The sequence below is a fragment of the Notamacropus eugenii genome, chromosome 5 (assembly GCF_028372415.1).
Source record: "Notamacropus eugenii isolate mMacEug1 chromosome 5, mMacEug1.pri_v2, whole genome shotgun sequence".
Classification (NCBI taxonomy): Eukaryota; Metazoa; Chordata; class Mammalia; order Diprotodontia; family Macropodidae; genus Notamacropus; species Notamacropus eugenii.
Genome location: NC_092876.1, coordinates 83,806,938 through 83,930,664, shown reverse-complemented (window position 1 = coordinate 83,930,664; position 123,727 = coordinate 83,806,938). Strand labels below are relative to the sequence as shown.

General features: G+C 38.7%; 1 protein-coding gene and 1 pseudogene across 4 annotated transcripts; one reads left to right on the top strand and one right to left on the bottom strand.

Moving 5' to 3' along the window:
* Positions 1 to 25,236: 25,236 nt before the first annotated feature.
* On the bottom strand, positions 25,237 to 25,649 carry LOC140508624 (small ribosomal subunit protein eS26 pseudogene; annotated as a pseudogene).
* A 38,470-nt stretch (positions 25,650 to 64,119) lies between these two features.
* LOC140504744 (protein argonaute-4) lies at positions 64,120 to 108,880 on the top strand. Of its 4 annotated transcripts, none has more exons than XM_072610063.1 (18): positions 64,120 to 64,428; positions 69,716 to 69,881; positions 76,645 to 76,765; positions 78,303 to 78,484; positions 78,670 to 78,806; positions 78,888 to 79,022; positions 79,330 to 79,417; positions 81,806 to 81,953; positions 82,191 to 82,310; positions 82,750 to 82,878; positions 84,933 to 85,066; positions 86,150 to 86,334; positions 87,645 to 87,804; positions 98,476 to 98,791; positions 98,998 to 99,132; positions 101,174 to 101,275; positions 106,457 to 106,656; positions 107,465 to 108,880. In XM_072610063.1, exons 1-18 carry the CDS (start codon positions 64,410 to 64,412, stop codon positions 107,571 to 107,573), a joined length of 2,586 nt encoding a protein of 861 aa, XP_072466164.1. In that variant the 5' UTR covers positions 64,120 to 64,409; the 3' UTR covers positions 107,574 to 108,880. The 4 variants fall into 4 exon arrangements, with proteins under 4 accessions (XP_072466164.1, XP_072466167.1, XP_072466168.1 ...); XM_072610066.1 differs by having other exon boundaries at positions 64,126 to 64,330; XM_072610067.1 differs by lacking the exon at positions 64,120 to 64,428 and adding an exon at positions 64,600 to 64,708.
* The last annotated feature ends 14,847 nt before the right edge of the window (positions 108,881 to 123,727 follow it).

The following is a 123,727-nucleotide window of genomic DNA, read 5'->3' as shown; positions in this document are numbered from 1 at the left end:
GTGGGGCTCCCTGGCTTAGGGCCCACCTCGTGGGGTGCCCCGGAGGTAGGGTCCACCTCGTGGGGCTCCCTGGGGGTAGGACCCACCTCATGGGACATCCTGGCTTAGGGCCCACCTCATGGGGTGCCCCAGGGATAGGGCCCATTTTGTGGGGCACGCAGGGACAAGGGCCTCTCTCTAGGAGGGGCTTTCTTAGCCTAGCGCCCAAATCCTGGGGATCACCAGTTTTAAGACCCACATTATGGGTTTTCCCAGCTCTGTCTGAGGCCTACTTTGTGGAGTCTTCTCTGTGGGAAGCCTTCCAAGGTGAAAGGCCCTCCCTTTGGGGACTGAATCAGTTTTCCGGGGCATAAGGCTCTCCTTATGACCTCCAGCCCTCTCTTGGGAAGCTTTCTGAGTCTGATTTGTGAAGACTTCCATCTACAAGCTAGTTCTTGTGGATCTCCCTAGATCTAGGACCCCTAAATAACCTAGACCTGTTCCTCTTTTAACTTTTTAGTCTTCAGAGGACAGAAATTGTCCATATTCAGTCACACCTGACTCTTTGTGACCCCATTTGGCATTTTCTTGGCAGAGATACTGGAGTGGTTTGCCATTTCCTTCTCCAGCTCATTTTACAGATGAGGAAGCTAGTGACTTGCCCACGGTCACACAGTAAGTGTCTTAGGCCAGATTTGAACTGGGAAAGATGAGTCTTCCTGACTCTGAGTCCCACACTAGCTGCCACAAAGGATAGAAAGAACATAGTCAAGTCATCCCTTTTTACCTCGAGTCCACATTGCTATTACCCAAAGCTGTGCCTTTTATGTGGTGTGTGGAGTGGCCCACCTCACAAATCACATGGGAAAAGTGTGAGAGCCTCTTTCTTTTTAGATTTAGAATCAGGGTTTAGATCCCAGCTCTGCTACTGTGTACCTGTCTGACTTTAGGAAAGACTGTTCTCCTCTCTAGGTCTTCGTTTCTTCCTTAGCATTATTGAGGAAGGGAAAGAGAGAGGAAATCTATGAGGACATAGTATTATCATTCTTATAAAATGCAATCATTATTTTGGATATTTTTTAATTGTTAATTTTTGGCATAAGAGAGAGTTTGATCTGGAGCAGGGGAGGGTTTTGTGGTTGTTTTTTTTCTTTTTCCAGAGATGACCATAAAGACAAAATCCACTAATGAAACATTTTTTAAAAACATTAATTAAAAGGTGAGGATTGAACTAGATGACCTTACAGTTCTAAATCCTTTGATTTTGTTCAGGGTTAATAAGAAACATGGAAGCTGCCTCTACTCCTCTAGGACTCCCTGAATTTGAAGTGTGGAAGCTGCCAACAACCTCAGTGATTCAGGAAGAGGAGCTACTTTTATGAGAATGGTAAACTATGAATCTCTGCTCAGAAACCTGGCAAAGCTAAGTAGTGAAGGGTTTGTTTTTTCTTTCATCCCTAGAGAAGCACTGCCACCCTGTGGTGTACTGATCCTCCTAAAATACACTGTAGGATTTTTAGCAGTTATGTCAGTCAGTGACTCTGTAAATGCATTTTCTATTCATAATTTCAGCGGACATAAGTCAGTAAGCACAATAAGCACCTATTATGTTCCAGTGCTAAGCACTGAGATTATAAAGGCAAAAACAAGCCAGCATTGAGATGCGTTGTTTAGACTTCCTTTTCTGAAAGAACTCATTATCCATCTCCTGCCTTTCTTCACTGACACAAGCCATTCCCCCGACCTGAAATGAACTCCTTCATTTCCATATCTTAGAATCTTTATCTTCGTTCAGGGTAAGCTCAAATTCTGCCTTATTCCTTCCCTTACATATTTTTATTATATACGGGGTAGCATCAGACTAGGAATTAGGAGACCTGGATTCTGGTCCTAGTACTTCCAAGAGATGTGATGAGAAATAAATGGACACACTTATTTAGCAGCTTATTGTATCAGAAGCAGAACTAGATTTGGGGTTAGAGGATTTGGGTTTGAAATCTGACACTACAGTTTGCTAAATATGTGACAAGGGGGTCTTAGTTTATTCATCTACAAAATGAAGAGGTTGGAATAGATGGTTTCCATAAGTCCCTTCCAGCTTTAATTCTTTTTTTTTTTAGTTTTTATTAACGTTTTCTATTTCTGTATCACCACAATTTCCCATGTATCTTTCCCCTGCCTCCTCCTGCTCCCAGAGAGCCATCGCATATGATAAGTATTTTTTTAGATAGAAGAAAAGGCAGTATAACTGATAAACACATTAGAAAGGTCTGAAAATATGTGTAACACCTGTCCACTTCCCACCTCCATGAAAGGATAGGTGTGGAGTGTCATCTCTTCTTTTGAGTCCTTCTTAATCTTTATAATTTTGTTGCATTTACTTTTTTAGTCATTGTTCTTTCCATTTGCATTGTTGTAGTCACTGTGTATGTTGATTTCTTGCCTCTGCTTAATTCACTCTATATCAGTTCATATATATCTTTCCATACTTCTCTTTTTTGTCACATGCATCATTTCTTATAGCATGGTGATATTCCATTACATTCGTGCACTACAATTTGGTTAATTGTTTACCAGTTAATGGGCATCTACTTTGTTTCCAATTTTTAGCTATCACAAAAAGTGCTGCTATAAATATTTTGAAGTATGTGGGGACTTTTTTCCTATCAGTGGCTTCCTTGAGGTATAAATTCAGTTATGGAGTCTCTAGTTCAAAGGATATTTTGGTCACTTTATTTGCATAATTCTGAAATGGTTGTACTATTTCACAGTTCCACCAACAATGTATTAATATGCCAATCATCCAACAACCCCTCAAACTTTGATGATTGCCATTTTTTATCATTTTTGCCGGTTTATAAAGTGTGATGTGAAACTTCAGTTTTGTTTGGGTTTGCATTTTTTTTTTTATTACTAGTGATTTGGAGCATTCTTTCATGGAGTTGTGAATACTTTGCAGTTCTTCTTTTGGAAACTGTTCATATCCTCTGACCATTTATCTATTGGGAAATGGCTATTTTATATATATATGTATTTATTGATTATCTATCTATAGGATACCAAACTCTTATCAGAGAAATTTAATACAAAGATTTTTTTTTCTCATTTGACCACTTCCGAGTATTAGCTTTTCCATTTCATGTTCTCTCTTTTGCTATAAACACAGTATTATGTTCCTTCAATTACTTTAATCTTTTTTTGAGGTGGCCCTGTTCCCACTGGCTCTCTTCCCTACACCTCTGATCCCCTCTTTTCATTTGATACCCCTTTCCCTTTAGGATTTTGTTTATTAGTTCCTTTTTCTCTCTTGCTATTATGTGGTTATATATTTCTTTTCCCTTTTTTTCCTCTCAGTCAAATAGATTCTTCTTCCTCTCCTGCAAATCAGTTAATTCTGTTCCTTAGATTTCTAATTTCATTTTTTATACCGTTTTCCAAAAAGGGTTTCTCTTACTCTCTTCATTATCCCTCTTTCTGTTTATTCTAGACCCTCATTCTCTGATTCATGACCCCTATAATTATTTTTTTTCTTTTTACTCTGTATTCTTCATGCAGTCAAAGCTTCTAAAGTATCCATTCCAGGATCTCCCTTGTAGGTGCTTTCTGCTACTGCCTCATAGGAATTGCCCCAAGGATTTACCTTTTCCATTGTACCATACTCTCAGAACATTGCTATTTATTTCAGTTGTCAGAGAGGACATTGCCCCATGATAGGACCCCTCACCCACCCTGTCCCTAATTGGATGGGTCACCATTGATCTATACCCTCTCTTGTTGATATTTTTTCTACATTTGCCTGGAAATCTCCTTGTGTCCCCATGTTCTCCCACTCCTCCAAATGCTACTTTTCCCTAGGCATTCCAACTTCCTCCCTCCTAGGACAAGTAGACTTTTAAGCACCAAATCCCCCAAGTATCATCCAGTCATCTGCCTTCCCCAGCCTTCTCTCTTAACCCATAGGAGCGTTCATCAGCAAAACCCCTTCTCATTTCCAAAGTAAGGCCTCCTTCCTTTTGCCCCTCTTCCTTCAGTGTTTCCCCACTCCTCACTCACTCTTCTGTAGGTTCTTCTCTTTCTAAGACCACACAAGCATGTTCCCCTCTTTGGTAGGCCTTGATTTGACCCTACTGCATCACTTATTTCTCTATCTCCCTGCTCCTCTCCCACCTTTTTATGTACCTTCCTGTGTTGTAATATAGTTCCACAAAAGAAGAACTCACCTGTACACAGAGTGTTGCTGAATTCTATCCTTAATACCCCCAGTCTGCCTCTTCGCTGTTATCTCTACCAAATTTCTGCCTTCACTCCTGTCTCTACATTTAATAGAACATTCATTCGCTCCTGCATTTATGTTTTTTGGGGTGTTTGAGAGGCAAATCTCTTCAGTTATGATTTTCTTTCTAAAAATATTTCTAACTCTTCTTTATTATTGAATGTCCAGGTCTTTTGTCCTCTCTGGTTAAGTTCAGATTTGCAGGATAGGTGACTCTGAACACATCCCTCCTCCTTTCTCTGGTAGGTATAGAACAGTCTTCCATTATTCGAATGTCCTTTCCTTTGTATTTGAAGGACCTTTTCTTGATGATTTGAAGATTCTGTTGTTTCTGAGTTGAATTGTTAAGTTTTGTTTGTTTGTTTTTCTGAAAGCAATTTGTGAATTTTTTCAACTGGAATTTCATTTTATGTGTTTAGAAGTTCTAAGTTATTCTCTTCTATTATTTCTGTTATGTTCTTATAGAAGACCTATAATCCTTAGCTTGTGTCTGTGTGGCCTGTCTTTAAGTTCATTATGTTTTGCTTGCATAGTGAGCATGTTTTCTTTTAACTGCTATTGTTTTTTGTTTCTTTTCTTCTAAGTTGCCCTTCACTCTTAAGTTTTGCAGTCGCAGTCTATCATTCTCTTCTTTGTTTCTTTGATGAGTCTTGTCACTGCAGATTCAAATTTTTCTATTCTGTTCATTATTTTTGCTGTGCAGGACATGAATTCTCTCATAATTCTTATTTTTCTTTTAGACCACTTAGGAATAGACAGGGTCCTCCGTTTTATCAAGTGTTGGATCATTTTCCTTTAATTTGCAATATTTATTTATAGATGCCTAAACTCATTTACCAGATCTGGAGGCCATATTTCCTTCTGCTGTCACCATTTTTCCTGTTGATTTATCTGTTTATGTTCAAAGTCTATGAGTTTTCTTCTTCCTGAAATCTTGGGTGCTTTCAGTCTCCCCCCACTGCCATCCCCTATATAATCATACTATATATAATAATAATAATACTATAAATAATACTGTATAAATAGTGTTTTCATAGATTTAGAATGATAAAGTAAGATCCACTAATCTCACCTTCCTTAGTAGCAGGCATCAGAGGCATATACTACCACACGCACTATAGCATGGTTTCTTAAATACAGGCTAAAAGGATGCAAAAGGAATAGGCTTTTATAGAAGACTGATTTACCAAATAAAAAATAAGTAGCAATTCATAAGATATATATTGAGAACATTTTCCACTAGAAGTAGATGCAGACAGTTGTCCTTTTGCAGAGAAGTTAATTAAATCTTAAAGTAATATGATAATATGTATAATGCAGTTTTTTTTATATTAACAGTGTTCCCCATTTTCTAGCTGTGAAAAAAATCTTCCTAGACTTTTAATATCTTTCATAATGTCCACTATCATTACATCCACGTTCATAACTTCACTGTCATTGATGGTGAATTTGTTTTGAACTTATTTACTCATCTTGTCTGTTCTCTGTCCAGTTTTATCCATAAATGTTCAAAGATTGACTTTGCTCAGTTGGCTTTCTCATTGAGATTTCTTCAAACTTTTCTGCTTTTCTTTCTGAGTTGTTGAATGCTACTAGAGGAAGTCAGGCAACTGTACCTGCCAGGTCCACTGCAAATACATATTAACTAATCTCCACTTGATTTTTGATGCTAATTGCCTCTCCCACACTCCCTACAATGACTGCCCTAACCCTTCTCCTCTGACCTTAAACCCTGAATTTCCTAAATTCATAATTCACTGAAAAGATTGAGATCATTAATTATGAGCTCCCTTGTCTTTTCTACACATCTTTTTGTGTCATCGGTGGTCTTCTCAGTTTCAGGGAATGTTCATTTTGTTCAACTTGTTCATTTTGATAAGACTAACATCTCATTATGTAGCCTTGATTCATTCCTCTCCCATTTCCTCTAGGAATTTGATCCATGACTGCATCTCTGTATCACTGGCACCCATCACAGTATCTTATATACAGTAGGTAATTAATAAATATTTGAGAATTAAATAGAATTGAAGAAAAAATTTAGTAGAGAGAAATTTAGGCTTATATTTAATCAAAAAAAAAAACAAATTTAGAAATAAAGGATAGAGGAGTTGTGACTAGATATCAACTTCCCTGAAAATGTTCTGGGGGTTTTAGTGGACAGTAAACTCAGATTTGAGTTAACAAGGCAAAATGGCAACATAAGAAAACAACCATGATCTTCAGATTTATTAAGGAGTGGTTTAGTATCCAGAATTAAGGAGTTGATCATCCTGCTGTATGCTACCCTGGTGAGGCCACACCTCACACATATATTCAACTTTAGATATTTTAGGAAAGACATTGATCAATGAGAGAATCCAAAGGAGAGCAACCACTGTGTCCTAGAGTTTATGATAGAGGAGAAGAAAACTCAGAATGGTCTGATATGCTCCCTAAATTTGGGGAAAGCAGATTTCAATGGTTCAGGAGGAAAAAGGATCCCCCCCCCTACAAAGAGTGATCTGTATAGACTCCCTCCCCTTTACTATGCATCACCTTCTCAGATCCTGTTAGTTTGGCCTCTAATTCCACCACGCTAATGAAACTGTTCTCTGAAAGGTTATCAATGATCTCCTAATTTCTAAATTTGATGACCTTTTCTGATTCTCATCCTACTTGACTGCTCTATAGTTTCTGACTCTACTGACCACCCTCACCTCCTTAATGCTCTCTCTTCCTTTACTTTCCATGACACTCTTCACTCCTCCTGCGTCTGTCCACTCTCAGTCCTCTCTGCTAGATCATAAACCATTGACCGCCCCTCAGAGTGAGTGTCCAACAAATTTTGTCCTGGGCTACCTTTTCTGTGCTATGTTTATACTCTTCCTTGATGAACTCATCTGCTTCTTTGACCTCAGTTATTATTTCTACATAGGTGACTTCCTTTTTTTTTTTTTGTAGGTCTAGCCCCAATTTTTTTCCTACATCTCCAACTGCTTGTTAGAGTCTTTACCTGTATATTCCATAGGCATCACATATTCAGCTTGTCTGAAGTGGAGTTCATGATCTTTCCCCTCCTCCAAGCTTCCCTATCTCTTAGAGGAACCATAATTCTCCAGGTCAAATTGGTTTGTAACTTAAGGCTTATATTTGACTCTTTCCCCTTCTTTCATCCCCCATATACAGTCATTTGCCAAGTCTTGTCACTTCTACGACATCTTTTGCATCTGTCATCTACTCTCTATTCACATAACTACTATCCTAGTTAGGTCCTTTATTATATCTTGCCTGGATTATTGTACTAACCCCCTAATTAGGCTTCCTGCCATCTGTTCCTTTCTAATCTATCTTTCACATTGCTACCAAAATAATTTCCTTAAGGTATTGATCCAACTGTGTAACTCTCCTGCCAAAAAAATGTAATTCCTTATTGCATTTAGGACTCCTTAGTCTGGGATTTTTGGCCCTCCACAATCTGGCTCTAGCCTATCTTTCTAACTTTACTTCACATATTGCCTTTCAATATTTCTCTTCTAGCCAAACTAGGCTACTGCTTTTCTTTGAACACAAGATATCCATCTCCTGCCATTGTGTTTGTAATACTCACCTCCTGTGTTAGGAATGAGTTTCTTCCTCATCTTTGTTTTTCAGAAGCCTTCTTTTCCTTTGAGACTCAACTTGTGTGTCATCTCCTCTGTAAAGCCTTCTCTGAATTTCATAATTGTTATTGCTCTCTCCCTTGCCTGATATTCCTGGAGCCCTTTGACTAATCTCTCCCTTACCCTCTTCACTCACTGTCCTATATTAAAGGACTCTATGGTGACTCAGTTTAATGGACCTGGAGTCAGGAGCACCTGACCTCCAACACTTCCTAGCTGTAGGATCCTGGGCAAGTTATTTAACTTGTGTTTGCCTCAGTTTCTTCATTTGAAAATGGGAGTAATAATAGCACTTACCTCCCATGGTTGTTGAGAAGATGAAATGAGGCAATTGTAAAGTTCTTAGCGCAGTGCATGGCACACAGTAAGTGCCATATGAATGTTAGTTGTTGTTTTTCATTGTTACTGTTGTACAGTAAATCCAAACAGAATGTGAGCACCTTGAGGTTAGAAGGACTGTTGTGTTGTTTTTCTTTGTATCCCTAATGCTTAGCACGGGGCCTTGTTATACAGCAGTGCTGAAGAAACGATGTCATCAATATTTGTTGAACTGAATAATCCTTACTCTAGCTTATAAATTACTCTCAACCCACCTATATTTTGAAGAAGACAGTCTTGATATAAGAGGATATAAGAGCTCTCACACAGTCTCCCTCCATTTTGTCCAACCCATGCTTAGACAGGTAGGGGTCTACCCTATTTTAATGCACCCCTAAGAAAGAGCTGAGTCTTACTTAACTTGTTCTTTCTAGAATCTTGCTTGTTCCAAGATGGAGCCCCCCCTTTGGCTGACTGAAGATATTTCTGTGTCTATTGAAATAGAACGAGATTTTGAGGAATTCTTAAAACAAAAGTATGAATGAACTGCTGAGGACAAAGCACAACTGAAAATTTGCTAGCACAAAACCTCAACCAGCTGTCAAGTGAATGATGATGCCCCACCTCAGGAACCTTTGTCATGTCCTTTCAGCTGCTTTAAGAGCAAATTTTTATGTAGGATGGTTCTACTGAGTTCCCTGCATCACTTCCATATAATAATAATAGCTCACATCACGGAATGCTTTTATCTCAGAAGAATCAAAATTGTAGGCGATTCCAAGAGCTATGTAAAGATCTATGTTGTGTGTGTAGGCTGTAGTATATGACTAAAAATGACTTATGCCTCATAAGAAGTGCCATTAAAGGCATCATTGAGGACACAGGAGTGGAAAAGGAGGTGGGTGAGAGTAAGAATGACAGACAGCTCCAGGGCTGCACTCATGCCTTACCAAATATTAAAAGAGTCAGAGAAAGACTTTTAGCACATTGAATAGATCCTTTATGGAAAATTTTCAGAAAAATGAATAAGAATTACACTGGATGAGAAGGCATACAAGGGTTGTGATCTGCCCTGATGTGAAAAGAATCATTGTAATCACTGATGCATTGAAGTAAACTCATTTATTTATATAGTGGGGGTTTTTTTTTACTTACAAAGCACTTTACATACACTATCATGCCGCCAGGAACCTCATCATCATACACAATCAGACTTAGTACTCATACTTCATCAGTATCCTCTGATTGAAAGGTGAACTGGGAGCATTTCCCAGAACCTCCATTCCTGGAGGGCCCCCAAGTCAGCCATCTCTTCATTTCCCATTGCACTCCTTTGGATTTCTCCATCACATTCCCATACTGGGTACCCTGCCTTCTATCTTCTTAGCTTCCTTTTATGTGTGATCTTCATCTTTTAGTTTATAAACTCTTTGAGAACAGGGACCATCTTTCTTTTTTGTATTTGTATTTTAGTGGTTAGATCAGTGCCTGACATATGTAAGTCTCTTAATAAATGTTTGTCCGCCATTTATTTGAGCAGTGTAATGACCCTCTGATATAAGTAGTCACCAGTATACTCATTTTTTTTTAGCTAAGGAAGCAGATTTAGAGAGGAATAGAGATGTATAATCTATATCAAATTGCTTGCTTTCTCAAGGAGGGAATTTGTAAGTAAAAAAATTTTTTAATGTTAAAAAAAATTTTGTTTATATGTAATTGAGAAAAAAAATAAACAGGAATAGTGACTTATCCAAGGTCACAGTGTAGGTAGCAACATCAGAACTGAAACCCAGGTCCTCTGACTCCAAATCCACACTTGCTACAATATCCTAATTCAACCGGCCTTTGTTGCATTAGGAAGAAAAAATGATTGTTTCTAATTTTCGTTTGTTTCTTTAAAGAACCTCCAGCTGAGAAAGGCTAACTTGCAACAAGAAACTCCACGGAAGTTGCTGTTTGCAAGAGCCTTTTGATGTGCTTCAGCAATTCAACAAGTATTAAATGTCTGTTGTGACCATAACATTATGCTGGGAGCACAAAAATGAAAAAATGGCCCATTCCTGTTCTCAAAGAACTTATATTCTGCTGAGTATGTTTGTTTGGAAGGAGGCAGAGTGGGTAGTTTTTATCACATTGTAAATTCTTCTCAGATAATTATCTCAAGGGCATAGATAAAAAAATAAGAAGGATTAACCACCACCACAACAAAACTATCCACGATTAATCCATGGATTATATTCAAGCTGGGTGCTGACATTCATAGGATCATAAATTTAGATCTGGAAGAGACTTTAGAGGTCATCTAATCCACCTTCCTCATTTTATTTCCCAGTGAGCCCACAACGAGGATCCTTTCCCCTCTTCTTTACTCTCTTGGCCTGGCAATTGAATCCAGGCATTCACCCTTTTGACAGACAGTATTTAGGCAGTCGCTCATTACAATGTGACCTCCAAGTTTTTGCCTACACTATGTGGAGACTAATGTATCAGAAGTCATTGCAAACAGTGCCTTCCTGTCACAGTTTTTGTGCTGTGAGATTTGCATATCATGTAGACCTGGGCCTAGAAGGAAACTTAAATGAATTTCAAAAAAAAATTCCTTATCTTCTTAGTTATCAGTGGTATATCTTTTTGGAAAACATTTTTGTTCATCTAAATCAGTGATGTCAAAGAGAAATAGAGTTCCACTAAACCACACATAAGGATCCCCACAGGTACCATATTGATTGGGAAACCATATATTAACGTTATCCATGTTCTGTTTTGTTAATTTTCAATTACATTTTAATGTGGTTCCCCTAACTTAGGAGTATCAAAACCCAGGCTGTTTGAAACTTCTGGTCTAAATTGTACATTAAAAGAAATCAGTCAACAAATATTGATAGATAGTAAGCAAGAGCACAAGATTTGGAGTCATAATATCTGGGTTTGAATATCAGTTTGAACATACTACTTACCGATCTCTGTGACTTCGTTGAGAAAGTCATTTCCCATCCCTGGGCTCATTTTGGCATCTTTAAACTATGGGGCTTTGACTAAATGAAGTCTAAAGGCCCTTCTATCTCTAAATGCTTTGATCCTGTGAACACTTAGTAGATCAGCCACTGGTATGAGCTACAGGGCCTGCCCTTTGGGAGCTTATAAAATAGTCTTAGTGATAAAATATATATAGTAGGGGCAGCTGGATGGTATACTAGTAAGAGCACCCACTCTAGAGTCAAGAGGACCTGAGTTCAAAGGCGGCCTCAGACACTGACTACCTGTGTGACCTTGGGCAAGTCACTTAACCCCAGTTGCCTCCAAAAAAAATATATGCATATGTATGTGTGAGTGTATGTGTATAGTGTAAGCCCAGATAAATTATAGAGAGCTTTATATATCTGCATGTACTCATTTTACATAACTGGTCCCAGGAATTGTGGACATTTAAACCCTACTCTTGGGTGAATCCTATAATAAGGAGTCAGAGAGATGCAAAGTATCAATTTGGTGGCCACAAGGTGTCAACAAAGAGATGAAGATATTCTAGCCCTCTAAGATGAAGTCTAGGACTTAGAAACAGATAATAATATTATAGTTATAGGACTATATGAAAAACAAGAGATTTGGAAATCAAAAGTTTGAGGTTCATAAATTTAGAATTGCAGTAGACCCCAGAGGTCATCTAGTCCAAACCTTTCATTTTATAATGAAGAAGCTGAGTCCCAGTGGGGGGCCTGGGTGTGCCCAAAGTCACACATGTAGCAGGTATGGGGATTTCAGGGAGGATTAGCACTTCTGATGTGAGGGTTTGCCGAGCCCTTTTCAGGGCTCTTTATTCAACTTTGGTATGTACCTGTCATTCATCTCTCACCTTTAGTTCTAAGAAGCTTTAGCATGAACAGTAGCCACACCCCAGTAAAACATCTTGGCAGACCAGGTTAAGGGTAACCAAGAGACCTCAAACCCATCAGTGAATTAGGGAGATGTCTGTTCCAGGCATGTGAAGACTTCCTCTAGCAACATGGGTACATGAGAACAGTTTATTCCAGTGGCCATAAAGGCAGCTGAAGCAGGTGCTGTGAAGCACTTTGAGCCTACTCAGACAGTAAGGATGCCAAAGTCATCCACTGCATGCCAGGCCATCACCAGTTATCTTGATTATTGTCCTACCACTGGACTTCGATGACTCAGAGAGAGTGAGGCTGATGACTTTGTGTAGCACTTCCTCTTTTAAATCCAGTTCATGAACAAGTCAAGACATTGCCCATGATGTCATTGATCCTCTTAGAGACAAAGGAACAACAACAAAACTAGGATTTGAATTCAGTTCCTTTGGATCCAAAGCCTACAGTCTCCATTGTACTAAGCAAGGTGGTGTTGTATGTATATATTTTCTTCTCTGAGTTCTGTGAGGAGCTCCATGAAGGTGGGAACACTGTGTATGTGTGCACAGATACATATATACATGCATATGCACATATATGTACATATATATACACACATACATATGTTTTGTATGCATGTTATTATATTCATACACATAGATATGTCTTTGTATCTCTTCCAGCCTGGCTTAGAGCCCTACAAATAATAGGTGCCAACTATTTTTGGAATTGCTAATAGTAATAACAATAATAATGGATGATACTATATAGTGCTTGATGGCTGTCAAAACCTTTTACATAGATCCTATACCTCTAGTTCTTAGAAGCAGGCTGCCAAGAATTGTGATTGTGCATACCAGAGTATTCATTTGGAAATTGAGTGTGCTGTGGGCTTCTTTGTTCTTTCTGGTTTTGTTTACTGTGCTCTGATACTTTGTATCAAAAATGATTGCAAGGATGGCATGGGTGCCATCTTTTCAATTTATTTTGTACCAAGATTTTTCCAGGACTCTGAATGGTTGGCACTTAAAGAGAGCAAACAGAAAAATTCTCCATCTCTATTCCCATAGGTGAATCATATTTTGTGCTACCAACCCAAGGGTTGCAGAAATTAAGAATACAAGGAAATGTGCAATAAGGGCTAGATGAGCCAAACTGATAGCCCTTCATATACATAAAATAAATGATTAGACTAGATTCTATTCAATTGGACAAACATTTATTAAGCCCTTTATATGTAAGGCCTTGGATTCAGTGCTTGGGAATACAGGGACTAAAGATGACCCAGTTGAAGCCCTCAAGAAACATTACAGTCTAGTAAGGGGAGGAAATATATACAAATATTTTTAATAAAAGTTAGAAAATTATGCAGAGGAGAGGTTAAACTAAGGAGCCTGGGAGAATCAACAGGATGGATAATTTATAGCTGGAGGATTGGAAAGACCTCATGGATCTGGGGCTTTAAAAGAGGAAAAAGAATTCAGTAGGCAAAAATGGGAGAGGGAGAGTTGGGGCTATCTGTTTCATGAATAAAAGCTATAGGTACAAAGGTAAGGATTTAGAATACAACAGAACAAGATCAGGAAACAGTGGATATTCCAGTTTGGCTGAACTCTAATCTATGAGAAGGAGATAAAACTTGAAAGGTAGATTAGATTATCTACATTAAGAACCTGCTATGTGCAGGAATTATGGAGTATGGTAAGATGAAGAAGGCACAATCTCAGCCTTTGGGATTTTATGATATAGTGTAGAAGTTCTTGACCAGGAGTCCATGAATCCGTTAGGGATCCATAGATAGATTTCAAGGGGTCCTTAAACTTGTATAGGGGAAAAAGTAATGTTTTTATGTAGACTAAACTTTGCTTTCCTTTGTTATCCTATATACTTTATGCATTTAAAAACATTCTGATAAGATTGCACTCTGGGGAGGGAGGTGGGAGAGGGGGAGAAAATCTAAGACTTATGGAAGTGAGTGTAGAAAACTGAAAACAAATAAATTAATAATAATTTTTTAAAAAACATTCTGAGTAGGAATTTCTAGGCTTCATCAGACTGCCAAAGGGATATATGACAGAAGAGTAAAGAACTGGTGTACTGTCAAGAAAAAGAGTTGGGAGGTGGAGCCAAGATGGCAGAGTAAAAACAAGGAGTTGCTTGAGTTCTCCCCCAGATACCTGTAAAAAAAATTACTCTAAATTAAAAATTACTGTACAAATTCTGGAGCTGCAGAACACAGAATGACAGAGTGAAGCAAATCTCCAGCCCAGGGTAGTTGGAGAAGATGGATAGATGACACAGGATGAGTTGAACATGAAGGAATAATATTTAAAAAATAAAATTAAAGAGTGAGAGAGGAATATATTGGGAGAAAGAGAAAGGGAGAGATAGAATGGCATAGAAAAGGCAAGAAAAAGGTATCACAATGGAAGGGAAGAGGAGGGAGATGAGAGGGAATCAGTGAACCTTACTCTCATCAGATTTGGCTCAAGGAAAAAATAGCATACACACTCAATTGGGTATCTTATCCTGCAGGAATGTGAGGGGAAGGGGATGATAGACCAGAGGGCAGATTGGTGAAGGGGGTGGTAAGATGCAAACACTTTTGAAAAGGGACAGGGTCAAAAGAGAAAATGAAATAAATGGGAGGCAGGATAGGATAGAGGAAAATATGACAACATGACTTATGGAAGTGTTTTGCTTTACTATAGATGTATAACCTATATTGAATTGTTTGCCTTCTCAATGAGGGTGGGAGGGGAGGGAAGAAGGGCAAGAATTTGGAACTCAAAAGTTTCAAAAACAAATGTTAAAAAATTGTATTTACATGCAACTGGGAAATAAGATATATAGGCAATGGGGTATTGAAATCTGTCTTGTCCTACAAGAAAATAAGGGGGAAGGGGATAAGGGCAGGGGTGATGAAAGGGAGGGCAGACTGGGGAAATGGGTAGCCAACATGCATGCCATCTTGTGGTGGGGGGAGAAAATTTGGAACTCTATCTTGTGGAAATGAATGTGGAAAACTAAAAATTAATTAATAAAAAAGAAAAAGAGAAGGAACCTCAGAGGCCATATAGTTCAGCCTCTACCACAATATCACTATAAATGGTCATCCAGACTTTTCTTGAAGACTTCTAAAAAGAGGGAACCCATTACCCCAGAGGGTACCCATTCCACTATTGGACAGCTCTCATTATTAGGAAGTTTGTACTTACACCAATCCTACTATGCTTCATTTCAGTTTCTACTCATTGTTATTTCTGCCCTTTAGGACCAAATGAAACATATTCCTTTTTCACATGCCAGCCCTTCAATATTTAAAGACATCTATCATGTCTATCCTATGTCTTCTCTAAGCTAAGCAACTGACCCTTGTGTAATGATCTCAAGTTCCTGGTCCCTCTCCAGCATGTCCTTTAAATGTGGCACCCAACGCTGAGCACAATTTAGGTACATTCTGACTAGGGTACAGTACAATGGGAATATAATGTACCTTCATCTGGACAGCTTGATTCTCAGTACATTTGTTTCTTTAATTTCTGGGTGTCACTGTTGAGATCTCACTGACCTTATAGCCCACCAAAACCCTGAGATCTTTTTGACATAAACTTCGCCTAACTTGCCTCTCCCACTTTTTACTTATGGAATTGATTTTTTTAAGCCCAGGGGTGGGGTAGGGAGAGGCTTTACGTTAATTTCTATTAAATTTCATTTTCCTGTATTTAGAAATCAAGGGAATATAAAAACAAAAGGTGTCAATGTGACACCTATGCAGATGTAATGTACTACTGCACACTACCAACAGTTGTGTTGATTTTTTTTTTCTGTTTAGCACCTACTATGTGCCAGACACTGTACTAAGTGCCAGGGATGCAAAAAAAAATTGGCAAAAGACAGCCCCTCTCTTCAAGGAGTCCACAATACAATGGGGGAGACATACAAAAATGTACAAACAAGCTATGTACAAGACAGAAGGGAAATCATTAAAGGAGGGAAGGCACTGGAATGAAGAGGGATTGGAGAAACCTTCCTGTAGAAGATGGGATGTTAGATGGAACTTGAGGGAAGTCAGGGATGTCAGTAAGCATAGCAGAGAAGGGAAAGTGCAGAAGGAATAGGAAAAGCCAGAGAAAATGCCTTGGAGCTGAGAGATGGAGTATCTTATTCATGGAATAGTCAGGAGACCAGTGTCACTGGATTGAAGAGTACATGTTGGGGAGTAAGGTGTAAGAAGATTGGAAAGGTAGGGGGGCCTGGTTTTTTTAAGAGCCTTTAACAAAATGGACAAAAGGAAGAATATTTCAAATGGAAACATTACTAGTTCAAGAAAGAAGAGGCATGTTACATCAGAACAAAAATTTGATGTAATTGAATGTCATGAATGTAATCAAAATTAACTCTAAAATAGAATGAAATGTCAAAATGCCTGAATCTACAGTACAGAACATTATAAACCAGCAAAATAAAAGAAGGTTGCATCAGCTTTTTGTGGTTTGCAAATAACTATGGGGAATAAACATGTTACAGTGATAGAAATGGAGCATCAGTTAGTTGCATGGATTGAAGATCACCTTCAAAAACACATTTCTCTTAGTAGACATTCAGAAAAAAGCTTCCAATTTGTTTAAAGCAGTGAAAGTAAATGGAAAGAATATGCATAGTGAAGAAACTTTTATTGCCAACTTTTGATTAGTTCACTTTAAAAACTGAGTTTAATTGCATAATCTTAAAACTACCAGAGAAATAGCTAGTATAAATGAGGATGCAGCAACTAAATATCCTGAAGATTTGAAAAACTGGAGAAGCTGGGTATATAATAATCTATGGATTTTTAATGTTTTAATTTTTATTTAAAATGTTTAATTTATTGGAAGGTTATACTAAGAGGATTTAAAGTTAAAAACCAATGCTTGTCTAGCATTCTCCAAGTCCTTGCACTCTGTGCAAAAACCTTTCAATTTAATGTAATCAAAATTATCCATTTTGCACTTCATAATGTTCTCTATCTCTTGTTTGGTCAAAAATTTCTCCATTCTCCATAAATCTGACCAATACACTATTCCTTGCTCCCCTAATTTGTTTATAGTATCAATCTTTATACCTAGATCATGTATCCATTTGGACTTTATTCTTGTGTACAGTCTCAGGCATTGCTCTATGCCCAGTTTCCACCACACCGTTAAACCAGTTTTCCCAGCAGTTTTTGTCAAACAGTGAGTTCTTATCCCAGAAGCTGGGGTCTTTGGGTTTATCAAAGAGTAGATTGCTATATTCATTGACTATTGTGTCTTGAGTACCTAACCTATTCCACCTAACCTATACCCCTCTATTTCTTAGCCAGTACCAAGTGGTTTTGATGATTGCTTTATAATATAATTTGAGATCTGGTAGGGCTAGGCCACCTTCCCTAAGCATTTCTTTTTATTAGTTCCTTGATATTCTGGACCTTTTGTTCTTCCAGATGAATTATTCTATAATTATTTTTTGTAGCTCTAGAAAATAATTATCTGGTAGTTTGATTGGTATGGCACTGAATAACTAAATTAATTTAGGTAGAATTATTATTTTTATTATATTAGCTCAGCCTACCCACGAGAAACTGATGTTTTTCCACTTACTTAGCTCTGATTTTACTTGTGAGTCCTTGCACTCTGAAAGCATTTATAGTTCTTTTGACAGTCAAATAAGAAAGCATGGGTGACTAAAACTGTTTTTGAAGACTGATTTTTTCACGTTATTTTAACCTACCTGTTGAAAATATTGCAACAAGGTCACTTTTTGAGTTTCATGATTTTAGATAATGGCCCAGGTCATCTAGTTACATACTTCATTCACTGTGTAAGAATGTAAGCATGCAAATTTGCCAAGATGTGGATAGAGTCCTCTTCACCTACCAGTGTATATATATATATATAAAGATTTAAAGAAAGGACAATTTAGTCTATCCTGCAAAAAAGTATTTCATATGACAAGAAGGATGTTTATGTCACATATCAGTGTAAACTTACCTCTATGTATGATATTCTATCATTTTAAAAAAATTTTTCCTTTTTATAAATACTCTATTACTTTATAATAAATTGGAATCAGAAATAAATTTTTCTTATCCTTTGCTGTTATATTACATTAATAAAGATTTAAAACATTTTTTATTTTGATTGCCAATTTCTATTGGGCTAGAACTAATTACTATGTTTTATACATAATTATAACTTTGAAAGTGCAAATTTGAACAATGTAGTATTCATTCCTTCACAGGATTCATTCTCACTCATCAGAACCTGGCAGTATTCATACCATCTACGAATATTCAGCAACACTGTTGCTTTTTTGTGAGATCTTTGTATTTTATTCTTTTTATTTTTATATACAGTGTCTAGCAGTGGGTAGGGTACATAAGTAAGTGTTTAAGAAGTACTTATTGATTGATTGATTCATCTTTGTCTACCAGCTGATGGATCACTATACTACTAGAGAAAGCAAATCACATCTTAATGATCAGAATGCTTAAAATGAAGTTTAAAAAAGGCATAAAGAAGATAAAGCTAAATAAATGAATTCAGTTGACTAGTTTAAATGGTCCTCTTTGTCAGGTGTTAAGGTGTGAGAGCCCAGGGGGTGTTAATATCTAGAAACATTCAAACTATCATTTTTAAAAAGCATCAGTACAACTTTTAAAAATGAGAACATGAAAGGACATCTCACAGGTTCTTCATAGAGGGTTAGATAAAGAAGTTAGTTTCATTGTGTATCCAAAAGAAGCAAGAAGAAACATGATTTAATGGTAATATTGTTAATCTTGCCTTAAAATTCTCATGGTGATGACTAACTTAAATAAACTGACCACCTCTATTGCAAGGGGTGAAAAAGTAAAGAAATTCTATGAAGAACTTGACAGGATCCACCAAATCAAGGCAAACTAACACTTTGCTACCCATAATTAAGGTAAAAGGTATGCATATGGGAAGACAGTGAAAAAGATGTTGTAAAATATGATTTAGAGCAAATAGAATTTTTTTAGAGCAGAAAACTTTGAAACTTTTTTTTCCTGTCTCTATTCTGAAATGGTAAGGGGGTATAATACATAGTGAAGATTTTTTTTCCTGAGACAACACAGAATCCAGACAGTGGTAGAGTCTAAGGGGCACATATAGATTCATAGGAGAACAACTCCCAAGAAACCACTGGGAATAGAACAGATGAAATAATAATAGTAATTACACATATTTATGTAGCTCTTTGAGAGGTAGCCTCAAAGTACCCAAAACTTAGATGCAAATCCTGCCTCTGACACAAATTAGCCGTGTGACTAGAAACAAATTACTTAGCCTCTTAGAGCCCCAGGCCAATTTCAAAGATTATAAATTATAAAGGAGTCTCTTCAGTGAAGGGTGTTTATATAACAGAAGTTCTCCCTACGAATAAAATCATAGATCAAGCCCCCCAAAAATCATCGTTTTAGTATATTTGCTGATTGGATAGTCACTTATAAATGTGTATTCTGCATATGTTATCAAAGTTTGAAAGTGAACAAGAAGTCAGTAAGCATTTTCAAAGAATAAAGACATCTCTCATTTCAGAGAACTTACATTTTATCAGGAAAAACTCTATGTGTGTTCACACACACTTATGCACATACACACTGAACAAAAATCAGTACAAGATAGGGAGGGAATGCATTAGCAGTTGAATCTTGAAGAGTTTTGTATAGAGCAGGAATTCTTATCCAGGGATCCACAGAACCCTTAGGAGTTTGTGGAGAAATTTGGATGGGGAAAAAAAATTAATATAAACTTTAACAAACATAAGGGTTAATGCAGGCAACAAATGTTCTTCTGAGGAGAGGTTATTGGCTTCATTGGACTGCCAAAAGGGTTCATAATAACAAAAGAAAAATGGTTAAGAACCTCTGGCATAGGAAGTTGTACTTGAGCTTTTACTGTATCTTGAAGGAGAGAGATTCTATGAGGCCTCATGAGGAAGGATGGAGGGAGACGTGTTCATTAAACACCTGCTGTGTGTCAGGTCATATGCAAAGCACTTTAACAACAATATTATCTCTTTTGATCCTCACAACCTTGGGAGGTAAATGCTATTATCCCCATTTTATTTTTGAGGAAATTAAAAGGTTAAGAGATTTGCCCCAGATCATAGTTAATAAATATCTGGATTTGCACTGGAGTTTTCTGACCCCAGGCCCAGTGTTCTGTCCAAAGTGGCCAACTAGGTGCCTCTCGGCAATACATTTCAGGAAACAGTACATTCCAGGTAAAAGGAATGATTTCCTGAGACACTGCTTATTTAGAGGCTTTTCCTGATACCTTAGTTAGCATGCTCACCACCAAAACAAATTATTTTGTGTTTAAAAATATATGATATTTGTCTTTAATTTGCTTTGGTTCGTGCTCTTTCTGATGTATAGAAATACACACACACACACACACACACACATATACACATACATACATACACACAGGGAAATAGCTATCACATAGGAGTTTGGAGTAACTCAGAGGACAATATTTGAGTAAGCCACTAGCTTATCCCTACTTGAATTGTTCTGTCCATGTATTTGCTGAGTGCAACTCTTAACCTTTTACCAATCTGCTAATTGGTCCTCTGGCCACTAGAGGGTACTCAAAACCTGAGCTGTTCCTCTTAATAGCAGCTGACAGCTTTGGTCATTCATGTTTCTGTGAAAGAAGCTTTTCCCCCTTGCACAGATTACTGTTTCTTAAATTTACAGTCTAGGACTGATTAATATTAAGATATAGAATAATTGTTACAGTTATCTTGGCTCTGCCCACATGCTTTGTAATAATCCACTCTGAGTTTCTTTCCTTTTTGTACCCAATAGATTCAGTGTCTGTAAACATCACTTCAGTTTTAATACATATGAAATTAAAGTGAAAGTGAACCATCCATTCTATTTCCTCATCTTTCTTTTCTCCCCATGTTCTCACTTGCTTATTGATGATGAGACATTCCCCACATAGTCTTCTGACTCATAGAGAAGGGGAAAGTGAAGGAGTCTCCCAAAATTTCTAAGGCCAAAGGAAGGCAGGGAAGCAAAGTAGCTAGATAGGTTATGTCGTGGCTTGAGGTCCCTAGCAGATTCAGAAAGAGAGCTGATTATGGCAGTTTCTGTCATAGTAACTAGGCTCATCCCCACATAGAACCATACTTCCTAACATATTGATGTTCTTACAACTTAACCTAGAAGTTCTCAAAGGGCTATAAAATATAACCATCCTTCTCTATTATGTTCTTTGGCACAGAAGAAATTAGTATGATCCTAAACCCTGTCCCTTAATGGTAGAAAGCTCCCCAAATCTGTTCATCTTAGTTCTCCCCTCTGAATCACCTAATAATAGCACTTATGTAGCATTTTAAGATGTAAAACCCAGGTCATGAAGCTAATAAGTGTCTGAAGTAGGATTTTAACTCAAGTTTTCCTGCCCTTTTCTTACTAATATCAAGGATTCCCTTAACATGTGTGTAGATGATTCTCATAAAAATTGTAAATATGTGTATATATGTACCCATATGTATATATGTGTACACACGTGTTCATATATGTATGTGCATGTACGTATAGAGGTTTTGGTTGATAATTATTAATATCCTATTGTTCACCATTTTTTCCAATATTAATGAAATATTTTGTGCATACTTTTAAAATCCTCTCTCCTTCAAATACTCTTTGAATTGATGTTTAAATAATTTCACAATTGTGTCACCTCCAGCAATAGATATCTTTTTTATATACTGCTTTTTTTGTCTTCGTTCTTTTTAGTATAATTTTGGTCATCTTGATAAGCATTTTGTGTGGTGGCTTTATAATCCATATTAATGGTTTAAAAAGTCTATTGTAAACATCTTTGAAGATTTTTTTCCATTTTTTCTCTGTTGTTTAAATTCCGTCAGCATAACTTTACTTAGTTGAGTCTGTCATTAGGCTTTCTTTTAGCTGATTTTACTGCTTCTTTCTGCTTTCTAAAGTGATAATTCTTCAAACACGCTTATATTTTTAAATTGGAGTTGACTTTCCTTCTGCCTGGCAGGTAACTCATGTTTACTGACTAAAGTACTTTTTAGGCACTTTTAAAGTACTTGTTTGTTAAAAGGTATCTTTCTCTTGGGGGATGAGGTGAGTCATTGGGAGGTAAGAGTGATATTTTTTAAAAAGGGATAAAGCAGCAAACTTTTTTTAAAAAAAAGCAAAGTAAAATAAAGGTTATCATTATGGAAGCATGTGAGCAAAAAAGATGATGAAAGTTTATGTGGGGAGTCAAATGGAAAGCCTGAGTGCTCTACTGGTATCTTCAATATGGTAGAAGAAAGTGAATAAGGCTCTCAGGACTTTGGGAGCCCACATTTTGGTGAAATCAGAGGTGGGGCTGTACGGGAGCCATTATGTCTCTTCTTTGCTGTACAGGAAAATTAAAACTTAGAAAAAATGTAACTTAGATTATAAATAATTGGATTATAGAAATAAATATTAATAAGTACATTAATGCTAAGTTGTTTTAAAAGAAGAGGAAAATGTGGTTTGGAAAAAGAAAATGAAAAATGCCATTACTTATACTCAGACACCTTATCTCTATATGTCTTAAATATTTTCTTCAAGGAGATATCAGATTATGGTCACAGTAGTAACCATCTATGGAAGAAACTAGGGGAAAACAGATAGATATGAAATGAAATAGATTTGCCAGCCTTTTATGAGCTACCACATTTGGATTCTAATCCAGCAATACCTGTTGTGAAGTATCCAAGGAAATAGGAGTGGCATTTTAAAAAATGGGTTTGAGAAGAGCAGCTGGAAGGGACCAAATATGTACAGAAGAAGAATGATGAAAGGTCCTGGATGTGGTGATCACCAAATAACATTTTTTTAAAAAAATGAACTTGACTGTATCTTAAGACAGGATGTGACTGGTTAATATCATAGTAATCACTTAATAATCTATGTGCAGCATAGCCACTTCCTCTTTAAAATAAAGGCTCAAAATCAATACCAAATTAGAAGAAAGGATTAAATTGAGATGACATGAATGAATTCAAGTAAAACAGCTCCAACCAAAGTTATCCAGAGTAACAATTAACTTTGAAAACTAGGAACAACTTTAAAATAGCTCCTCAAATCAAATAAAATTCTGAAACAGCAAAGCCAATAAAAGGCCAGTTGAAACAATTTTCCAGCCCAAGACAACAACCTTGGTCACACCAAGGTGATGGTTGGACCCAGAGCACAGTACAAGCTATGCTAGGGCAATGTCAGAAGCAGGCCTTGGAGGCAGCTGCAACAGTGGCAGCAGCTGATAGATGGTAATGGGGGTTGGACAACTGGTCAAAAAGAGAATATAAGGGACCCTATGCTGGCACTAGGTTCAAGACCTTGTTGCATTGCCTATGCATAGTTACAGGCCACAAGTGAAGAGGTGATTGGTCACACTTCCAGGACCAAGAGGAGTATTAGCACTTGCAGCTACAAGGGAACAAAGTTCCTTCCTGGGTAAAGACCAAAGCACAGCCCAGGAAAGCAGTGATCGCACCTCTCCTTAGATCATACCTCCTTGGAAAAACTAAAAACTTACAGACCTCCAGAACTAGCATTGAAAATATCAGCACCCCCAAAAAAATAAACCCAGAAGCTTGGGACAGTGATCCTCCACCTCAGGAGCAGAGCTCACCTGTAACATAAAGTTTAAAGTCAAACAATAGGCTGAGAAAATAAGGAAACAAAAAAAAAAGAACCTAACCATAAAAAATTTACTATAGTGACAGGGAAAAGCAAGAAACAAACTCAGAGACAAAGATGTCAAAACAGAAGGAAAGCCTCAAAGAAAAGTTGTTAATTGGATACAAGCCTTAAAAGGGCTTTGAAAAATCTGATGAGAGGTAGAGGAAAAAGATTGGGGAAAGAAATGAGAGTGATGCAAGAAAATTATGAAAAGAGAGTAGCTTGGTAAAAGAGGGACAAGAAATACTGAAGAAAATAACACCTTTAAAAAATAGAATTGACCAAATTGTAAAAGAAGCACAAAAATCCACTGAAGAGAAAAACTCCTTAAAAAGCAGAATTGGCCAAATGGAAAAGAAGGTTCAATTCTACTTAAAAAGTAGAATTAGCCAAATGGAAAAAGAGGTACAAAAACTCACTGAAGAAAATAATTCCTTAAAAATTAGAATTGGGCAAGTGGAAGCCAATAATTCCATGAGACATCAAGAAATAGCAAAACAAAGTTAAAGGAATGCAAAAAAATAGAAGAAAATATGAATCTCATTAGAAAAACAGCTGACCTGGGATTGGACTACCTGAAAGTCCTGATCAAAAAAAGTCCAGAAATCATATTTCAAGAAATCATCAAGAAAAACTGCCTTGATATCCTAGAACCAGGAGGTAAGATAGAAATGGAAAGAATCCACCAATCACCTCCCAAAAGAGATCCCAAAATGCAAATTCCCAGGACTGTAATAACCAAATTCAAGTTCTCAGGTCAAGAAGAAAATATTGCAAGCATCCAGAAAGAGAAATTAAACTGATAGAAAACAAGTGCCACCAGAAAAAGAGAACAAAAGAGGCATGAAAACACATCAGCCAATAAATATTTAATCTCATTGCCAGTGGTAGCCAAGGGCAACAATGATTTATAGTACAAACTTATTTGTAGAACTTGGAGGAAGATTAGTAGAGGTGACTAGAAAGCAGTATCACCTTATTAAACATCAAAAAAAAAACCAACCAAACAAACAAACCAGTGAACCTGCTAAAATCTTGGCTTGAAAACTAACCCAAATAATTCTGAGAGTATTTATAGAAATAAAAGACAGCAAACAAATATGAAATAGAATAAATTTGCCAGCTTTTTTATCAATAATTTTTTTCAATTTCTTTTTGTTTTTCCCCATATCTCCTTTTCCCTCCCCTTTCCAGTGAGCAAAGCTTTTCTTGTAATAAAGATTTAAAAAGAAAGAAAAGAAGTTCTGCAAAACTGATCAACACATTGACTTTGCAAACCAAGCAACACCATGACCTCAGAAGACTCAAAATTTCATATGACCCAAAATGCCACAAGGTTGTTTTATAGTAGACAAAATACTAATAAAATTAATTTGGAGGAATACTTTTTTTTTTTTGACAGACCAACCATTTTATTTTCCTCTGATTGGTTCAGGAATGTTGATGGGCAGATAGCTCTTTACATGGGCTTTGGAGGAGATCTGGGGGCAGCACCTGCAGGTCTGAATCCGGGTAGGGGTGTCCAGTCCTTTCGTGCCTCCCAGGAGCGATTCCTCATTACTTTGCTGTGGATCGCGCAGCTCACACAGTGATGTAATTTCACATACAGTTTGGGCAGCACATTGGATTCGAAGATGCTGGCATCGGAGGTGTCCCTGACTGCCCTGGCTTCCACGATGTTGCAGATGATGAACTTCTTGATGCCTTGTCCTTGGGTGCTCAGCGGATGTGGTTGGTGCAGGGGCTGGGCTGCATGTGGCCAGGATGGGCTGTACGTGGTCGGGGCCCTTCTTGGCCCCATTGTTCCTTCTCTTCTTGGTCATCTTGGAAGCCAAGAACCAAGAAAAGGGAGGAATAAAATTTCAAGAATTTCAGGTGAAATAATTTTTAAAGTACAAATAAGAGGAGCTAAGCATGACCATATTTCAGATTAAATTATAAAGTATAACCATCAAAACTGTTTGGTACTGGTACTGGTTTAAAAAAATACAACAGTTCATCAGTGGAATAAATTAGACAAGTAAGATTGAGGAGCAAATGAACCAAGTAGCTCAGTGTTCTTAAACACAAGAAAACAGACTGCTGAAGGGAAAATTCCCTATTTGACAGGAAATACAGGAAAGACTAGAAAGTAGTTTGGTGGGAAATAGACTTAGATAATCATACTACACCATGTGAAACAGTATGTGCCAAATAAATAGTAGACATGTTTATATAAACTTAAAAAGTCATATCATAAAAAAACACTTGGAGAAGAGAAGGTAACTTTCATAACTGTGTTTAAGAAGAGAGTTTATAACATAAGGAAGATCAAGGTAATTATCATAAAAGACAAAATAGATTTTGACATGTAGAATTTATTTGTTTAAAATAAAGTTTTCCCTAATTATATGTAAATATAATTTTTAACATTTGTTCTTTTTTAAGTTTTAAGTTCCAAATTCTATCCCTCCCTCCCTGAGATGGTAAACAATATGATACAGATTATGCATGTGTAGTCGTGTAAAACATCTCCATATTAGTCATTTGTGCAAGAAAACTTGAACAAAAAAAGAAAGTGAAAATAATATGCTTTAGTCTCTATTCAAACAAAAGTTTTTTTTCAGGAGGCAGACAGCATTTTTCATCATGAATCCTTTCTGATTGTCTTGGATCATTGTATTGCTGAGCATAGCTAAGTCATTCACAATTCTTCATCATATAATATTGTTGTTAATGTGTATAATGTTCTCGTGGTTCTGCTCACTTCACTTTGTATGAGTTCATGTAAGGCTTTCTGTTTTTTCTGAAAGCATGCTACTCATCATTTCTTGTAACACAGTAATATTCCATTATTATCATATACCACAACTTGTTCAACCATTTCCCAGTTGATGAGGCTTTCCTCAGTTTTCAATTCTTAGCTACCACAAAAAGAACTACTATAAATATTTTTTGTACAAGTAGATTCTTTTCCCTTTTTTAAATAATCATTTTTTGGGATACAGACCTAGCAGTGATATTGCTAGATCAAAGCATATGCATGGTTTTGTAGCCCTATAGGCATAATTCTAAGCTCTCCAGAATAATTGGATCAGTTCACAATTCTACCAACAATGCATTAATATCCCAGTTTTCCTGCATCCTCTCCAGCATTTATCATATTCCTTTTTTGACATATTAACCAATCTGATAGTGTGAGGGATTACCTCAGAGTTGTTTTAATTTGCATTTCTCTAATCAGTAGTGATTTAGAGCATTTTTGCATTACTATAGACTGCTTTGATTTCTTTGTCTGAAAACTGCCTGTTCATGTCCTTTGACCATTTGACCTTTGACCATTTATCAATGACTTACATTCTTTTTTTTTTTTTTTTTTTTTATTTTTTTTTTTTTTATTAAATTTATTTATTTAACTTTTAACATTCATTTTCACAAAATTTTGGGTTACAAATTTTCTCCCCTTTTATCCCCTCCCCCCCCAAACACCAAGCATTCTAATTGCCCCTATGACCAATCTGCTCTCTCTTCTATCATCCCTCTCTGCCCTTGTCTCCATCTTCTCTTTTGTCCTGTAGGGGCAGATAGCTTTCTATACCCCTTTACCTGTTTTTCTTATTTCCTAGTGGCAAGAACATTACTCGACAGTTGATCCTAACACTTTGAGTTCCAACTTCTCTTCCTCCCTCCCTCCCCACCCCTTCCCTTTGGAAGGCAAGCAATTCAATATAGGCCATATCTGTGTAGTTTTGCAAATGACTTCCATAATAGTTGTGTTGTATAGGACTAACTATATTTCCCTCCATCCTATCCTGTCCCCCATTACTTCTATTCTCTTTTGATCCTAACCCTCCCCATGAGTGTCGACCTCAAATTGCACTCTCCTCCTCATGCCCTGCCTTCTATCATCCCCCCCTCCCTGCTTGTCCCCTTATCCCCCACTTTCCTGTATTGTGAGATAGGTTTTCCTACCAAAATGAGTGTGCACTTTATTCTTTTCTTTAGTGGAATGTGATGAGAGTAGACTTCATGTTTTTCTCTCACCTCCCCTCTTTATCCCTCCACTAATGAGTCTTTTGATTGCCTCTTTTATGAGAGATAATTTGCCCCATTCAGTTTCTCCCTTTCTCTTCCCAATATTTTTCTCTCTCACTGCTTGATTTCATTTTGTTTTAAAGATATGATCCCAACCTATTCAATTCACTCTGTGCACTCTGTCTCTATGTATGTGAGCGTGTGTGCATGTGTAATCCCACCCAGTACCCAGATACTGAAATGTTTCAAGAGTTACAAATATTGTCTTTCCATGTAGGAATGTAAACAGTTCAGCTTTAGTAAGTCCCTTATGACTTCACTTTGCTGTTCACCTTTTCATGGTTCTCTTCATTCTTGTGTTTGAAAGTCAAATTTTCTTTTCAGCTCTGGTCTTTTCATCAAGAATACTTGAAAATCCTCTATTTCATTGAAAGACCATTTTTTCCCCTGAAGTATTATAGTCAGTTTTGCTGGGTAGGTGATTCTTGGTTTTAGTCCTAGTTCCTTTGACTTCTGGAATATACTGTTCCATGCCCTTCGATCCCTTAATGTAGAGGCTGCTAGATCTTGTGTTATCCTGATTGTATTTCCACAATACTTGAATTGTTTCTTTCTAGCTGCCTGCAGTATTTTCTCCTTGACCTGGGAACTCTGGAATTTGGCCACAATGTTCCTAGGAGTTTCTCTTTTTGGATCTCTTTCAGGCGGTGTTCTGTGGATTCCTTGAATATTTATTTTGCCCTCTGGTTCTAGAATCTCAGGGCAGTTTTCCTTGATAATTTCATGAAAGATGATGTCTAGGCTCTTCTTTTGATCATGGCTTTCAGGTAGTCCCATAATTTTTAAATTGTCTCTCCTGGATCTATTTTCCAGGTCTGTTGTTTTTCCAATGAGATATTTCACATTATCTTCCATTTTTCCATTCTTCTCTCTTTGTTCTGTGATTTCTTGGTTTTGCATAAAGTCATTAGCCTCCATCTGTGCCATTCTAATTTTGAAAGAACTATTTTCTTCAGTGAGCTTTTGAATCTCCTTTTCCATTTGGCTAATTCTGCTTTTGAAAGCATTCTTCTCCTCATTGGCTTTTTGAACCTCTTTTGCCAATTGAGTTAGGCTAGTTTTTAAGGTGTTAATTTCTTCAACATTTTTTTGGGTCTCCCTTAGCAGGGAGCTGATCTGCTGTTCATGCTTTGACTTCATGTCTCTCATTTCTCTTCCCAGCTTTTCCTCCACCTCTCTAACTTGATTTTCAAAATTCTTTTTGAGCTCTTCCATGGCCTGAGCCCATTGGGTGGGCTGGGACACAGAAGCCTTGATTTCTGTGTCTTTGCCTGATGGTAAGCATTGTTCTTCCTCATCAGAAAGGAAGGGAGGAAATGCCTGTTCGCCAAGAAAGTAGCCTTCTATAGTCTTATTTCTTTTCCCTTTTCTGGGCATTTTCCCAGCCAGTGACTTGACCTCTGAATATTTTCCTCACACCCACCTCACCTCCTGATCCTCCCAGCCCGTGTTTGTGGTCTGAGATTCAAATGCTGCTTCCAGCCTCAGGGCTTTTGGCGGGGGCAGGGCTGCTATTCAGTATGAGATTATGTTCCGGTGCTGAGATCGGGGCAGGGCCACCTCTCAAGCTCAGTTCCCTCAGGGGGTTTATGCGCAGACCTTCCGCAATGGATTCAAGCTCCCGCCCGCTTGGGGAGCCCCTGTCTGCAGCCGCCTCTCAGCTTCTACCTCCCGGGGGGGGGCCTGAATTATGGGGGCACCCCACTCCCCTCTCGACCCGCCAAAGAGACTCTCTCACCCACCCCTGTCACCTGTGGGTGGAGGGACTTGTGCGGCCGCTGGAGATCCAGTCCCTGAAGCCTGCTCGGATCTGTTTCTCTCGGTGCCGCAGCCGTGGCCGCAGCAGGTCCGGGCTGGGCTTTGTGTCTGCAGCGCGACGGACCTTTTGCGAGAGGTTTGCAGATCCCTCTGTGGGTGGAGGGACCCGCGTGGCCGCTGGAGATCCTGTCTGTGAAGCCTGCTCGGATCTTTTCCTCTCGGTGTCGCGGTCGCGGCAGGGCTGCACTCAGCTCCCAGTCCCGGTGCCCAGTCCGCAGCGCGAAGGACCCCCCCGCGAGAGGTTTGCAGGTCTCTCTGGAACAGAAATCTCCCTCGCTCCAATGTTCTGTGGCCTCTGGGTGCGGAATTCGCCGTGAGTTACTTCCCTGTAGCCATTCTATGGGTTGTGGGTTCAGAGCTATGTGTATGTGCGTCTTTCTACTCCGCCATCTTGGCTCCGCCTCCCAATGACTTACATTCTTATGAATATGACTCAGTTCTATATATATTTGAAAAATGAGTCCTTTATCAGAGATGCTTCCTGTAAAAATTTTTTTCCCAGTTTTCTGCTTTCTTTATAATTTTGGTTGTGTTAGGTTTTTTTGTGCAAAACCTTTTTAATTTTATATAATCAAAATTATCCATTTTACATTTTGTAATTCTCCCTATATTTTGGTTGATCTTCAATTCTTTTTTTATCCATAGATCTAATAGATAAACTATTTCATGCTCTTCTGATTTGCTTATGATATCACTATATGTAAATCATCACTTACATAGAATTTAAAAGCTTTTACATGAACAAAATCAGTATGGCTACAATAAGAATAGAAGATATGGTTAGGAAAACATCATTGCATCAAGTATCACTGGTAAAAGTCTAACATCTAAATCATATAGGGAACTGATATATAAATAAGACCAAGAATCATTTTATAATATCTGTGTTAAGAAAAAAGTGAACAATTTTTTCCTTTTTAAAAAATATTATTGTTGCCTTTTGTTTTTGTACCAGTCATTTCTTCCTAACCCTCTAACCAACAGTGTTGTCCCTTGTGACAAAAACTAGTCAAAACCAACTGATATTGTGACCAGTCTGCTAGCCCCTACTTCATTCCTAGTTCCTTCCCTCTCAATTAAGAGAGAAGTATGTTTCATTATCTCCTTTTTGAGAAAAGAGTAATTATAATTGGTCAGAGCTTTTTAGCCCTATTGTTTACATCATTGTTGTTCTGTTTGTTGTTTCTGCTTTCTTTACATTATGTCACTACATGCAAGTCTTATGTTTTGTTGAATTCCTCATACTCACTTTTTGTTATAGTACAATAAGTAGCTAGATGGTGCCCTAGCACACAGAGCCCTGGGCCTGGAGACAAGAAGACCTGAATTCCAGTCCTTGCTCAGACACTTAATAGCTATATGACGATGAGCAAGTCACTTAATCTCTGTTTGCCTCAGTTTCCTCAACTGAAGAACGGGAGATAATAATAGCCCCTACCTTTCAGGGTTGTTGTGAACAATTAACTATGTAATGCTTAGCATAGTTCTTGGCAAATAGTAGGTACTATATAAATATTAGCTATTATTGTTATTATCCCATTATATTCATACATCACAGTTTCTTGATACATCTACCAAATCTATGGATAACTATTTTGTTTTTAGTTTTTTGTTGCCACAAAGAGTACTTTTATAGACTTTTTATCTCCGTTGACCTCTTTGGTGTATATAGCTCCATGTTATCTTTCCAGTCTGTTTGCATTACCTTTCATACTCTCTGTGATCTAGCTATACTAGCCTCCTTGCTGTTCCTCACATGTAATATTTCATCTCTAACCTTGATAGTTTTTTACATTGACTTTTTTTATCCATTCTTTGGAATGCTCTCCTTCTTCATCTCCAGCTCTTTGAATCTTTGGTTTCCATCAAGAATCACCACATATACCACCTATTATGGGAAGCCTTTTTTGTCTCCCCAAAGTTGCCTTGTGTTTCATTTATATATGTCTTGTATATGCCTATATATGTACATTTTGTCTTCTCCTTTAGAATGTAAGTTCCTTGAGGTAGGAACTGTTTAATTATCATTTTTATATATGTATTTACTGCAGTATCTGACATATGGTAGGTCCTTAATAAATGTTTGATAACAGATTGATATTAGGATTAAAGAGTCAGATTTTTCTTTAACAACTGGCTTTTCTTACATAATTCCAAATTGTTTTCTAGTTTAATTGTACCACTCCACAGCTCCACCAACAGTGGCTCTCTTTGCATAGATACCTTTCTAATTCTGTTTCCATTTTGTACCATCTTTGCCAGGATGATGAATACAAGTTAAAACTAGTTTTTGTTTTGTTGATAAAGAAGGGTACTGAGAGACAGCATGGTATAGTGCATTGGGAACTGGTCTTGGAGTTAGGAAGACTTGAGTTCCAGTCCCATTCTGACACATACTGACTGTGTGACCCTGGGAAGTCACTTAACCTTTCAGAGGCCCAACTCATTCTATGAAACTATAATTTTCAGAAAAAGTGCCAATATTTATTGTTAGGAAGGTTTTCTTCCTATATTGATTAAATTTATAGGACTGGTTATTTTTTAAATTGTCCCAGTTCCAGGAGCCAAGATGGCAGAGTGATTGGTAATTGCTATCTCCCTCCCCTTGTTGACCTTCACAAATCTAGAGAATATCTCCCTGGGAAAAACCCTGGAACAGTGGGAGCAGCAGAAGGGGTAAACTGTTTCTTAGCCCTTGAGACTAGAAAGATCGCTAAGGAGGGTCCCTCTTGCTGTGGCTGAAGGGGACCAGTGCAGGACCAGAGCTGTCTCAGACAGCCCCACCTCGGTAAAGCAGGAGAAGATCCTGAGCTCCAGGGGGGGTGAAGCCAGCAACTGCCAACACCAGGACCCCAGGCATGCCTCAGCACCCCAGGGGAATCGGAAAGACACTAGCCCAGATAGGATCACCAACCACTGAGTTTGCCTATGCATTCACTCAGCAGAGGAGACCTCCTGTAGCCAGACTACCCCTCCCCCACACTTAACAAGCTAGCGCCAGGGTAACTGCAGGGAAATCCAAAAAGACCTCACCTGGCCTCTGCTTTCCAACACCAGCCAGCTCAGCACCAGGTAAGCTGCAGCATTTTAGCTTCTACCTAAAAGAACCAGAGGCCACAACACACAAAGCCTCAAGTTTTAGACACAAGAACTGTTGGACAGAGTCCCTTGTGCCCCAGACACAGAGATCTATTTTTAAAAGCCAGGAAAAGGGTGATTATCATGAGTAAGAAACAAAGCACAAAAGAAAAGACCATAGAATCTTTCTATGGGGACAAGGACCAAAACACAAATACCAAAGAGGTCAACACTGAGACGCTACTTCTATCTGAAACTTCAGAGGGGAATATGAACTGATCTGAACCACAAAGAGCTTTCTTGGGAGAGCTGAGGAAGAATTTTAAAAGCCAAATTAGAGAAATAAAAGAAAAACTGACCAATGACTTTAAAAATATGAAAAAAGAAATCACAGAAGAATTTAAAAGGACAATTGGACAAATGGAAAAGGAAGTACAAAACCTAGCTGGAGAAAATAACTCCTTAAAGGGAACAATTGGACAGATGGAAAAGGAGATGCAAAAGTTAACTGAAGAAAACAATTTGATATAAATCAGAATCAGGCAAATAGCAGCTAATGAATCTATGAGACATCAAGAATCAGTCAAACAGAATCTAAAGAATGAAAAGATAATAGAAAATATAAAATATCTAATTGGAAAAACAACTGACCTAGAAAATTGATCCAGGAGAGAAAATCTAAGGATTATTGGTCTCCAAAAAAGTCATGATGAAAAAAAGAGGCAGGACAATACCATCCAAGAAATCATCAAGGAAAATTGCCCAGAAGTCCTAGATCTAGAGAACAAAATAGTTATCGAAAGAATCCACCATTTACCTCCTGAAAGGGATCCCAAACTAAAAACACCATGGAATATCATGGCCAAATTCCAAAACTATCAAGTGAAGGAGAAAATACTGCAGGCAGCCAGAAAGAATTCAGATATTCAAATATCAAGGAACTACAGTCAGATCACATAGAACCTTGCAGTTTCTACATTAAAAGATCGAAGGAATTGAAATATAATATTCCATAAGGCAAAGGAACTGGGACTACAACCAAGGATTAATTACCCAGCAAAGTTGAGCATAATATTTCAGGCAAGGAGGTGGACATTTAATGAAATAAGGAATTTCCAGACCTTCCTGATGAAAAGCCCAGAACTCAATAGAAAATTCGATCTTCTAATGCAGGTTTCAAGAGAGGCATAAAAAGGTAAATGGGGGAAAAAAACAATAACTTGTTACTTAATATAGGCAAACAATTTACATCCCTATAAGGAAAGATGATGCTTGTTAATCTTGAGAATTGTATATTTAGTATGATATATAAAAGGGATATACATAGATAGAGTGGGTATAAATTAAATGATGTGATGATAACAAATGTGATTTAAGGGTGAAAAAGGATTGTAATGGGAGATGTGTAAAGGAGGAGGCAGAAAAAAATAAATTACATTACAGGAAGAGTCACAAAAATATATAACAGTAGAGGGAAAGAGGGGCAGGAGATGAGCATTGTTTCAGAGGTACCCTCATCTGATTGGATTCAAGGAAGGAACAACAAACTCAGTTGAGGATAGAAATGCAACTAGCTCTATAGGCAGTAGGAGGGGAAGAGGGAAAGAAAAGAGAGGGGAGGCTAAAGGGAGGGAAGAAGTAGTAAGGGAAAAGAGGATTAAAAGGGAGGGGGGTTGAAAGAAGGGAGGGAAGACTGCAGGAGGTGGTGGTCAAAAATTAAAACTCTGTTGTGGAGGGGAAGGGAGAAGGGAGACCTAAAAGCATAATCAAGGGGAAAAGGGATGGAGGGCAAGACACAGATAGTCATCGTAACTGTGAATGTGAATGGGATGAACTCTCCCATAAAACGGAGATGGATAGCAGAATGGAAAAAAACCATAATCCAACAATATATTGTTTACAAGAAACACATTTGAAATGGGGGCATATACACAAGGTAAAGGTAAAAGGTTGGAGCAGAATATTTTGTGCTTCAGCTGATGTAAAAAAAGCAGAAGTAGCAATCCTAATCTCAAACAAAGTCAAAGCAGAAATAGACCTAATCAAAAGAGATAAGGAAGGAAATTATATCCTGCTAAAAGACACCATAGACAATGAAGCAATTTCATTACTAAACATGTATAATCCATCTGGTATAGCATCCAAATTCTTAGAAAAGATAAGGGAGTTACAGGAAGAAATTGACAGCAAAACTATACTAGTGGAGGACCTCAACCTCCTCCTCTCTGAACTTGATAAATCTAACCTCAAAATAAATAAGGAAGAAGTTAAGGAGGTGAATAAAACTCTGGATAAGGTAAATATGATAGATCTCTGGAGAAAATTGAATGGGGATAGAAAGGAATATACTTTTTTTCAGCAGTACATGGCACATATATAAAAACTGACCATGTACTAGGCCATAAAAACCTCAGAATCCAGTTCAGAAAGACAGAGATAGTCAATGCATCCTTCTCAGATCATAATGCAATAAAAATTATATGTAATCAAAGGCCATGGAAATATAAACCAAAAATTAATTGGAAACTAAACAATCTAATCCTAAAGAATAAGTGGGTTAAACAACAAATCATAGAAACAATCAACAACTTGATTCAAGGGAATGACAATAATGAGACAACCTACCAAATCTTATGGGATACTGCAAAAGCAGTTCTTAGGGGAAGTTTTATATCTTTGAATGTTTACATGAAAAAATAGAGAGAGAGGACATCAATGAATTGGGCATGCAGCTGAAAAAGCTTGAAAAAGAACAAATTGAAAATCCCCAAAAAATACCAAATTAGAAATACTGAAAACTAAAGGAGAGATTAATAAAATTGAAATTAAGAAAACTATTGAACTAATAAATAAAACTAAGAGTTAGTTTTATGAAAAAACCAATAAAATTGATAAACCTTCAGTCAATTTGATTTAAAAAAAATAAAGAAGAAAACCAAATTACCAGTATCAAAAATAAAAAGTATAACCTCACCTCTAATAAGGAGGAAATTAAAACAATAATTAGAAATTATTTTGCCCAACTGTATGCCCATAAATTCAACAATTTAAATGAAATGGGTGATTATTTTTAAAAACATAAATTGCCCAGATTAACAGAAGAGGAAGGTGAGTACTTAAATAACCCCATCTCAGAAAAGGAAATTGAACAATCTGTCAATGAACTTCCTAGGAAAATATCTCCAGGGCCTGATGGATTTACAAGTGAATTCTATCAAACATTTAAAGAACAGTTAATTCCAATACCATATAGACTATTTGGGAAAATTACCAAAGAATGAGTCCTACCAAATTCTTTTAATGGTACAAATATGATTCTGATACCTAAACTAGGAAGAGCCAAAACAGAGAAAGAAAATTATAGACCAATTTCTCTAATGAATATAGATGCAAAAATTTTAAATGAGATATTAGCAAAAAGAATATAGCAACTTATCACAAGAATAATACATTATGATCTGGTAGGATTTATATCAGGAATATAGGGCTGGTTCAGTATTAGAAAAACTGTTAACATTATTGATCATATCAACAACAAAACTAACAGAAACCATGTGATTATCTCAAATAGATGCAGAAAAAGCCTTTGACAAAGTACAACACCCATTCCTATTGAAAACACTAGAAAGCATAGGAATAAATGGAACTTTCCATGAATAATAAGCAGTATCTACCTAAAACCATCAGCAAGCATTATATGCAATGAGGACAAGCTAGATGCATTTCCAATAAGATCAGAGGTGAAACAAGGATGTCTACTATCACCACTGTTATTCAATATGGTATTAGAAATGCTAGCTGTAAAATAAGAGAAGAAAAAGAAATTGAAGGAATTAGAATAGGCAAAGAAGAAACTAAGTTATCACTCTATGCAGATGATATGATAATATACTTAGAGAATCCCAGAAAAATCAAGTAAAAAGTACTTGAAATAATAAACAACTTTGGCAAAATTGCAGGTTACAAAATAAACCCACATAAATCATCTGCATTTCTATATATTACTAACAAAGCCCCACTGCAAGAGATAGAAAGAGAAATCCCATTTAAAGCTATGGTAGACACTATAAAATATCTGGGAATCTACCTGCCAAAACAAACCCAGGGACTGTATGAACACAATTACAAAACACTTTTCACACAAGTAAAATCAGAGCTAAGGAAGTGGAAAAACATCAGTTGTTCATGGGTAGGCCGAGCTAATATAATAAAAATGACAATTCTACCTAAATTAATTTACTTATCCAGTGCCATACCAATCAAACTACCAGATAATTATTTTCTAGAGCTAGAAAAAATAATATCAAAATTCATCTGGATTGTATGCAGTCGTGGGGAGGGAGGGGGGTAGTGGGGGGTAGGTGGGGGGGGATAAAATCTTAATTGTATGGCAGTGATTGTTAAACATTAAAAAATAAAAAAAATTTAAAAAAATTCATCTGGAAGAACAAAAAGTCCAGAATATCAAGGGAACTAATGAAAAGAAATGCTAGTGAAGGTGGCCTAGCTCTACCAGATCTCAAATTGTATTATAAAGCAGCAATCATCAAAACCAGTTGGTACTGGCTAAGAAACAGAGGGGTATACCAGTGGAATAGGTTAGGTACTCAAGACACAGTAGTTAACGAATATAGCAATCTACTGTTTGATAAACCCAAGGACCCCAGCTTCTGGGATAAAAACTTACTGTTTGACAAAAATTGCTGGGAAAACTGGATAATAGTGTGGTGGAAACTGGGCATAGACCAATACTTGAGACTGTGTACAAGAATAAAGTCTAATCTGATAGGCGTGATCTGAGAGCCTTTTCTAGGAGAACATTATGAAGTGCAAAATGGATAATTTTGATTACATTAAATTGAAAAGTTTTTGCACAAACAAACTCAGTGCAACCAAGATTAGGAGGGAAGCAGAAAACTGGGAAAGAATTTTTGCAACTAGTATCTGTGATAAAGGCCTCATTTCTAAAATATATAGAGAACTGAGTCAAATTACAAGAATACAAGTCATTCCCCAATTGATAGGGAATTGATAGGGAATTTTCAGAGGAAGAAATTAAAGCTATCTATAATCCTATGATAAAATGCTCTAAATCACTATTGAGTAGGGAGAAGCAAATCAAAACAACTCTGAGATACCACATCACACCTCTCAGATCGGCTAACATGACAAAACAGGAAGATGATAAATGTTGGAGAAGATGTGGGAGAGTTGGAACACTAATTCATTGTTGGTGAAGGTGTGAGCTGATCCAACCATTCTGGAAAACAATATGAAACTATGCCCAAAGGGCTACAAAAATGTGCATACCCTTTGACCCAGCAATATCACTTCTGGGACTCTATCCCAAAGAGATCATAGAAATGGGAAAGGGTCCCACATGTACAAAAATATTTATAGTAGCTTTCTTTGTGGTGGCCAAAAACTGAAAACTGAGCAAATGCCCATCAATTGGGGAATGACTGAACAAGTTGTGGTATATGAATGTAATGGAATACTCTTGTGCTATGAGATATGATGAACAGGAAGACTTCAGAGAAGCCTAGAAAGACTTATATGAACTGATGCTGAATGAAAGGAGCAGAACCAGGAGAACTTTGTACACAGCAACAACCACAGTGTGTGAGGAATTTTTCTGGTAGACTTAGTACTTCATTGAAATGCATGAACTTAAAAAATTTCCAATGGACTTGAGACAAAACGCCTTCTGCATCCAGAGAAAGAACTATGGAATTGGATCGCAGATAGAAATAGACTGTTTTCTTTTGTATTATGTTTTGGTTTGTTTTATGGTTTCTCACATTCATTTTAATTCTTCAGTGCAACATGCATTTAATAAGAATGTATGTGTTGAACCTATATAAGATTGTATGCTGTCTCAGAGAGGGAGTGGGGAGGGAGGGGGGAGTGAGGTGAGGGAGTGGAAAAAAATATAAGATATATGGAAGTGATTGTCGAATACTGAAAACAAAATAATTCAATTTTTTAAAAAGGGAGGTACTCTGGAAAAGGGATTGTGATAGCATTAGAAAATACATCAATAAAACATTAAAAACAGCAAAGTGCAATGGAGGGGTATCAGTAGGCTGTAAATATTTCCAACAATGGTTTGATGTGATGAGTAGCTTAAAAAACTATCAAGGATGGCAAGTATAATAGAAAAAGGAAGCAGGACAGTGAGTCACATAGTAAAAACAGGGATCACAAACAGCCCAAATGTTCCAGTCTTATCTGTGAAATATTAAAAGAGCCAAAGAAGTTCTCTCTGGCGTGTAGGGAGAATGCTTAGATGTGGGCAACAACTACATAAGATGAGAAAGTGACTAGCCACATTCTGTATCCCCAGAGAAAGTTGCTTCAACATACCAGAAAGAAGTTTTCACAGAGATAAGGAGAGGAAGACGTTCCAGTAAGAGGGAATAATGTGAGGGGGAAAACACAAGGGAAGAGCAACTAGTCTAGTTTGGATTGAATATATACAGAATAATGGAAAGTAAGGCTGGAAAGGTAAGCCAGCACCATATTGTGGGGGGCCTGGGATTTAAGGAATTTAGCCTTGGTCAGAGGAAGTCATGGAAGATCTTTGAGAATGGCAGTGACATGATGATAGAGATTAATGCAGCAGTAACACATGCTGAAAGAGGAAAAGACCAGCATCTTGAAAATCAGTCCCTTAATGCCTTTGCTTCCAACATGGGCTCCATACATATTTAGTTTAGTCCATCAGTTTTTCCCATATCTACTCTTTACTATCATTTTACTTTTTTCTTTAATAAGCACATCGGGGCCAGTGGTGAGAAGCATCTAAGTGTGAGGCTTAACCATTCTTGATGTCAAAAAGAGTTTATTTTGAAAAACTGAACCAAGATAGCAGTGTCATGAAAACCCAGGGAGGAGTGTTCACTCTATATACAGGTATTTATCAAGAACCTACCATGTGGCAAACACTGGGAATACAAAGATAAAAACAAAATAATCCTTGCCTTTAGAACTTAAAAGCTCTTTGGGAATGTGTAGTAGTGTCCATTGTTGGAAAGAGGTTGAAAAGTATGAGGATTAAGAAAAGGCTATTAAAAGAAGGATTTCCTATAGATGAAGAAATTCTCCAAATGTTCTTATTTGCAAATGACATTGTGCTGGTTGCATCAAACTCCAGAACATCGCAGAATTTCCTAGTTAAAATCAATAAATACTCAAAAGAATTTGGCCAAGATAATTCTATCCAAGGAAAAGTATTTGGAGAATGACTGTCACCCAGACTATGATGTGCATAGGACAGACATGCAAATAAGAAATTAATTTGGCCTGGAAGAACAGACTGAATTCCATTTGGGAAACTGACAAATTATTTTAATGACCTCCAAACATCTTCTAGAAATAAAGGCTCATATTTTGTAGGCATCTAGGTACTTAAAGTATTGGAGTCAGGAAGACTTGAATTTGAATTCTGCCTCAGAAATTTATTAATAGCTTTGTGATCCTTTGATTGCATCACTTAGCTTTAGGCAAATCCCTTAATCTCTGCCTCAGTTTCTCATCAAAAAATGGATATGATAAGTCACAACGTTGTGAAACTGAGATGAGATAATATGTAAAGCAACTTGCAAACCTTAAAGCACTGTATAAATTCAATTATTATTTAAACCAGTATTCCATAGGTTTTGGCATATGGCTAGAAGAAATGGAAGTCATTGTCCTGTAAAGGTATATTGTGGGTGTGAATAGTCTTCCACATACTGTTAAACAAGGAACTATGAGGGAAAACCACAATAAATGATGTCTCAAAAGTAACTTGTATGTGACAAAAGTAGCTGGGCTAGTCCCAGCCAGAAATATGGATGGAACAGATATTGAGAAAGGCCCCAACTGTCAGGAAAGTCCCTTATGGTGCATTAACGGGATGACATAGATTAGCGTTTTCCAAATGGATAGACTTGGTAGACTGTGAGCTTTATCATTGGAGAGAATGGTGCCCATACTGATGAGATCACAAGTTTAAATATGTGAGCCACCAGACTACTGCTTGCCACTAGTCTAATCCTCTTCTACAATTAAGGCCTGGCATGGGGTATTCTAGCCCTCTATGTGTTGTACCCAGAAGGAAGAGTTAATTCTCAGATAGCTTACTGTTGCCCAACTCTGTGGGTGGCAGTGATTAGTTTCCGTAATCTAGGTCAAGAGTTCTTAACCTTTTTTTGTGTCTTCTTGTGACTTTGTTAGTCTGACTTCATCAGACTACCTTCTCAGAGTTAAGTTTTTAAATAATTGAAGGAAACATTAGATGATAGTAGATGAATCCAACAACAAACAGTTTTTAAGCACCTGCTACATTACAGACACTGTGCTAAGCCCTGAAGATACAAAAAGAGGTAAAAGATAGGCCCTACTCTCAAGGAGCTCACTATCTAATAGGGGAGACAACATGCAAACACAGTCAAAGCAAGCTATATGCTGGGTAGATAGGAAATAATTAACAGAGGGAAAGTACTAGAATTAAAAGGGGGTTAGAATTAATGAAAAATAAAGTTAGTGAAAATAAAGATATTATTTTTTACCATCTAAGTTCATGATCTCCCCTGCCCCGAAGTCTATTCATGATCAGGAAAGAACTCTGGTCTAAGTCATTATGAATTTATCCATTTAGAATCCTTTGACTCAAGTTTCTGTCCACTGGGAAAACTGTCTTCCTCCCTTTGTGCAGTATGTCATTAGACCCTACTCACAGCAGCATGGCATAATGGAGTTAACCACACAAATATAGTTCAGCTATATAAAATGCTCTTCTCATTTACCACAGAATCAAAAAGAATAATGCTCAAATATATTTAAAACAACTACCATATGTTCTGTATGCCTGGGTCTTTTATTTTCAGGCTACCCTTAGCACATCTGTTGTCTCACTCCAAACCCAGGAATTCCAAGTTCAGGTACCTAAAGTCACTGAGCCCTCACTTCACTGAGGGCTCCAAGCCTCCTAAATGTTGGAGTTGACAAGCAGGCTCAGTGCCTTCCCACTCATGACCTAACAATAATAATAACTGTAGGTTATATTTGTGTAGTGCTTACTGTGTGCCAAGTACTGTGCTAAATGCTTTACAATTATTATCTCATTTGATCTTTACAACAACCCTGGGAGGAAGATGCTATTATTATCCCCATTTTACAGATGAGGAAACTGAAGCAAACAGAGGTTAAGTGACCGCCTCAGAATCACACAACTTGTAAATGTCTGAGATCAGCTTTGAATTCAGGTCTTCCTCCAGTCCTGGCACTTTATTCACTGTTATGAAGATAAGAAATTGAATTCCATTTATGAACAACCAGTTCTTTCATGCAACTAGTTCATTGGATCAGTCTTCACAACCTACTATAACTAGAGGAGGAGTGGAATTGGGGTCAAGGCCAGACTAGACAAAGAGAAAGACTTATGTGGCTGCCTGCTATTCCTGCCTCTCCCATCTTAAACCACCATTCCTCAAGTGTTCGTGACAGAGAACGTTCATGCTTTGCTTCACATTATCTCTTATCCCAAATCTCTGGCTCCTTTTGATTCTTCAGCAAACCTGCTTTCATTTATTATTTATTATTTATTTGTTTATATGTTGTTCTTTTATTTATATGTTGTTCTTTTAACTCTGCATTATTTACATAAGACTTAGCAGATTTATCTGAATTCTCACATTCTTGTTTTGTTCTCTGTGGCATGCATATGACTCCTGCATGGGAGCAGTGAGAGAGAAGGCCAGAAGGGCAGTTCAAGCCAGATTGTGGAGAAATTATAATAATAACTAAGCAAGGCAAGGATTTATTAAGCTCCTACTGTGTCACAGGCATTGTGCTAGGCATTGGAGATAAAAATAGAAAAAATGAAATAATCCCTACTCTCAAGGGCTTACATTGACAAACATTTTAAGCTTACAAAACATTTTCACCACAATAGCCCTATAATGTGTTATTACAAACAAGTAAACTGAAGCTCATAGAGGTTATGTGAGCTAGCTTGAGATCACACAGCTAGTAAGTGCCAGCGCCAAAATGCAAAACCACATTTCCCCTGACTTCCCACTATACCATGCTTCCTTGAATTCTGGGCTGAGAAATTTGGATTTTATACTCTAGGCAGTAGATAGCCATTGTAGATTCTTAAGTAAGAGAGTTACATGATGAAAATAACTTCAGAAAGGTGGTGGTTAGAATGCACAGAATAGATTAGATCTTAGGAGAGACTGGAGGAAGGAAACCAGTTAGGAGACTGGTGATATTCCATGTATTTAGTAATTGAACTTAGAATGGTGTGGCAGGAGCAGGAATGGAAAGTAGAGAATGTTTATGAAGCGTTATAAAGGAATGATAAAATTAGAGTTTCATCAGTGTGACTTGGAAATTAACAAAACTGTAATTTGGGACAATTACTGAATTAGCCCTGAAAAACACTCCATTTAAGTGAAGAATGTTGACTAGTGATTTGAGAAAGTCAGCAAAGTAAAGTGAGTATCTACAAAGTGACCTCCCAGACTCTGAATCTGGAATCCATACACAAGAGTTCTGGTGTGGGTCCCACCCTTTCTTTACTAGCTGTGCTACTAGCTCTTGGGTGACCTTAGGCAAATTACATCCCCTCTCAGTACCTCAGTTTCTTTATCTGTATAATGTGTGGGTTGGATTAAATTGTCTCCAAGGTCAATTCCACCTCTACATTCTATAATTGTCCTTGAGATAGAGGATAGCATTATGAAATGCATTTGAAAAGTAAAAGGTACTATACAGATGTAAGATTTTTTTTAACATCTCTGTGGCCCTTACCCAGAAGACGGATAAGGTCTATTTAGACTGTCAAAGTATATCCTACAGTAGACAGCTGCTAGTCCTTATTTAGTCACTCCAGGGGCTTAGTCTTTTGTAATATGTCAGATACTGGAAGCAGCAGCTGGACTTGGTCATGATTTATTAAATTTCACTTTGTTCTTCTGTTGGGGGACAGCTCTGGACCGGGGTCCCCCGTGAGGACCGTGAGACACCTGAGGGTCCGAACCTGCCCCCTTGTGGGGTACTGGGATGGCCCTGGTAACAGGCTGGCTCCACCCACGGGGAGGCACTTGGGAGGAGCTCGCCCGCCCATGGGAGGTACGGGGGAGGAGACAGGGAATAATAAAAGGGGATGACCACGAGAGCTGGAGGAGAAGAAACGCAATAAAGCTTGCTGGCTGCAACTCCTTTCGGGTGCTCTGCCTGTTTATTCCCCTCCCCCAACAGGGAGAGGGAATTCCCCTCCCCCAACCAGGAGAGGGGCCGGAGATGTCCAAAGACCGGGGATAGGTAAGTAGAAGGCGAAGGCCCGGGAGTTGCCCCGGGCATTCTTCCACTGAAGATACTTATAAATCTTGCCTAGTAACTTGTTACTCCTTCCATAGACACAAGTGAACAACGGTCTTTACTAAGAGAGGAGCTTGGAACAGCTACTCCAGGGTATCATGCTTGTGTAAACTTACCAGGTGGTCCATTAAGTTTCAAGTACACTAGTTCAAGCAAACTAGCATGCACAGAGACCACCTCAAACAATTTGTTGACCAAAAATACCTCTGCAATTATCTCCAGCAAGTGGTCATCCAACTCCAATGATGGAGCATTCGCCATCTCTGAAGGCAGGTCAGGAAGTTTTCCCATTACATTGAGCTGAAACTTGCCTCGCAGTCACTGCCTTCTGGAGCAAAATAGAGTAAATCTAATCCCTTTTCTATATGACAATTCTTCAAATGCTTGAAAACAGCTAATATGTCCTCTCTAAGCTTTCTTCTCCAGGATAAACATCCTCCATTCTTTTAAACAGTGACTGCCAGTTTTTTCACCATTCTGATTATCTACTTTTGGCATACCCTAGTTTAATAGTTACTTCTTTGTGAAGATTGCATAGCTTCAGTTAACAAATATATATTGAACACCTGTTAATAAAGTCAAATAAGCAAAGGACACTAAACCAAGCACAGAACAAACTAGATTGTCATCTTGAATAAATTTCGTTGACCATTTCCACTTAACAGTTGTAGCAACCTGTGCCTGCTCTTAGAGTAAAGCAGCAGATAATTCCATAGAGTACCTTTGCTGTGGATTTCATCCCAAACCTAGGATTGGTCTAACCCATATCAGCCTTAACTACAATGTTCTAGGCAGTAATCCCAGTAAAATTTCCCTCTTCAAGTTAATAGTTATAAAGCACTTTATATACCTTATCCTTTTCGTTTCAAAAAGCTTGTAAGGTAGGTAATTAAGCTAATCTATGTAAAACTTTGCAAATCCCATGTATTATATGAATGTTGACAATGAGTGATGATCTTCAAAAAGTGTTCCATCCTCTTCCATCTGAATTGTTTTCACCTTCTAGGAACACCTACAATAGTTTGATGATTCAGAGACAATGGCATAGAGGTAACCTAGTGTAGGTATAGGTGTAGCCTAGTGAGTGACACTGATGCATCTATGAAAGGATGTACGATGCTGAGGCCATTAAACAAATGAATGAGTCTACTCCTTTCTGACCAGGCTACTGGATGATGTAAACCATTTATCTTGTTAGAGCCATTCAGAAATTATTCCTTAGACACACTAGGGAAACCTAAGGAATAGGAGGATAATAAGCATAATTAATTAGGGTAATTAGTTATGGAACAGAAGCTATCGAGGGTTAATCCAACTCTTCCTCTCCACTTCCCCAAGCTTTTTGGTTCAAAACAGTCCTGCAGGACAAAGGCCAGAATGAAAGGACTAGAAGATTTCATATATAACCATGAATAATAAAGTACAATGGGTTATAGAATTTACTTTCCAGACAGATGAGAGTATTATGTGCTCAGTCTGGTTCAATAGACTTTTTTTTTTTTACAAGAAATTTCAGAGTTTTCCTCTACTAAACAAGAATAGGACTTATGAGATCTTCTATGCATGTCCCTGGCAATGACTCTGGAGGTTACAAGAAAGACTTTCTCCTAGCACCCGGGATAAAAGCAGCTAGTGATTCTAAATATGGAAGCAGAGAGAGCTAGCAAACAAGTAGGAAAATCCTAGAATGAAGGAATGTTATGGTACTTAAAACAATCTGCTTTTTATTCTAATTATCAATCAATAAACATTTATTAAGCACCTCCCATATAGCAGATACTGTGGTAAGTGCAGAGGATAACAATAAGAAGCAAGAGACAGTGTTTGCCCTCAAGAAGCATCTAATCTAATGAGGGAGACAACATGCAAATTAATGCAGACAAAGTAAACTATATGCAGAGTAAATAGGAAATAATTAGCTGAGGGAAGGCACCAAGACTAAGGGAGGTTGGGGAAGGCATCCTATATAATAAAGTGTGATCTTAACCGGGAATTAAAAGAAGCCAGGGGGGTCAGTAGTAAGAGAGGAGAAAGAAGAGCGTTCCAAGCGTGTGGGACAGCCAGAAAAAATGCGAGCCAAGAGAGTATCTTGTTCTGTATTCTTTTGGTAATCCTTCAAGACTGTAAACATCTTTAGAACACAATGCTACACTACCCTTTTTTTGTGGATGCCCTCAGTACCTATCAAAGAGCCTGGCAAATAGCAGATGCTCAATAAATGTTTTGTGAATATTACTTGGGATTTATGTCTTTTTTATCAGTCTTTTTCTTGTGATTGTAGCTTCAAGAGGATAGGCTGATTGGGTCTATATTCTTATCTCCTTTAACTCTTCTCATCATGAATCATAATGACATCAGTACTGTAGGAGCATTCTCTTGACTATCGAAAAAACCTTAGAGTTAATGAAGACAGTGTTAGCTATTTGCAGATGAGACCATCACAGGCATTAAAATACAGAATCTAGCCTAAATTTAAGAGGATTACCCTAAACCTAGATATTTCTGGTCAACTTTCCACATTCAACTCTCACTTTGGTCCAACATTCCTAGAGCGTATTCAGCTCCCCACCCCCAAAGTTCATTTTTGTATTAGTAGCCACTTAATGAAGGGTCCCTCTCTCACTCTGAACTATACTACTCTACTTGGTCATCTCATGAGCTCCCATGGATTTAATTACCACCTCTCCAATCTCTCTGCTGACCTCCAGTCTCCCATCTCCTAATGCCTTGAAGAATCTCAAACTAGATATCCAATATACATCTCACCTTTTTTCTCCGAACGTTCTCCACCTCCTAACTTCCTTATTATTAGAGGGCAACACCATCCTACCAGTTCTTCAGTCTCACAGCCTGGGAGTTATCTTTGACTTCTCACTATCTCTTACCTCCCTTCCTTCCCCACCCCCATATCGAATCTGTTGTCAAGGCCTGTTGATTTTACCTTTACAGTATCTTTCAAATATGTTCCCTTCTCTTCTCTGAGAAGTTCCTGACACGATTATAGGACTTTTTCTTCCATTTTTATTGATACCTTTTGTTTTTATACCACCTTCATTTTCACCCCTCCCCTTCCCAGAGAGCCATCCTTTGTAACAGTGAATAACAAAAAAAAATTAATTTGGCAAAACTTACATATCAACCAAATCTGATAGTATATCACACAATCAGTACATATATTAAATGCCTACTGTGTACAAGGCACTGCAAAGTGCTGGGCATATAAATGCAGGGATGGGAGGGAGAGACAGTTCCTGACCTCAAAGAGCTTACAATCAATTGTGACAAGACAACACAGAAATGGTGGAGAAGGCAGTGAGAGAAGTCCCAAAATAGTGCAGTCTGGAAGAAATGAAGAGATGTGTCTGAACTGAGCTGTTTCCTTTAGTATTATTAGTTTGGAGTTCTTGTCCCCCATCATTCAGAGAGGTCAAGGATAATGATGAGTGGGAGTGCCAAGGCTAATGAGAATTTACAGGAGGAAGAGATTATCCCAAAAATGAGTTTCTTGGGGCTTGATTAGGAAATCCATCAGAGAAGTCCTAAGGTAGTACAGCCAGAGGAGAAATGAGTCTGTGGTGATTTTAATTACATAGTGTTATATTTCAGTGCTTTTTGTGCTTTCATTGACATTTTTGTTGTCCTTGTGTACATCGGTTTCCTTGTTCTATTTATTTCATTCTAAATTTTTTATTATTTCTTATGGAACACAGTAGTATTCCACTGCATTCTTATACCAATTTGTCTAACCATTCCCCAGTTGATAAGCAGCTACTTTGTTTCCAGTTCTTTCCTAACATAGAAAGTGTAGCTGTAAATATTTTTATGTACATGAGAGACCTTTCTGTCTTTGACCTCCTTGAAGTATATGCTTAGCAATGAATGAATGATTCAATGAATGAACAAATAAGCATTTATTAAGCCCTTCAGTATGCCAAATACTGTGTTAAACAAGTATAAACAAGCAAGGAAGTCCCTACCTTCAAGGAGTTTATGTGTGTGTTCGTCCTTCGTTGCTGAAGAAGACCATGCCATCAGAGAAATGATGACATGACTTGCACTTGACTTTGTTTTGAGGGAGGGAGGGCTGTGCAGGTCACCAGCCTCGCTTCTCCTCCAGGGCCATCTGGATCCAGTGACCAGATATTCATCAGGATGACTGGCGATGACCCAGGATGAGGCAATTGGGGTTAAGTGTCAAGTTTATATTCTAATGGGGAAAGACAATACATATATAGGAAACTGGTGGCCCAGGAGTATTTTGAAGAGTCGAGTCAGAGGGAACTGGCAACTGAAGGAAGAGGACAATTTTGATTGAGACGTCCTTGGCAGGAATGATAGTGTTGATTTGATTACTGTTCTCTGCACTAGGATTGAAAAGCAGGAGTGGAGGACAGGAGGGAAAGTTAAAGACAAGGAGATGGCAGACCAATTCACAGTTCTACCAATAAGATATTAGTGTACTTGTATTTCCACATACTCTTCAGGACTCACTTTTGCCATTTTTTATCATCTTGTACAGTTTTCTAGGTGTAAAATAAAACCTCAGAGCTTGTTTTGATTTGCATTACAGTTCTCTCTTCCATATCATGGCTTCTCTATCACAATTTCGATATATTGCAGGTTGGCACAGGAAATTAAATGGGAATTTTGAGGGAGTTTTGTGGAAACCACAGACGGCACACAAAGGCTGGCAGATGGCACAGAAAAGGTTCAGAAACTCAAAAAAGCATAAAAGTATATGTATCAACCTAAATTTTACAGTAAGTTATTATAAACAGCCTATTAAAGAAAAAAAAGAAATTCATGCTTCTTCTCTGATATGGAGCACCAAAAAATTTTAAACAGATTTTCCAGATCTTGGGGGTGGCCATCCCCCTAATTCCTGTGATACGAAAGGGATAACTATATTTTATTTATGAGTGATGTGACACAACATTTCCTATGTTGTCCCTATGGAAAAGATATGGGTTGCACATTAGCGTACAGTTAGGCAGATTTGGAATTTCTTATATATAATCTTGGAAAGTTGTCTTTAGTGAAATGCCCCAGTGATCTGTCTTGAGCTTATTCTTTTTAACATTTTTATTTTAGCTTTCTTAGTCCTCCTTAATCTTAATGATTATCTCCAATTTTTCTGTTCATGGCTTGTTTAGTATGCAGTTGTTTGTATGTTGTCTCCCCCATTATATTGTGAGCCTCTTAAAAGTAAGGGACCATTTTGGGGGTTTTTTTGCCTTTCTTTGTTTTGCCAGGTCTTGGCACGGTATCTGGCATATAATTGGCACTTAATAAATACTTGTTAACTTGACTTTTATCAATGACTTTAGATAATAAAGCAATGGGTAGCATACTTACCAAATAGGAACATGACAGAAAACCAGGAGGGAGGATGGATATCATCCATTCACCATCTTCTCCTATCTATTGATCTTGTTCCTTTCAGAAGGAACCCATCTAGTTCAGCTTCTCCATAAGCTCTTGTCACACAGCTCCTATTCTTAATGAAGTCACAGGCCCTCATTGACTGACATGATCCAAAAAGATCTTGATAGGCTGGAACATTGGAATGAATGTACTAAAATTAAATTTAGTAGGGATTAATATAAAATGGTGTCAAATAGTATCAAACTCAAATAGAAACAGGGGCCTCTAAATCTGTCCAGGAGGATTCCTGCAGGCCACAGATTGACTTAGTTTTAAAATGTTTGTCTATGTTTTATTGTATGTTTATTTTAAATATTTTAAATAACTTAATAATTATATTGATTAATTATTAATTAATAATTTAACTTAATAATTAGTTTGCCTATGTTTTGTTGTATTTTTATTTATTTTAAATATTTTCCACTTACATTTTAATCTGGCTCGGGAGGTATTGGGGGGTATTATGGGCTCCATAACACTGACCTGGACACCTCTGACCTACAGGACTAAGGAAGTGGTTCTATTCTACTATGCTCTGGTCAGATCATACCTGGAATATTATGTTCATTTTGGGGTGACACATGAATAAGCTAACAAGTATCCAGAAGGGGCACTTTCATGATGGCAAAGGTCCTAGAGAGCAAGCAATATAAAGATAGGTTGAATAAATTGAGAATGTTTAGCTATGACAGATTTAGAGGAAACATGATTGCTTTCTTCAGGTATTTGAAGAGAAGGGATAAGATCTGTTTTTCTTGGCCTCAGTGGAAAAGATAAAGAGCAATAGTTCTGGTAGAAGAGGGGCAGATTTCAGCATGATATAAGGAAAAACTTGAGAAGAATTTAGTGCTGCCCCATAGTGAATCCCTGGAGATCTTCAAGCAAAAGTTGGATCACTAGCAGTGGAGGAACATTGTAGAAGTTGGATTAAATGACCTCTGGAGTTCCAATTCTAAGAGTTTGATTTATGTTTGATTTCTGGCTAGTTTACAGGTACAACCTTGTGGTTGTACAGCGAAAACTGATTTTCCAGATCAACACCCTGATGCTCAAAGCAAGTTGCTCTGTGTTCACCATCTTCTCCTATCTATTGAACTTGTTCTTTGCAGAAGGAACCCATCTAGTTCAGGCACTCCATAAGCTCTTGTCACACAGTTCCTATTATTAATGAAGTCACAGGCCCTCAATCATTTAAGTGCATACTATGTGCAAAGGTCTGCTCTTTAAGCCTAATCTGTTTCAGAAATTTATGAATGGGCTTATTATTTGTTCCTAGATATCAAAGAGGGGAAATCTTTATTCTAGAACTAGATTATGTCCCAAGACTTGAGGTTCTCTAGCCTATTGAGTATTTTTAGGGATCAGCTTTCTCTAGGAAGCTTAAAGCACATTATATATTTGCTGTTTTATTTCTACAGTAGCCTAGGACAGTACCTGAGGGATTTCATGTCCAATCTTACAGATGGACCTGGAAAGGAATGAGATGTATCCATAGCCAGTAACTGATTTTGTTGGTCAGTCCAAGGCTCTGTTACATTAACCAATTTCTTTTTTTTTTTTAGATTTTTATTGATAACTTGTTTTTATGTCACCTAATTTCTCCCAGAATCCCTCCCTCTCACCCATCGCAGAGAGCCATATGGCTCTTATAACAAAGAATTTCTTTAAAAGCAGGAAAAGGAAAAAAGAACAAACACATCAAAAAACTCTGATGTTATATGAGAAGTTCCTCATCCATGGATCCTCAATTCTGCAAAAGAATGGAGAGAGATGTCTTCTCACATTGTGACTGGGGTGAGGTGGGGGGAGGCAAGTTTTCTCTTCGCAGTTTCATAACATTCAGCTTTGATTGTTTTGTTACTATGTAACTAGCTTTCCTGCTACTTCACTTCGCATTATTAGTTCATGTGTCTTTCCATGCTTCTCAGCATTCATTATGTTCATCACTTCTTTTTCTTCTTTTAAAAATTTTTATTCATTTTAAACTTAAATACAAAAGGACAAATAAATTCCCATATACATAACACAATATAAAAAGAGGATTCAGTATAAAATCATGAATTTCCATTTCACATTGTCTACTTTTTTTAAAAAAACTATAATAAATACTACGTATAATTTTCCAAGCTACCCTGTTTTTCTTTGCTTCCTACTAAATTTTCTTTTACTCTCTGGTGTACTTTTTTTTTTTTCCTCCTTCCCCACCTCACCCTAGAGAAGGCTACTACTAGACACAAATATGTGTATATATTATCTATACATATGTGTATATATATATATATATATGTGAAACCATATTATACATACTTCTATTTATCAATTCTTTCTCTGGAGGTGTACAGCATCTTCTATCATGGGTCCTTTGTAACTAATTTGAGTATTTAGAATTCTCAAAATGACTTAGTCATTCATAGTTGTTCTTAAAACAATATTGCTGTTACTGTATAAAATGTTCTCTTGGTTCTGTGCATTTCACTCTTCATTTTATGCAAGTCTTTCCATGTTTCTATAAAACTAACAAACTCATCATTTCTTACAACACAGTATTATTCCATCACAACCACATATCACAACTTGTTTAGTCATTCCCCATTTTACAATGGGGAATTGTAAATTTCTAATTCTTTGCCACCACTAAGAGAACTGCTACAAATATTTTAGAATATATAAGTTCTTTCCCTTCTTCCCTATCACCTTGAGAAACAGACTTATAGTGTTATTGCTGGGTCAAAGGTTATACTGTTTTATGACTTTGAGCATAATTCCAAGTTGTTCTCCAAAATGGTTGGATCAGTTCACAGTTCCACCAACAGTGAATTAATGTCCCAATTTTTCCACATTCAAACCAGCCTTTGTCACTTTCCCCTTCTCTCATTTTAGCGAATCTGATAGGTATAAGATGATATCTCAAAAGTTGTTTTAATTTGCATTTCTCTAATCATTTTGATTTTTTAGAGTACTTTAATATGACTATATATAGTTTTGATTTCTTCATCAAAAAACTGCCTTTTATATCTTTTGACCATTTATTAATTGGGAGATGATTTATATTTCTATAAATTTGACAAAGTTCTTTATATATTGAGATATGAGACCTTTATTTTAAAAACTGTCTACAAAGTTTTCCTCCCAATTTTCTGTTTTCTTTTTAATCTTGTTTATATGGGTTTTATTTGTATAAAACCTTTTAAATTTATTGTAATCAAAATTATCCATTATAGAAGTCACAATACTCTCTGTCTCTTGTTAATCTGTGTTTCCATGATCCCTTATTGAACAATTTTTGTTGCACTGTGATCTGAAAAGGATGCATTTAGTGTTTCTATTTTTCTGCATTTACTTGTTATGCCCTAATACATGGTCAGTTTTTCTAAAGTTTTATTATGTACCATTGAGAAAAACGTGTATTCTGTCCAAAGGGCTGTAAAAATGTGTATACCCTTTGACCTAGCGATACCACTTCTAAAACTGTATCCCTCCTGAAAGAGTTCTAAAAAGAGAAACTCCTAGGAACATTGTAGCCAAATTCCAGAGTTCCCAGGTCAAGAAGAAGATATTGCAAGCAGCTAGGAAGAAACAATTCACGTATTGTGGGAATACAATCAGGATAACACAAGATCTAGCAGCTTCTACATTAAGGGATTGAAGGGCATGGAATATCATATTCCAGAAGTCAAAGGAACTAGGACTAAAACCAAGAATCACCTACCCAGCAAAACTAAGTATAATACTTCAGGGGAAAAAAATGGTCTTTCAATGAAATAGAGGACTTTCAAGCATTCTTGATGAAAAGACCAGAGCTGAAAAGAAAATTTGACCTTCAAACACAAGAATCAAGAGAAGCATGAAAAGGTAAACAGCAAAGAGAAGTCATAAGGGACTTACTAAAGTTGAACTAGTTACATTTCTACAGGGAAAGACAATATTTGTAACTCTTGAAACTTATTTCAGTATCTGGGTAGTTAGTGGGATTACACACACACACACACAGCACAGGGTGAATTGAAAGGATGGGATCATATCTTTAAATAATGAAATTAAGCAGTGAGAGAGAAATATATTGGGAGGAGAAAAGGAGAAATGGAATGGGGCAAATTCTCATAAAAGAGGCAAGTAAAAGACTTTTCAGTGGAGGGAAAAAGGGGGGAGGTGAGAGAGAAAAAACATGAAGCTTACTCTCATCACATTTGACTAAAGGAAGGAATAAAATGCACACTCATTTTGGTATGAAAACCTATCTTACAATACAGGATAGTGGGGGAGAAAGGAATAAGCAGGGTGGGGGGATAATGGAAGGGAGGGCAGTGGGAGGAGGGAGCACTCTAGGGGAGGGATAGGATCAAAAGAGAAAACAGAAGAAACGGGGCGGCAGGATAGGATGGAGGGAAATATAGTTAGACTTACACAACACGGCTATTATGGAAGTCATTTGCAAAACTACACAGATATGACCTATATTGAATTGCTTGCCTTCCCAAAGGGAATGGGTGAGGAGGGAGGGATGAAGAGAAGTTGGAACTCAAAAGTTTTAGGAACAACTGTTGAGTATTGTTCTTGCAACTAGGAAACAAGAAATACAGGTAATGGGGTATAGAAATTTATCTTGCCCTACAAGACAAAAGAGAAGATGGGGATAAGGGAAGGGAGGGATGTTAGAAGGGAGGACAGATTGGAGATAGGGGTAATTAGAATGCTCAGTGTTTAGGGGTGGGGGGAGAGGAGAAATGGGGAAGAAATTTGGAACCCAAAATTTTGTGGAAATGAATGTTGAAAACTTAAATAAATTTAAATAAAAAAATTAAAATAAAAAAAAGAAATATAACGTTCCAAGGCATTTGGTCTTTTAATTTAGAACCTGCTAAATCTTGTGTCATCCTGACCATAGCTCCATAGTATTTAAATTGTTTTTTTTTTTTCCTGTTACTTGGAGCTTTAAAACTTAGCTGTTCCTGTGAGTTTCCATCTTGGGATCTCTTTCAGGGAGTGACAGATGGATTTTTTTCTATTTCTGTTTTACCCTCTCATTCTAAAACTTCAGGGCAATTTTCCTTGATAATTTCTTGTAACATAGTATCTGGACTTTTTATTTTTTAATCATAACTTTCAGGTAATCCAACAATTTTTATACTGTTATTCTTCAATCTGTTCTCCAGATCAGTTGTTTTCTTAATGAGGTATTTCACATTTCTTCTATTTTTTCATTCTTTTGATTTTGTTTCACTATTTTTTGGTGCAGGTAGTAACTTTGCTATGAGGGCCGCCAATCCCTTTTCAGGACTGCTTTCTACCTTTGGTGTATACCTGATCCAGCTAACTCTCACTTGTGGCTCCAAGAAGCTGTAGCATGTGGCCACAACCCAGTAAACTATTTCATCAGATAGGCTAAACCGGGTTGAGGGTAACCCAGGGGTCTTAAACCCATCAGTGAGTTACAGGGTTGTCTACCCCAAGCATGTGAAGACTTTTCCTGATGGAATGGCCAGAGGAGAACAATTTGTGCCAATGGTCACGAAGGCAGCTGAAGCAGGCACTGTGGAGTGCTTAGAGCTTGGTTAGACATCAAAGACACCAAGGTCATCCATTGCATTTCAAGCAGTTATTAGTTGTCTTGACTCTGTCCTGGCACTGGACTATGCAACTCTGGAAGAGAAAATGAGGCCAATGACTTCGTGCAAAACTCTGCCTTACTTAAGTTTTAATTATGCACAAGTCAAAAGATATCACCCATACCATTTTACCATTTTTACCTATTTCAAAGGCTGTGGTGACAGGCAAGGGACAAAGCAGCTGATGTGGATACACTGGGAGCTATAGTCACAATCCTGCACACAGGCATCCCAGAACATAGGTTCATTTCTCATGGGAAGTAGCAGTGGGATTTGGCAGCAACCTGGGTGTCTGAGCAGCCTTTTAAAGACTCACCTCCCGGTATAAGGAAGGGACTAGAAAAGCCCAACCCTGGCCTGTCTACCACAGCAGGTAGAGATCCCACCCTGCAACTGAAGCATAAAAAAAGTGCAAAAACATTCCACTCATTGTCAGTACATGAAATATGTGCACACTTACAGACAACACAAAATCTCATAGACTTGAAAGATGAACAGCTCTTGTTATGAGAGATCTCAGCAGGTATTGCATCCAAATAGCAGCCCTGAGTGAAATGAGGCTGGCAAATGAAGGTCAGCTTACTGAAGTCAGAGCTAGATATGCATTTTTTGGAGTGGCTGCAGTGAAAGGGAGCATCATGAAACTGGTATAGGTTTTGCAGTCAAACTAATCTAGTCAACAAACTGCTATGTCTACCAAAAGGAGTGAACAAAATGCTCATAAAGATGCTGCTTACAGGAAAAACAGCATACCATCATCATCAATGCCTATATTCCCAGCATGACAAATCCTGATGAGGTCAAAGAAAAATTTTATGAAGACCTAGAACCCCCTCATCATCAGTGTAGCAAATGAGGATTAGCTTATAATTCTAAGAAACTTTAATGCAGAGACTACCAGACATGGCAGACATTACCAACACTGTCTTCCATTTACCTAAAAGCAATACAACTTCATGGACACACCCTGACAGCAAACATTTTATAGACTATGTCATTGTAAGTAGAGGAGACTGACAGGATGTGAGAGTGACAGAGGCACAGAGTGGCACAGAGTGCTGGACTGATCATAGACATGCTCTCCAAGCTAAATATTTGTATTCAACAACAGCTGTAGCTTCAAGAGAAGAGGACTACCAGAAGACTTAATGTCAACAACAAATTAGAGTACTTCTCTCAGCAGGAACAATTTGTTGCTAACTTGGAGAGAAAAGGTATTAGACTGACTACTATACTGAAAGTCTGCAGAGCCTTTATGCTGCTCTCATTGTTGTATGCCTGTGAAATCTGGGCAATATACCATCACCATGCCAGGAAACGGAATCACTTACATTTGAATTGTCTTGGAAAGGTTCTGAAGATCACTTGGCAAGATAAGGTACCAGACACTGAGATCCTTTCTTGAACTAAACTGCCAAGTATTCAAACTCTACTGCAGAGAACGCAACTCCAAAGGGCTGGCCACATTGTTCAAATGCCAAATGTATATTTGCCTAAAAGACTGTTTTACAGAGAACTCACACAAAACAAGTGCTCACATGGTGGTCAGAAGAAGAGATACAAGGATACTATCAAGGTCTCTCTGAAGCACTTTGGAATTGTGTGACATGGTAGACACTGGCACAGGACTGCCCAGCATAGCATGTCTTCATCAAAGAAGGTGCTGTGCTTTATGAGCAAAACAGAATTGAAATAGCCCAAAAGAAACATGAGATGTGCAAATTTAGAGAATCCATCCCCAAATATTCACATAGACTATTTGTGCCTGACCTCTGGTAGAGCACGTCAAGCTCCTGTTGTTCTGATCAGCCACAGTCAGACACACTGTAACTTGACTCTAACATACTGATGTCATTTTGGTCCACTTAAGGATAAAGGACAACCACCAACCAACCAATCATTATTTCTTGGTGTCTTATATTGTCATGAGCTTACTCTTGCCCAACTCTAATTTTTAAGGAGTTATTTTCTTAAATTTTTGGAACTCTTTTTCCAATTGATTGCCATTCTTTTCAGAATTTTCTTGACTTTCTTGACATTCTTTTTTCTGAATTTTTTGCTCCACCCCTCATATTTGTTTTTAAAGGTCCATTGTAAGCTCTTTTAAGAACTTTTTTTTGGGCTTGTGACAATTTAACATTTTTCTTTTAAATAGCACTGATTTTTTTAACTTTACTATCTTCTTTATTCCCATAGTAGCTATCTATGGTTGGATTCTTTCTCCTTTGCTTCCTCATCATTATTACTTATAGTGACTTATTATTGTAGTGAGGTTCTAGGGTTCCAAGGTGTCAGGGATGATGCCTCAGGCTTCAGGTTTTTCATACTTATATTTTATGAGCTCTGTCTGGGGGCCTGACCTCAGACACTCCTCTCTGCCCCAGTCTTAGCTTGGGCCCCCAGGCACAGTCACCTCAAATGTTCTTGCTCCTTTCAGTCCCTCCCATAGCTGCAAACTTCAGCTCACCCGTCTTCACTAGACCTGAAACCAGGCACTCTAATATCTCTAAAATGCCCACAGCTAATTGTAATAGGGTCTCTACCTCTCTGCTACCACACTCACCCAGCATGAGTTTGCTCCTCTTCCCCTAGAGGTCCTAGCCTGGGGCCTAGGACCACATCTCGTCAGCACACTTGGGACTGGTATCCTGCTACAGTGGAGGGTCTTTCAGTCCTCCCCTGCTCTGCAGTCAGACCCCAATCCTGTCCCTGAGTTTGTGAAAATTCCTGCCCCTAGGGCTTATTATTTGTTGATTCAGTGGAGTCTACCTGAAGGTGTTTGCACCTTTAAGCCAAACCTCAGCCCCTGGAGGTCCAATCTTTCCTGAGGTCCTCCCAAATTGTCTTAGGTCAGCTGTTTTACATCAACATTTAATTATTTCTAAAACTCAAAGTTTACTTTAAGGTGAAGTTTTGTCTTGTTTGTGGGAGAATTTTGGAGAGCTTGGTATTTCCTGTTTTAATCCTCCATCTTCCCAGAATCCTTTCATGTTCATCACTTCTTATAGCACAGTTTATTCCATTGCTTTCATGTACTAGTTTGTTTAGCCATTCTCTAATCAGTGGGCAGGACTCTAGCAAGAATTTTGGCAGCAATGACTAAGAGAGAGACTCTCCTGTGATTGTCACAGGACATTCTATTCTCTTTATCTTTATAAAGATGGACAGTGGAGGCATCCTTGAACTCCTGAGGGATAACTTCCTCTTGCCATATAACCTGGAAAATTTCAGTTAACTTTTGTATGTCTCCCCCTACTTTGTAAATCTCAGCTAGAATAGAATCAGCACCATGTGCTTTTCCACATGAAAAGAGCCTAATGGCCCTCAAAACCTCTTCTTTAGTTGGAAGTTTAGCTAAGGAGGGATTGACCTCAACCTGAGGTAAATGGTCAATGACCTTAGCATTGATTGATTACGGTCTGTTGACAACACTATGGAATTTCTTCAGCCCATCTCTCTAGAATCATGTCCTTATCACTAATCAATGTGGCTCAATCGGCACTGAGTAGTTGTGATGCACCACAAGATTTTGGTCCATAAATAGCTTTCAGGGAATCATATGCTTTGGATTGTTACTATCAGCATAAAACTGGATTTCATCTGCCTTCTTACTGAGCCAGGACTCCTGCATCTCTCTAAGCTTTGCTTGTACTTTGCTTTTGATGGAATTAAATGCTGCCTTCTTAGAAATGGATGAACTATCTTGCTGGTATATCCTGTGGAGTTCTTGCTTTTCGTTTAGCAGCTTCTGAATTTCCCCATCATTTTCATCAAACTAGTCTTGGTGTTTGCAAGTGTTCTGACCCAGATGAGCAAATGCAGTTGGTTGGTTGGTTGTTGTCCTTCATCTTCGAAGAGGACCAAAATGACATCACCATTGTAAAGTGAAATTTCAGTGTATCTGACTGTGGCTGATCAAACCAATATGAGCTCAGAATTCTCTACCACAGGTTGGGCACAGATAGCCCATATGAATATTTGGGGTGGATATCCCAAGTTTGCACATCCTGTGTTTACTTTGTACTGTCTCAGCTCTGCTTTGCTCAAAGAGCACAGCACCTTTTCTTATGTGGGCATGCCATGCTGAGTGGTCCTGTGCCAGTGTCTCCCATGTTGCACAGTCAAATCCAAAGTTCTTGAGAGAGCTTGAGAGTGTCCTTGCATCATTTCTTCTGGCCACCATGTGATCGCCTGCCCCATGCAAATTCTCCATAAAACAGTCTTTTTTGACAAGCACACATTTTGCATTAGAACAACATGGTCAACCCATCAGAGTTGTGCTCTCTGTAGCATAGTTTGAATACTTGGCAGTTCAGCTTGAGCAAGGACTTTAGTGTCTGGTACCTTATCCTGCCAGGTGATCCTTAGAATCTTCCTAAGACAATTCAAATGGAAGCAATTCAGTTTCCTCAATAAAAATGAGGTCAGCACAATGGCTCTGCAGACCTTCACTTTGGTAGTCAGTCTAATACCTCTTCTCTTCCAAACCTTTCTTCAGAGCCTTCCAAACACTGAGCTAGCTCTGGCAATGTGTATGACAACCTCATTGTCAATGTGTACATCCTTGGAAAGTACACTACCAGGGTAAGTGAACTTATCCACAGCATTCAAAACTTCTCCATTTGTTGTAACTGAGGTTTCCACATATGGATGGTGTGGTGGTAACTGATGGAGCACCTGTGTCTTCTTGGTGTTAATTATTAGGCCAAAATTAGCACAGGCAGCAGAGAATTGATCCATACTTTGTTGCATCTCAGCTTCAGAGGCTGCATTAAGTGCACAATCATCTGCACACAGAAAATCATGCACCAACACTCCCTCCATTTTGGTCTTGGTTTGTAGCCTTTTCAAATTGAAGAACTTACCATCAGTGTGGTAGTTGACCTTGATGCCATATTCATCCTCATTGAAAACATTTGTCAACATGGCTGAAAACATCACGCTGAAAGGCATGGGAGCAAGCAAAAGAATTAATGTCCACTAATTAGTGCTCTTCTCTGAGCGTGAACAGTTTGCTGCTGACTTGGAGGGAAAGTTGAACCAACACACAGTTGACAACAGTGGAGCAGAAAAGGAGTGGGCAGCTCTCAGAGATTTGGTATACAGCACTGCATTTGCTCATCTGGGTTAGAACACTCACAATCACCAAGACTTGTTTGATGAAAATGATGGGGAAATTCAGAAGCTGCTAAATGAAAAATGAGAAATCCACAGGATTTACCAGCAGGATAGTTCATTCACCTGTAAGAAGGCAACATTTAATTCCATCAAAAGCAAAGTACAAGCAAAGCTTAGAGAGATGCAGGATTCCTGGCTCAGTAAGAAGGTAGATGAATGTTGCCAAGTATGTGTTGGCTGATCCTTCACGTGGAAAATGATCATATACCTGAGAGTCAGTGTGGCTTCAGAAAGGGCTGAGGAACAGTCGATAAGGTACAGAGGTCTGTACACAACATTTGTAGATCTGAGCAAGGCCTTTGATACTGTTAGTCATGAAGGCTTATGGAAAATTATGTCAAAATTTGGTTGCCTGGAGAAGTTCATCAGTATTGTACATCAATTTCATGATGTCATGTTTGGGTTCTGGATAGTGGACAATGCTCTTGTGCCTTCCCAGTCACCAGTGGAGTGAAACAGGGCTGAGCTTGTCCTGATGCTTTTTAGCATGTTTTCAGCCATGTTGTCAAATGCTTTCAATGAGGATGAATATGGCATCAAGGTCAACTACCATACTGATGGTAAGTTCTTCAATTTGAAAAGGCTACAAACCAAGACCAAAATGGAGGGAGTGTTGGTGCATGATTTTCTGTGTGCAGATGATTGTGCACTTAATGCAGCTTCTGAAGCTGAGATGCAACAAAGTATGGATCAATTCTCTGCTGCCTGTGCTAATTTTGGCCTAATAATTAACACCAAGAAAACACAGGTGCTCCATCAGCCACCACCATACCATCCATACGTGGAAACTTCAGTTACAACAAATGGAGAAGTTCTGAATTCTGTAGATAAGTTCATGTACCTTGGTAGTGTACTTTCCAGGGATGTACACATTGACAATGAGGTTGACACATGCATTGCCAGAGCTAATTCAGTGTTTGGGAGGTTCCAAAGAAAAGTTTGGGAGAGAAAAGGTATTAGACTGTTGTGTTCGTCCTTCGTTGCCAAAGAAGACTGAAGAAGAAGAAGACCATGCCATCAGAGAAATGATGACATGACTTGCACTTGACTTTGTTTCTAGTGAGGGAGGGCTATGCAGGTCACCATCCTCACTTCTCCTCCAGAGCCATCTGAATCCAGTGACCAGATATTCATCAGGATAACTGGAGATGTCCCAGGATGCACTGGGAGACCTTGGCCCCTTTAGGCCAACTAAACTGAAGGTCTACAGAGCCATTGTGCTGACCTCATTGTTGTATGGTTGTGAAACATGGATAGTCTACCAGCCCCATGCCAAGAAACTGAATCGCTTCCGTTTGAACTGTCTTAGGAAGATTCTGGGAATCACCTGGCAGGATAAGGTACCAGACACTGAAGTCTTTGCTCGAGCTGAACTGTGAAGTATTCAAACTATGCTTCAGACAGTGCAACTGCAATGGGCTTCGCCATGTTGTTCTAATGCAAAATGTGTGCTTGCCAAAAAGACTTTTATGGAGAACTCATATGGGGCAAGCAATCACATGGTGCTCAGAAGAAGTGATACAAGGATACCCTCAAGGTCACTCTCAAGAACTTTGGATTTGACTGTGCAACATGGGAGACACTGGCACAAAAGCGCTCATCATGGCATGCCCACATCAGAAAGGGTGCTGTGCTCTATGAGCAAAGCCGAACTGAGACAGCACAAAGAAAATGTAGGATGAGCAAATTCGGAGTATCCACCTCAAATATTCACATGGATTGCCTGTGCCCAACCTGTGGTGCAGCATTCTGAGCTCATATTGGTCTGATCAGCCATAGTCAGATACACTGAAACTTCACTTTATCAGTGATGTCATTTTGGTCCTCTTCGAAAACAAAGGACAACAACCAGCCAACCAATCAGTGGGCATCTACTTTATTTTCAGTTCTTTGTTACCACAAAAAGTGCTGCCATTAAAATTTTGGAACATACTAGAAAGTTTCTTTTTGTCAGTGATCTCCCTGGAAGTATACGCCTAGCGGTAAACTCTTTGGATCAAAGGGTATAGGTGGACATTTTAATCATATTATTTGCATAATCTGAATTACTTTCCAGAATGATTAGAGCAGTTCACAGCTCCACCAGCAAGATGCCTAATTTTTTTTGGAGAGATGCGGGACTAGAAGAAAAATCAGTTTGGTGACTCATCCTTTGAGCTCTCCTGTGGTTTCATTTGAAGATAACTAAGGTTGCCAGGTGTCCTGAATATATAATTGTTCCTTATTTAATTGCCTTTGAACTCCTTTTCTGCTGATGAAGTAATCATATTTGAGTCGTCAGATATTGCTAATATCCATTGTATTCTTCTCATTTCTCTGGTTAGGTCTTAAGTTTCCAAACTAAAGTAACAAGGTCCGTAGGACTGTCCAGTAAAATGTGGAATAGGATTATGAGCTGACTGATTCCTCTGAGGGATTACCTATAGAATTAGAGCCTTGACCTATTAGCAGTTTGCTAGGCTCCATGGCACAGAAAAATGCTTTCCTAGAATTGTCGGGGAGTTCCTTAGAGCAGGGCTTCTTTAACTTTTTTCTACTCTCTACCCCTAGTCCAGTTTCTGCAGCGTTCATCGGTCTTTTGTGGCCTGAGGGCATGTGCCATGTAAAGTGTGAATGCTTTCTATTCAGAACCAAGGTGGCTGTGAGGTGGAGGTACCACCTGGGCAACGGAACACCTCAAATCCATTCTTGTTTTATTTTTAATTAGTTTTTGGTTGTTGTGCGTTCGTAAACCTTTTACTATTTTCCAAAATTTTCTGACCCACAGTTTAAGATGCACTGCCTTAGGAGAGGGGCATGGGTTGATTCTCAGAATGCGAGAATCTTAAGGGCAGTGGTGGCTTCAGGTGTACTTTCTGTACTTTGCACAGTGCATTCCTAGTCCATATGCCTTTTGTTAGTGCCAGCAGTTACTGTAGCCAACTGGCATTCCCTGTCTGAACCTCTTTACTCATCTGTAAATTGAGTTGGCCTAGATTCCATTAAATTCAACATTTATTAAGTATCCATGACTTGCCAGGCACAGTGGCCAGGGAAGAGGGGTGTACAGACAAAAACAAAACCAGCTTTCAAGTAACATACATTCTACTGTACACAGGTGTACAGTACACAGACTGTAACATTCCGACACAGCACATAAGGGGGTGAGGCAGCAATCGGGAAAGGTTTCATGGAAGAGGAGGAACCTGCGCTGATGCCTTAAGGAAGGTTAGGGGGGGAGGTTCCAAAGAGCAGACTCCAAGCACAGGGGCAGTCAGTGTGCAAGGCCCTTAAGAGGGGCCACGGCGTTTGGGGAACGTCCGGTTCAGCAAAGACACAGAGCGAGGTCTGAAAAGTTAGGCAGGAGTACGAGTGAATCGGGCTTTTTCTTTTAACTGGGGGGTGGAGGCGTTCGGGTGGATTTTGTTTTGGGCCGGGGTCACCATCAGATCCTGCTCCTACCAGCTTTAAATCTTGGGATCCATTTCGCACGTCTCCTCCCCGGCACCTGGTCAGAACTTGGGAAAAGCCGGGGCGGCCTGCGAGGCGCCCGCACCACACCTGTCGCCTACTTTTCAGTCCCTTTCCCAGCTCCCGCCCCTTCCCGTCCTCTTACTCCACTCCGTGCCCCGGCGACTGCAAGGACGTGCCCTCTCAGAGGTCTGGGACGTCCTCGCGCCTGCGCGCCTCCCGTCCCCACCCCCACCTTCAGGCGCGCTCCCGCCAGAGCCCGGGCGCGTACTCGATCGCGCGCCCCGCCCTCGGGCCGGAGCGCGCGCTAGCTCCTGGTGGCGGCGGCGGCGGGATTGTTTTTGTTGTCGCTAAGACCGGAAGAGCCACGGCAGCCCCCTCCCCTGGGCGCCGCCGCCGCCGCCGCCGCCCCCTCTTCCTCCTCCCCATCCCCTCCCAGCGCCTCCAGTTTTCGGCCCCAACCCTGTCCCCTCCCCCATCGCCAATATTCCGGAGATCAAGAGGTACGCGGCGGCGGCGGCGGCGGGGCCCTCAGCGGGAGGCGCCGCTGGGGAGCGGGGCGAGGTGGTCGCCGCCGCCGCCATGGAGGCTCTGGGACCCGGTGAGGAAGCGAGCGCCGGAGGCGCGGCGGGGACACGCAGGCGAGGCGGCCGGGGCGGGGGGCGGGGGAGGGGACCTGCGCGCGCGCCCGCCCGCTCCCGGCACCCCCCAGCCCGCCCCTCCCCATCCGATCCGACCCCACCCGGGGAACGCCGCTCGGCCCGGAACTGCCCCATCCCCCTTTGAGTGGAGAAGGGAAGTGAGGAAGAGCCGCCTGAGGACGGAGGGGCCGAGGAGCCCCGCCTTCTCCTCGTGGTGGCTAGGGTCTGCGGGTGCACGAGGTAGCCAGCCCCCCGTGTGTGCGGAGTGTGTGCGTACGTGTGTGGGGTGTGTGTGCACGCAGGGGTGCGCTTGTGTGTGGTGTGTGCGTACGTAGGGGTGCGCTTGTGTGTGGTGTGTGTGTGTACGCAGGGGTGCGCTTGTGTGTGGTGTGTGTGTGTACGCAGGGGTGCGCTTGTGTGTGGTGTGTGTGTGTACGCAGGGGTGCGCTTGTGTGTGGTGTGTGTGTGTACGCAGGGGTGCGCTTGTGTGTGGTGTGTGTGTGTACGCAGGGGTGCGCTTGTGTGTGGTGTGTGTGTGTACGCAGGGGTGCGCTTGTGTGTGGTGTGTGTGTGTACGCAGGGGTGCGCTTGTGTGTGGTGTGTGTGTGTACGCAGGGGTGCGCTTGTGTGTGGTGTGTGTGTGTACGTAGGGGTGCGCTTGTGTGTGGTGTGTGTGTGTACGCAGGGGTGCGCTTGTGTGTGGTGTGTGTGTACGCAGGGGTGCGCTTGTGTGTGGTGTGTGTGTGTACGCAGGGGTGCGCTTGTGTGTGGTGTGTGTGTACGCAGGGGTGCGCTTGTGTGTGGTGTGTGTGTGTACGTAGGGGTGCGCTTGTGTGTGGTGTGTTTACGTAGGGGTGCGCTTGTGTGTGGTGTGTGTGTGTACGTAGGGGTGCGCTTGTGTGTGGTGTGTGTGTGTACGTAGGGGTGCGCTTGTGTGTGGTGTGTGTGTGTACGCAGGGGTGCGCTTGTGTGTGGTGTGTGTGTGTACGTAGGGGTGCGCTTGTGTGTGGTGTGTGTGTGTACGCAGGGGTGCGCTTGTGTGTGGTGTGTGTGTACGCAGGGGTGCGCTTGTGTGTGGTGTGTGTGTGTACGTAGGGGTGCGCTTGTGTGTGGTGTGTTTACGTAGGGGTGCGCTTGTGTGTGGTGTGTGTGTGTACGTAGGGGTGCGCTTGTGTGTGGTGTGTGTGTGTACGTAGGGGTGCGCTTGTGTGTGGTGTGTTTACGTAGGGGTGCGCGCGTGTGTGTGGTGTGTGTGTACGTAGGGGTGCGCTTTTGTGTGGTGTGTGTGTGTACGTAGGGGTGCGCTTGTGTGTGGTGTGTTTAGGTAGGGGTGCGCTTGTGTGTGTGTGGTGTGTGTGCGTACGTAGGGGTGCGCTTGTGTGTGGTGTGTTTACGTAGGGGTGCGCGCGTGTGTGTGGTGTGTGTGTACGTAGGGGTGCGCGCGTGTGTGGTGTGTTTACGTAGGGGTGCGCGGGTGTGTGTGGTGTGTGTGTGTACGTAGGGGTGCGCTTGTGTGTGGTGTGTTTACGTAGGGGTGCGCGCGTGTGTGTGGTGTGTGTGTACGTAGGGGTGCGCTTGTGTGTGGTGTGTTTACGTAGGGGTGCGCGCGTGTGTGTGGTGTGTGTGTACGTAGGGGTGCGCTTGTGTGTGGTGTGTGTACGCAGGGGTGCGCTTGTGTGTGGTGTGTGTGTGTGGTGTGTGTGTGTACGTAGGGGTGCGCTTGTGTGTGGTGTGTGTGTGTACGTAGGGGTGCGCTTGTGTGTGGTGTGTGTGTGTACGCAGGGGTGCGCTTGTGTGTGGTGTGTGTGTGTACGCAGGGGTGCGCTTGTGTGTGGTGTGTGTGTGTGGTGTGTGTGCGTACGTAGGGGTGCGCTTGTGTGTGGTGTGTGTGCGTACGTAGGGGTGCGCTTGTGTGTGGTGTGTGTGTGTACGTAGGGGTGCGCTTGTGTGTGGTGTGTGTGTACGCAGGGGTGCGCTTGTGTGTGGTGTGTGTGTACGCAGGGGTGCGCTTGTGTGTGGTGTGTGTTTACATAGGGGTGCACTTGTGTGTGGTGTGTGTGTACGTAGGGGTGCGCTTGTGTGTGGTGTGTGTTTACATAGGGGTGTGCTTGTGTGTGTGTGGTGTGTGTGCGTACGTAGGGGTGCGCTTGTGTGTGGTGTGTGTACGTAGGGGTGCGCTTGTGTGTGGTGTGTGTTTACGTAGGGGTGCGCTTGTGTGTGGTGTGTGTTTACGTAGGGGTGTGCTTGTGTGTGTGGTGTGTGTGTACATAGGGGTGCGCTTGTGTGTGTGGTGTGTGTACGTAGGGGTGCACTTGTGTATGTGTGGTGTGTGTGTACGTAGGGGTGCGCTTGTGTGTGGTGTGTGTTTACATAGGGGTGTGCTTGTGTGTGTGTGGTGTGTGTGTGTACGTAGGGGTGCGCTTGTGTGTGGTGTGTGTTTACATAGGGGTGCGCTTGTGTGTGTGTGGTGTGTGTGCGTACGTAGGGGTGCGCTTGTGTGTGGTGTGTGTTTACGTAGGGGTGCGCTTGTGTGTGGTGTGTGTTTACGTAGGGGTGTGCTTGTGTGTGTGGTGTGTGCTTGTGCCCAAAGCTCAGTGTTTCCTGGCTGGCCTTAAATTACTCCAGTGTGTATAGTTGTTACAACTGGGTCGGAGAGCTGAAAGCAAACAGGTTGACATCTTTCAGTCAGGGTATTTAATACTTGGCCAAAAGCTAGGCGATCTCCTTTCAAGAATTGTCCGAATGTAACAAGTACCTAATAGACATTAGACAGGGTTTACCGGACTGGGCACTACACACACATAACCAACAGGTGCTCCTCTTTTTCTCTCTGGTTAAGTGGCACGGGAATTTATTTTTATGGACAGGGGATGAGGGTATATGTATTGGCTCTGAAAAGTCAACTTACTGTATGAACTAGAAAAGATAATTGTAATAGCGAGTGTTGTGGAACATGAACAAAAAAAATCACATCTGAGGGCTTTTGAAACTTTGTAAGGCTAATTTATTTAGTATTTTGAAGTACAATCAATTGATTAAACTTTACCCTTGTTTGCTGCTTAGTAAAGACCTTCATTATTTATAGATCTGGCATATTACTAGAAAAGCCTCTCTGTTGGACTAATTAAGCTGGAAGGACCTTAATGTTAATCTTGTCTAACTCCCTCATTTAGCAGTTGTGATCAGAGGGTAAATGACTTTCCCAAGGTCTTTCTGTTTGATAGAGTTATAACTTAAACCTATTTTTTCTGATTCCCAGTACTGTGTTTATTCCTCTTGTACTACAGTATATCAGTAATCAAGCCTTATTTAAAACATTTTTTCAGAGTGTGAACAGATGTCTAGAATCAAGCCAATATAGAAAAGATCAAATGCCCCCATTAAGAGAACCAACTTACTGGTTAGCCTGCTTTTAGACATAGTTTCCTTTATTTTCTTCACCCCTTGAAAGTCATGTTTTTAGTACAAAAGTTTAGAGTATGACTGAAGAGAGTATTGGACTGGATCCTGGGCCTTCCTGTGCCACAAACTAGCCGTGTGACTTTGGGCATGTCATTTATCCTTTAAAGCCTGACTTGTCTTTCAGTCATCCAACTCTTCATGACCCCATTTGGAGTTTTCATGGATTAAATGCCAGAATGGTTTGCCATTTCTTTCTCCAGCTCATTTTATAGATGAGGAAATTGATTAAGTCTCTTTGTCAGGATGTTACAAATGTCTTTCAGAAATTGCTTAACAAACAACATTAAACATCTTGCCCAGGGTTTCACATCTAATAAGTGTCTGAGGCTGGATTTGAACTCAGTAAGGTGAGTCTTTTTGACTCTAGGCCTGGCACTCTATCCACTGTGCCACCTAGCTGCCTCAAAGCCTGATTCTTTATCTGTAAAATGAAAGACTTTGACCAGATAAACTCTTTAGATTCCTTTGAGAGTTGGGGGAAAAAATAGTTTCAACGTTTTCATTTCTGATCTCTGTCAAGGAAGAAAAGCAAGTATTTATATAGGCTTAATTTTTTCTCAATCCATCTTTTAGCATCATTTAGTACAGAATGTAGAAAAGTAAAGCAGACCCAGAGATGAGCAGGAAATCTCCCTGATTTGACTGAACATGTTCAATACTTTACCAAATTAAACATTTTTAGCATTTATTATTCACCTATTGATCTTTGGGAAATTATTCCCTTTTCCCAGAACAGAACCTTTTGGTTACCATGAAGGTGGGTGTCAACATTCTTGAGTAAGAGCAGTACCGTTAACCAGTTATGTAACTATTTGCTTTTGAAAAAAATTGATCTTAAAAATTTCCAAGACAGTAGAGACAATAGCTGGTATAAATCATGAAAGTTAGTCTTCAGTGGACGCTCAAGTCACTGAAAAAGCTTAGGCTTCTTTTTTGTACATATGTCTACTACATATAAAACTTTGGTTATGTTTTAATATCTCTTAGCAGATGAGGTCAAAAGCAAGTGCTCTATTCCTTAAGTTTGAGAGCAGGTCCACTTCCTTTCGGACAGTTTGTTCTCCTTTGTTTCAGTATATTCTCACATTATTCTAGGTGAAAGAATATTACAGACATGAACACCTGAAATATTTTTTAGCTTTGTTGGCATCTTGATAACAGGAATTTTGTGATTTACTAGGTTGAATTTTAGCTTATTCTCTTTTAATTATAGCAGCAAAGACATATAAAAGTAAAAATAAGCTATTTGCTACACAGGTATTGAATAAACTGAGCTGTTCAAACAGAAAGTTGCTGTGTGACCAGGTATTTTATTTCTAGATATGAGAACCTGTTGTTAAGTCCCAATTTGCTTTACTGTCAAATTTTCAGGTAAATTAATAAAAATATATATTAATCTCTTGCTGCAGATCAGCCTGTGCAGACTACAGTGGGTCAGACTATAATAGTGTATAGGGTTAATAAGTGATCTCTGACTTGGAATAGTACCTGCTTCAAGAGTTTGGAAGTGGCTTTGTTTTAAAATACAAATACACTTGCTGACCTATCTTTAGAAACAATCTGAGCAATGTCCATTTGGACAAAGTTTGTAAATTGGTGTGTTGGTTTATTTAATCTTGATGTAGCTTCCCTCTTTCCATTTTAATATTAGCATTGTACCCATGGCATTCTTTAGTCTTCACCTGAATGTCTTTAGATTTCTAAAAACTCTTGACAGTTTATGTTCACTGTAGTGTGGTTGTACTTTATGACCAGGAGGCACAGTCATTGTTTCTATTTCTTCAGGACCTCCAGCCAGCCTTTTCCAGCCACCCCGTCGTCCTGGTCTTGGAACTGTTGGGAAGCCAATACGTCTTCTAGCCAATCATTTTCAGGTTCAAATTCCTAAAATAGATGTCTATCACTATGATGTGGATATCAAACCAGAAAAACGGCCTCGTAGAGTTAACAGGTAAGGATTGTAGAAAATGAATTCTGGGAAAAGGAAGACAAAGGTGGGTCATGGCTGGCATCATGACATTCATTCAACACTTTGTTTTTTACAGTCTTGAATTATTTATAGCTTTGCGTTCAGTATTTCATGGGTAAGTTTGGTCTTTCCAACAAGATGTTAAGCTGTTTGAGGGCAAGGTCTATTTCACACTGTTCTTATATCCCCTGCAGTACATACCACTAAGTAATAAGCTATTCAGTAAAACTGAATTGAGTGAAGGGACAGAGGTCAAAGAAAGGGCCCTTCATTTAACAGGAGGCAGTAGAAATTCTCAGTACATATGGAGAGCATTTGGAGGGATTATTGTGGTAGAAGGTAATGTACTATGGAAATTAAGATTTCTTAATAGTAAAGGTGATGAGAATAGGTATAAGACTAATGGAAGCAGAAGAAAATAAAGGGTCACCTTGGATTATTGAACAGGGTAGAGCCTTTGCCTGTTTGCCAAAATGGGTGAGCAGCGTCTGACCTGTGTTAGCAGTTTTTCAGATTGTTTCATAGATAAATCCCAATAGTCGAGGATGGTGATTCTCATAGCAGTACTACCAAATGGTCCGCAGACCTTAATACATTGTCTTAAAAATGCTTTCTTCATGGACAATTCCCTTTTTTATTCTTGTGAATTTGAATGTTTGCTTTTTTACTGGCAGTTATTAAATTTATTTTTAAAATAAATTTTTATTGGTACCTTTTGCTTTTACATCACCTAAAATTTCCCCTTTCCCTCCTCTCCTTCCTTCCTCAAAAGCAAAGAATACTTTTTAAAGAAAAAGAGAAAGGAGAGAAAAATCACTAAGCTAATCAGTACATCAGAAAACTTTTGAAAATATATGCAGTTTTCCACATCCATGATTTCCCACTTCTTAAAAAGAATAGGGGAAGGTGTCTTCTTTTATCTTTTCTTTGGGGCCAAATTGTTCTTTGTAATTTTGGCATATTCATTTTCAGTTGTTTTTAGTTGTCTTTACGTTTACATTGTTTTTGTCGTTGTACATGTTGTTTTCTTGGTTCTGATTACTTTATTTGCATCTATTGGTATAAATCATTTCTAGTTTCTCCACAGTTATGATATTTGTCATTTCTTATAACACAGTAACATTTCATTACATTCATGTACAACAGGGTATTTTTTAGCCATTCCCCCATTGATGGGAATCTACTTATTTCCAGTTCTTTGTAATGCTGATGTAAATATTTTGGTGTAGATGGAGCCTTTCTTTATCTATGTCTTCCTTGGTCATATGCCTAGGAATCTCCAGGTCAAAGAGTATAAACATTTTAGTTGTTTTATTTGCCTAATTCCATTTGCTTGCCAAAATGGTTGTACTAGTTCACTATTACACCAACAATTCCAACCTCTCCACAAACCCTCTCATTTTGGCTATTTCCACTTTTCATTATCTTTGCCATTTTGTTGGGTTTGAAGTGAAACCTTAGGGTTGTTTTGATTTGCATTTAATAGTTTGCAGTTCTTTTGAAAATTACTCTTATCCTTTACTGCTTTACTGTTGGGAAATAGCTTTGGTCTTATATTTGTTAGTTGTTTGTGTATCTTGGATACCAAACTTTTATCAAAGAAGTTTGATAAAAAAGATTTTTTTCCCCATTCAGCTGCTTATTCTAGTTGCATAAATTTTGCTAGTGCAGAAACTTTTCAATTTTTATGTAATCAGAATTTTTTTATCATTTGTAATTGCTTCTATACCTTTTTTGATTCAGAATATATCTCCTACTTATAACTACGTAAAAAAGTCATATGATAGGCTTCTCTTCTTTTTTTTTATGGCATGAACTTTAATATTCAGGTCTCATAGCCATTTTGAATTTATTGTGTAATATGGTATAAGACAGTGCTATAATCCTAATTTCTACAGGCTGCTTTCCAGTTTTCCCAGAAGTTCTTATCAAATAAAGTTCTTTCTTAAGAGAAGCATGTTTTGGGGTTTATTCTCCTCTTAGTCTAGTGTCTGTTGCATTACTCTACTTTTCTCTTTTTTAGCCAGTCCCAAATGATTTTGATGACTGTTGCTTTATCATACAGTTTGATTTCTGGAAATGCCATTCCCTTTCATTCCTATATTTTTTCATTATTTTCTTGATATTTTAGATATTTTGTTTCTCCAAATGAATTTTGTTTTTATTTGATCAAGTTCTATAAAATATCCCTTTGGTAATTTGGTAAAACATTAAAATTCAAAATTGACTTTGTTATTATTATCATTTTTATTATATTGACCCAGCCCAACCATGAACAGTGAATATTCCTCCAACTGTTATTCTTTATTTCTTCAAGATACATTTTGTAATTGAACCTAGACATTTTTTTTATGCTTTGATAAATTGATCCCCAAATATCTTTTGTGTTTTGTAATTATTTGAAATGAGATTTCTCTGTTATTCCCACTTGAATTTTTTTTTTTTTTGTTATATAGAAATGTTGTTGGTTTTTGAGGGGTTTTTTTTTTGTAGCTTGCTAACTTTACTGAAGCTGTTGTCTCAATTAGTATCTTTGTTGGTTCTGTAGGATTTTACAAATAAACCCATCATTTCATCAACACAGAGAGATAGTTTTATCTCCTTTTTGCCTCTTTCTACAACTTTAATTTGTTTTATCCTATTATTGCTAAAATTTCCAGGACTATTAAAAAATAATAGAGTGAAAAATAGGCATTTTTCCTTTATACCTATATTTTATTGGAAAAGCTTCTAGTGTATCCCCATTCAATATGATACTAAAAAAAGAACCCTCTATGCTTTATTTTATAGAGTTTTTAGTAGTACCTGCTAAAAACCTGCTTTAGTAGTAACCTATAAAATATTACACAGTTCATTAAGCAATAGGGGCAGTTTAGTATAGAGTATATAGCATATAGAATTGGAATTGGAGATCACCAGAGCTCAGATCCTAGCTCTAATATTTATTAGCTATGGACAAGTCACAGAACTTTTTGAGCATAAGTTTTCTGTAAGTCAGATGTTACAACTACCATCCCCATATTACAAAATTGTAAAGAGAGCATTTTGTAAATTTAAAAGTATTTTGTAAATGCAAGCTATCTGCTGGGCAGTTATATCTCTTGTAAATTAGTGAATTGGCTTCTTGGCATTGATGGAAACAAATCTTGAAACCTAGCATAAGTAGGCCAACAGCCCTCCTTATTAATATCATCATCTTAAAAACAAAAGCTGCCATTTATATAGTATCTTAAAGTTTGCAAATATACATTTTCAGACATGGCTAGGAGCAGATTGGTTTTTCTTAACTATATTTATTTGCAAAAAGGGCAGGTTCTACTGAAGAAGGGGAAGTAGTTTCAGAAGTCAGAATGATGAAAAAAGATGTCAGTAAAACATGTAAAAAGATAAAGTTTGCAGAATTCTCATTTGCGCCTCACAGCAACCTGGGGAGAGAGGTACTACAGGTTTGAACCATGTTTTTACAGATGAGGAAACCTTGGCTTAGAGAGATGTCGTGATCTACCCAGAGTCACACATCCAGTGTCAGTGGTGGCATTTGTACTCAAGCCATCCGTACTCTATCCATATTCATCCATACATTATTCATTATACCTTACAAGTTTACTAGTTGGCTTAAGTTTCCTTAGTTTCCATTTTTTGCCACTACAAAAAGAGCTGCTATAAATATTTTTATAAATGTGGATTCCTTTTCTTTAATCTCTTTAGGAGTATAGGCCTACAGTGGTTTTCCTTGGTCAAAACATATGGCCAGTTTAGTAACTTTGAAAGCAGGAATAGCTAAACCAATTCACAGCTCAACCAGCAGTACATTAAGTTGCCTGTTTTCCTGCAGACTCCTCCAGCATATGTTCTTTTCTTATCAACTTTGCAAATCTGATAGTTAAGAGGTTACTTAGTTACTTTAATTTGCATTTCTCTTAATTGGAGATTTGGAGCTTTTTTTTTCATATAGATGTTGATGGCTTGGATTTTTTCCCTTGAAAATTGCTTCTTTGTATATTAGACCATTTATCATTTGTTGAATAACTCTTATTTGTTATTATACATTTGAATCAATTCCTTATATATCTTAGAAATGAGACCTTTATCAGAGAAATTTGCTGTCAAGATTTTTTACCAGTTTAATGTTTCCCTTCTATTCTTACCTACATGGTGGGGGAGGGTTATGCAGAAATTTTTTAATTTTATGTAATCAAAATTTATTTTTTATGGACCTCTCTAACCCTTGTTTAGTCATGACCTCCTATCCGTATATCTGAAAAGTAATTTTTTTCTTACGTGTAATCTGTTTATGATGTGACCTTTTGTGTCTGGATCTGTATATCAAGATAAACTTATCTATTTGGAAGTTTCCTTGGTCTTTAATGTCAAGTGTTGGTCTAAACCTAATTTCAGCTAGACTGCTATCTAGTTTTCCAGTTTTTGGTCAGATAAACACTAGGCAGCTAGGTTAATTTGCCTCTGTATGTTACATAGCTGTTCCATACCATTGCTCAACCTCTCTTTGTTCAGTATCAGATAGTTTTGATGATTACTGCTTTGTCATGGTAGTTTGAGACCTGGTATACTTAGGCCCCATTCCTTCCCATATTTTTTCATTATTTCCCTTTAGATTTTTGACCCTGTGTTCATCCAGATGGATTTCATTATTAATTCGTCTAGTTCTGTAAAGCACTCCTTTGGTAGCTTGATTAATAGGAGATTTCCATAACTCTAACTTATTTCTACTTTCCTGTAAAAATGGAGATGTAGGACTAAGGCCACATTCTTAGATCACTGAAATGTGGAACAGGAGGAATAGTATAATAACACTCCAGCATATCAATTGTCTTTCTTTCAGGTAGGTATCTTTTTTTAAAGCCATGAAGACTGTTGCTTTGCCCATATTCTTAAGCCATTGCTATTTCAGAAATTCTGAAAGAAAGTTGTATATTTCTTAAAGGGATTGGAAAGTACAAGTGTGTGGCATAGTGGAAAAAGTGCTGCATTTGGAGTCAGGACCTGGGTTTGAATTACAGTTCCATTATGTACCACTTCTCTGACTTTGGGCAATCACTTGAACTCTCAGGGCTTCTGTTTCCATATCTGTAAAATGAGGTGGTTTCTAAATCCTAAGTACATTTTCATGTGAACTGTCTTAAATAATTATTTTGGTATTGTGATTTATTTGGAAAGCCTGAGGCCTTAGTCTAGCTAGGCCTCACTTTTCACCTTTATGAAATAAGGAAGGTGGAAAAAGATGTGATTATTTCCTATCGACTATTTCCTATTGACTTTCCTCCTTGCAACAGCAAGGACCCCAGCATACACAGGAGGGCCTTGGATCTGCTTTTCTAAAAAGAAAGTAACTTTTGAGGAGTCAACAATCTACTTTAATCAAGCACTTGTATCATTCACTTAGTTCAGGGAAAAAAGTCAGCACCCTGAACTTAAGAGAAAATACAAACAGAGAATTAAAGACCAACAGATAGGGCTTCCAACTGTCTGACCATAAGCAGTACATACATCACAGATCAACAGATAGATCCAGCTGTCTGACCATTACATACCTACATAGTTTTTGGAGACAGAAGCACCAACATTTGGGTTTTCAAAGCTGGGGGGTTCCTTAGCAGCTACCCAGAGTCTGATCTGGCCAAACAAATACCTCCAAATGAGTAAGCCCAAAAGTAAAACCTCACCTCACAGAACATATACACTTTTCAGAACTGGAAGGCAGGTCCCTCTGACCCAGTGCCTCAGTAGAAATTAATAAAAGGCATTGAAGCCTATTAATGGGCAGGGAAGATCTTTAACTCTTCCCCCCACCCACCATTAACCTTACATTAACGTTACATTCCTGTAATATTTCATGATGTTGTAACTAAATCATCTATGACACATTGTTTTAGCCATTTTTGAAATAATTTGGTGTATAAGAAACAAATCCCAGTACTTGGGGAATAATGTATGTTGGTAAGGCTCACATACCATATGTGTACAGTACACGACTGTACTTTTCACTGACTCCTGTGTTTTACACTGTCACAGATTTGGGCACCACTGGAGTTTCGTACTCCAGAATGAATTGTTCCAGTGCCAGGGCACAGTGTGTTATCCTGCATGTATGCAAGTCATGCACTGTTTTGTTATGTAATACACTATATTAGTACATTTTGGAAATAAGATATTCTATTATGCTTCTTTCTCCACATTATATGTGAGTTTTATAGAATAAAACCAAACAGTACATAGAGTAACAGTATCATCATTTAATTTTCAAGAAAACCAAGTTATTGCTTTGGGAAGTGATCTTGAGTTTATTGCTTCTTCTGGTCCTGAACAACTCTTGCCACCCTACTCCTGTTTTCCAAATCTTTGGGGTTTCCCTCCACCCCACTTGGAGCTATTCGTCACCAGTGGATTTTAAGTAAATATGAACTTAAATCTCAAATTAATTTTTTAAGTTTATATCTAGGAGGTGAAGGGACTACTGCTAAACTTCTTATTTGTAGTTTGGATTTTTTAAAACCCTGGATTTGGGAAGAGGCTGTAAAATCTTTTGCCAAATTTTTTCCACCCCTGCTTTAAGTTGTAAGCTTTCAGTTTTTTTTATTAAGTTGTGGTAACTTGCTTTAGAAAATTTGTTTTTAAATGACTTGACTGTATTATGTCCTGAAGCCTGTCATGCCTCATTTTGACTGAAAATTAGATAGTTGAAGATGTGTTGTTTTTCAAAGCTGATTTTCCTTTGTTGTTTAAGGGAGGTGGTAGATACAATGGTGAGACACTTCAAAATGCAGATATTTGGTGATCGGCAGCCTGGCTATGATGGCAAAAGAAACATGTATACAGCACACCCACTGCCTATTGGACGGGATAGGGTAAGTGTTGCTGATAGGTGGAAACAAGTAAACATGGCCCTAAATCACTAATGAATGAATTTTAAAAAGCATCTATTAAGCATCTGTAATATGAGGTGATGACTGTTTAGAGGCAGCTAGGTGACTCATTGGATAGAGTCATTGGATAGGATCTGAAGTCCAGAAGATCTAGAGTTCAAATCCAGTTTCATGTATTTACTAGCTGTGTTATCTTGGGCAGGTCCCTTTTCCTATGTTTGCTTCAATTTCCTCAACTATAAAATAAAGATTATAATAGCTCCTAACTCCCAGGATTGTTGTGAGAATCAAATGAGACAATATTTGAAGAGTATTTCACACAGTGCCTGACACGTGGTAGGTGCTATGTCAATTCTAGGTATTATTGCTGTTCTTCTGGAGTAGGAGGTATGCTTAGTTCATATTAATCCATTCACATTTCTCCCAGCCCTGTGTGACCAGCGGATTATATTCAAGACAGCTAACTGGGGTTAGGTAAAGAGCCTTCGGCCTGTGTAACTAGCAGGTAAAATGTGCACAAAGCTGAATAGGCTGCATAGAGGTCAAATCTGGTCAAATCTTAACTTTGTTTGCATTATATTCTAGCTACTATAAGAAACTCTTTGAACTGATAGACTTTATATAACCACATGCAGCTGTAGTTCTTCAGACTTGCATTGTAATGAAAATTGGTTCTTATAGCCTGCAAGATTTTGATCTATGTTAGGGACTGGTTTTTTTTAAGTCTTCCAATAGCCCCAATGGAGCAAAACTCTTCCTTTCACACTTGTGGATTGCCAAAGCCTACTAACCTGTATTTATTTTGCTTCTTAATGAACATACTTGTGACATCCCTGTAGCTCAATATTACTGATAAGAGCAGCTCTTGCACTTACGTGGAGAGTTATTTGATCCAGTTGTACTTTGTCTGTACTAGAACCATATTAAGTAAACTTAAGCATAGTTAACATCTCTTCTCTAAGGCACAGTGGATAGAGTATCAGGCATGGAGTCATGGAGGACCTGAGTTCAAACCTAGCCTTAGACACTTACTAGCTGGGTGACTCTGGGAAAGTCACTTAACCTCTGTTTGCCTCAATTTTCTCATCTGTAAAATAGGAATAATAATAGCACCTACCTCCCAGAGTTATTGAGAGAATCAAATGGGATAGTATTTGTAAAGCACTTTACCACAGTGCTTAGCACCCAGTAAGTGACATACAAGTGTTAGCTATTATTATTACCTTTAATTTTTACTTGAATTACTGGAATCAAACTAGTGCTAGCAAATGAAATTTAGACTGCCATATCTATATATAAAACTTGTCTGGCTACTCTGGCATGTCTTACCATTCCTTCCACTTAAAAAATAATGGAAAATGATGAAGAAGATTGTGGCAGGGAAGTATAATTTATAGGAAGCTGTGAAATTGATGTTTGATGAAAAGAGACTTAGTTTAATAAGTTTCATAACAACAACCTTGACTTTATGTATCAACTTACCTTTTTAATGTGTATGTGTTCTTTTCACCCCACCTAGGTTGATATGGAAGTAACTCTTCCAGGTGAGGGCAAAGATCAGACCTTTAAAGTGTCAATTCAGTGGGTGTCTGTAGTAAGTCTTCAGCTACTTTTGGAAGCATTGGCTGGGCATTTGAATGAAGTACCTGAAGATTCCGTTCAGGCACTTGATGTGATCACAAGGCATCTGCCTTCTATGAGGTGAGTGTCCCTGTTAGGCCTATTCCATGTAAGTTCAAGTCTCTGGGGTAGATTACTTTAAGCCTTCCAAGATGGTTTCTACATGGTTGCTTTTTCATACTCTGATTCTGTAAACCCTTGGAAAAGGCAAGAGTGAAATGAGAGAACTTCTTACCTGTGAAACATGCCAACTCTTGTTTCTTCAGGTATACTCCTGTGGGCCGTTCATTCTTCTCCCCTCCAGAAGGTTACTACCACCCTCTGGGAGGGGGCAGGGAGGTTTGGTTTGGCTTCCACCAGTCTGTGAGACCGGCCATGTGGAATATGATGCTGAATATTGACGGTATGCTAGAATTATGCCCCCACTTCACTGTTTTAACCCTACCCAGTCCCAAAATTAAGTGTCCTGTATTCTGTTTATTAGTATCTGCTACTGCTTTCTACCGTGCCCAGCCTATCATTGAGTTCATGTGTGAGGTTTTAGACATTCAGAACATCAATGAACAAACAAAACCTCTTACAGACTCCCAGCGTGTCAAGTTTACCAAAGAAATCAGAGGTAGGTATTTGTGTTAAAGTTGTCTTACAACCAGCTACATGACTGCTTACAAGCATTTATCCTAATGAAATAGCCAGCATTTTTTTCCATTTGGAATTTTATTTTGGGGGAGAATGAAGTTATCATTTATAACTCAGGCTAGTTTCCTAGAGGATGGAAGATAAACATTAGTCCTATTATCTCCTCTCCAGTTTATCCATTTACAAGTATGTTTTGTACCCTTTTAAAGGTAATGGATGGTTTGTTACTCTGTTTTTATCACTTTTATCACTTTAATACCTTTGTTTTGGCATTTTTTCTATATTAGGTCTTAAAGTTGAGGTTACCCACTGTGGACAGATGAAACGAAAATACCGAGTTTGTAATGTAACTAGACGACCAGCCAGCCATCAAACGTATGCTGATCACATCTTAAAGGATATTTAACGTTGAATTGCTGGGTACTTTGCTTGGGTGGTACTACTAAATGCCTTGTTTTTCTGCCATCATTTGAAAATAATTTCCACATACATTTTTTTCCTAACAGTTGGGAAAATCTCTTTCAGCAGTAGTATTTAAAATTTCAAACATTTTTAGTGGAAATATTTACAGAATATTTTGCTTTCTTGACTTCTTAAAAAGAGTACATGATTTCATAACTCAGGGTCAGCATATATGAACTTCATGAAATTATTATTATTGTTGTTATTTTGATGTGGACTTGTCATTTCATCAGTGTCAGTGAATCCTGGTATGGATTCCATGCTAGATACCTCTACCAGTACAGATTGGCAGCCACTCTGTAATTTGCAGTCTTAGAGAGTGGCCTAGGTACTGAAAAGGTCAACACATTGCCCATGATCACTCATCTCAAGCGTGTTGTGTGAGAGAGAATGAACCCAGGTCTTCTTGACTCTAAGATCAGCCCTTTGTGCATTGCACTCTGCTGCCTATGTTATAATACCCTAAATTACTATTGAGATGTGCAGGTTCTTGTATCTCCGTGATAAATGTGTCCAAACAGCAGAGTCTTTTGTAGTATTTATGTTGTCTTTTCCCTCATTGTCACTTGTTGCTCTTGCTGTGGTCGTAATATTTCTCAAAAAATTATCTCTCTTCTTTGGAGCCAAGCTTAGTTATTATAATTACCCCTGAATTATATTCATTTTCGAGGTGTTCTTTCCATTTTTATTGTTATATATTGTTTTCCTGATTCTGCTTGCTTCACTTTGATCATTTCATGTAAGTTTCTCTGTAGTCTTCATTTCTCACAACACAGTAATATTTCATTATTTTTATGTACCATAATTTATTTAGCTGTTCCCCAATTGCTGACCATCTATTTTGTTTCTTGTTCTTTGGCAAAATTACTGCTATAAATATTTTGGGCTATATATAGCACCTTTCTTTTTCCTTATGACATTGGAGTATATACCTAGCAACGGGATCTCTGGGTCAGATAGTATATACATTTTAGTATCATAATTTATTTTCCAGAATGCCTGGACTGATTCATTACTACAGCAGTAGTAATCTAGATACTACCGTGCATACTTTTCCACAATTCCTCCAGCACTGACCATTTCAATCTTGTACATCAGTGGTGTCAAAACTCAAATAAAAGAGGATCCCTACTGGTCCCAAATTAACTTAGAAAACTAGAAATTAACGTTAACTATATTGTATTGTACTTTTATTTATTTTGTTAAACATTTCCCAATTACATTTTAATCTGGTTCTGGAGATGGGTTTGATACCTTTGTTTTACATATTTGCCAGTTTGTTCTGTGTGAGGTAAAACCTCAGAGTTGTTTTAATTTGCATATTTCATGTTGTTAGTTATATAGAACAATATTTCATGGTTTTTAATCATTCGAAATTCTTTTTAGAATTGTTTATACATATACTTTCACATGCTTAGCCATTAGGGAATGACTATTGGTCTTCTATATTTATAAGCAAATATTACTAATTTTATCATGTTTCTGATATATCTTATTAGTTACATGAGGTATTCTACAAGAATCCTTTATGTGTGACATTAAAACTTTTTGTAAGGGGATTTACTTCTGATGTATTAAAACCCCTTATCACGTGGTTGGTGATATTCCCAGCATTAACTCTCCATGAGTTGGGTGTTTCTATAGTTCATAACATTTTCCTATTAATCACTTCTCCACTAACCCTGTTGCCCATAAAGAGATATCCTTTTTGTGGAATTAATTAATGAAACTAGGTGAAATGGGCCTATTTCACCAGTTTGCAAGTTCGTACCATACTATTCAATGTAGAGTATGAAGGGCTGTTATCAAATAAGGCCCCCCCAAAAACCTGTTTGTTAAAGCTTTGGAGTCTTGTAAGTTGCTCTTTCTTGGTCTGTGAGACTCCTTGATTATGCAGCTCCTTTGAAGGTTTGTTTGGCTCTGACAAAAGTAGAAAGCTAGCTCTACGTATGTAATTTGAATCCTTGATAAAAACTGATTTAAATACTGAAAGAAACTAAGGGATTCTGTTCAAAGAAAGATTTACCTCTACTGACTATGGAACCAATTAATTGATTCGCATTTTTTAAGTGCCAAGCCCTATCCTGGACACCAGAGATAAAAAGTAAATAAATGAAGCAGTCCTTACTCTCAAGGACTATATATTCTATTGAGGAAATTGACATGTATATGTAAAAGTATACTTAAAAATAAGTAATAAAGATATAAACCATATAGAAAATGTCTTAGAGGTTAGGATTTTATTCTTAATTGGGAGAAGTATGAATTGATGAAAATTTTCTAAATAACATCATCCTACAGTTTTCCTCTACAGCTGGAAAATGGTCAGGCCATGGAATGTACAGTAGCCCAGTATTTTAAACAGAAGTATAGCCTGCAGCTGAAATATCCCCATCTTCCCTGTCTCCAAGTGGGGCAGGAACAAAAGCACACTTACCTTCCTCTTGAGGTAAGCTTGAATAAATGTGCTCCTGCTACGTTATCAGATACTTAGATTATTTACTTATAAAATCTATCTTTTAACTTAAAAAGTAAAATTATGTATGACAATTTGAATCAGATTTTTTTTTTAATTATGTAACACTGACACTAACTATTTTTTTCCATTTTTCTAAAATCTTTCTCATTCAATGAGGTTTGGCAGAAGCCATTAACTTAGTCCTTGTTTGTCTTATCTTAATGGCAGGTCTGTAATATTGTGGCAGGACAGCGATGTATCAAGAAATTAACTGACAATCAGACGTCCACCATGATCAAAGCAACCGCAAGATCTGCTCCAGACAGACAGGAGGAAATCAGCAGACTAGTGCGTCAGATACATTTTTATGCAATCGTAGCTATACATTGAAAGAAAGAAAGGCTAACAGGAAATTTTCCTAATATGATATGATCAGTTTTTTGTTCTTATAGTTACAAGAAAGCCTTGTCTTAATTCACTGGCTTTTGTTTTTGTTTTATTCTTTAATAGAAAAAAAATTCCAAATCTGGGCGTGCTGAAAAGGATCATATCTTACACATTTTTATATCCATTCATGATATAGGACAGTAGCTTTCATGTAGTGTGGGAACTCAGTAAATATTGAACAGATTTCTACACTACAAAAATGTAGAGAGAATTCACAGCATCTTTGTTCTACTTACAAGAGTGGTAGCTTCTGTATAACGTACTAAGACAATGCATTTTGTCATTTTGCCCCATTGATTGCTCAGCCATGATAACAGGTTTTTTTTGTTTTGTTTTTTAGGTGAAAAGTAACAGCATGGTGGGTGGACCTGATCCATATCTAAAAGAATTTGGTATTGTTGTTCACAATGAGATGACGGAGTTGACAGGTAGAGTGTTGCCAGCACCGATGCTACAATATGGAGGCCGGGTAAGGTGTTTTGATTTTGGGGTTTTTTTTGGTATTTTTTTTCCATTAAGTACCTGTCCCCAACTAATCATGCAGTATTTTTTCAGTCATATGTTACTTTGACAGCAATATTTTTCATCTTGTGTCCCTCTAGCCCTGAGAACTATTAAACTTCCCACATATCCTGCCTTATACCCTTAAATTTGTGGCAATATTTCCTACTCTGTAGGGGATAGTGATAATGATGGGTTTCTCCCCCTTCTGTTTGCCTTATTGATGAAATAAACCAAATTCTCACCCAAGTTAAGAGACTGAGCTGAGGGTCACATCACCTCTGCAAGAAGCAGAGATAAAGAAAGTAAATGGCAGGCCTGGGACCAAGTCATAAGGGAGACTAAGGCAGCATGAGAGATTTGTCCTAGGCCTCTCCGTCCACTTCATACCGTCTTGCTTAGCAATTTCATCAGCTCCCAGGAGTTCATTTATCGTACTGTAACATAAATGATGTGTATACAGCCCTAGTTTCTCTCCTGAATACCATGTATTGTACACATCTTAAACTCTCCATCCAAAGCAGAACTCATAATTTTTCTCCTAAAATCCTCCCCTCTTTGGAACTGCCTTGTCCAGGGCACCACTGTGCTCCCAGCCACTCAGGTACACAACTTCAATGTCATCTTCCACCCCTCCCTGACACCATACCTAGCCAGTCCAGTATCTGTGCTATCTGTCCCCTTTTCTCTTCTGACACCACCACATTCCTGGTGCTGGCCTTCCATCACCTGATGCCTGGATTGTTACAGTCTCCTCCTTGTTTTTCCCACTTTTCCCCACTCCTTCATTCAGCTGTCAGAATGATCATGCTAAAGTGTAGGTCTGAACTTGTCACCTCCCCTGTTCAATAAATTCAGGTGGCACTCAGAGAAAGAAATATGGAAGTCATTCACAAAATGTAGCAGATCATGTTTGTCTGTGTATGTGTTTGTGTATCATGTTTTGATTTGTTATATGATTTCTTTCATTTATTTTAGTCTGACTACATAGCATGACTATAGTGAAAATGTACTCAATAGGAAAGTATATGTAGAACCTATACAGAATTGTATGCAGTCGTGGGGGGAGGGGGGGGTGGGGGTTAGGTGTGGGGGGGATAAAATCTCAATTGTATGGCAGTGATTGTTAAACATTAAAAAATAATAATAAATAAATAAATGAATTCAGGTGGCTCCTTGTTAAACCCACGATCAAGTATAAAATCCCCTGGCTTTTAAAGCCCTTCACAACTTGGCCCCCTCCAGCTTTCCTGTCTTCTTACACCTTATTCTCCTCCACATATTCTACAGTCCAGCAACACTGGCATTCTTTCTATTCCTCACACGACACTCGCATTTACCTGCCTGATGCCTTTTCACTGGCTAGCCTCTGGGCCTGGGCTGCTCTGCCTCCTCACCTTCATTTCCTGGCTTCTGAAACTTAGCTCACATCACACCTTCTGCAAGAATTCCTTAGCACTTCCTAGACTACTAATGACTTCTCTCTGAGACTACCTTTCATTTACTGTGTAAATGTCTTACATTTGTGGTTTTTTTGCTTGACATCTCTCCATTAGAAAGAGTTAAGTCCTTTGAGGGAAAGACCATGATTTTGCCTTTCTTTGTGTCACTGCTTAACTCTGCTTGGTACAAAGAAAGAAGGTGAAAAGTGACTGTGGACTAACTGGGTCATCGTTGACAATTCTGAGGAGATTATGCCAGTGGCAGTGTCCAGCATTGTGTATTGCATTACAGAATTGGGAAGAGAGCTTCTGTGAATCTCGTACTCAGCCTGTTCAGGAATGGTGGAGGAAGTTGAGGAGACAGAGGTGAAGGGATTGGCCCAATTCACAGAGCTGGCTGATGGCAGAGCCACATTGTATTATTGACCTGCTCTTTCAGCTCAGCATTTGGCTCCTTCACCACACTGATATGAGCTTAGAATTTTGTTTTATTATGTCATCACTGTGAACATGCTCTTGAATTGTGATCTGTTCTCTTTCCCCCCCTCTTTTTTTTTCCCTCCTCAACCCCCTGAAAAAGAATAAAACAGTAGCTACACCAAACCAAGGTGTATGGGACATGCGAGGAAAACAGTTTTATGCTGGCATTGAAATTAAAGTGTGGGCTGTTGCTTGTTTTGCTCCTCAGAAACAATGCAGGGAAGATCTGTTAAAGTGAGTATTTTTTATATTTGTAGCTAGGTTCTATGCCTTTCCAGTATAAAATGCTACATTTAGTGTCTTTGTTCATCCTAGGATCTTGTGCATGTACATGACCCTGGTAACCTAAATTCTGCGAGAGTCCCCACCAGTTTGGAGGGAGGAAGGGAGGGAAGGCTTCTGCCAGGGACAGTTTCACATGTGGGGATTCTGTTAAGTTCCAATTTCCTTGCTCTTGAAGCAGAAACTCATCTCTGATTCACCTGTAGGACAGGTGGGAACCATACACTAAGGCTTTGCGGGAATTCTACCTTGCAGCTCATTGGATGTATTTTTATCTGTTCAACTGAGATGAAAAATAGATTGATCTTAACCATTATGCTTTTGCTAATTGCTACTAGTTCTGTTAGCTTCTGAAGGAACACTGACTGGGATTGTTGGTTTCAGTCTGCATCACTTTTTACAGATTTATAGAGGAAGTTAGTAAGAAGTGTGGAAAAATCAAGGTGAGAAAAGGGAGCTGATATGAAGGGAAAGGAATGTTTAAAATTATTGGCAAATACACAGAAGAATTGATACTGAAAGCTTCATACATGGGTTGAAGTAATGGTATGTTTCCTTCTGCCCTGGGGTTCTTCTATCCAATATTTAAATTGAAAGTAAATTTTATTTGTTTCAAATTTTAGTTGCTTTTTAATATTTCTAATTTGGGGGGAGGTTAATTACTGGGCCAAGTTTTGATTTAATCCTAGCATATCCTTTGATAATAATGTATTTCTGTTACAACTCACTTAAGCATAAATTTACTTAACTCCTTTTGAGCCAGATACACCTAGTTATCTTTGAGTTAATATTTTAGTCTACACTTGTTTTCCAAAAGTTAAAATTAAGACTGATCATATGATAGGCTCGTTGATAAACATCCTACTCTACTTCAGCTCCAGTGCTACAGCTCCCAGTCCAATTGTGGCTGCCAGTTATGCTGTGTTTTAGCACAGAATTGTTTGTTCTGTGAAAAGCTATAGATTATGACAACTGCTAGAGCACCAAACTGAGCATGAAATAACAAACACTGTGCCAATGGTTCTGTTTCACCAGGAGTTTCACAGATCAGTTGCGTAAGATTTCCAAGGATGCTGGCATGCCCATTCAGGGTCAGCCATGTTTTTGCAAGTATGCACAGGGAGCAGATAGTGTGGAGCCCATGTTTAAGCATCTGAAGATGACTTATGTGGGCCTGCAGCTGATAGTGGTGATCCTACCTGGGAAGACACCGGTATATGGTATAGTTCTTGTTTACTGTATGTCATCTTTATGTTAAATGGTCACATGATTGTTTTTTTGGTTTGTTTTGGGGTGGGGGGAGGCAGTTGGGCTTATGTGACTTGCCCAGGGTCACACAGCTAGTGAGTGCTATGTCTGAAGCTGGATTTGAACTCAGTTCCTTTTGATTCCAAGGCTGGTGCTCTATCTCTTGCACCATCTAATTGCCCCATTTTTTTTTTAACTGTATGGCAGGGATACATATAGTCTGTTGCTTATATGGTAAACCCGGAAGATGGTGAAAACAGATGAGGTTTTTATCTGTCTTTTCTCTATGACTTCACAGAGTTATTGGTAATTATCAACATTAGCGTCCACCTATTAGGATTATTGCCACTCCTTCTTAATTGTCCTTCCTCACTCCAGTGATGCCATAGTTATTTTCCTCATGTACATAAAAGATGGTATTACTGTTTTGCTCAAGACGCTTCACTGGCATTCTGCTCCCCACTGAATGAAGCTCCTTAGATTCGTTAGCCTGCCATTCAAGATTCTTGACAATCCAGAATTCCGTGGCACGTCTTCAGATTTCTCATATTACTCTCTTCTGTCCTTGAGTCATGCTGGGTTATAAGCTGTTCAGTAGGCAGATTTTGTACTTTCTTACCTCCATGTCTATGGGCTTCTTATACCAATACACTCACCCTGCCCTGTTCCTTTCTCTGCATTTAGAAATTCTACCCATTAGATAAGATAAAGCATTTATTAAGTTCTTATTGCTTCTTGTGTAGAAGCATTATGCTTTTAAACACTGGGAATATATGAAAAAGACAGTCCCTGTCCTCAAGGAGTATAAAGGGGGAGGACATTAAGTAGAAGGAGCTAGAAAGAGAGTGGGGAGTGCCATGTCAGAGGTGTGAGAAGGCCACTGGGATGGCAGGGGAATTCTCCAGAGGGTCAGGGGCTGATCCAGGTTGGAAGTGAGCATGACTAACTTGAATACTTGCTCATGTGGAAGTTCCAGGGAGCAACCTATCCTTTAGGACTCAGCTCAAATGGTACCTCTTCATGGAGACTTCTTTCCCCACTTAAAAAAAAAGAATGGTTTTTCCTTTCTGAGACCTCAATATTTTGGCAGCTTTTAAAGTTATTGAGGGGGGGAGGGGTGCACATGTATCTTTATTATATTGTAAATTTGACTAAAATAGGAACTGTATTCTATCTTTGTATCTTCCATCATCTGATATAGGAGTCTATACATAGTAAATGCATAATAAATAACTATTGAATTAGGAGAACTACCTAGCTTATTTTATTTGTTTGCTTTTAGCTGAAGTGAAACGAGTTGGTGATACCCTCTTAGGAATGGCCACTCAGTGTGTTCAGGTGAAAAATGTAGTAAAGACTTCACCCCAAACTCTCTCTAATCTCTGCCTGAAGATAAATGCGAAGCTTGGTGGAATTAACAATGTCCTTGTACCTCATCAAAGGTAAGACTCATTTTGAATCTCAGATTAGACTTTGAGTTGGAAGAAACCTTAGAGGTCATTTAAAAAATGATAAGCTGCCGAGATAATAAGTGATGTAGTAAATAGCAAAGCTGCAATTTGAACTCAAGTCCTCAGACTCTAAATTCAACTTTCTTTCATGGTACCTTGTGTTGAAAACCTGGATTTTTTCAACAAATTGTTGAACCTAAGACTATCAAACATGAGGAATAAACAGTCTAGTATAATGTGTAGAGGATCAAGCTAGTCGACAGGTGAGTCAGTTTTGCCAATAATTGCAATATTGGTTTAACCAGTTTGTTGAACCTCTTAGAACCTTAGTTTCTCCCATCTGTGATGCCTGCACTGCCTATATTAGAATTGAGAAGTCAAAAATGCTTTACAAATTGAAGGTGGTGGCATTGTGTAAAATATTTGGATAGTATGAAACCCCAGCCAAGAAATTAATATTCCATGATTTTGTTAGTTCCATATTCCCTATGACATGCATGACAGGTGAAAGCCTCTTTCCATACTTCTCTCAGGCCTGTATATTGGGCACACCCACCTCCACACTAGGTTTCTATGACCCCCCCATACAAGATCCTACCTGAACCAACAAGTGGAGGTCTTGGGATAGTATCTGATGTTTCAGGTACTGCCTTTTAGTAGGTCAGGATGGAGTGGTTGTTGGCTGCATATGAAGTAAAGTGCTTCATCATGGTGACAAAGTTTACAGTGGTTTCTTAGAAGCTGTACCAATAGAATACAAACACTGATAGGTTCTGCAGTGCTGACAGAGCGATGACAGCAATAAACCCATTTTCTGAGGATGGGCCTGGCTAACTGTGGAGAGGCTCATCACCCATAGACTGGTCCTTGCTGTTGCATTTTTGGTCATGTCAGCCAGGAAACAAATGAAACTACAAAATAGCCTTTAGTCCTTCTGCCTCCACAGTGACAGTGGCAGAAATGGGCAGGGGATATATTGTCACATTAAGTTACCTTTTGGTACTAAAAATGTGAGATCCCTGTCCAGTGATAAATAAACAAGCATTCTACTGAAGGACCTAAACTGTTCCTGTCTTGACATTCTTAATATAAACAAAGCCAGTAATCAGGTAAATGGAATGATGGCACTCAGGCTGTCCTTGAAGGGGAAAGTAAAGGAATTGGCTGGGTTAATTTTGTTGTGCATCCAAATGCAACCAAAGCACCATCGTATGTGACATTTGATCATTTCATTGCAGAACTCAGGATAAGATTTTGTTTTAAAAAAAATAGCTCTAGGAAAATAATTTTAGTCTATCAAACCAGTAAGCATTTATTAAGTGCTTAATATTTGCTCGGCCCTGTGCTGGTCATTGGAGATAACAAAGAAAAGCAAAAATACTGTTGTTGCCCTCAGAGCTCAGGTTCTACTGGGGGAGATAGCTATGGACATGCAGTACACTTACACAGTATGGAGGATAATCTTGGAGGGAACACACAAACAGCAAGGGAGACTGGGAAAAAGCCTCCTGAAATTAGGATTTGAGCTGAGTCCTGATGGAAAGCAAGAGAAATTCCGAGGTGGAGTTGAGGAGAGAGAGCATTCCAGAGACTTGGGGGACATCCAGTACCAAGGCACAAAGATGGGCGATGGAGAAACAAGTAGGCCATTAAGTGTGGAGAAGAAAAACATCTAAGGAGATTGAAAAAGTAGCAAAGAGCTAGATTGTAAAGGGCTTAAAATGCCAAACAGGATTTGCTGTTGTTTCCAGGATCACTAAGGTCACGAGGACCTATTAAACAAAGGGGTGACATGGTCAAGCTTGTATTTGAGGGAAATCCTTGACAGCTGAGTAGAAATGGGAGGAGGCAACCAATTAGAAAGCTATTGCAGTACCCCCAGGTTGGAGGTGATTACTGCCTGAACTGTGTGAGTGGAGAGAAAGGAATGTAAAGGAGAGATGCTGTGTAGTTAGAAATAACAAAATTTCACAATAGATTAGATATGTGGGGTGAGAGTGAAGAGTCAAAGACAGCAGCAAATTTTAAGTCACGTTGATTGTGGGAGGATGTTGGTGCCCTCACAAGTAACAAAAAAGCTGAGCAAAGAGGATTTGGAGGGAAAAGATAATGAGTTGTGTTTTGGACAAGTTGAGTGTGAGGTGCTTATGGAACATCCACTTCTGTGTGTTTAAAAGGCAATTGCTGATGTGGAGCTCAGGAGAGAGACTAGAACTAGATATGTAGATCTGGAATTATCTAAGTAGAGGTAACAGTTGAACCCATTGGAGCAGTGATGAAAGGGAGAAAATATATCAGATGATAGCTATAGGGGGTGACTGAATGAAGCAGGGCTTTTTTAAGCATAAGAGAAACATGGGCACATTTGTTGGCAAGAAGGAAGGAGTCAGTAGAAAGAGATTGAAGAATAAGGAGTTAATGGGGGACAGTCTACTGGAAAAGATGGAAATAAGGGGACATGTTAAGAGAGAGGGCCACCGCTTCATGAGAGATAGTAATGAAGATAGGATTAGAGTTAGTTCCTGGTACAAAGTAGGCACTTGATAAATGTTTGTGGATGAGAAGATTTCTGAGTCACATGAGATGAGAATGAAAGAGGGAGCTCTTGGCAAACAGCCCTGTTTTTTGGTAAAATGTGAGGTAAGTTCTTCAGCTAAAGAGAGTAGGGATAGGGGATATGGAGAGAGGCTTGAAGAGGGTTGGAAAGGTTTGAAAAAGCTGCTGTGGTACGTAGGATAGCCGTTCACATGGAGAGATTTTAAAAGACTGCATTGCTACAGGAAGGGCTCGTTTGAATTGATGAAACGTAAGTCTTTAGTGGATCAGATATCTGTTGCAGGGGAGGTAAAATTCTGTAAAAAAAAAAAAAACTTGATAAAAAACCTTTTGCTAATTAAGGGGTTAACTAAATTTATTGTATTGTATTTTGCTACTCATTAACACCAGTGAAAAGAAACCAACAAAAAATATGTGGGAAAATCTAATTGAAGAGTCAAAAAAGGAGAAGAGGCTAAAGACTACCCTTATGCCTCACACCTGTGTATTATGTGGTTTCTCCAAGAGTTGAGATGCATTAGATGTGACAGGTACCAAATAACGTAGCAAAAAATGAAATGAATATTATTTTAACAGTAAACTGGTTTATTGTAGGAGTCTTTGTGTGCTTTCAGACTACTTGTTTTTGAATGTATAACTATAAATCCGCTGGCCAGGGGAACTAAGGTGCCCTCTTCCACTAAGGGCTCCATGGGGACTGCATTCAGTCCTGAGGGAGCTTGGCCTTTAAAGCTCAGACTTTTTCTTATCTCAAACACTTTATATGTTCCTTCATGTGAGAGCAATGGTGGGATGATGGAGAAAGGAATTACTTAAATCTTAGGTTAACACAAGCCTGGCATCTCTCCCAAAAGAAAGGTATTGAGTGTGAATGGTAGGTAAGGAATAGGACTATTATTTTCCTCTCCACAAAAAATATTAATATTCCTAGAATACAAAAAACTCATAAGTGTACATTGACTGACTTGAATACAGTAAATAATCCATAGTCTTTATTATACTCTCCTAGGAGGTTAATATTCAAAACATCAAAACATTAAATACATTGGGCACTGCTGAATAGTCATTTTATCTGAACCTCAGCTCTGTATTTCTCCAGTAAGTTCTTTGAGGTCTCTCTCTTCTGGAATGCTGTTTAGTGTTTTCAGATCATCATCCTCGTGGCAGTCATCTCCAAGAAGAATACAGTTACAAAGAACTCTTTTGGCTGCCAATCACTTCTGACTGCAAAGCCCATGAAGCTTCAGAAGTTCATCTCCATGCATGCTACATGGGTTTGCTCCAATCCTATCTCAACTACGTGTAACAAAGGTCAAAATAGAGAAAGGAATAAAAATGAGAAAAACTTAATATGTAATGTAATTCCATTCTGACCAATTTAAAGAAGTTGTTCTGGCCCCCAGAAATAGGAATGAATATAAATATTGATAACAATTTCTTAAAGAAGGTTAACTGGTTTTAGCTGATTGCCATAAAAGGAAAAAGAAAAGCTGAGAAAATTTAATCAAGTCCTTCATCTCGATGCGAGCCAAGAGATATGACAATCAAGGTCAATTCTAATTTGTAACATAAATTAATCTTCAAAATATTACAGAAAAAAATCTTATGGAGAAATGACTTCCAGTCAAGTTAGTCACCCAATTCCCTCATACCTCCTTTATCAAAACCCTGAAATTCACACAAGATTGAATAATGTTCAAGCAATGCAGTGAGAAATTTCACTAAGGGATATATTCCATCCTAGAACTGCACAAGAAATTAGGGAACAGCCTACAAGCAAGAGGTAAGGTACCTTTTCCCCTGACCTCCAGCAAAGGCAACACCAATACCTCCTAGCTTGACCAAAGATAAGACATGTATAGCTTACAGAGTTCTGTGCCCCTTGGCAACAAGAGCAGAGAGCCCCAAAGATCTAGGGCAGAAGCAAAGTGTCAGCAGGGGACAAAGCTTGGCTCTAGAACAAACCTGAATAGCTGCAGAGGTGAGTAAATCAAAGAAAACACCGTGCAGTTTAAAAAATTATTGCAGATCTGATTGTGTAACAATTGCAAGCAGAGACTCAAAGAAAAAAATATGAATTTTCCAAAAAGACTACATGAACTCTCCATGAAGGGATAGGGCAAGAAATAAAAATGAAAATAACAGCTCTTTAAGGAAAGAACTGGAAAGAAAATAAATATCTTAGAAGAGTGGTAAGCCTTACTCAAGAAAGGGAATTCTTGAAAACTAGAATGAACCAAATAGAAATTAGTGTCTCTATGAGACAGCAAAAGATTTAAAAATAGAAGAAATTGTAAGATATCATGTATCAAAAACAATAGACCAAGGAGAGGTCATTTAAGAATCAATGGTCTCTGAAAAACAGTTTTTTTCTAAAAGCCTGGACCATATGTTTCCAGAAATCATAAATGGAAACTGTCCAGAGCTATTAAAACCAGATGGCAAAGTAAAGATGAAAAAGATTTCCCAATCATATCCTAAAAGGAATTCCAAAATAAAAAAATACCGGAAATGCCAAAAATCCCAAGTTCCCCAGTACGTCCATAAAGGACTAGAAGTAACAAGGAATTGTAGTCAGGATCACACAGGACTTGCCAATTTCTACTAAACAGAGTAACACTTGGAATACAGTAGTTCAAAAGGTAAAGACTCACAACCAAGAATAACTTGCCTTGCAATGCTGAATATGATCCTACTGGGAAGTGTACTCTTTAATGGTACGTAAGACTAAAGAATTTCTGATGAAAAAACCAGAATTGACTAAGACTTTTGAAATAGCAGTACAAGTCCAGAGAAACCTAGAAATGGAAATTTATCTAAATACTTGGAAGTAGCTGTACAGTGATATAGGGCCAGCATTCGAATGGGGGAAGACAAACACATGTCCCTTCAGAACCTTAATTCTTCCAAGTGTGTTGAAGCTGAACAAGAAGAACAGAAGACCAGGGTGTGGGAGTTTTAAGAAGACAAAGACAAGAAAGGAGGAGGAGGAGAACTGAACTTGCCATTTCTTATAGTTAGTATGACTAAGAAAAGTATAACAATGTGGAGGAAGGAATAGAGGCATGAACCTCTTATCTACAACAGACAAAAGAAGGTTGAACATGCACCTGCTGCACAGAATTTGATGGAGAAATGCATCAAACTCACCAGGGAAATACATGGCTTTGGGGAGCAGAGTTAAGGGAAGAACAGTCACAAGCAAAACAGTCTTCCTGATTCTGAAAGGGGTGAGGGGCAGATAACTAGAATCCAAGGGAGCTGCTTTAGCCATGTGAGGAATGGCTGAAGAAATTGTCTTATATTAATATATAATGGAATAGTAACGGAACATAAAAATAATTTTTAAAAAATTTAAGAGAATCCTAGGTAGTATGATTTGACTGAGTGTAGTTATTGGAAGCAGAGCAGTTTCTACAAGGACAACAACCCTGTTAAGAAAAGCAACTTTGAAAGATGTAAAAATTCTGATCAAAGCATTGATTTGCTATGCATGTTTCCAGAGCGTCTGTGAAGAAGCATGACACAGACCTCATGATAGAGAGATGAGACACAAGGTAAAGAGACACATTTTTTGGATAAGACCAGGGTATAGATTCATTTTGCTTGACTATACATAAATGTTTACAGAGGTTTGGGGAGTTTTTTTGCCTTTCTCTAGGTATTTTGGAGGATAGAGGGAATAGTAGCATTACCCCAGATAAATAGTAGGGGAACTATTATAACATTTTTTAGGATGCACAAAAGAGAATGAAAAGCATTTCAGAAAGAAGCTCAGAGAAAGAGGACAATTTTGAAAATGTGTAAAATTTTTTTAAAATGTAATGGTATGAAATGGAGTGACAGTTTGCTTTATGACTGCAGGAAAAGATTCCATTTTGGTGTTCAGAATTTTAAAATCTAGTTTTAAAAAATCTTATGGAGAAATCAAAAAGTTACAATTAGTATTTCTTCATAAAACAACAAGCAGTGGAGAGGGAAAACCAAGCCTAAAGGAAGGTTGGAAAAGAGACCTAAAGAAAATCATCCCAGTGGCTTTTGAAGATTAAATTGGGAGAACAACAAACAGATGAGAAGATTTTTTAAAAAGAACCCTAAAGATTTTTACAACCAACTCTTTTTCAGCATTGAGGACAATGGAGCCACCACATTTTCACATCACAGTCCCAGGTGTGTTGGAAGAGGAAGTAGAAATGGCATTGAAGAAAACAAAGATAGGAAGAGGAACTAGACTAGAACAAGTTTGCCAGAGGAGTCTTTGAGGGATTGATTCGCAGGGTATCTGAAAGAGAGAGTGATACCACAAACATGAAAAAAAAATCTCAACTTAACATTAGCAAAGAAAAGGCAACCAAGAGAATATCATATCTTCTGTCCCACATACCTACTTTCCCACTTAAATTATTTTGGGAATAATTTATACATTATAAGTATAAGAAGGGAACGGGCAGGCTACTATAGACAGTATTCTGCAATAGGCCCTATATTTACATTCACACAATTCCCTGAAGGATGCAGAACATTTATTGGGTATAAAAAGGCATGCGATTCAGTAGAGCAGAGCACTGCCTTAAGTCTTTCCTCTAACAAAGGATTCCCCCATTCTTGAATTAGGATCTTACCAGGTTCTTTGAAGAATTTTTTTTTCCAACCCTCTGATCATTCATGAAGGTATAAAGCAGGGGGATGTCTACTTCACAAAGATATGCATTTGCTAGTGTCATGGAGGATGTCCAATACAGGCTCTAAATGGAAGTAGAATTTTATGTAGATGGCAAGGTCTTCCAGATGCTTCTGTTTGTAGATGATATTTTGAAGATTTCATCAAAGTCCCTGACATGGCAGAGATTCCCAAATGAGTTCTTTAATCACTTGAAAAGGAGTGGCTCAATTCTCCATACAGGAACAAACCTACGTGACTGAAGAATGTCTGTCATCTTAACTCTTGTATTTGCTTGGATGCAGAATGAACAGCTCGCAAAACTTGTCCATCAGGTCCCTTGGGCAGCTAGTAATTGGGCAGTGAATTACTGCTTTAACAAAATTACAGGGGTTTTAATGACTCTAGACTTCTTCCTGAAACAAAGTCCCATCTTTTTAATGCCTTTCTTCTTCTGGTAATATTGTATGACATTGAATCATAGCAAATCACAGTCTCTAAAGAATTGGAGTTGAGAGTCACTTAAAGGGCAACAGAGAGGTATATGATAGGTGTATATGGTGGGCTGCAGAACATTACAAATGAAGAGTTGTGCAGAAGAATCAGCATAAAAGATATCTTTAGATAAATGTATGATGAGGGGGAAAGATGGTGCCAGTCATATAGTAAAAGGGAAGGATCTCCAAAGGACAGCCCACATACTTCATAAAAGGCAGCATATTGCAGTGAATAATAGTACGCTAGATTGGGAATCAGATAGGCCTAAGTTCAAAGCCCAACTCTCAGTGCTATTAGCTTTGTGATCCTGCAGAAGTCACTTAACCTCTCTGAGCCTCAGTTTCCTCATCTGTAAAATAAAGTTAATAGCACACAACACATAAAGGTGTTGTGAGATTCAGATATGTAAAACACTTTGCAAACTTTAAAGTGCTGTGCTGATGTTATCTGTAATGTCACAGGGAAACTAGAAACACCCTTCTTTCCCTGTGGCATGTTAAGGGAGTCCCTTTGGTAGAGTTACAGGAGGATGCAAACAAGTATTGCATAGATGGGCAGGCATGTCTAGCTGCAGGTCACATTGTTGCAGTGTGTCCACATTGATGAGATCACAGGACCATCAATGTAAGGTACTAGATAGAGGGTGAAATTGATTGCTTTCCCATAAGGCTATGTGACTAAATCCTGTATTTTTGAGCATGTGTGAGACTATAAAGGTCACAGATTCTGAGAAGTTATCTTAGAAATCTTATCCAGACTTCAACAAGGATACTATCTTTGATCCATCAACATGATCCTCCTTTTCCCCACTGAAGTCTTAGCCTCTATCCTGTGATCACCCTGCGCTCTGGTAGTTTAGCTTAGCCTCATCTGATCTGGGTCCAGGGATCCATAGCACTTCCTGGGCATTTCCACACCATGGTACCACACCTACCCTACCCTATTTCCCAGCTCTCCTTTATGTGTTGTCTTTCTCATTAGAATGTTAACTCCATGAAGCCATGGACTATCTTACTGGTATTTGTATCCCCTGTGCCTAACAGTTTCTGGTATATGTTAAGCACTTTATACATTCTTTAGCTGTCTATCTAGAATATCCCCCTAGATTGATCATCTAGCCCTTACTTGAAAACTTCAGCTAACAGGGAAAAGCTTCCTTCCTGTCTCCCAAGAACGCTCATTCCACTTTTTGACAGTTCTGATTATTAGGAAGTGCTTCCTTTAATATAGTAACTAAATCTGGATCTCTAAAACTCCCAACTGTTGCTCTTTCATGTGACAGCCTTTCATATACTTCAAGCTGACTATTGTATACCCCTCCAGTCTCTTTGGCTCCCTGAATCTTAAACGAATGATCCTTCTAACCATATTTATAATGTATAGGCAGTGTGATATAATAGAATGTTTGCTAGAATTGAAGTTAGGAGAAAGACTCAAGTTAGAATCCCTCTTCTGACAATTATTTAACTGCATGACCTTGAACAAGACATCTAACCCCTCCAGGTTTCAATGTCATCAGCTGTAAAATGGGGATAATGATGTATGTACAATGTCAATTTCACAAAGTAGGGGTTCTGATCAGAAGAGAAAATTAGATAAAATGCTTTGTAAACCTTAAGCATTATATAAACATCAGCTCTTTATATGATAAGGATATTCAGGTTTTTCTCCATTAAAAATAAAACTTGGGATTGCACGCCATCTCGGGGAGGGACTGGGGAGGGAAGAGGGAGGGGAAAAAAATCGAAGATATATGAAAGTGATTGTAGAACACCAAAAACAAAATAATTTTAAAAAATAAAGTGAGCTGAAAAAATTTTTAAAAATTAAAAAAAATAAAACTTGGATATCTGATAAAGTGAGGAATTTGCAATGCTTTATCAATTCCGTATGTGGAAATTACATACAAGTAGCCTCAAACCCCACCTATAGAGTCTAAGAACTTAAAAAAAGTACATATTTTACATTTACTTCCTTGGTACTCTGTACTATAGCAAGTGTCAGCAACTAGTCATTTTCTGAATACATCCTGTGATTTATTCCTTTTTGGACTTTTGCTTTTGCCATTCCTCCCCATTCTTGAAATACCCTCCAGCCTCCTATCTACCTCCACTGTCCTTCCACATACACACATACACCCTGAAATACCGTTTATCCATAAACTTCCTTGATTCCCTTCCTTGACCCTGTCTCCCCAAAAAAGCTCCCCAAACATCCTCACCTTTGAACTTAACCTAAAATTTCTTTGTTTATTCCTTATACATGTTTGTTCACATGTATAAGGATGCATATGTATGCATGCCACTTACCTTAGATCATCAGTTCCTTGAGGACAGGTATCCTATCTTACTCTTCTTGATTTCAGCTCAGTAAACTTTTATCAGATTCCTAATCTATGTAAGGTTTTCCTGTAGTACTTGCTCAATAAATGTTGAAGTTTAAAGGTTTGGGTATCTCTTTACTAGATATGCCTAAAGATAGAGAAATGAGCTCAGCAAAAATAAATGATTCTTCCTGAATCTCAACATTTAGAAAAAGTTCAGAAATAATAAAAATCTCTTGACTCCAGTTCAAAGCTCTGTCGATAGGGTGCCCAACAGATCTCAGCTCTTTGACATCAGTCGTAGAAATCTGAATCTAAGTGAAGAGAGAAGCAGTTGCTTAGGAAAATCTTTCCTGGTCGCATAGACAGTTGAGTTTCAGAGTGGGTGATAGGCCCAAAGTGTACCTTCCCTCCCTGCTCCTATAGGAATACTATATTCTAGTCACAGACTATGTTGTATAGGTACTCACTGGAGCCTTGGGGTATCCATATCAAGTTTACAAAGCAGTGATCCATATCTTACCATCTATAAATTAATTGTACTTCAATTGCTTCAGTAACTTGCTGAGTATAATCTTTATCTTTCATGTGTGAATGAATGAAACATCTCTTTAAATATGAACAGGCCCTCAGTATTCCAGCAACCTGTCATTTTTCTGGGAGCAGATGTTACTCACCCTCCTGCTGGAGATGGGAAGAAGCCCTCTATTGCTGCAGTGGTTGGTAGCATGGATGGACACCCCAGCCGATACTGTGCTACAGTGCGAGTACAGACTTCTCGCCAGGAGACCTCCCAGGATCTTCTTTACAGCCAGGAGGTGATCCAAGACTTGACTAATATGGTTCGAGAACTTCTCATCCAGTTCTACAAATCTACACGCTTCAAGCCCACTCGCATCATTTATTACCGTGGAGGAGTCTCTGAAGGACAAATGAAGCAGGTGTCCCTCAGTTTTTACTGTTAGAGTTTGGAAGGTGGCCTGTTCTTGGAGAGAGTTCTGATGCTTTTCCCTGCCTATCATCCTCTTCCCTCCTTCCCCCCACTCCCCACCCCCAGCAGTGTGGGAAATTTGACCCCCATTTAAATCATACCTAAGTAAAGATATGAAGATTCTCATCTAAACATAGCTAACTTTCTAATTTCTAGGTAGCTTGGCCAGAATTAATAGCAATTCGGAAGGCATGTATTAGCTTGGAGGAAGACTATCGCCCAGGTATAACATACATCGTTGTGCAGAAAAGGCATCACACTCGACTCTTCTGTGCAGACAAAACAGAAAGGGTAAGGAATTACAGGGAAAACTGTGGCATGTTGTAAGAGGGTTGTTGTCTAACAAAATGCCATTTAACTCTTGTTACCTTTGAAATTTTATTTTCCGTGTTGTTCTCTCCTAGGTATTGTGATGAGTATTGTGCATATAAATCCATAGCATTTATGAAAATCTAAATCTAACTTTTCATTGCTCAAGATGAATAAGTAAATAACTTGAAACACTTAGTTCATCTCATATATTGATTGGCCCAGCTCACAAGGTTGGAGATTTGTATTGGGAGAATAACAGATGTAGGCTTATAGAGATTTTCTGATTGGTAAAATGTTGGGTAGCCACAAACATTGGCAGCACTGTGACAGAACAGAAGGTCTTCACACAGAATGCTTGTAAGTTCTCATCATGGCTTACTTCCATTACTTCCTGCTGATACCTTTTGGGTAGGTTGAGGGTGGGAAGTAAGGGAGGACTGACTCAGAGGCCTCACTTCTGAGATTCATGGCCTTTACCCTTTCCTTTCTCCTGTGGCCTCCTTCCCTGCCACCACATCCAATGTAAACAGGTGGAGGTAAGTTATTAGTTGTACAGTCTTACATTCCTCAGCTTGCTTGATGTTGGCTTACAGCTTGACTATCTCTTTCAGGCCTCTCCTTTCTCCTGCCCCAGGTAGAGTGGCTCCTCCTGTAGCTCAGTCCTTTGTGTCCCTGTCCTTCCTTGTTAGTTCATGCTTATTTTACAACCATATTCAAAGGCAGAGTTGATCCTTTTTACTCCTTTAGTCATTGAAGAAACAACATATTTCTGTTTGGGCCTCAGGTACACAAACCTCTGCTTCTGTTTTTGCAAAATCCATGTGGTTGCCTCTTTAGCTTTATCAGTAGAAATTCCCTGAACAGGTTTTGCCTCTGTTTAGGTCACATATCATCCTTTTCAGTTCTCTGTAGCTGCTCCAATTCTTAAGATTTCTTTATCTTCATTATCTGCTTGTCCATAAGGCTTTTAAGACCAGAGTTAATTAGCCTGACCAAGTGCCAGTGGAATTCATCATTTTCTTCACCAAGCTTTTGGGATCATTACAGCTCTCCAGGCCTCCCTCACAGCTCAGACATTAGCATGGAATAATCATAGGAGCACCATAATTCAATTACATTTCAGCTCCTATGACCCCAGCCAGGTGTCCACATCTGTATGTAGATGAGCTTTCCAGAAGAAAAAAATATAGTTATACCTAATTATCAGGGTCCAATTTAAATAACTCCCACATATTTTGCTAAATGTACTGAATAGACTTCCTCAAATGGAATTGAAATCTACATGAAGTAGTAAAAATAGGATTTGATTTCTTCGTTGATTATTTATCCCTAACTCTGTCTCCCTGTATTTGTGCTTATTGGGCTTTTCACTTAAATAAAGGCCCAAGAGCTCATTTTGCAGATGAGGAAACAGAAATCCAGAGTGGCTGAGTAAGTTTGCAAAGCCATACATCAAGTGGTAGAGCTGAGACTGAACTCTGGGTCTCTTGACTTGCTGTCCAAGGCTTTGTTTATCATAATACACTATGAATACAAATAAAGTGACCTTATCCATCTGGGGATGAGATACATGTGACCCTATCAGTGTTTATGTGATTAACTCACTAAAGTATTTCTAACTTCATATTTTTACTGGAAGTTGTTGTTTTATGTTTCCTAAGTAAGCAATAAAATTGATTTAGGAGGGAAACTTCTCATTTTAGAACCCAGTCAGTGCATTCTTTTTCCTGTTTCACACAGATACTGCAACCTGTAATACAAATAACTGTGATCAAGAGCTAAGCGCTGTAGGAAGAGTAGTTCCTTATTTAGACCCTCTCAAGAAACCCTGGTCTGGACTGCTTTTGGAAGATGATTGAGAATTAAGTGGTTAGGCAAGAAGAAATTTATAGGCAAGCTGCCTCCAACACCTCCTTGGAGCAGTTTGTCAGATATCATGTACAAAGGAAGAAGATAGAATTCTCCTTTATATGGCTCATGACATCTTTTTGTATGCCTGTGTGTTTTCTTTTCTAAATAGGTGGGGAAAAGTGGTAATGTACCAGCAGGTACTACTGTGGACAGCACTATCACACATCCATCTGAATTTGACTTCTACCTCTGTAGTCATGCAGGAATTCAGGTAATTTAGAATTGGGCCAAGATTTATGACTTGATAGTTAGGCATTTACTAATTCAACAACTTCCAATATATATAGACATATAGATGATTATATATCTGGTTCCCAGCCTTAAATAGGGGAGTCCCATTTTAAAATCCAAAAATTGAATATGTCACTTTACTATTACTGTCTATTGATTGAAAAAACACATAGCCACAAGTTACTATAAATTCAGCAACATTTGTAAATTAATTAATTTTCTTATTCATTATAATTGTTTTTGATTGCCAAAATATCATACTTTCAGAGTACATGAAAAACAAGAGAGGTGCTACAAGGAAAATGGCCTGGTTTTTCAATAAAAGAAAAAGTACAGGCTACCAAATACAGAATATTGAGCTTGACTTAAATTCCTGGAAAATTTCAAGAAAGTATTATTAAAACAATAAGTAATGACTATCTAGAAAATGAAGCCTGCAGTCATTTCATCAGTCCACAAACTTTCATGTGCTAGACACTGAGGATACAGTCAAAAGTGAAGTTGCACTTCTCAGGGAGATAATTTTTGATCAGAGGAGATCACCTCCACATAAAAAAGCACTGTATATGCAAAATAAATACAAGGTAGTTTTGGAAGATGAGTCACTGGCAGCTGGATGAGTCAGAAAAGACCTCATGTAAGATGTGCCATTTGAACTGAGTTTTGAAGGAAGCTAGGGAGTCTTAGAGGTGGAGGTGAGGCAGGAGTGCTTTCCTGGCATGGGAATAACCTGTGCCAAACTCAAATGGGAGATAGACTGTCATATGTGAGAAGCAGCAAGAAGGCCATTGTGGCTACAACAGAGAATGAGTGGGGAACTGTTAAATAAGACTGGAAAAGCAAATTGGAGCCAAGTTGTAAAGGGCTTTAAATGATGCTTGGAAGTAAAACCTAATGGTAATAGGGACCGCTGTTGTCAGCTGAGCAGGGCATCAATATAGTTGAATCTTTGCTTTAGGAATATCAGTTGTGTTGCTGTGTGGAAGGTATATTGGAGAGGAGAAGCAGGGAGACCAATGAGGAGGTTATGAAATAGTTCACAGGGAAATGTAATGAGACCCTAATTAGCATGAAGGTCATCTAAACATAGATAAGGGAATAGATTGGAGAGATGTAGAGGTAGAATTGATTACCAGTTAGATGTGTGTAGAGGAGAAGAGAGAGTGAAGAATTTAGTATGATTAGTTTCTAACCTGGAATACTAGAAGGATGGTGGTACCCTTAACGGAAATAGGGAAGTTTAAAAGTGGGACAAAATTGAGTGGAAAGATAATGAGGGCTTTTTTAGGCATTTTAAGTTTAATATGCATATGGGACATCCAGTTAAAAATACCCAGAACTGGGGCTCAGTTTGGAGAGGCTTCATCCAGAATTGGTCATAGCACAAAATGTCTAGGAGTTAACCTGCCATGGCACACCAAGGTAAAGGACAGGAATAGTACCTGCCATTTCACTGGTAATGGAGAACTTCCTGGTGAGGAAGCTGCTCCACCAGTGCTGCCCCCCTCCCTTTCTGCAAACCGTGGTCTTAGAGGGTTACTTCAAGCATGGAGGGCTTGCATTGCTCGCCCAGAATCACATAGCCAGGAAGTATCAGAGGAGACCTTAAGCCCAAATCTTCCTTTCTATGTCTATAATAAAAATGACAAAATTACCTGAAATTTTAGTTCTATACCAATCAAAGTATCAACTGGGATACTATATGGAACTAGTCAAAACAAAACTCATTTGGAGGAAGAAATTTTAAAAGGCCTAGATTCTCCAGGGAGATGATGAAAGAAAAGTGGACAAACCAATACCAGACCTCAAACTCTGTTATGAAGAATTATCATCAAAATTTGGAAATCGGAAAGACCTGAGTTCTACTCCTGCCACTGATGTATTCTGGCCTTGTAATCCTGGGCAAACAACTCAGTCTCTCAGGCAACTGTCTGTAAGGTGAAGGAGAAGTGCCAGCCTATACTAGTAGAACTAGTTTAAATGACCACTCATCAAAATGAAACCACAGGTTCGGTTAAAAAAAAAATCATCAAAACTATTTGGTACTGGTTAAAAATAAAGTAGATCATTGGAACGGATAAAAATCAGAAGCAGTGTATAATAAACCCCAGATTAGGAGCATAAACTCATGGAAGATTTCCCTGTTTGATAAGAATTGCTGGGAAAATTGGAAATCATTCTGGCAAGAATTAGGCTCAGGCCTCTAGCTTGTGCCATGTGCCACAATTAGTTCGATATATATATATAAAATCAGGAAAAAGGAAGGTATCTTAATCAGTTATGTTTAAGGTAAACGGTCTTAAAGCATAAAGGTGATGATTATAGGAGATAACAATTGAACAGAAGGTAACACAGCCATATGTGGCAGAAGTGGACCTTGAACCCAGTTCTGCCTGACTCCTCACCCACTATGCCAAAGGTGATCATAAAAGACAAAATAGATAGTTTTGATTACATAAAAATTTTAAATTTCCATACAATTAATCAATGATGATAGAATAAGAAGAGAAACTGTTAAAGTGAGGAAAATGTTTGTATCATATGGCATTGATGAATGTAATAGTTAAGTATGTAAGAAACTGACACAGACATAGCAGACCAAGAACCTCCTTCCTCGGTAGACAAGTGGTCAAGGAATGTGAACAGTTTTCAAAAGAAGAAGTGCAAACTCCAGTTGACCATATGAAAATTTACTGCAGATCAGTAGAGAAATACAAATTAAAACAGCTCTGAGATTTCACCTCCTAAATGGGTAAAGATGAAAAAAATAAGAGGCTAGAGAGACTGAGAAAACAAGTAGACTTAACTTTACCATTGGTGAAGCTGTGAATTGTTCTAACCATTAAGGATATCAGTGTGAATTATGCAAAAGATGTGAAAAAATTTTTTATCCTTTAGCCCTGCTGCTAGGGCATTCACTACTGGGCATATATGCCAAGGGAATCAGGGACAGAAACAAATGTCTGATATGTATCAAAATTTTCATAGCAGCACATGTAGTAATCATAGAATTAGAAACCAAGTGGGTACCTATTATTTGGGGAGTCAGCTGAACAACCTGTGAGATTTAAATATAATATTGTGCTTTTAGAAATAATGAACTTGATGAATTCAGAGAAACCTGAGAAATCTGGTATGAATTGATACAGGCTAAAATAAACAGAACCAAAAGAATAGTATACATAGTGACTATAGCAGTATACATTAAAAGATCACTAAAAGGAAACTAAACTTTTAACACCTAAAATACATAAAAGCTACATTTGATTTTAAATTTCTTGAGGGCAGGTCTCTTAGTACAGTACCTAACACACAATAGTCACTTAATAAATGTTTATTGTTTGCTGAATTTGTTATTGAATTGAATTGGTTCTAGTAGAGAGATAATAAAATACGCCATCATCCTTTTAGCAGATAGGTCCAAAACTATCAAAGCTTAATATTGTATACAGTGTCAAAATATTGCATGGATTGTTTTATTTTACTTTACTATGTTTCTTTGCAACAAGGGAGAACTAAATTTTACTGGGGTGCAGGATACTTATAGGAAAGGTTATGATATAAAAACTAAATGTATCAATACAACTTTAAAAATGAAAATAATAGCTTTTATCAGGCAGACTTTCCGGTTTCTTAGAGGAATGCTGGTAAACTAGTATATCAGTAAAATGGTACAGATACAGTTTGTTGAGATTTTAACAAATCATTTAACAAAATTTCCATGTTATTCTCATTTTTTAAAAATAGAGAAATATGAATTGGACAGTGGTACAACTGGGTGGATTTGGAACTCACTATCAGCTTAGAATACGGTCTAGATAATCTGTCCTTGACCCTTTGCTGTTTGACATTTTTATTGGTGATATGGTTAAAGGCATAGATAGCACACTTATCAAATTCACAGATGATATAAAGGTAGAATAATAGCTAAGACATTGGATAATGGTCTGGATTCAAAATGATCAGAGGATCTCAACAAACTAGAACATTTGGCTATATCTAATAAAGTGAAATTTAATTGTGATTAACGTGAAGTCATTCACTTGGGTTCAAACAATCAAACGCACAAGATAGGGGAGCCGTAGCTTAGTAGCTGTTTGGAAAAGATCTCAGAATTTTAGTGGACTGTGAGTTACATATAATTCATTTGATAGCCAAAGAGCTAGTATGATCTTAGGCTGCAGTGCATATTAGAGGTTGTACAGATGTTGTATCTTCTGCTATAGCAGGTCAGGTGCTTGTCAAATAGCACTGGAGTATTTTGTTAAATGCTGAGCTCCACATTTTTGGAAAAACATTGACAAGCTAGAGTGAGTCCAGAGTGACCAGGATAAGAAAAGGCCTGGAGAAGACTTGTTGGGAGGATAGGATAGCTATATTCAAGTATTAAAGGGAAGTCCTGTGGAAAAGAAATTGATCTTAATTTGCTTAGCCCCTGAGGACAGTGAAAGCTGCAGAAAGGTAGACTTGAGTCGATGTAAAGAGAAACAGTGGAGCTGTCCAAAAGTGAGATGGACTGCCTTGGGCAATAGGGAGTCTCCTTCACTAAAGGTCTTCAAAGGCCTGATAACCTGTTGCTGAATTACATAGTGGGCTTCATGACCTCTGAGATCCTTTCCAGCTCTGAAATTCTGCGGTTCTGACAACACCATTTATGTTTGTTTATATGTGTGTGTGTATGTGTCACACATAAGACCTATTTATGCCATCTGTAGGAGGTATGTTTATTATGCTAAGTCACATTGCATATTTTCTTGGAATTAAGTAAAGATCAAAGTGAAAACACATTCTGTAATTATTGAGTAGTGACACAGTACCCCCTGTTGATCATTTTGGGAATCACTGTCCTGGAACTATCATCATCTGAGTTTTGGAGTGTTGGAATATTATTTCTGAGATTAAGGAGAAATATAAGCAGCTCATAACTCTCCAATGATGATCCAGCTAGTTTCATTTCCAAGTTCACTTGGAACACTTTCAAATTCACAAGTTCACAAAACACTTTCAAGTTCACAAAACACATTCTGTCTCTCTGTCTCTGTCTCTCTCTGTCTCTCTCTGTCTCTCTCTGTCTCTGTCTCTCACTCACTCACTCACTCTCTCACTCACTCTCTCACTCTCACTTATATCTTTCTCATCTATCTCTCATCTTTCTCTCCAGGGAACCAGCCGCCCATCCCATTATCAAGTCTTATGGGATGACAACTGCTTTACTGCAGATGAGCTCCAGCTTCTAACTTACCAGCTCTGTCACACCTATGTAAGATGTACCCGTTCGGTCTCCATTCCAGCCCCAGCCTACTATGCCCGATTGGTAGCATTTAGGGCAAGGTACCACCTTGTGGATAAGGATCATGACAGGTAAGTCTCTAATACAATAAATTATCTTCTTGGTTTTGTGGATGCACATGTTGTTCAAAAATTTGATTGTTCTAGCCTTTTTGTATTATTTAAACATTCTTCTAGACTCTTAATCCCAAAGTGGCATAACCTCATTGAGAATTTTGCTTTACATATCAATTTGTATTGAAAATTGAGAAATCAATTCCTGAAACCAGTTTACTAGTTTATACTTGTATAGTCTGTGAAGCAGCAAATATAAACCTATCCTAGAAGAAGGGGGGAAAGTAGCAACAGACCACCCAGAGGATATTTCTAAAGTAAGAAAGGCAGTCTGGTTTTTTAGAAGCATTTTAATCAGTCTCCAAAGGTGTAGAGCCAGTTTTGTCCATAGTAGGTAGCATAAAAAAATGCTTCTTACACTTGACTCTAAGCAGCCTTGAACGCGTAATCAGTACATGCAGCTTTGGTTCTGTAAATGTGTGCTAGTAGGGGGCGGGGGGGGGGGGGGGGGGGAGGGAGGGGGCACCACAGGAAGTTGTGCCAAAAACATTCTGCCCAAGAGTACTCATTTGAACCAAGCAGAACCATCTGGTCGGGTTGTTGAGTTACTCAGTGAGGAGCTGAACAAGTCCAGCCTTTCCTTCCTTCTCTAAATGAGGTCTTTTCTGGGTCCTGCCTCAGGTCGGATGCCCACTGCTGAACAGTGCACCTTCTGCTCTAGAAGTCCTCCTATTAGCACTGACTTCTCATTACTGGGCCACATGCTTGGGGGACTTCATAGCACGTATTGATCATACCTGACTCTTCCTTGTTTTTTTCTTCCCAGTGCCGAGGGAAGTCATGTGTCAGGACAGAGCAATGGCCGGGATCCCCAGGCTCTGGCCAAGGCTGTGCAGATCCACCATGATACCCAGCACACAATGTATTTTGCCTGAGAGCCTTTGTGAAGACTGAGCGGATTTGACACACCTTGAAATGTTGTGAAAATCTACTGCTTCTGCTTGATAGGGCCGAGCTGGCTTCAGACGGCTTCTCAGCAGTTCTGAACAGTCAGTGTCTGATGCACAGCAACAGAATGGAGCCATTGTTTTGTTGTTGCTTTGTTGTTTAGGGGTTTTTTTTAGTCATTTTTTTAGTAATAGAAATTTGTAGACTGTCTTTTCTGATGCATTGGACTGAATTTTTACCTCAAAGCATAAATAAGACTGATCATCCTGAAATTTTTAAAGAACTTGACATAAGATGTTTCTATTGAATATTTTGCTAGCAGTGGTTGTCACCTCAATCCTCCAGTTTAATGAGATGAAATTATCCTTGTTTGTATTCATCAAGCAGATGTACATGACTGAGAGGGGCAGACCACCCATCATTTTACTTCAGTATAGCTGTCTATTGTGTGGGGCCATAGACTTTTTAACAGAGATTTTTTTACTTTACTATTGTAAATGCCTTTATGGAGCATTAATTTTAGAAGGTATTGCAGTTTGTCATTTTTACTAGTTTTATCTTTTTGATCTCTGCAAAAGTGTGCTGGTGCAGGCACGAGCAGCAGAGTGATTGCACTATTGGTGACTGCAGCCTCACCAGGCAGGTCTTACTGGGTATACCTTCTTTGAATGTGTCATAGAACCAGAGAGGGATGCCTGGGATAATTACAGATAATGCTGCCATGGGATAGTAAAAGCTCTCATGTTTTCCCCTTCTTAAAAAAAATAGAAAAGGAAAGTAAAAAAAAGAAAAAATTAGCTTTTAGGTATTTTTCCAAGTTTTACAAAGTGCCCATTTTATGCTGCTGTGTGGTTTGATAAATGTAAATGATTTTTAAACTTTTCTTATAGATGGTTAACTTTGGCAATAAAACTTTTTTTTAAAGGCTCCCCCTCCTAGCACCACCCCTATCCCCAAAATGTAGTTTTCTGGCCAGGGGTTGTGCATAAATTTATCTAATATTTCTTATGACTTCACAATCTGGAAATTTCTGAAACCAGTCAGAAAAGACACATTTTCATGCCTTTTTAAAGGTTATTTTTACCTTTTTGTATTCACTATTGGTGTCCTTTCTGTCTTATCTTCTTAAAATAATCTTGAATGTGATTGTTCCCCTTTGGAAAGGCTTTTGCCAATTTGTACAGTCCATATGTTGTGTGGTGCTGTCAGCCTAGAGACGTGTAGCTGTACTAGCATTTTGAACTTCCTGGCAATTTAGGCAATGCCCCCACAGTTACATACAGTGCATGTTTTATAGAGTTGTACATTTTAGCTACTGTATGACAGCCTAGATTGTTCTATGTTTTCACTTTTTTCTCCCACCACAATTGGTTTTTTAGGCTAAAATGTGTTATAAGAGGCTTGATATTTCCTTTACCAGCTTTTATACTCCACTAACTTAGAGGCTGACCTCCTTTCATGTTAAAACAAAGGGAATTGAGATCAAGTAAGCATCAGTTACACTGGAAACTCACCTGGTCCTGTGTCATGGACCCTTTTCCTCAGAATCTCGGTGGTTCCCATAGTGGTAGCTACTCTTAGCTCAATAGCAGTTCTGAACCATGTATACTAAACTAGCCTTTTCAAAAGTTCAGCAATATCAGATGCTGTTTTTCTCCAGTCTTTTAAGCAAGCTTGTAAATACATCCAAGTTTACATTTCTGCCTGCTGTCTCTTTTGGGCAGCACCACTGGGTGTGCTGAAGCTACTGGATGGGAAGTTTTATATCCTAAGTTGAATGCTAAAACTTGAGACTTTGTTTTGCTCTGTAAACATTGGGACTGAAGAGTGAGCTCTGTCCCTGAGGCACAGTGCACAGATTTCTTTTTTTCTTCTTCTTTCCTAAGCTTTTCTTTAAAAAAAAAAAAAATACCTCACTTGGATAATAAAAATCAGGACCTGTTGGTGAGAGGCTGGTTGCCGCTTCAGCAAGATGGCTGCTTTTATTCACATTTGTTCAGGGAGAGCACAAAGAATAAACCCATCAGCAACTCTGTCCTCTAGCCTCAGAGGAAGAAACACAAGGCACCTGGAAGAGAAAATGGACCCTTTGGATGATTCAGACCAGAGGGATCCACCTCTGGCCAGGTGAGGTCACTTGAGGGCAATTATCAGGCGAGAAGGTCCTGCTTTTGTCTTTTGAAAACATGTGCTCATTGTTGGGCACAGATGAGGTTCAGTGAAGCTGTAACCTCAGTCTGGATTGATTCTGGGAAGGACCTCAGCTTGCTCAGGTGCCCCTGCACAAATGGTTTCTTTAACCAGTGTGGGAGGATGGGGTAGGGTGGGAGGGAACAGGGCCTAACTTTATAGGAACAGTTCCTATTATAACAGTGCAATGCTGTCACTTTTGGAGGAAAGTAAAATGTGAGTGTATTAATAACTACAATTATTGGGGGGAAAACATTGCCATGGGGTATATATCTTTAAGAGGTATCACTGCGAAATCAAAATTGCAGCAGTACTAGTATAAGGAGGTCTGAAAGTAGAGTTAATTTGCAGTTTGACAGTTTTGACTATATAACCCCTTGGAATGAACTGAATCATTATGCATGTGTCAATCAATGGGAGGTGTGCATTCTGTAGCCGTAGTTTATAGGACGTTTGGGGTCTTTTTGCTTTTAAATAAAGCCTATTAGGCACTGTTAATGTGGTGTGTGAAAGACTGAAATGTAGCAAAATTTAATTGGGGGATGAGGCACAAGAACATTTGTGAAGAGCAGTGGTGACCCCACTGTGAAACCAATTAGGATTTCTTTTTGGTTTAGAGCTGAACTCTGAACAATCTGTGAAATGATCAGGTGTCTGGGCAGGCAAAACATTTATTGTTACTGTAAGTACTACATGATAACATTGTGCCTGTAGCTGCTCCCAAAGGTTGTGATTTACAGGCAAACACGTTTTGCACAGTTTGTACCCTCTGATCACGTACTAGGCACAAACGTCAGGCTGGTCTACCTAGCACAGCAGCCTTCTCCGTCCCTCCCTCTGGGGACATGTCCTTGTTCAGAAGCTGTTTGGCAAGTTACCCCTCTCTGCTCATTCCCCAGCAATCTTTATGAATGTTCTCTAGGATTTTCTTGCTCAATAGCAAGGCAGTAACTCTACTTTCATTTTAAGAAGGTGGAGTCCAAGGGCATTGTATCAATACTGTTTCAACCACAAGGTTTTTTTCCTTGTAAAATTTAAGGAGAGATCTTATCACTTAAAGATTTTCTTATCCCTTGCTATTGACATTTTCATGATCTTTCTATGTCTAATGGCTGAAACTTCATTGTTAAATGTTTGCATTTGTTCTTTTGACTAATGATGTAATTTTGTTTCCGTATTGTTGGACTTGTAATGTTTCAAATGGTATTTTATTAAATTTGGATTTGAATGTATGTCTAGCAATACGAGGTACTTTCTAAACTATTAAGGGAGGGGGTGTCATAGCCTGGTGTTTTGATAGAATGTTGATTGTTTCCGTTTTTCGATGTAATTTTTTTTTTGGCTTGCGGGGATATTTTGTGTTTGTGTCCAAAATATAATAAATTGGCATCTTGTGCCAAATGATTTTTTTTCTTGTTAATTGTCCAATAAAAAGGAGTGTATGTGGATGGCAACAAATATGGTTGCTTTTAAAAAAATTATTTCCTTAAATAGAATGTTTAGAAATGTCTATTTGAAAATCCAAGAATGAACCACAGTAATATTTCTTACATAGAGACTTTTACAAGATATACCAGGCTCCTTGGTGCAAATGCAAGTCCTTCAAGGAGTGGCTACTTTTTGCAATGCCTGTGCTGCTACCTCCAGAGGGCAGTGTGTTCACATACATGTAAGCCTGGTAGTACACCTGAGAGGAATTAAACATGAGCATGGATCACACAGGAGTGGGGCTGGCTTAGCCTCTGAATTATTTATCAGCATTAAATGCTGTTTGGGCAGAAGAGTACATTCACACAATCTTAAAGGCAGAAGGGACCTCAGAACTTGATTAAGAAATTCCCTTTGCAACCTAACAGGAGTGGTCAAGACATCTTGTGAAGAGACCTTAACTGCTTGCAAAGGCAAACAAGCCCCATTTCACTTTGTGACCATTCTTTTACATTTTAATGTGTTTTATTTTACTTGTTCATTCAGTGGCCCCTTTTTAGACATCATCCTTTTCTGACCTCTGCAGCTTTTAACACTATTGACTATCGACCTCCTCCTGAGTTTTCTGTCTTCCCTGAGTTTTCACGACTCTTCTCACCTGGTTCTCTTACCTATCTCAGTATTCCTTCTCAGACTCCTTTCCTGTGTCTTTGTCATCATTTGTCATCATCCATATTCTTTCCCTTTGACATGGGTATACCACATGCCCATCCTGTATACATTGAGCTGTTAAATCTTGTCCCTACCTCTGCATTTCTCCTGTCTGTCCCCTTCTTTGCGCTCCCAAAACCATTACACACTTTCAGTTCCTCATCATCTTTTGCCTAGGCTACTGCAGTAGTTTCCTAATTTGCCTTGCTGCCTCCAATCTCTCACTATTCTGGCCTCCAGACAGCAGCCAAAGTGATACTCTTAAGACATAGGTCTTACCATGTCATTTCCCCTTCAAAAAGTTTCAACGACTCTATTTATTACATTTAGGATAAAATGCAAATATTTGAAGCCCTTCTAACTTTAGCCTGTCTTTCTGGGCTGATTTTACATTACTACCCCTTACTATGTTATTTTGAACCAAGCTGGCATACTCACCATTCCCTACCTGTTATATTTCCATATCCCCATTTTGTGTTTTTGTATAGGCTATCGACCATGCCTGGAATTCAAGACTGTACTTCCTCCTCACTTCCACTTACTAAAATCGCTAGTTCCCTTTAAAGTTCAGCTACAAAGTCTTTACTGATTCACCACCACACGTTCCATTAGGTGATTCTCCTACTTCCCCAAATTGCTTTATTTCCTTGTCCTTTGTACCTATTTCTCCCAAGTAAGCCCTTCAGAAATTAAGGGTGGGGTGGGGGTAAATAGGGATTAACCCTTCTCAATTCCAAAGCGTATTTTGAGGCAGTAATTACCAGAACTACAATACTGATTTAAAAAGAGAAAAGTAGATCAACACACAAGATAGCAAGAATCTGTTAAACTCAATAGCCTAGTGTTTCATAAGCCTAAGAAGTTAATTACTTAGGGGAAAAGTACTTCTGGAAAAACTAGAATGCAGCTTGGCTAAAATTTGGATCATAAGCTACAGTAAGCAGAATGGTTATTTGATCTAGATATTAAAGGTCACAGAACTTAAAAATTAGAAGAGAACCAGATTGAGTGTCTTTTTCTTGTTTGTTTTAAGTTTTGTACAATCATTTCCATAAGTCTTAGATTTTCTCCCCCTCCCTCCCCGAGACAGCATGCAATCTTATATGAGTTCTACACATACATTCTTATTAAACACATTTTCACATTAGTCATGTTGCGTGGAAGAATTAAAATGAATGGGAGAAATATGAGAAAAACCCAAACAAAACATAACACAAGAGAAAATATTCTGCTTTCCAGTTCCGTAGTTCTTTCTCTGGATGTGAATGGCATTTTGCCTCGAGTCCTTTGGGAAGGTTTTAGGTTTGAGTGTCTTTCATAGCTATTGCTAGGGGGAGAGTTTTTAACCAAATAAGGGGTGAAGACAGTAGATCTTTTCAATTACAGGAAAAGGAGTTTCAGTGACAGAATGAGTTATCTCGCCTGGAAATTCGCTGGGAGAAGAGGATGGTCATGTTGAATGGCCTTAATTTTCTCAGTAAAGTAAAAGAATAGATAGGAAGGAGTGGTCTGGAATGCTTAGAGAAGTCAATCAACTAATCCAACTATGTGTCAGACTAAGCAGCAAGGTGGTACAGTGGATAGAGTGTTAGGCCTGGAGTCAGGAAGACTCATCATTCTGAGTTCAAATCTGCCTCAGACATTTACTAGCTGGGCAAGTCACTTCACCTTGTTTGCCTTAGTTCCTCATCTGTAAAGTGAGCTGGGGAAGGAATTGGCAAAACGCCCTAGTATCTTTGCCAGGAAAACCCCAAACGGGGTCACGAAGAGTCAGACACGACTCAACAATATGTAAGATTCTGCTGATGTGCTTGAGATACAAACAAAGGCAAAAGATACTTTCCTGCTCTTCATCTCAGTCTAATGGGGATGGGAGTGGGTTGGGGGGAAGACACACAGTATTCACACTGTTTGCAAATGATAAACTGAGGGGTAATCTCAGAAGACATTAAGCTTAAGGAGGATGGGGAACGGCTTATTGCAAAAGATGAGTCATTACCTATAATTCAAAGGAAGCCAGGGAGGCTAAGAGGCAGGTAGAAGGGGAGAGTTCCAGCCATGAGAGACAACTGGTGAAAATGCTGTAGTCAAGATAGAGTATCCTATGAAGAGCTGCAAGACCAGTGTCACTGGATCAGATATAATCTATGAAGCAATTCACATGAAAATGCCATTTTGTACTTTTTAAAGTATGCACGTACATTTAATTCCTTAATTGTTACAAGATTTAGCCAAAAGGACAGATGCTGTATACTTTACTGAATTCCAAGTACTCCCAAATGTACTCTTTAATCAGGAGGTGTTCATGAGACAATGGCAGAGAAAATGTCCAGAAAAGCTTCCGTGGGGAGTTAAGGATGAACAAAAGACTTACCATACTACAGAGAGGGCTCAGTTGAAGCTGGATAACCTAATTTTGCAATGTTTCAGTTAGCATAGTTGGAAAATTTCCTTCAATTGCATTCAGCAGCACATGAGTAGAAAAGGCGGATAGTGGGAATGGCCCAGGACTGAGGTTTGGTAAAGGGATCAGGGACCACAGCATGACAGCAAGGAGTGAAGAGTGGACAATAGAATGGAGTCCAGCTGCTTAAGTTGAGGGTCGAGACTGAAGAGGAAAGTGAAGTCAGAGAGGGGGTGATGTCCCAAGAAAATACTAAAGGAATGAAGGGACTGGAAGGTCTCGGTGAGGATGAATAATAATAGGTTTAGGAGGAGTGAGGAATGGATAGAACAAATACAGGCTACAGTCTTATAGAGGAAAGTCTTTCAGGATGCTCTACACGCTTATCCACTAAACCAAAAACCACCCTTTCCAAGGTTACAATTCTTTCTTAACCACAAAATCCAATATCCTCTTTCTCTACTCTTCTGTTTGACTTCTCAGAAGTTTTTGAAACTGTTGAAATAACACAAAATAAAACTTTAAAGGCAGATGGGATCAAGTGATGAAGAGTATGAGTGCCAAAGTGAATAGTTTGTATCTTGTCCTAGAGGCACTAGGAAGCTTTTGGAGGCTATCAGATCTGTTTTAAGTCTACCAAAGAAAGCAATATTGGAAAGCACACTGGCTCCAGAGTCAGAGCACCTAGGTTCAAATTAAATTGCCCCTCTGAAGCTTACTACATGTGTAATCTTAGTCAAGTCAACCTCCTTGAGAATCAGTTTCCCCTATTTATAAAATAAAGGGACTGGACTAGATAACCTCTCAGGTTGCTTTCAAGCTCAAGGTCTATGATCCTATAACCAACTTGGTAGTTGTGTGGAGGGTAGATTGGAGTGGAGGGAGTCTAGAAGCAGAGATATCAATTAGAGGTCATTGTAATAATACAGTGATGGGGGACCAAACTGGGACTATGTTAGGGAAAAAATAGACGTGAAAAAGGTGCTGTTGAGGTAAGACTGACAGAACTGGGCAATTGAGGGAAAGGATACATGTACAACAGTATTTGTCAGAGCTCATTTTTGTGATAGCAAAGAACTGGAAACTAAGGGGGAGATGGTCCATCAGTTGGGGAATGGCTGAAAAAATTGTGGTATATAAATGTAATGAAATACTATTGTGCCATAAAAAATAATGAAAAGGATGGTTTCAGATAAACCTGGAAAAACTTGTATGAACTAATTCAGGGGGAAATGAGCAGAACCAGGAGAATAGTTTTACAATAATGATGAATGACATTTGTAAGGACAATCTTGAAAGCCTTAAGAACACTGATCAACACAATGGCCAACAATTATTTCAGAGAACTCATGATGAAACTTGCTACCCACCTCTTGCAAAATAGATTTTTTTCTTAAGCAAACCCTCAGTGCCTTAAGATTGTTTTGCCTTCAGTAAGAATTTTCTTGGTGTGTATTTGGTTCAGTCCAGTGGCTCTTCCTAACTTTCTTCCTAAGTCAGATTTATATGTGTGTGTGTGTGTGTGTGTGTGTGTGTGTGTATCATCTTTCCAGGGCCTTGAGTAGGGTAGATCTCCTTTTTTTGATGATGAAAATAAAGTATTCTAGAAAAAGTGACAAGTTGGTTCCATTTTCTATGTTGTCTTCCTATCCACTTTATAATGCTTTCTTTAGACTTATGTTTGCTTCCATACATGCTATTTTGTAAAACAGCATCTTCCTTTTTTATGGCTCACAATCTTCTGCCCTTCTCTTCCATTGTCACATGAGTTTGTATTCTAAACTAGTTTGTCCTTTAATTGCCATTTCTCTTCTCGGCAAGAGGATCAAACATTTGCCCACCAAGATGTTCTGTTTAAACCTTTTCCTTGTGGGCAACTACTTTACATTGGAAGGAAAGAAAAAAGCATTTCTTAAGCACTTACTGTGTTTCAGTCACTACACAGTTTAATAATGCTTAAACTTTTATAGGAGGCATCTGAGTGAGTTCTGGGCTTGGAGTCAAATCCAGCCTCCGACACTTACTGTATGACCTCGGACAAGTCACTTAACCTCTGCCTGCCTCATTTTCCTCAACTGTAAAATAGTAATAATGGCACCTTCTTCCCAGCATTATTGAGAGGATCAAATGAGATCCTATTTGTAAAGTACTTAGTACAGTCCCTGGCATATAGTAGGCCCTATATAAATGCTAGCCTTTATTATTATTGTCTTTATTATTAATGCAACAATCAAGGTCAACACCTTACATTTTTTTCCATTTCCCACTTTTCCTCATCTTCTGCCTTCTGAAAGTATTTAAGATATATAAGCATGAGACTTCTGAGAAATCTATATACCCTTGGCCCCTTTCTTTTCTCAAACATGAGCCTTATTCTCCAACACTTTTTGCCATACTTAACCTTTGTTGTTTTAAATTATTAAATTTGGTATTTTTCTATCAGCAAAAACTCAACGTTCCTCCCCAACTGAGAGCAAAAGAAATACAAATTCCTGGTGTTTAAAAAAAACATATAGTCAAACAAAACAAATTTCCACATTGTTCATACCTAAGAGAAATACACACACACACACATAGATACACATATGTGTATGTAAGTAAATGTACGGTTCATTCTGCATGCTGAGTGTAGAGTCCGTCTCCAGCGGGAGGTTGGTAGCATATATCATCATTAATCCTTTAGAATTGTGATTGGTCATTTTGCTCATCAGAGTTCCTAAACAAAGTTACTTGTCTTTAAAATATTGTTATCACTGTCTAAATTGTTTTTCGGGTTCTGCTCATTCCACTTTGCATCACTTCATACAAGTCTTCCCAGGTTTCTCTGAAACCATCCCCTTCATTATTTCTTTACAGCACAATAGTAATCCATCTTATTTGGGTATCCTAACTTGTTCAGTCATTCCATATTGATAGGTACCCCTCAGATCCAATTCTTTACTACTTCAAAAAGAGCTACAAATACTTTTGTACTTCCTTAATTAGGGTTTGTTTTGCTTAGGACCAGTCCCTCCCTTAATCTTTCTTCCCCCTAATTTCCATTTTCCCCTTTTTTTCCCTTTTCCCTGTTTGGTGAAATGTATTTCTGTACCCAACTTTGCATTCTTCATTTGAGTGAAGTTCAAGCGTCAGTCACTCCTTCCCACTCCCCTTCCTTGTTTTATAGAATTCTACAATAATGTGAGATAATTTTCCCTAATCTTTCCTTCCCATTAGTCCACTGAGTATACACTTCTTCCCCTCCCTTTCAAGTCTTCTTTAAATTTCATCAAGATATAACATAATCCAGGCCTTCTGTCTCATTACCATCTATGACTTCTGATGATAATAGGTTTCAGAGGGGAGACAGGTATCATTTCTCCATGTTATAATATAAATATGATATAGAAGTATATCATATTTATATGTTACATATAAATATAATTATATAAATGTAAGGTTTATCTTTGTTTAGTCCTTTATTATTTTTACTCATGTTTACCTTTTTGTATTTCTCTTAACTCCTGGGTTTTAGCTTCAAAGTTTCTATACAGCTTTGGTCTTTTTATCAAGAATGCTTGGAAGTACTCTATTTTATTAATAATATTATAAAAATTCATTAAAAATAATAAAAATTTTAAAAATTAAAAAAACTAATAAATTAAAGGTTTATTATCCCCCTGTAAGATTTTATTCAGTTTTGCTGGGTATGTTATTCTTGGCTGTAAGCCAGTTGCTTTCTGGAATAGATCTCAGGCTCTCTGATCCTTCTTCATGATGGCTGTTAAATTGTATGTGAGTCTAACTGTGGTTCCTTGGTACTTGAATTCGTTTTTTCTCATTGCTCAAAGTAATTTTTTATTTGATCTGATTTGGAAGCTGTGTTTTGATTATGATATTCTTGGTAGTTTTCATTTTATGATTTCTTTCCAGAGGTGACTGATAGATTCGGTTTCTACTTTGCCCTCTGCTTCTAAGAGGTCTGATCCGTTTTCTTTTAAGATTCTTGTAATGTGATGTCTAGGTTCTTTTTTTTTTTTTTTTTTGCCATGACTTTCAGGTAGTCCACTAATTCTTAGGTTTTTTTTTTTTCTCTTCAATGTCTTTTCCAAGTAAGTTGTTTTTGCTATGAGACACTTCATATTTTCTCCCCCTTTTCAGTTTTTCGACTTATTTTAATATTTTTTTTTTGTTGTCTCATAGAGTGATTGGCTTCTATTTGGTCCATTTTAATTTGGGGGGAGTTTGTTCCTTGGTCAAGGTTTTATACCCCTTGGGCCATACTGTTAATTTCTTTTCCAATTCCAATTTTTTTCCACCAGCATTCCCGTTTCATTTATATATAATTTTAACTTTTTTTTAACTCTTCATCTCATCCAGTAATTTTAGTTGAATTTGGGCTCAAGCTCTGGTTTTCTTTGAGGCTTTGCTTATGGAGGTTTCAGAGTCATTCTCTTTTCTGGGTTTGTATCTTGAGTTTCCTTGTCACTACACTAATTGGCTTTTTATGGTGAGATTCTTTCTTTTCATTTGTTTATCCTTCCAATCTCTTTCCTGACTTCACCTTGATGTTAGGGATGAGCTCTGTACAGTTCTGGAAGGAAGGTCTGGATTGGTCCTATGGATGCTTTCTTGGTGTAATTAGTATTGTTTTATTCCAGGATCTCAAATACAGCTAAAAGCTGGGCACTTGCAAGCTTTCAGTGTTCCCAAAATGGTCTGATCCAGGGCAAAATCTGATCGGTTCCCTCTTGTCTGAGCTCCACAAGTTCTTGATCTGAGTTTTGTCATCTGAGCAACATTAGATTGCTGCTGGACTCAGCTACTGTTAATCATCTGGAAAGCTCTATTGGTTCAGAGTAGCAGAATTAGGGTTCTCTTTGGTCTGAGATTTCTACACTGATTATCCTTTTGCAGACTTCAAATTAGGTTAGAAATTGGAACTAAGACTCAACTTCATTCTTTTCTGGGTATACAGGCCTATGACAACTTCTCACTCTGGAATGCCACACTTGATGCATGTCGCTTCCTCATCCCTCGTGGACTTGTGACCCATAACTGAGTAGTAGACAAGAAAGCTGCCAGTTGGTACCTGTTTTTGCACCTTGTATGAGCTCTAGCCCCAGAATAGGTCTGGGGCCTTACCTTGCCCTAGAACACAGTCCCTGGGAGCTGAAATGCTCTGTGTGGTATACTGCTGGCCATATTCCATTCCTAGCATCTTTAGAATTCTCTGTCTGTGTCTCTATGCTGACCTGGGCTAGAAAAAGTGGCTCACTATAATTTCTTTCTTGGATATCCCATTCAGAATTTGATCTGGTACATTTTCTAGCTCTGTTTGGAGGCATTTTGTGAGGAATATACTATCCTTCCTTTTACTCCACCATCTTGGCCTTGCCTGTGCCCCAAGTACCTACCTTTGCATTGAAGTCATCAAGTCTTCAAGTGTATGATGCTTTAATTTGAAGGGCTTTATTTATTTTTAAACAGAATTTTTATACTGTCTCACATTCTAAAATAGCTGTTGACACCCAAAGTACAATTGTCTTCATCGTGGTCTTTTTTTATAAATGTTCATTGTAAACATTACAATAAGAGATGGCCAAATGTCCTTTAAAATTGTTTTTCTTTGTGTCTTAGGCCATGTCATTATCTTCATCATCACTACCTCTCTTCCTTTGAGGATCTTTCAATCCATATTTATACCCACTCAATATTCTGTAGCTGTTATCTACCAGTCTTCTGAATGCTCTCTTTCCTTCCTCAAAGAGTTCAGTGCCTTGCTCAGTCTTCTTCTCCCTAACACTTGCCTTCATACTAGGGGACTTTAACATACATATGTTCAGAATTTTTTCAAACACTCTAACCTACCAAATTCTCAACTTACTCATTTTCTACATCCCACTTATCCACCCTACTATAGCCACACAACCTTGATTGTGCTGTCACTTACAGATGTTCCACCTCCATGTTCATAAACTCTAAAATTCCTTTATAATCAGTTGTCATTTCACCTTTTCTTCTGCCTTACAACTTCAAACCCTGTTCTTCATTCTCACCATGACTTATCCATCAGGGACTCACCATCCCTCCCACCTCTCAATTTTTTACTAAGCTAACACTTCTACATTGGCTACATTCTCCCTCAACTTGATCCATTGGTGAACCAGCCCACCTCTATATTGCCTTCTTCTCTTAAATTGCTTGCTTCTTTATCTTGCCAAAGATCTTGCCCTTCCAAACCCCAGCCTTGGATATTCTCACTATTCCTTGCCTTTGCAATACATGACCTGATGAATGATGCTAACCCATACTGACCCCATTCACAACACACTTCTTGCATAACTCACCTGGGGCCTCCCTATGACAAAGCAATCCTTTTATACCTCCCACATCAATTCACCATTCCACTCACCAAAGTGGATCTGCCAAACCTTGGCATCCTTCCTCAAACTTTTCTTGGCCCCCCCTTCCTCCAGCATCTTAGTTGAGAACCTTGCCTAATAGTTTACTGAAAAAAAAAATGGAAGCAATCTCCCTTCCTTCTCATTTTGAGTAACTCAAATGCATTCTACCACTATCTCCTCTTTCACCCTTTTGTCATGACTCTTATCAAGGCAAAAGTCTCTACAAGCACAAGTGATTTCATTGCAGCCCATCTTCTCCAGCAGATTGCTCCAACTATCATCCCCACTTTCTCATCTATTTTCAATTGCTCACTCTCAACTAGCTGCTTCCCCACTACTTACAAACGTGGTCATGTCTCTTATCCTCAAAAAAAAATCCTCATTTGATCCATTCATCTCCACTAGCTATTATCTTTCATCTCTCCTCCCTTTCCAAACTAAACTCTTTGAAAATGAAGAAGGCTGCATGTGATGGATACCTTGACTTCCTTCCCTTTTCTTCTTAATTCTTTTCAGTCTGGCTTGTAACCACATCATTCAACTGAAACTTCATTCTTCAAAGTTACTAATTATCTCTGAATTGCCAAATCTAGTGGCCTTTTCTCAGTTCTCATTCTTTTTGACCTCGCTGTTGAGCAGTCTTCTTCAAGCTTTTTTCTAAGTTTTCATGACACTACTCTTTCTTGGTGAGGGAATTAAGAGGATCAGAACAGTAGTTGGTTAATTGTGAGTGAGCCACACTGACTCCATCTCATGACTCACTTCTGGAGCTAACTCAGTTCCCGTTCTATTCAATTATGACTCTGGTCCAAATTTATGCCTTGTAAAAAAAACTTTATTCTGTTATGGGGATTCATTGCATTGTTTGAACTTAGCCCTGCATCGCTGGGAAGCTGGACCACTTTTACCTGCTATTTAAGGACCTGGGTTAGATTTATGCAAGGAGTTTTCTCCTAATTGTACATCTCACGCAATCCATATGTCTTATCTGAAAACTGGCCCCATACTGGCCAGTCAGCTATTGTTTCCATGTTCCTCTGACTGTTCACAGACGCTTGGGGGGAATAGGACATCTCTTTTTCTTAATTCAGGGAATTGTACCTATTTGCTCTCTCCCTCCCAACTTGGAAAATGCTTAATCTTTTCTCCAATTAGAATTGAGATTACAATCAATAAATAAAATTTTAAAAAAAGAAATCAGATTACCTAATGTTGTATTGTTTCTTTTTAATTAATTGGTTATATTTGATTAAGTGTTTTTAATGTATGACAGTTTGTCTCCTCCTGTATTTGAGGAAGTGGCCTGGTCCCAATTTGTTAGGCAGTTGGGCATTCATTGTTTAATAAATCAAGATGCTCAGAACCTTGAGTCTTTGTTCCCTCAGTCATTTCACCTTTCACCCACCACGCTGGTTCTCCTCCTACCTGTCAGGTCTGGAGTCAGGAAGACTCACCTTACTGAGTTCAGATCTGGCCTCAGACACTTACTAGCTGTGTGACCCTGGGCAAGTCACTTAACTCTGTTTACCTCAGTTTCTTCATCTGTAAAATGAACTAAAGAAGGAAAAGGCAAAGCATTCCAGTGTCTTTGTCAAGAAAACCCCAAATAAGGTCATGAAGAGTTGGGCATGACTGAAAAACCACTGAACTGCTTCTCACTGTCCTTTGTTGGGTTTTCTCCTAGGCCACCCCCACTAAACATAGCAGTCCCCCAAGGCTCTCTCCTGGGCCCTCTTTTGTCCCTCTATACTGTTTCACTTAGTGGATCTCAGCTTATCCCATGGATTCAATTATGTCTCTAGACAAATAGTTCTCAGATTTATTTATCTAGCCCTAATCACTCTCCTGACCTTCAGTCTCAAGTCTCCAATCACCTATTGGATATCTTGAACTGAATGTACCATAGATATCTTAAACTCAACATGCCTAAAAGTCAACTCATTATCTTTTCCCCAAAACTGTCCCCTCTTCCTAACTTCCCCATTATTGTGAAGGATGCCAACATCCTCCCAGACACTTGGCTGTCATCCTTACTCTTCACTCTCGCTTCCCATGTTCAATCAGCTGTCCAGTCCTATTGTATCTACCTTTGTAACATCTCTCTTACATCCCCTTTCTCTCCTCTCACCCTGCAAGCACCATAACAAAGGTTCTCATCATCTTTACCCTGAATTATTGCAGTAGCCTGCTGTTTGGTCTCCCTGCTTCCAGTTTTCCCCCATTCCAATCCATCTTCCACTTATCTGTCATCTTCCTAAAACACAGATCTGACCACATCACCACCCTGTCCAGTAAATCTCATTGGCTCCCTGTTACCTCTAGGATCAAATATAAAATATTGTTTGACTTTTTAAGTCCTTTATAATCTGGTCATTCCTTACTTTTGCAGTCTTCTTATACCTTACACCCCTCTGCATACTCTGTAATCCAGTGACACTGGCTTCCTTTATATTCTTTGCATACAACACTTCACCTCTTGACTCCAAGTACATTAACTGGCTGTCCTCTATGTCTAGAACTCTCTTCCTCCTCCTCTCCACCATCTAGCATCCCTGTCTGCCTTCAAGTGTCGGCTAAAGTCCCCACCTTCTGCACAAAGTCTTTCCTATTCCTCTTTAAACTTTGTACCTTTTGTCTGAGACTATCCCTAATTTATCCTGTAACTGTTTGCATGTTGTCTCCCCATTTAAACTGTGAGTTTCTTGAAAACAGGGACTGGTTATTGGTTTTTGTTTTGCCTTTGTATCTTCAGTGCTCAACACAGTGAATGGCACATAGTAGCGGCTTAATAAATACTAGTTGACTTAATGACTAAAGAGCCATCACTGACTGTCCAAAAGTGGGCAATACTGCCCCGTGGGGGGCATTAGAATGATGGGGTAGTGGAAGAGGCAGTAGTTCCCTTAGATGCAATGGGGGGTTATTGAGTAAAAGTAAAAGGGTGGTGGAAGCATAAAGAAAGAAGAAAAGAAAAATTTTGAAAAACTATTTGTACATATTTTATCTGTTGTGAAGTTAAAGT

Excerpts from the sequence above, each read along its gene's own strand:
- LOC140504744 (XM_072610063.1), top strand. Across the intron at positions 76,766-78,302 it reads TGCCTATTGGACGGGATAGG|GTTGATATGGAAGTAACTCT; the intron begins GTAAGTGTTGCT and ends CACCCCACCTAG. Across the intron at positions 81,954-82,190 it reads ACACTTACCTTCCTCTTGAG|GTCTGTAATATTGTGGCAGG; the intron begins GTAAGCTTGAAT and ends TCTTAATGGCAG.